Genomic DNA, 144,179 nt, shown 5'->3' with positions numbered 1-144,179 from the left:
ACCATTTTGTTATTTCACTGATGTTAACTTCATTCGTGGTAATTAATTAAGTTACTCCAGACATGTTGTATTTTAAGACATGTTTGTCAGATGGAAAATGTGTTCTGTTACATTGGGAAGCCATAGCCCCCTGCTCGTGTCCTAGATGAACACTGGCCGTGGAGCTCAGACAGTGACTAGAGATTCTTTGAGACATCTGTGATGCTGAGAGTTGGGGGACGGCACACACACAGAGCCGATCACCCTGCAGACATGACGGCCTGGAAGAATGAAGGGAATGGGGTACTGCACAATCGAAGATACACAGTCAGGGAATCCAGCAATAGCCTGATGTCTCCCTCTCAAGTCGGTTTCCCAGTATGGAAGCTGATGAAGGTATTGGCTGCTCAGGGGAGGGCAGTCAGAGCCATGTCTGTGGCCCCACAAGCAGCCTGACTGTACAGGAGGGGAGGGAGAAGGAAGGAGGAGCAATAGTCACAGGGGAGTCAGGAAATTGATGAAATCACTAGCATTTCTTTGACTGTCAATGTAATTCCAGGATTGTGGGCTCGAGAATGTCACTGTGTCTGCAGAATATTTGCCTGGGAGATGGTTAGCAGCCAGAGGTCATGGTCTATGTTGGTCTCAATGTCTTGGGTGTGAAATGTGACGTGGTCTGGGAATCATAATTTAGCGAGGTAGATGGAAGGTTAGCAAACAGGGCCTGAAATGTGTCAACCCCTGGAATACTCGCAGTGCTGTGTGCAAGGCAGTGCAGCACTAGGAATATTAAGTAGGTGAGAGTGTGACTGGAACGATAGTGTAGCAGGAAGCGCTTCAGATTCCTGGTACATTGCGACTGGTTCTGGGGAAGGCAGCAACTGTATAAACTGGATTGGGTAACATATGACAGAGCTGGGACTGATTTCCTTATGCAGTGTTTGGCTAATGCTGTTGGGATGGATTTAAACTGATTTGGCAGGTCTATGGTAACCAAACAGAATAGTGGAGAAAACTACCGTTCCTCATCCACACATCCATCTGGTCTCTCTTTCTACTTCTATCCTCACTGGCACGTGGCACTGGGAATAATCTGGAGATCACTGCACTTGAGGTCCTGCTTTTTCACTTCTTACCAAACTCCCTCTATTCATGTCCCTGACAATATTTACTGTCCGATCAAATCTCCTCTCAGCATGGACGTCCCTGCTGATTACACTTGCAGGAAGTGCACCCATCTCCACCTCCTCCAAGACCGTGTTAGGGAACTGGAGCTGGAGTTGGATGAACTTAGGATCATTCGGGAGGCAGAGGAGGTCATAGATCGGAGCTTTAGGGAAGTAGTAACTCCAAAGATGGCAGATAGTTGGTTGACAGTGAGGGGGACTGGGAGGAAGCAGCCAGAGCAGGGACCCCCTGCGGCCGTTACCCTCAAGAACAAGTATACCGTTTTGGATACTTGTGGGGGTGACGACTTACCAGGGGTAAGTAACGGGGCTCAGGCCTCTGACACGGAGCCTGTCCCCGTTACTCAGAAGGAAAGGGTGGAGAAGAGCAGAGCAATAGTAATTGGGGACTCGATAGTTCGGGGCACAGATAGGCGGTTTTGTGGGAACGAGAGAGACTCACGTTTGGTATGTTGCCTCCCAGATGCAAGGGTACATGACGTTTCTGATTTTGTTTTCCGGGTCCTTAAGGGGGAGGGGGAGCATCCCGAAGTCGTGGTCCACATTGGCACCAATGACATAAGTAGGAGGAGCGCTGAGGATGTTAGGCAGGCTTACAGGGAGCTAGGTTGGAAGCTCAGAGTGAGAACGATCAGAGTTGTTGTCTCTGGTTTGTTACCCGTGCCACGTGATAGAGAGTCGAGGAATAGGGAGAGAGAAAAGTTAAATGCATGCCTACAGGGATGGTGCAGGAGGGAGGGATTCCAGTATTTGGATAACTGGGGTTCTTTCTGGGGAAGGTGGAACCTCTATAAACAGGATGGTCTGCACCTGAACCTGAGGGGCACCAATATCCTTGGTGGGAGGTTTGCTAGTGCTCTTGGGGGTAGTTTAAACTAACTCTGCAGGGGCATGGGAACCCAGACTGTAGCTTTAGGGTGCAGGACCTGGAGTGTAGGGAGGTTAGGAACATGGCATCAATTTCAAAGGAGGGTGCCTGTAAACAGGAAAGTGGCTTGAAGGGTGTATACTTCAATGTAAGAAGTATACGAAATAAGGTAGGTGAACTTGCAGCGTGGGTTGGTACCAGGGACTTCGATGTTGTGGCTATTACGGAGACATGGGTAGAACAGGGACAGGATTGGCTGTTGCAGGTTCCAGGGTTTAAATGTTTTAGTAGGGTCAGAGGTGGGGGTAAAAAAGGGGGAGGTGTGGCATTGCTTGTCAAAGATAGTATTACAACTGTGGAAAGGACGATGGATGAAGACTCGCCATCTGAGGTAGTTTGGGCTGAGGTTAGGAATAGGAAAGGTGAGCTCACCCTGTTAGGAGTTTTTTACAGGCCTCCTAATAGTCCTAGAAACGTAGAAGAAACGATTGCGAGGATGATTCAAGAGAAGAGTGAAAGTAATAGGGTGGTTGTTATGGGGGCCTTTAACTTTCCTGATATTGATTGGGAAAGCTATAGCTCAAGTTCGTTAGATGGGTCAGTGTTTGTCCAATGTGTGCAGGAGGGTTTCCTGACACAATATGTAGATAGGCCAACAAGAGGTGAGGCCATACTGGATTTGGTTCTGGGTAATGAACCAGGCCAGGTGTTAGAATTAGAGGTAGGTGAGCACTTTGGGGACAGTGACCACAATTCGCTGACTTTTACCCTAGTGATGGAGAGGGATAAGTGTGCACTACAGGGCAAGAGTTATAGGGTGAATATAGATAGGTCCCCTGGGCCTGATGGCATTTATCCTCGGATTCTCTAGGAAGCAAGGGAGGAGATTGCAGAAGGTTTCGGGGTGACTTGATAGAGGTGTACAAGATGATTAGAGGTTTAGATAGGGTCGACAGTGAGAATCTTTTTCCACGTATGGACTCAGCTATTACAGGGGGGCATAGCTTTAAATTAAGGGGGGGGGGGGGTAGCTTTGGACAGATTTTAGGGGTAGGTTCTTTACTCAGCGAGTCGTGAGTTCATGGAATGCCCTGCCAGTAGCAGTGGTGGACTCTCCCTCATTATGGGCATTTAAGCGGGCATTGGATAGGCATATGGAGGATAGTGGGCTAGTGTAGGTTACGTGGGCTTGGAACGGTACAACATCGAGGGCAGTACAGGCCATTCCATGAACACACGACTCGCTGAGAAAAGAACCTACCCCTAACATCTGTCCTATACCGACACCCCCCCCCCCCACCCCCCCTAAATTTAAAGCTATGCCCCCTTGTAATAGCTGACTCCATACGTGGAAAAGGATTCTCACTGTCGACCCTATCTAAACCCCTAATCATCTTGTACACCTCTATCAAGTCACCCCTAAACCTTCTTTTCTCCAATGAAAACAACCCCAAGTGCCTCAGCCTTTCCTCATACGATATTTCTACCATACCAGGCAACATCCTGGTAAACCTCCTCTGCACCCGTTCCAGTGCCTCCACATCCTTCCTATAGTATGGCGACCAAAACTGCACACAATACTCCAGATGCGGCCGCAGCAGAGTCTTATACAACTGCAACATGACCTCAGCATTCCGCAACACAATTCCTCTACCAATAAAAGCCAGTACGCCGTATGCCTTCTTCACCGCACTATTTACCTGGGTGACAACTTTCATAGATCTGTGTACATTGACACCAAGATCCCTTGGTCATCCACACTACCAAGTATCCGACCATTAGCCCAGTACCCCTTCTTTTTATTACTCTTACCAAAGTGAATCACCTCACACTTAGCTACTTTGAACTCCATTTGCCACCTTTCTGCCCAGTTCTGCAGCTTATCTATATCCAGCTGTAACTTGCCACATCCTTCCTCACTGTCTACAACTCCTCCGACTTTCGTATCATCTGCAAACTTGCTCACCCAACCTTCTAATGCCTCCTCCAGGTCATTTATAAAAATGACAAACAGCAATGTTCCCAAAACAGATCCTTGCGGAACACCGCTAGGGACAGCACTCCAAGATGAACCTTTTCCATCAACTACTACCATCTGTCTTCTTCCAGCCAGCCAACTCCTAATCCAAACCTCCAACTCACCCTCAATGCCATATCTCCGTATTCTTTGCAGTAGTCTACCATGGGGAACCTTATCAAACGCCTTACTAAAATCCATATACACCACATCTACCGCTTTACCCTCGTCCACCTCCTCAAAGAATTCAATAAGGTTTGTAAGGCACGACCTGCCCTTCACAAAACCATGCTGACTATCCTTGATCACATTATTCTTATCCAGATGTTCATCAATCCTATCCCTTACAATTCTCTCGAAGATTTTGCCCACAACAGAAGTGAGACTCACCGGCCTATAGTTACTAGGGTTATCCCTACTCCCATTCTTGAACAAGGGAACCACATTTGCTAGCCTCCAATCTTCTGGCGCTACACCTGTAGACAACGAGGACATTAAAATCAAGGCCAATGACGCTGCAATCACCTCCCTTGCTTCCCAGAGAATCCTAGGATAAATGCAATCAGGCCCAGGGGACTTATCTATTTTCACCCTTTCCAGAATTTCCAACGCCTCTTCTCTACATCCCTCAAAGCCATCCATTCTACTTAATTGTGACTCAGTACTCACATTGACAACAATGTCCTGTTACTGATTGAATACTGACGAAAAGTATTCATTCAGTGTCTCCCCAATCTCTTCAGCCTCCACACGCAACTTCTCACTACTATTCTTGACTGGACCTATTCCTACCCTAGTCATTCTTTTATTCCTGACATACCTATAGAAAGCATTAGGGTTTTCCCTAATTCTACCAACTAAGGAGCTTTCATGTCCCCTCCTTGCTGCTCTTAGCTCTCTCTTCAGGTCCTTCCTGGCTACCTTATAACTCTCAATCGCCCCAATTGAACCTTCACGACTCATCTTTACATAGGCCGTCCTCTTCCCTTTAACAAGGGATTCCAATTCCTTATTAAACCACGGCTCACTCACACGACCCTTTCCTCCCTGCCTGATGGGTACATACTAACCAAGGACACTCAATAGTTGCTCCTTGAACAAGCTCCACATAGCAATTACGCCCGTGCCTTGAAGCTTACTTTTCCAAGCCACACATCCTAAGTCATGCCTCACCGCATCATAATTTTCCTTCCCCCAGCTATAACTCTTGCCCTGTAGTGCACACTTATCCCTCTCCATCACTAGAGTAAAAGTCACCGAATTGTGGTCACTGTCCCCAAAGTGCTCACCTACCTCTAATTCTAACACCTGGCCTGGTTCATTACCCAGAACCAAATCCAGTATAGCCGCACCTCTTGTTGGCCTATCTACATATTGTGTCAGGAAACCCTCCTGCACACATTGGACAAACACTGACCCATCTAACGAACTTGAGCTATAGCTTTCCCAATCAATATCAGGAAAGTTAAAGGCCCCCATAACAACCACCCTATTACTTTCACTCTTCTCTTGAATCATCCTCGCAATCGTTTCTTCTACGTTTCTAGGACTATTAGAAAGCCTGTAAAAAACTCCTAACAGGGTGAGCTCACTTTTCCTATTCCTAACCTCAGCCCAAACTACCTCAGATGGCGAGTCTTCATCCATCGTCCTTTCCACAGTTGTAATACTATCTTTGACAAGCAATGCCACACCTCCCCCTCTTTTACCCCCACCTCTGACCCTACTAAAACATTTAAACCCTGGAACCTGCAACAGCCAATCCTGTCCCTGTTCTACCCATGTCTCCGTAATAGCCACAACATCGAAGTCCCTGGTACCAACCCACGCTGCAAGTTCACCTGCCTTATTTCGTATACTTCTTACATTGAAGTATACACCCTTCAAGCCACTTTCCTGTTTACAGGCACCCTCCTTTGAAATTGATGCCATGTTCCTAACCTCCCTACACTCCAGGTCCTGCACCCTAAAGCTACAGTCTGGGTTCCCATGCCCATGCAGTTACAAGTTACTGCCTCAAACCGACACAGTCAGATTAATTACATACGATTTTCCTTGAACAAATCCAGACCTTCTGTCCTCGAGTCCCTGGGACTTCTTCAGTGACCGTTTATCCACTGTCTCAGAATTCCAGCCGCGACCTATTCAGTCAGTCCCTTTCGCCACATTAAACAAAGCTGCAGGATTAGCCATTCTCCAGTCCTTCGGCACCATCCCTGCATCCAGTCAGGATTGGATAATGTAGGTAACTATAAGGCCGGGGATTTTCCCCAGCTCCTTTTAACAGTTTGGAACATTGTGTTACCCCTTTTTTAAGGATTTGAATTTCCTGTATAATTCTCTGCTGCAAGTTTTTTGCACCCAATATTTCACACTGCATTCCCATTTTGATTCAGACAGACAGAGGCATCAACCATCTTTTGATTTGGTCAAGTCTCATTTTAGACGAGTTTCATGGAGGGTTTCTCTCCAACACGTTAAGTGTTGTTTCTCATGACACCGTCCCCAATCTGCTTCATTAACTACCCTCCCTGCCCATGTGGACTTTCTCTCATCTGATACAATCGCGAGGATTTTCCCCTTCGTCATAACAACTGCTCGCTGCCTGGATATCCCAGAATGCACCGGCCTCCCTGTTACAGGGGCCATCTTTAAAAAGTCATAACACTCGAGGATTGTCACTCCGAAAAACCCTGGACATGGCAGAGGGGGTAAATCTGGGGCTTTACTTTGAGACCAAGCCCCTGAGGTTCTGGTGGATGGCATGGTGCACCTGAGGGACATTATCTTCCTCCAGGACTGGCAAGGGAGGCCATGAAACCAGATCCTGCAAGTTTGGTCCGAGGGTGACCCCTGGGTCAAGGGGATGCCAGCCTTCTGGGTGAATGCCCAGCAGTGACATTCGCCACTCCACCAGGGTAAGTGCCACCATCTGCACTTTGTGACCTCACTCTCTCTGTTACTGCACCCACCTCCCCCCAAGACTCATGTTCTCCCAACCTCACCCCTGTAACTGCATGTGAACGTACCCACCCTCACTGAATCCAGCACCTTCTCTCAATCTCTCCAACCTCATCACTGCTCCTCTACCCAACTCTGCTTGTTGCCTGTGCTGCCCACTCACTCACTCAGGACACATTGCCACCTTTCCCCCAGATTTGCCAGCACTAACAGCTGCACCAACCGTTTCCATCTCCCTTAATACCTCTTGCTAATTTTCACATCCCATAAGGACCAATCCCACAATACGAGAGAAAGTGCCAAGAGAGGCGTGGGTCTCCCCAACATTCAGCTCCTCACCCCCTCACAGGAGAAGGATCCTAGCCCTAACAACCACAAGAGACTTCCTGACCGTGTCCAAGTCCCAGACCGGGATCTGAGAGTCCCCTTGTCTCACTGCTGGGCACCGTGACTGACTGTGGACAATGATATTCAGCTTCCTGGGTTTGTGTCTGTGCTAAACACCAAGACAATGTAGCAGGCGAGTGAGACTGGTAGCTCTGGCTGAGGAGAAACACTGCTCAGGGCAGGGTAAGTTAAAGCAATAATTCTGTGAACACTCAAGGCATATCAAAGTGAATGTGTACAAACACGGAGTGAGCAGCCCAGAGGGACAGTCCATGAGCTGGGTGTGTGTCCCTGAGCATATTATCCTTGCAGCAGCATTGAGTGTGTACAAACACGGAGTGAGCAGCCCAGAGGGACAGGCCATGAGCTGGGTGTGTGTCCCTGAGCATATTATCCTTGCAGCAGCATTGAGTGTGTACAAACACGGAGTGAGCAGCCCAGAGGGACAGGCCATGAGCTGGGTGTATGTCCCTGAGCACAGTATCCTTGCAGCAGTATTGACTGTGTACAAACACGGAGTGAGCAGCCCAGAGGGACAGTCCATGAGCTGGGTGTGTGTCCCTGAGCACAGTATCCTTGCAGCAGTATTGACTGTGTACAAACACGGAGTGAGCATCCCAAAGGGATAGTCAATGAGCTGGGTGTGTGTCCCTGAGCAGTGTCCTTGCAGCAGCATTGCAACGAGAGTTGTCAGTGCACCCTGAGGTGCAGCATTGAAGTACAGAAGTGTATTGTAGTGGGTTGGAGATGTTGGGATGGCATGGTGAGGCTGGCATGTGACAGATGCCAGCTGTGGTGGGTGTGGATTACATGCAGTTTCTGTCAGTGTAGCGTTCCCCAAGACGTTGCTGTCCAAGATAAAAGGCCGCAGGACCGAGGGGCGAGATGGAGTCACCAGTTACCAGCTCTGACTTTCATGTCAAATTCTCCATATTGAGGTTCCCCACAATGGGACGGAGGGTATGAAGCTGAAAATTGATGAAGAGCGACCTCCATGGATGTGGTTGTTGATCATCAGGAATCATTCTTTCAGCATCTCGCCACTGCTGCGCTTTATTCTTGTCTTGAAGAACAGTCCGGCACAGGAACAGGCCCTTCAGCCCAGCAAGTCCGCACTGACACATGATGCCCTTTGAAAGTTAAAACGAAAGTTTATGCTTCTACACATTCTATGTCATTTTGTTCGCTGCTGTCTCGTCTCTGTGCCAAGATCCCTCTTTTACCTTGCTATATTACCTTTTCCCCTCTATCAGTGTATTCCAGGCACTTTCACATTCTGTCTGGAAAAGCAAAAAAAAAAATACCTATCATACTTTCTCCCTTTTACTTAAAACCTATGGTCCCTAGTAATTGATATTTCTACTCTGGGAAAAAGCCTCTAACTGTCCTTCTATCTATGCCTCTGAGAGTTTTGTAAATATCTATCAGGTAGCCCCATAGTCAATGATGCCCAGGAGCAAACAAACCATGTGTGTTCAATTTCTCCTTCTGGCTAATACGCTCCAAACCAGACAACACGCTGGCAAACCTTTCCATACCCTCTCCAACACTTCCACATCGTGTGGCAATCAGTACTGTATACAATATTCCAAATGTGCCCGAACTAAGTTTCTCTACAGCTGCAATATGGCCTGCTAATTTTCATACTGAATGCTCCGATGCCTGTCTGCAAGTTTGCCGACAGGCTTCTTGATCACCCTATCCACCCGTGTTGTCACTTTCAGGGAACTGTGGAGCTGTACACCTAGATCCCTTTGGATGTTAATGCAATCATTAGTTTTTCCATCTACTTTATACTTCTCTCCTGCTTTAGACTTTCTAAAATGCATCACGTCACAATTGTCCAGATAAAGTTACATCTGTGTTTTCTCTGTCCTGCTGTATTTTCTGGCAATCATCCTCACAATCTGCAAGTCCGCCAATCTATTTACAGATCTCCGGTCACAAAAACACTGTTCCACCACCACTCTGTCTTCTATGACCAAGCAGTTCTCTATCCATCTTACTAACTGACGGTGGATCCCATTCCCCTTCACCTTCTGTATGAGCCTGCCATAAGGAACCGTATCAACGGCCTTGCTAAGATCCAGACGTCCAGCATCCAGCCCCGTGCCCTCATCAATCAATTTTGTCACTTCCTCAAAATAATCAATCAAGTTTGTTTATACTATCATAACTATGACTTGAACCTTGGAGGTTAGATTAGATTCCCGACAGTGTGGAAACATGCCGTTTGGCCCAACCAGTCAACACCAACCCTCCGAAAAGTAACCTACCCAGACCCATTTTTCTCTGACTAAAGCACCAACACTATGGGCAATTTAGTATGTCCAATCCACTGTTGGACTGTGGGAGGAAATTGGAGCACCCGGAGGAAACGCACACAGACACGGCGGGAATGTGCAAACTCCACACAGACTGTCGCTGAAGCCGGCGCTGTGAGGCAGCAGTGCTAACCACTGAGCCACAGTACGGCTGTTGACGGTTTTTGGTACAGTGGGAGGTATGTCAGGCTGTGATGGTTACTGTACAGTGGGAGGTATGTCGGGCCGTAATGGTTACTGTACAATGGGAGGTATGTCAGGCTGTGATGGTTACTGTACAGTGGGAGGTATGTCGGGCTGTGATAGTTACTGTACAATGGGAGGTATGTCAGGCTGTGATGGTTACTGTACAGTGGGAGGTATGTCGGGCTGTGATGGTTACTGTACAGTGGGAGGTATGGCGGGCCGTGTTGGTTACTGTACAGTGGGAGGTCCGTCAGGTCGTGATGGTTACTGTACAGTGGGGGTTGTGTTGGGCTGTGAGGTTGCAGATTGTATGAGTTGTACAGAGTATGATTCTGCTCCTGACTGTAGCCCACTGCACCTCATGGATGTTTCATCATTAGCTTCTCAATCCGTTTAATGCCCAGGGGGCTACATATCATGGTGAGGGGAGTCTGTAAAATGTGAAGGTAGCCCCTGTTCCCCATAAGGACTGTGCAGTGACCATTCTTACCGATATATGAAATGGAGAGGAGTATCTGCAGCAGGCAGATCGGTGATGATGTGGTCAATTATATGTTTCCCTTTTATTGATTTCCCCATAACCTGCCGAAGAGCAGTCCAGCAGCCACAGGATGCAGTATCAATGCTGAGCACGATTCTGACTATATACCACGGAGCTGTCCTCCTCTGCCTGGCTTGTCCTGTCAGTGTGACATACCCTAACACAGAGGGTGGTGATGTTGCGTGGTATTAGTCCTGTTCACCGACTCCTGCTTTACAGATAATATCTGACTGTTGCTTGATTCGTCTGTGGGATATATACAACAGGTCACTTTTACATTTTGTATAATGAAGAGTTAATATCACTTTGTTTCTTACATATTTTAAAATAAACCAAACATCATTTTTTTAGTTGAAAACCATTGAAGTGAACAATAATTGAATTACCAGAACACACAGCTAACTATTACACAATTCAGTGAGTGTAGTAAACAGCTCATTGATGTTCAGATGAATGAACACACCATCTTGCAGGCAGCGAAGCTTTTGAAAATGACTTTGAGGAAAATCCTGAATTCAGACACAGTGTTACTGGCCCTCACCATGACCTCCCAAACACTGGCTATCTCCAGAATCTGTCCAGTGAGTTTCCAAACTAGAGCTGGGCAGTTACTGACATAATCCCTCACAATAGACTAGTTAGAGACATACCTAAACAACGGAGAGATGTGAGTGGGGAAAACTGGTCAATGGACTAGCACATGGCGCTGATCCAGACGCAGTTCAATATTTGTAACAATGACCTGTAAACAGCCATGTCCTGCAAGTATATCTCTTCTGGTATGGCACCTAAACTCTGTAATTCTGCACCTTGGACCTGATCCTGAATGAAGGTGTTATAAAGGTGATGGGCTCCTGCAGCACATGGCATCTTACATTGAATCCCTCATAAACCATATCCAGTGTATGTTAGCTCCAACAATGTCAGTATCCAAACAGAATTGTGCAACTCGATTGATGGCCAGCATCATCCCAGCCCAATGATCTTGTGTGTAAATTGAGTTGGAAATCTCTGTGTAAATGTTTGCAGCATTGTTCTAACCGTTAACAGCAAAGTGTCTTAACTGAAGTTTCGATAGCCTTTCATAATACCAACTTTTAGATTGTCCAATAAGCACAAAAGTCCTTGTACTTAATAATAATTTGGTTTTGGGTGTGGGAATGAGATTTATCATTTCAATGCTCCTTACTGTGAGTTGTGCACGGTTTTCATCATAATGTTGTTATAAAAGTGAACGGAAGGAATGGGTGGATTTTAGATTAGATTACGCTTCCACACTGTAATGTAATCTAATCTAAACTGAAATAACGGCTATATGCTTCCCAATCAGTTCGGTAAATGGCTTGGATTGGAACGCGAACATGGTGGTCCCATGTATCTGCTTCCCTTGTCCTTCTTGATGGTCGGGGGTTCAGAAGTACGTTGTAAGGAGCCTTGGCAAATTTCTGCAGAGCACCATGTAGATGGCAGACATTGCTGCTTCTGAGTGTCAGTGGATGAGGGGTGAAGCTGCACTCACACAGGCAAATGGAGGTATTTAATCACACACACATTCAACATGAGTCTATTTGATGGGAGACAGGCTTTCCGAAATTTGGAGGTGAGTCATTCCTGGAGGACTTCTTGCCCCTGACATAGTCTTGTCGCCAATGAATTAATATGTGTCAAAGTGTGGGGCTGGAAAAGCACAACAGGTCAGGCAGCACCTGAGGTACAGGAGAGTCGACATTTTAGCATAAGCCCTTCACAGGACTGGATAATGAAATTATATGGTCTGTCCAGTTCTGGTTAACGGTAATCCCCGGGATATTGCTAGGTGGGTGTTCAGTGATGGTGGTGGCATTGAACATTAAATGATATGATACACTTTTCTATTGTTAGAGGAAATCGTTGTCTGGCATGTGTGTAATGGAAATAGTACTTGTCACTGTTAAGCACACACCTGCATATTTCCAGGACCTGTTGCATTTGGACTGCTTCAGTATCTGAGTAAATCACGAATGGTGTTGAACATTGTCCAATCATTGGCAAACATCCCCAGTTGTGACTTTACTTGAGTAGGGGTGGTCATTTATGAAGCAGCTGAAAATTATTGGGCCTAGGGCAGAGAGAACTCTTACAGCTCACTAATGCTGCCCCTCTCTCTGAGCTAGGAAGCTTGCTTCTAGTTTCACCTGCTCCAAAGGTGTCGAACAACATATCTGAATAGAATAATGTTGCAGTATCTTCCCAAAGGAGCTGAGCGAGGACTAGGTTAGCTCAATCAGTTGGACGGCTAGTTTGTAATGACGATGAATGTCGGTTCAGTTCCAGCACTGAATGAGGTGCCTGAAAAGGGCTGTCTTACTCACCCTCTCCCTTGCTTGAGGCATGATGACTGTTCAGTTAAACTGCCGCTAGTCGCATCTATCTAACAAGAGAACAATCTTATCATCCTGTTGGTGTATGGTGCCTTGCCTTTCCATTTCTGGTCTACAGGTTTACTCGGAAACCCCTCCCCTGGGGACCTGCGGCGGAGCTGAGATGGCTGCTCCCCACCAACCCCAGCCACCTTTCTTTGTACCAGGTATAACTTCAGCCAGTGCAGACGATTCGTATTTGCTCCAGTTTTGCTGTTAATCCAGAATACGACACTTGGTCAAATGCAGTTATGATGATGTAAAGTGCTGTCACTGTCACCTCAAATAGAGAATTCAACTGTGTGCTCTCTTGTTGTACATCGTTAAACCAAGGCTTCAATGTGCCCAAAGGATGAGAACCCAAACTGACCTTCAGCGAGCAGGTTGGTGCTGAGGAAGCGCTGGTTGATCCCACTGTAGATGACATCTTCCATCACTTTATTAATGTTGGGAATTAGAGCAATGGGGCAGTCATTGATTGCCTGTTGTTTTGTCTGTGTGTGTACAGGACACACCCGGATAGTTTCTCACATTCTCAGGTAGGTGCCAGTGCTGTAGCCCAGCAGGAAAAGCTTGAATGGGATGTTCTCAGGGCCCAAAGCCTTTGCATTTCCCATCCCTTCAGCCATTTGGAGTTACCGCATACAGTGAATAGACTTGGCTGATGACTGACATCTGGAGAAGACTAAAATAGATCATCCCATCGACATTTTGGTCTGAATATTTTTGTGACTGTTTCAGCCTTCGCTTTTCTATTGTTGTACTGGGCCCTTTCATCGTTGAGGAGGGTGATATTTGTGGATCCTACCCTTCCAGTGAGTTGTTTGATTGACCACACAATTCACGCTGATGCTATGCGTCAGGATTGCAGAAATAGGTATGATTTGTTGCTTAGATCTGTCTGTCACTGGCTGTTTACGCTATTTAGTAAGTAAGTGGTCCTGTTTGGTAACGTCACCTCGTTGTGAGGTATACGTGGTGCTGCTCTTGACCGGTCCTCCTGTGTTCCTCATAAAACAAGGGTTTAACCCCTGACCTGATGGTAAGGGTAAAGTGGAGCATATGCCAGGCAGTGACAGTGAAAATTGTGCGAGAGTACAATTCTGCTGCTGTTGGTAATGACCAGAATCACCTCACACGGGCCCGTGCTGTGTTCTAGATCTCTTTGAAATCTTTACCATTTAGCATGGTGATACTATTTCTCACATGTGCGCTCATGCATGTGTGTACACACACACGCACACACACTATTGACAATGTAAAAGTGGGACTTTCTCTGTAGAAATACTGTATGCCCTGTCACCATTCCCAATATGGTCCTCGATCAATGTGTCTGCAGCTGGTAGTTTGGTGCGGATGAGGTCAAGTATGTTTCTGCCTGTCAGTCGTTCCCTCCCGATTCGGTGTAGCCCCAGTCCAGCAGTTCTGTCCTTTTGGACCCGACCATCTCGGTCAGCAATGCTGCTGCTGAGCCCCTCTTGGTGGTGGGGATTGAAATGGCCCACCCAGTATCCATTCCCCAGCTCATTCACTCTGTCAGTGCGTCCTCCAAGTGTTGTTCAATGTAGAGGGACACTGATCCACCAGCTCAGGCAGGGGAGTCATCAGGAGGTTTCCATTTCAGTGTTTGATCTGACACCATGAGGTTTCGTTATGTCACATTGTTGATTGAGGAATCTGTTGAATGCCTCTCCCACACCTCGCCCTAGTCCCCAGACATTAGGAAGGAGCGATTTCCAGTGTCTGCACTACTTTTAATTTTTGTCACTATCAATCGAATGGCCTCTTCTGTACTGTATGACATTCACTCTGTGACTCTTGTGATTGGACAGTCCAGGTCTCACTCCTTCAGTTACTCCAAGTGCTTTGTCTATTCCACATATTTCTGCAATATTTTCTCTATTAAGACATTGCATAATTCCGTTTTTAGACTATCTCCGTGTCTCTCTGTGTCTTTCTCTGTCATCTCCTCCAGCCGCTACATCCATTTGTATCTCAGTAACCCTCCGTATCACTAGAAACTTTATCTCATACTCCAGCCCCACCTCTCACTGTAAATTCCGCCAGCCCCTGCACCCCTCCCTATCTCTCTAATATCCAGCTGCTGCACCTCTCCCCATATCCTGTGAATTAATTATAAAATATCTCAATAATATGTTCTAGCATGCGCAGGCCACGCTATCTCTCGATCACCTCCAGCCTTGCTTTTGCATCTCTGTAACATGTCCAGACTTGCTTTCCTCTCTATGTAACATCTCCAGGCTTGCTTTTCTATCACTGTAACATCTCCAGCCTTGTGTTCTTCTCTCTGTGACATCTCAAAACTTGCTTTCCTCTCCCTTTAACATCTCCAGGCTTGCTTTCCTCTCTATCTATAACATTTCCTGCCTTGCTTTCCTCTCTATCGATAACATCTCCGGCCTTGCCTTTCTATCACTGTAACATCTCCAGGCTTGCTTTCCTCTCCCTGTAACATCTCCAGCATTGCTTTCCTCTCTCTCTATAACATCTCCAGCCATGCTTTCCTATCACTGTAATATCGCCAGCCTTGCTTTTCTCTCTCTGTAACATCTCCAGCCTTGCTTTCCTATGTCGATAACATATCCAGCCTTGCTTTCCTCTCTCTGTAACATCTTCAGTCTTGCTTTTCTCTCTTTCTGTAACATCTCCAACATTGTTTTCCTCTCTCTCTGTAACATCTCCAGCCTTGTATTCCTATCACTGTAACATCGCCAGCCTTGTTTTCTTCTCTCTGTAACATCTCCAACCTTGCTCTCCTCTCTCTGTAACATCTCCAGCCTTGCTTTCCTCTCTCTGTAACATCTCCAACCTTGCTCTCCTCTCTCTGTAACATCTCCAGCATTGCTTTCCTCTCTCTGTAACATCTCCAGCCTTGCTTTCCTATTGCTGTAACATCGCCAGCCTTGCTTTCCTCTCTATCTATAACATCTCATGCCTTGCTTTCCTCTCTCTGTAACATCTCCAGACGTGCTATCCTCTCTCTCTGTAACATCTCCAACATTGTTTTTCTCTCTCTCTGTAACATCTCTGGCCTTGCTATCCTAAATCTGTAACATCTCCAAAATTATTTTCCTATCTCTCTGTAACATCTCTGCCCTTGCTTTTCTATCGCTGTAACATCTCCAACATTGTTTTCCTCTCTCTCTGTAACATCTCCAACATTGTTTTCCTCTCTCTCTCTGTAACATCTCTGGCCTTGCTTTCCTCTCTCTCTGTAACATCTCCAGCCTTCCTTTCCTATCACTGTAACATCTCCAGCCTTGCTTTCCTCCCTCTGTAACATCTCCAGCCTTGCTTTCCTATCTCTGTAACAACTCTAGCCTTGCTTTCCTCCCTCTGTAACATCTCCAACATTGTTTGCCTCTCTCTCTGTAACATCTCTGACCTTGCTATCCTGTCGCTGTAACATCTCCAGCATTGCTTTCCTCTGTAACATCTCTGGCCTTGCTTTCCTATCTCTAAAATCGCCAGCCTTGCTTTCCTCTCTCTGTAAAATCTCCAACATTGTTTTCCTCTCTCTGTAACATCTCTGGCCTTATTTTCCTATCGCTGTAACATCTCCAACATTGTTTTCCTCTCTCTGTAACATCTCCAAACTAGCTTTCCTCTCTCTGTAACATCTCCAGCCTAGCTTTCCTCTCTCTGTAACATCTCCAGCCTTGCTTTCCTCTCTCTGTAACATCTCCAGCCTTGCTTTCCTCTCTCTGTAACATCTCCAAAATAGCTTTCCTCTCTCTGTAACATCTCCAGCATTGCTTTCCTATCTCTGCAACATCCCCAGCCTTGCTTTCCTATCGCTGTAACATCTCCAACATTATTTTCCTCTCTCTCTGTAACATCTCTTGCCTTGCTATCCTATCGCTATAACAGCTCCAAAATTGTTTTCCTTTCTCTCTGTAAAATCTCTGGCCTTGCTTTCCGATCACTGTAACATCTCCAACAATGTTTTCCTCTCTCACTGCAACATCTCGGGCCTTGCTATCCTCTCTCTCTGTAACACCTCCTGCCTTGTTTTCTTCTCTCTGTAACATCTCCAGACTTGCTTTCCTCTCTCTGTAACATCTCCAGCATTGCTTTCCTCTCTCTGTAACATCTCCAGCCTTGCTTTCCTCTCTATCTATAACATTTCCAGCCTTGCTTTCCTCTCTCTGCAACATCTCCAGCATTGCTTTCCTCTCTCTGTAACATCTCCAGCCTTGCTTTCCTTTCTATCTATAACATCTCTGGCCTTGCTATCCTCTCTCTCTGTAACATCTCCAGCATTGCATTCCTCTCTATCTATAACATTTCCAGCCTTGCTTTCCATCTCTGTAACATCTCCAGCCTTGCTTTCCTCTCTCTGTAACATCCCCAGCCTTGCCTTCTTCTCTCTGCAACATATCCAGCATTGCTTTCCTCTCTCTGTAACATCTCCAGCCTTGCTTTCGTCTCTCTGTAACATCTCCAGCATTGCTTTCCTCTCTCTGTAACATCTCCATCCTTGCTTTCCTCTCTAACTATAACATTTCCAGTCTTGCTTTCCTCTCTCCTTGTAACATATCCAGCCTTGCTTTTCTCTCTCTGTAACATCTCCAACATTGTTTTCCTCTCTCTCTGTAACATCTCTGGCCTTGCTATCCTGTCGCTGTAACATCTCCAGCTTTGCTTTCCTCTGTTACATCTCCAGCCTTGTTTTCCTATCGCTGTAACATCTCCAACATTGTTTTCCTCTCTCTGTAACATCTCCAGCCTGGCTTTCCTCTCTCTCTGTAACATCTCTTGCCTTGCTATCCTATCGCTGTAACAGCTCCAAAATTGTTTTCCTATCTCTCTAATATCTCCAGCCTTGCTTTCCTATCGCTGTAACATCTCTAACATTGTTTTCCTCTCTCTCTGTAACATCTCTGGCCTTGCTATCCTCTCTCTCTGTAACACCTCCTGCCTTGTTTTCTTCTCTCTGTAACATCTCCAGACTTGCTTTCCTCTCTCTGTAACATCTCCAGCACTGCTTTCCTCTCTCTGTAACATCTCCAGCCTTGCTTTCCTTTCTATCTATAACATTTCCAGCCTGGCTTTCCTTCCTCTGTAACATCTCCAGCCTTGCTTTCCTCTCTCTGTAACATCCCCAGCCTTGCTTTCCTATCTCGGTAACATATCCAACATTGTTTAACTCTCTCTGTAACATCTCTGGCCTTGCTATCCTCTCTCTCTGTAACATCTCCAGCCTTGCTTTCCTATCTCGGTAACATATCCAACATTGTTTAACTCTCTCTGTAACATCTCTGGCCTTGCTATCCTCTCTCTCTGTAACATCCCCAGCCTTGCTTTCCTATCTCGGTAACATATCCAACATTGTTTAACTCTCTCTGTAACATCTCTGGCCTTGCTATCCTCTCTCTCTGTAACATCTCCAGCCTTGCTTTCCTCTCTCTGTAACATATCCAACATTGTTTACCTGTCGATGTAACATCTCTGGCCTTGCTATCCTATCGCTGTAACATCTCCAACATTGTTTTCCTCTCTCTCTGTAACATCTCTGGCCTTGCTTTCCTCTCTCTCTGTAACATCTCCAGCCTTGCTTTCTTCTCTCTGTAACATCTCCAACCTAGCTTTCCTCTCTCTGTAACATCTTCAGCCTTGCTTTCTTCTCTCTGTAACATCTCCAACCTAGCTTTCCTCTCTCTGTAACATCTTCAGCATTGCTTTTCTCTCTCTGTAACATGTTCAGCATTGCTTTCCTCTCTCTGTAACATCTCCAGCCTTGTTTTCCTATCGCTGTAACATCTCCAGCATTGCTTTCCTCTGACTGTAACATCGCCAGCCTTGCTTTCTTCTCTCTGTAACATATCCAGCATTGCTTTCCTATCGTTGTAACATCTCCAGCCTTGCTTTCCTCTCTCTGTAACATCCCCAGCCTTGCTTTCCTCTCTCTGTAACATCTCCAGCTTTGCTTTCCTATCTCTGTAACATCTCCAGCCTTGCTTTCCTCTCTCTCTGTAAGATCTCCAGTCTTGCTTTCCTCTCTCTGTAACACCTCCTGCCTTGTTTTCCTCTCTCTGTAACATTTCCAGCCTTGCTTTCTTCTCTATCTGTAACATCTCCAACATTGTTTTCCTATCTCTCTGTGACATCTCTGGCCTTGCTATCCTCTCTCTCTGTGACATCGCTGGCCTTGCTTTCCTCTCTCCCTGTAACATCTCCAGCTTTGCTTTCCTATCTCTCTATAACATCTCTGGCCTTGCTTTCCTATCTCTCTATACTATCTCCAGCCTAACTTTCCTCTCTCCCTGTAACATCTCAAACATTGCGTTCCTCTCTCCCTGTAACATCTCCAGCTTTGCTTTCCTATCTTGTAACATATCCAGCCTGGTTTCCTTCACACCTCAGTGAATTGGTTTTTACACACCTCAGTGAATTGGCTATATATTTGCTCCTGCATTTCCATCTTTCTGGGGCTCTATAAAATATCCCCAGCAGTGTGCCTGTCATCGTTTGGAACCTCACCTCGACCCATAATGCCGTATTTGAAGACAGCCCAAGATATCGTCCCTCCTTACTGCAGTAACTGTTCTTTAATTAATAATGCAATACCACCTCCTCTTTAACACCCTCTCCTGTCCTGACTATAGTTCCAGTACAACAGAATACTGAGTTGTTAGCCCTGACCTCCCTTAAACACGTGATGGCAAAAATATTCCACTTCCACATGTCGACTCATGCCATTGTCACAACAGTCTGTCTGATCATACTCCCAGCATTAATGTAAGCTGGAATATAACACCTGGAATACTCTGTGTATTGGAGTTCCTCAATCATTCACTATTTGTTATCAGGCTGCCCAAACCATGAACCAACATTGTAACTCTGGGACTGAATGAATATTTGATGAATTGTAATTTCTTTTTAAAAAAGAATGTATTCATCAAGTGCAACTTTCCAGAACTGAGCAGTCAGCTCCATATACAATGAGTTTCTGATGGTTAATTCTCCCCCTCAGTGTGCAGAGGGGACAGCCCTCAGTAATGGAGAAAGTGAGGACTGCAGTTGATAGAGATCAGAGTCGAAAAGTGTGGTGCTGGAAAAGCACAGCAGGTCAGGCAGCATCCGAGGAGCAAGAGAGTCGATAGTTCGGGCATGAGCTCTTGATCAGGAAGGCATTGGTGCATTCCGTTTTTTTTGATTCCGTGATTTGCAGGACGTTGGGAACCATATTTGCTCAGCAAGGCAGCACTGTATATAGCACTGAAAAGGAAAGCAGTCAATCAATTGGTTGGACAGGGTGTAGACAGGTTGAGGGGAAATACAGAAGATTGAAGTACAAACATAAGGATGGATAAATCCCCTGGGCCAGATGGGGTATACACAAGGTTGCTCCAGGTGGTGATGGAAGAGATTGGTGTGACTTTGGTAATAATATATGCGTCTTCACTGTTCACTGGAGTAGTGCCAGATGTTTGGGGGTGGCAAATGTTATCCCCTTGTTCAGGGAAGGGAATAGGGATAACCCTGTGAATGATAGAACAGTCAGTCTTACACCAGTGGAGGGCAAAGTATTGGAGACGATTCTGAGAGACAGGAATTACAATTACTTAAAAAAAAATAATATGATCAGAGGTAGTCAGCATGGCTTTTTGAAGAGGAGGTCATGACTCACAAACTTTATTGAATTCTTTGAAGATGTGAAAAAAACATGTTGAGGAAGATAGACCAATAGATGTGGTGAACACGAATTTTAGAAGGCGTTTGATAAGTTTCCCTGTTGTGGGCTCATTCAGAAGGTAAGAAGGCATGGGACACAGGGACATTTGGCTCTCTGGATACGGGCGTGGCTAGCCCATAGAAGACAGAGGGTGGTAGCAGATGGAAAGTATTCAGCCTGGAACTCAGTGAGCAGTGGCGTTCCACATGGGCCTGTGGGCCTGTGCTCTTTGTGATTTTTATAAATGACTTTGATGAGGAAGTGGAATGTGGGTTTGAACGTTTGCCGATGACATGAAGGTTGATGGAGTTCTGGATAGTGTGGTGGGTTGTTGTAGTTTGCAACAGGACATTGACAGGATACAGAGCTGGGCTGATAAGTGCAGATAGATTTTAACCGTTAAAAGTATGAATTGATTTAATTTGGAAATGTTGCATTTGCATACAGGATACAGGGTTAAAGGCAGAATTCTTGGCAGTGTGGAGCAACACAGGGATCTTGGGGTCCATGTCCATAGTTTCCTCAGTGTTGCCACCGACGTTGATAAGGTTGTTAAGGAGATGTATGGTGTGTTGGCTTTCATTATGGGGGATTGTGTTTAAGAGCGGCGAGGTTAATGCTTAGGTCAATAAAGCCGCGGTTCAACCACACTAGGGGTATTGTGTTCAGATCTGGTTGCCTCAGTATAGGAAACATGTGGAAGCCTCAGACAGTGTGTAGAGGAGATTTACCACGATGCTGCCAGGACTGGGGGACATGTCTTAGGGAGAAAGTTTGAGGGAGCTGGGGCTTTTCTCCCTAGAGCGAAGAAGGATGAGAGGTGACTTGATAGAGGTGTACAACATGTTGAGAGACATAGATAGATTGGATAGCCAAAGTCTTTTTCCCATGGCAGAAGTGGCCAACAACAAGGGGCATAATTTTAAGGTGATTGGAGAAAGGGGCTGTCAGAGATAGGTTCTTTACACAGAAAGTGGTGGGGGCGGAATGCGCCGCCAGTGGTGGTAGTAGAGTCAGATACATTAAAGATATTTAAGAAGACTCTTGGATAGGCACATGGAAGTTAGTACATTGAAGGTTATGTAGGTTAGTCTGATTTTAGAGTTGGATAAAAGGCTGCCAAAACATTGAGAGCTGAAGCGTCTGCACTGTGCTGTACAGTTCTATGTTCCAAGTTTCACTCAGTTTGTGGCTTCTCGTCCGTTGGTGAATGTGGGAGGAAGTGAGGCGGGTGAGGGAGTGAGGCGGGTGAGGGAGTGAGGTGTGTGAGGTCAGGAATCTGGGGTGGGGCGTTAGACCAAGACTTCCAGTTTTGATGTGCTTTGTTCCATTCACCTGAATGTCAGCACAATATGTGAGGTTTCCAAGACCAGACAAAATCCACCAAGTACAGTTATTAAAACGATTCTTGGCTTGCCGTTTGCTCCTGGTTTATTCAGCTAAATTATGTTGGATGACCTATAATTAGTATCTGAGCATCCACAGGCATGTACAATTTTATTTTGATCCTGGTTAATGTGAAGGTACATTTAGTGGATGTAGTTTCAGAGGGTTCACTGTGAGACACAAGATGCTGCAATAGACTGTCAATTGTCAACGTTTTCACCCAGTGTCTGGTCCAGGGGGCAGATGTATGGAATCTGGAGGTCATGCCAGATGTCATCACAATAAGTAACGTGTGCGATGTGATTATGACACTCCATGTCCACACATCAGCTCCCTGGGCCAGGCTCTGACTGATGATGAATTTATGAGGCATGGTTCCTGGTCAGTCATTGGTATCTAATTTAGACAGCATTTGTACCTACACTGAGAGCAGTGATAGCCTGTTGGCTAGTTTCCTCCTGCTCAACGTGGATACCAAATGAATCTCTGTCAGAGAATGTTTGAATGACTGCCCTGACCCAGGTTGGAAACTGTCTGGTCAGATTCGGGAGGAGGCCAAGTGTCTCACTCAGTGCCACAGGCAGCTGTGAGGTCCAGTAGCACTGTACCTGAATTCAGGCCTTTTGGAATCCACTTTTAATGTTGGTCATGATGTAAAGTCATGCGTTTGCTGATCTGAACAATGATCAGGAGTTTGCCATGTTTGTGAATTGTGCAATAATAATATATAAGCTACAATTATTCAACTGAACAATAACTGCATCATCTCTGAAAACAATTAAGTTGATTCTATATTGATGGAATAAAAATATAAACACGAAAAACCTTTTATTATACAAAAGTAAGGAATCACATTTTGTTTTGAATTGAAAGCGAACATGTCTGGCTATTTTGGTGATCACAATTACACATTGAATCTCAGTATTCAAATACATACATTGTCGCTCTATCAGTTACGAAGTGGCTGACCTCTAACTGATTACATATTCAGATTGAACAAATGATTGAGAAATCAAATAGACTTACAACTCTTACACACTTAAATATAATCAATCGATTTAATTTCTCACCTGAAATATGTGAGCTTCAGCTATTTGCCAACAATTCAATTAGTTTTAAAATATTGATGGAAAGGGATAGACTAGATGTAAATGTTCATGTTCTAAATTGGAGAAATGCCAGTTTTGATGGTATTAGGCAATAACTTTCAAAAGCTGATGGCAGCAGATGTTCGCAGGGAAAGGGATGGCTGGAAAATGGAAACCCTTCAGAAATAGGATAATGAGAGTCCAGAGACAATATATTCCTGTTAGGATGAAAGGAAAGGCTGGTAGGTATAGAGAATGCTGAATGACTAATAAAATTGAGGGTCTGGTTAAGAAAAAAGAGGAAGCATATGACAGGCACAGGCATGATAGATCGAGTGAATCCTTAGAAGAGTATAAAGACAGGAGGAGTGTACTAGAGAGGGAAGTCAGGAAATCAAAAAGGGGACATGAGATAGTTTTGGCAAATAGATTTAGGGAGAATCCAAAAGGACTTTACAAATACATTGAGGACAAAAGGGTAAATAGGGAGAGAATAGAGCTCTCAAAGTTCAGCAAGTCCTGCAGCTCCTTTGTGTGGAGCTGCAGGAGTTAGGGGAGATTTTGTATCAGTGTTTACTCAGGAGAAGGACATGGGCGATGTAGATATACAGAGAAATAGATGGTGACATATTACAGAGGAGGAAGTGCTGATGACTTGAAATGCATAAAAGTGGATAAATCCCCAGGACCCGATCGATCAGGTGTAGCCTAGAACTCTGTGGGAAGCAAGAGAACTGAGTGCTGGGCTTCTTGCTGAGATAATTGTACCATTGATAGCCACAGGTGAGGTGCCAGAGGACTGGAGGTTGGCGAACGTGATGCCAAAGTTTAAGAAAAGTGGTAGGCACAAGACAGGAACTATAGACCAGTGAGACTGACGTCAGTGGAGGGCATGTTGTTGCAGGGAATCCTGAGGGACAGGATGAACATGTATTTGGAAAGGCAAAGAGTGATTAGGGATAGTCAACATGGCTTTGTGTGTGAAAAATGATGTCTCACTAACTTGATTGATTTTTTTTGCAGAAGTAACAAAGAGGATTGATGAGAGCAGAGCGGTGGACGTGATTTATATGGACGTCAGCAAGGCATTCGATAAGGTTCCCCATGGGAGACTGGTTAGCAAGGTTAGATTTCATTGGAGTACAGGGAGAACTAGCCAGTTGGATACAGAACTAGGGAAAGGTAGAAGATAGAGGCTGGTGGTGGAGTGTTTTTTTTAAGATTGGAGGCATGTGACCAGTGGAATATCACAAGGATCGGTGCTGGGTCCACTACTTTTTGTCATTTATATAAATGATTTGCATGTGAGTATAAGAGGTATAGTTAGCAAATTTGCTGATGACACCAAAATTGGAGGTATACTGGACATTGAAGAAGGTTACCTCAGATTACAAGAGGATCTTTATCATATGGGCCAATGGGCTGAGGAGTGGCAGATGGAGTTTAATTTAGATAAATATGAGATGCTGCATTTTGGGAAAGCAAATCTTAGCAGGACTAATACTCTTAATGGTGAGGGCCAATGGAGTGTTGCTGAACAAAGAGACCTTGGAGTGCAGGTTCATTGTTCCTTGAAAGTAGAGGAACAGATAGGTAGGTTTGTGAAGAAGGCATTTGGTATGCTTTCCTTAATTGGTGAGAGCATTGAGTACAGGAGTTGCGAGGTCATGTTGCAGCTGTACAGGACATTGGTTAGGCGACTTTTGGAATATTGCGCGCAATTCTGTTCCCCTTCATATCGGTAGGATGTTGTGAATCTTGAAAGTGTTCTAAGAAGCTTTACAAGGATGTTGCCAAGGTTGGAGGGTTTGAGCTATAGCTGGTGGTTGAATGGGCTATGGCTATTTTCCCTGGAACGTTGGAGACTGAGGGTGACCTTAAAGAGGTTTATAAAATCATGAGGGCCATGAATGGGGAGATAGACAAGGTCTTTTCCCTGGTGTGGGGGGAGTCCAGAACTAGAGGGCATATGTTTAGGTTGGGAAGGAAAAATATAAAAGATATGCAAGGTGCAACCTTTTCACACAGAGGGTGGTTTGTGTGTGGAATGAGCTGCCAGAGGAAGTGGTGGAAGTTAGTACAATTGCAACATTTAGATGGTGTCTGGATAGGTATATGAATAGAAAGGATTTAGAGGGATATGGGCTGAGTGCTGGCAGATGGGACTAGATTGGTTTGTGTTATCTGGTCGGCATGGACGGGTTGGACCGAAAGAACTGTACCATGCTGTACATCTCTTTGACTCTGTGACTGTAATTTAGAAATGACAATAATTTGATATGTACTGTCAAATAAATGGTTTATATCATTAAATTGTAGCATACAATAGTTGAAATCTTGCTATTTTTAGAACGAATGATAAAGAACAAAGAACATTCCAACACAGGAACAGACCATTCGGCCCACCCAACCTGTGCTGATCCAGATCCTCCTATTTTCTAAATGTGCCATCTATTTTCTAAGAGAATGTATCCCTCTGCTGCCTGCCCATTCATGTATCTGTCAGATACATCTTAGATAACGCTACTGTACCTGCCCCGATCTCCTCTGCTGGTAACACGTTCCAGGCTGCCACCACCATATGTGTAAAGACGTTCCCACATATATCTACCCTAAACCCTTACCCTCTCACTTTGAACTCATGACGCCTAGTAATTGAGTTCCAAAATCTGGGGAAAAAGCTTCTTGCTATCCACCCTGTCTATATCTCTCTTGATTTTGTAGACCTCAATCAGGTCCCCCTCAACCTTTGTCTTTATAATTAAAATAATCCTAATCTACTCAAACTCTCTTCATAACCAGCACCCTCCATACCAGGCAACATCCTGGTGAACCTACTCTGCACTCTATTCAAATCATCCACATCCTTTTGGTAACGTGGTGACCAGAAATATATGCAGTATTTCAAATGCGGTGAAACCAAAGTCCTATGCAACTGTAACATGACCTGCCAACGTTTGGACTTAACAGCTGATCCAATGAAGGAAATCATGCCTTATGTTGCCTTGACCAGTTCACTGACCTGCGTTGCCACCTTCAGGAAACAATGGACCCAGGTCTCACTATTTGTCAATTTTCCCCAAGACTTTTCCGTTTACTGTATTGTTGCTCTTGAACTGGATCTTCCAAAATGCATCGCCTCAGATTTGCACAGTCTGAACTCCATCTGCCATTTCTGTGCCCATCTCTCCAATCTATCTATATTCTGCTGCATTCTTTGACATTCCCCTTCACTATCTGCTACTCCACCAACCTTGGTGTCATCTGCAAACTTGCTAATCAGGCAACCGATACCTTCCTCCAAATCATTGACATATATCACAAACAACAGTGGTCCCAGCGCAGATCGCTGTTGCATACCACTGGTCATAGGTCTCCATTTTGAGAAATCCCCTTCCACTACTACTCTCTGTCTCCTGTTGGCCAGCCAGTTCTCTATCCATCTAGATAAAACATCGTGGACCCCATACGGCATCACCTTCACCATCAGCCTACTCTGGAGAACCTAATAAAACACCTTACTCAAGTCCCTCAGTATCTTCTCCAGAAGCTTCCCTACTACGGATCTGAGGCTCGCCAGTCTATAAATACCTGGATAATTCCCGCTATCCTTCTTAATCAAGGAGACAGCATTAGCAATGCTCCAGTCCTCCAGGACCTCACCCATGTACAAGGGTCCTGCAAAGATATTTGTTAAAGCCCCAGTTATTTCCTCGCTCACATCCCTCAGTAACCTGTGGTAGATCTCATCCAGACCTTGGAGCATGTCTACATTTCTACCTTTTAGAATATCCAACACTTCCGCCCTCTTTATGTCGACTTGACCCAGAGTACGCAAAGATCTATCCCTAACCTCAACATCCATTATGTCCCTCTCCTTGGTGAATACAGATGCAAAGTATTCGCTAAGAATCTCACCCATTTTCTGACTCCATGCATAACTTTCTTCCTTTGTCTTGTGTGGGCCAAATAGTTCTCGAGTTACCCTCTTGTTGCTTATATATGAAACATAGTCTTTGGGATTTTCCTCAACCCTGTTTGCTAAAGCTATCTCATGACCACTTTTCGCCCTCTTAATTCCTCAATATTTCTGTGAATTGTGGTTCGTGTAAAGAAAATAAACATTTGTTCGTGCAAGTGGGAACTCAGACCTTTTCAAACTGTTTTGTGCCAAAAAATATTTGAAATCCATCTCGGTGCAAATAAAAAGCAAGAGAAGAAACATCTTGGGACGAGGAATTTTCAGCCACTGTCCCCCCAAAGTACTTCTGAGATAGAATATTGTGAGGGTTTGTAACAGGGCACAATTTTAACTATGGGTGTTTTGAACATGCAAATTGACTCAATTAATCAACTTGACAGTGATATCCTCGAATGAAAATTCATGGAGTATATGAGAGATTATTTCTGAGAACTGGATGGCATGGAACCAACCAGAGAATGGGCTAATTTAGATTTGATATTATGTAACAAGAAAGGATTGGTGGATGAGCTTTGCCTTGGAAGGAGTAAACACAACATGCTGGAGTTTCACATTCATATTGAAAGAGTGAAGACTGAGACATACATGAGACTTTTAGTGTTAGGCAATGGTAATTATACTGGCCTAAGGAAGGATTTGGCCTGGGTGGACTGGGGGGTGGGTGGAGGTGGTAGAAAAGAATAGTCAAAGGCAGGCAGATGGAGAAATTTGGCAAATAATTAGGGAGATACTGAAGGCCGAACAGGAGTTGCATAACAAAACAAAAAAAATCATCCATATCTTGATAAGGAAGTCAAGGATAACATGTAGGCTAATCCTAGTGCATGTTATACTGCACACGTTAGTCAAACTATGGAGGATTGGGCAAGTCAGTTGCCTCATGGTGTTATAACTGAATTCTGACGTGATGAGCCCAGATAATGTTCTGGTGACCTGGGTCCAAATCCTGCCACAGCAAGTAGGGGAGCTTGAATTCAAATCTGGAATTAAGAGACTGATAGTGGTTATGAATCGATTGCCAAGAAAAACCCACCTGGTTCACTAATGGCCTTTAGGTAAGGAAACTGCCATCTTTATTAAAGATTCACCACTCTCAGGCTGAAGGCCTTTCTGACCGGACGGGCCACCTGAAATAATAATCTTACAACGGGCAATAATAAATTTACCATGGAGTTACAAAAATGAACAATTATTAAAGCATGCTGTGAAATGGACCCCAGCTTTGACTAAATTCTCTGTGCTAATCCACATGGTGCAGAATACAGACAGGCTGCAGATACTCACAGACTGTTTGCAAACAAACCTGAAACTACAGATCCTGTAATACTCACCTGAAGTTGGACCTGAATAGGACAATGGAATGTTGTCCTTGAGCCAACCCATGGTTGAGTCTGATTGATCAGGGTAAATGAACCTGATCATTCCATTGACAGATCCTCCTTACCTTCCAAAAAGGGTGTGAAGACTTGGAGGGATAAGAATCCCCACAAATCCCCACACAGTGCAGTAACTGGAGAATAACCAGGGAAAGAGAAGACACCTCCAAGATCATCAGAAGAACAAGAAGACATCACCAAGTCGAGCCCGGTAAACTTCTAGTGGGGTCGTTTGTGATCATCCAAAGTTAAGTTAAAGCATAAGATAATGTGTAACGTTTATCATTGCGTTATAATACGTTTTATTGTTCTATATTAATTGTGATCAATTAACAAATAATGTTTGTAAGAGTTAACTCGGTTCTTTTGCTGAATATAAGATTTCAATCACACTGTGCACCAGATACAACACCTTCCTAATTGCTGACTCAACCTGTAAGTTTATCTAGAGACAATCCTGAACTGGAACTCGCAACTCTCTTTGTACTTCAGCCTTCTGATTTTTCTCTCCACTTATAAAGTGGTCTATGCCTGTATTATTCCTACAAATGTGCATCATCTCGCACTTTCCCAATTTGTACTCCATCTGCCACTTCTTTGCCCACTCTCGTAATAGTTATTCAGTTTTTCATCTATTATTTGTTCCACACGACTATCTCTCCAGCGTCATTTTCCAGTGCCCCAATATCCACTCTGCTTCTCTTTTGCCTTTTATATGTCTAAAGAAACTCTTACATTTGTCCTTTATATCACTGGATAGCTTAACCTTATATTTAATCTTCTCCGTCCTTATTTCTTATTTTGTTGCCATCTGTTCATCTTTGAAGCTTCCAAATCTTCTGGTTTCGCACTGCTATTTGCTATGTTATCTACTTTCTATTTTCCTTTTCCGCCAGCCATGACTGTCCCAATCATCCATTGTTGCCTTCACCTCGCTGTGCAATGCATCTTTTACCTCGGGATAAATCTCTGCTGCGACTCCAAACTTGCTCTGAGAAACTCCCGCCATTATTGTTCCACTGTCTTTCCTGCTCGGCTCCTCTCCCAGTCAATTCTATCCAGCTCCTCTCTTGTGTCTTTGAAGGTGTCTTTAGTTAGCTGTAATATTAACTCCGATTCTACGTTCTCCCTCTAAAATTGAAGAGTAGGTTCAATCATATTACGATCACTGCCTCCGAAGGTTCCTTCACCTTAAGCTTCCTTATCAAGTCTGCCTCACTGCACAGCTCTAAATCCAGTATTGCCTGTTCCCTTGTTGCCTGCACCATAAGCTTCTCCAAAAAGCCATCTTGTAGACATTCCACAAATTCCTTTCCTTGCAAACCACTACCACTGATTTTCCCAGTCCACCTGCATATTGAAATCTCCCCAGTCACTGTAACTTTGCCTTTTCTACATATCGTTTCTATCTCCTCGTCTATCATGCGCCCCAGCTTCTGACTATGATTTGTCGACCTGTACATAACTCCAACTATGGGTTTTCACCTTTATGGTTCCTCAATTCTACCCAGACATATTCCGCACCATCTGACTCGATTTTAAGTAATGGAACTGAGTGATGCGACTGCAAAACACTTTAGCATTGTCTCAAATTTATAGTTTAGACATGAAGTAACAATATTTCATTGTCAATTACTTTGCAATATGGCCACAGTGTATTTCTTTGGTCAAATATTCTGTCTTTATTAGGGAAGAATACAAACTTCAGCGTGGGTTTCCTCCTGGTGCTCCGGTTTCCTCACACAGTCCAAAAATGTGCAGGTTAGGTGAATTGGCCATGCTAAATTGCCCGTAGTGTTAGGTGAAGGGGTAAATGTAGGGGAATGGGTCTGGGTGAGTTGCGCTTCGGCGGGTCGGTGTGGACGTTTTGGGCCGAAGGGCCTGTCTTCACACTGTAACTAATCTAAAAAAAAACTTGAAACTGTTCGAGAAGGAAGATATGAAGAGGACATGAGTCTATGAGGAGATGAAGGTGGGTCACGTGAACAGGCAAGTATTGGTGTATGGAACATAGTAGGACAAATGTGTCTGTGCTAAAAGATATTGGCGGGATGAATGGAAACGTAATGTCTTATTTCAGTGGAGAGATTGGCTTTAGGCACAGAGGAACCAGGCACTTGGATTACAAAATAAAAAATGTACGTGTACATCAAGGTTTTCGGGAGGTAAGACAAATGTTGAAACTTTCTGAAACAGAATACATTTAAAAGTTGGGACGATTTTGTACAGATTTACAATGTAGTGGTGCAACCACATCGAGAGAGCGATGGCCACAATGATATTAAATGCAATCCAGAGAAGATTCACTCAGCTGACTCCTGGGAGGAGCGTTCATTTCAGGAGGAAATCTTGAAATGACTGGCTCTGGATCTGCTGAGGTTTCGGCGAACAACATGTGGTCTTGCTTAACCTCAAAATATTCCAAGTAGTCTTTCAAATTGAATTCTAAAACAATATTTCAGCTTGTGTGAGAGATTACCATGAGTGGATGGAGAGTAAAACAGAAAAATGTCTCTGTTAAGAAGATGGTGATTTGGTGTCATCCTCCCAGAGTGTTGTGTTTTTGTACAATTCTCTTCCCAGATAGCGATGGAGGATAAGGCATTGAATATTCCTAAGGCAGAGGCAGGCAGATTCTTGATGAAGAATGATCCACGAACATTAATAGGGCAAATGAGGAATGTGCGATTGAGGTCACAATCAGATCATCCACGACCTTATCACATGATGGAGCTGTTTTGATTCCTTACTCCTGATGCTAGTTTTTACATTTCTGTTGTCTTTAGATACTGAAAATCAAATAACACAGTTCTCACAATTTCAAAGACAGCGACAAACTCTTGAGATCAACAAAATGCCCTTGTTGTTTAATAATTATTGGAAAATCGGATTGTCTTTTTAGTTCATTTGGGATTTTAATGGAGCTAGACCAGCATTAATTGCCCTTGAGAAGTTCCAGTCCAGTTGATGTTGGTCCATCCAAGTGGCTGTTGGAAGGGAGTGCCAGAAGTGCATCTCATGTGTCGGTTTAACTGGGAGTAAATATTACTGGTGAGGAACAACTCGCAGGATAACAGACTCTTTGTCAATACGAATATATGGGAAGGAATTTATTAGTCTTCAGAGAAATAACAACCTTACATGAGAAGTCTATATAATAATGAAGCGAAGTCTGTTTCTACGTTATTGGTGAACTTAAAATAATGTGTCAAACAGCTGGAATAATGTTGATACTGTTGTTGGACGATTCTTGCACTGAGCATGTGAATTATCCAGGATGATGTCAGAGATGGCTGGGCTGTCCTAGGTTGAGTAAGTGCTGATACTCCATGGGATGATGCTTGTTTGTAATCTCACCACTTACTGAGCACAGTTCGTTGGAACATACCAAGTCCAATTGGTCGCTGCTTCAGAATATATCAGACATTTCATGGCTTCCACCACATGGAATCATGTAATAAAGACAAGGCCTGTCGAGTTTGCACCACCCAGTGCTGATACAAGTGTTTTATAATGTTTGTGTTACCTTCCTGAGCCATCCTCCCAGGCAATGCATTTTTGACACATATCATGCTCTGGGTTCGAAACAGATTTCACAAATCCTCTGTTAGTATATTCTCTTTGACTTCAAACGTATTTCCCATTGTTTTTGACCCTTTGAATAAGGGGAATAATTGTTGTCTGTTCACTCATCCCATACCTCTCATGCTATAATACACCTCTGTCAGGTTCACCCCTCACCTTTCTCTGCTCCAAAAGCAAATCTAACCTATCTTCATGGTTTGTGTTCTCCCTTGTCTTGTTACATCTTCCAAAGTGCAGCATCTCACATATTTCAGTGTTACCTTTTATCAGTCATTGATCTGGCCATCTGAAAATCTGTTTGTACCCTCCTGCAACCAACACGTTCCTGCTCACTGTGACCCACCTGGATAAACTGCGTCATCTACAACATTGTTTACTATCGTCCAACATTGTTTATCAACCTCTAACATCCCCCCCTCCCCATATCCCACATTCTTATCATCACAATTTATGAATTTCAGAAACAAACCTTGATTTTCTTCCTGTTCTACCGATGTGATTGCAGAATTGGGAATTCCACTCTCTTGTTTTTCCTATTTTGGTGAATTTACACCGTGAATCAGTTGTGGTCTTTTGGAGGGAGCCACAAACAGTATTTTGGACATGGAGCTGAATTCTGCTTTGAAACTCCTCCCCCTGCATGTATTATTCATAATGCTTGGACATAATTAATCTTGGACTAGCGTTGGCACCTTGCCCTGCAGCATTTTCATTTCACGTGGGCCTGCAGCTTATTCTTTACAACATTCGCTGCAATAGTCAGAGATGAAAGAACTTTTTCATCTGCAGGATGGACACAAGCTCATTCATTATTTTTGTTTCAAAGAGCTAGAGCAATGATGATAAAGATTGAATTAAATTATGGATTATAAACACAATATAGAAGATCAATTCACAGTCTCGTTTCTACACTGAATTGGAAGCAAATTAAAAGAACAAACACCCACCGTTCAGAATATTGTTTTAAAAGTGATGCCATGTTGAAATAATGCATTAAGGAAGACCACGCATCAATTTTCTTTTGAATATTGTGAGGACATTGTTCAAACAAACAGCGTTCTTGTCTTTTGCTCCTTATTCTTTCAACTGATCTGCCCGTGTAATTTGAGGTGAGATCAGAGTGACTTCCCTTTCAATCGAAACAGGACTTGACTGAAGGTGGAATCAAGGACACTGAGCAAAACTGTGATTAATGGGATTAAGAAAATATTCTGCACTGGGAATGGGAACAAGAGAAAAAGTTAGTCTCTGAAAGGTATCTTCCAAGTTGCATGTCATCCTGACTAGGGTCTTTGCTGGTCCTTCACAAGTATTTGTTAACAATCTTGGAATACCCCTACAAACAGCTCTCTCTGGATTTGCATCACTTTGGATTGAAGAGGTAAAATAGGGCAACTCTGTGTCACTTATTCCAGAACCATTGAGGATGACAAATAAACTCTGCCCTTGCTAGTGCCTTCCAAAACCCTGGATGAATATGTCTTGTTAAAATACAAAGATATTTTATGTTTTCATAGATATATGGAAACTCTCAGAAAGGTAAGATCTTGCTGGATGAGTACGATGCCAGTGACATCAGGAGCATGATAAGATACTGTTAACAACTGGGATCAGTACTTCAATCAGTTACTTTCAGAGGATTGATCATGTGATGTCATGACCACCAAGTTCAACATTTTCATAAGGCATTATGACAATGGCAATAAACTATCGGTATTTGGGGAGCTGTCAGGCACATAGTTTTTCATTTTTCATCAAAAGCCATAACCAAGTTCTTGAGCGTCAACAGAAATGGCAGCTTCGCTGTTCCCTTTCAGATCAGACAAATATCCACTGTCCAGAAGAGTAACTAAGTTGAAAGTGCAGGAAAACATTTGCAGGTTCTGAGCAGAGTGAAACACAATTAACTTTTTGATTCCAATATGATTTTTTATGAGGAGGATCATATCAGACTCAATATGCTGCCTCTATTTCTACCTCCAGATCCTGACTCATCTGTGGCGTTTTGTCACTGTTTACTGTTTAGAACATAGACCATAGAACAGTACAGCACAGAACAGGCCCTTCAGCCCATGATGTTGTGCCGACCATTGATTCTCATGTGAGGTAAACCTAATGTACGAACTCTCAAATTTCTGTGACCATATGCATATCCAGCAGTCTGTTAAATATCCCCAATGACCTTGCTTCCACAACTGCTGCTGGCAACACATTCCATGCTCTCACAACTCTCTGTGCAAAGAACCCGCCTCTGACATCTGCTCTATACTTTCCGCAAAACAGCTTAAAACTGTGACCCCTCGTGTTAACAATTGCTGCCCTGGGAAAAGGTTTCTGGCTATCAACTCTATCTATGCCTCTCATTATCTTGTCCACTTCAATTAGGTCCCCTCTCTTCCTTGTTTTTTCCATCGAAAAAGGTCCGAGCTCAGTCAACCTCTCTTCGTATGATAAACCCTCCAGTCCAGGCAGCATCCTGGTAAACCTCCTCTGAACCCTCTCCAAAGCATCCACATCTTTCCTATAATAGGCGACCAGAAATGGACACAGTATTCCAAGTGCGGTCTAACCAAAGTTTTATAGAGCTGCAACAAGATCTCACGACTCTTAAACTCAATCCCCCTGTTAATGAAAGCCAAAACACCAGATGATTTCTTAACAACCCTGTCCACCTGGGTGGAAATTTTAAGGGATCTGTGTACCTGCACACCAAGATCCCGCTGTTCCTCCACACTGCCAAGAATCCTGCCTTTAATCCTGTACTCAACTTTGAAGTTCGATCTTGCAAAATGCATCACCTCGCATTTATCCAGTTTGAATTCCATCTACCACGTCTCAGCCCATCTCTGCATCCTGGCAATGTCATGCTGCAGCCTACTACAGTCCTGTATACTGTCAATGATACATCCAACCTTTGTGTCCTCTGCAAACTTGCAAACCCATCCTTCAATCTCCTCATCCAAGTCATTAATAAAAATTACAAAGAGTAGAGGCCCAAGAACAGAACCCTGTGGAACACCACTCACCACTGACTTCCAACAGAATATTTTCCTTTCTCTATCACTCGCTGTCTTCTGTCGACCAGCCAATTCTGTATCCAGACAGCTAAATTTCCCTGTATCCCATTCCTCCTGACCTTCTGAACGAGCCTACATGGGGAACCTTATCAAATGCCTAACTAATGTCCAGATACACAACATGAGCTCGACCCTCATCAACTTGTCTAGTAACATCCTCAAAGAACTCAATAAGATTCGTGAGGCATGACCTGCCCCTCACAAAGCCGTTCTGAACTGCCTTTAATCAAGCCATGCTCTTCCAGATGGTCATAAATCCTATCCCTCAGAATCCTTTCTAACACCTTACAGATGACAGACGTGAGACTGACTGGTCTTTAATTTCCGGGGATTACCCTATTTCCTTTCTTGAAGAGAGGAATTACATTTGTCTCCCTCCAGTCCTCTGGTACGAATCCAGTGGAGAGCGAGGATGCAAAGATCTTCGCAAGTGGAGAAGCAATCAGATTTCTCGCTTCCCATAGCAGCCGACGACAAATCTGGTCTGGCCCTGGCGACTTGTTAATATTAATGTTTGTCAAAATTTTCAACACATCCGCGTTCTCAATCTATCTGTTGCTGCATGATTACCTGCTCCTCAATGGTTTCATTCACTACAAGGTCCTTTTCTTTCGTAAAGGCAGAAGCAAAAAACTCATTTAGGGCTTCCCCTACCTCCTCAGACTCTATACACAAGTTCCCTAAGCTATCCCCGATCGGCCCTACCCTTTCTTTGATCATTCTCTTATTCCTCAGATATGTGCAAAATGCCTTTAGATTCTCCCTAATCCTTCCTGCCAAGCATTTTTCCTGCCCCGTCCAGGCTCTCCTCAGACCATGTTTGAGCTCCTTCCTCGCTTGCCTGTAATCCTCTCGAGCTGAGCAAGACCCTTGCTTCCTCCACCTTATGTAAGCTGCCTTCTTTTTTTTGACGAGAAAAACCTAAGGTTCCTTTATCTTACCCCTTCTTGCCTGTCTTAAAGGAACACATCACTCGCAACAACTGTTCCTTAAACCGTCTCCACATGTTTATAGTGCCCTTTTTCATGGAACAATTGCTCTCAGTCCATGCTTCACAACGCAGTCTGATAGTACCATAGTTTCCTTTTCCCCAACTAAATATCCTCCCATTGTGCCTGCTTCTCTCCTTCTCCATAGCTATGTAGAATATGAGGCAGTTGTGCTCATTATCACCAAAATGCTCTCCCACTGCAACATCTGACACCTGCCCCAGCTCATTGCCGAGCACCAAATCCAAAATGTCCTTTCCCTTCGTCGGCCTGTCAATATACTGAGTTAGGAAACCCTCCTGAACACACCTTACAAAAATAGCTCCTTCCAAACCATCTGCTGGAAGGAGGTTGCAATCAATATTGGGGAAGTTAGTCACCCATTACAACTACCTTATTCCATTCACACTTTTCCAAGATATGCTGACCTAAGCTTTCTTTAATCTCCATGCTTCTATTGAGGGGCCTGTAATCAACCCCTAATGAGTTGATTGCTGCCTTACTGTTCCTAATTTCCACCCATACCTTCTCAGTAGGCAGACCTTCCTCGATAATGGTAACTTCTGATTAGCAGTGCTACACTCCCTCCTCTTTTTACCTCCTCCCTATTCTTTCTAAATGTTCTAAACCCTGGAACATCCAGCAACCATTCCTGCCCCTGAGAAACCCACGTCTCTGTTATGGCCACAACATCATAGCTCTAAGCTCATCACTTTTATTTACATTTTCCCCAGTACTACAGTGCACAGTGACTCCGTTTCGGGGGAGGGGGCGGGGACAGTGGAATGGTGACTCAGTGGTTAGCATGGTTGTTTCACAGTACCAGGGACCCTGATTGGGGGACAGGGGGAGGGGGAGGGTGCATGGTGTCTCAGTAGTTAGCACGGCTGTCTCACAGTACCAGGGACACTGTTTGGGGGGGGAGTGGGAGGGGATGCATGGTGTCCCAGTGGTAAGCACGGCTGTCTCACAGTACCAGGGACCCAGTTTTGGGGGAGGAGGAGGGGCATGATGTCTCAGTGGTTAGCACGGCTGTCTCACAGTACCAGCGACCCGGTTTGTGGGGTGGGGGAGCAGGGCTGGTGTCTCAGTGGTGAGCACGGCTGTCTCACAGTACCAGGGACACTGTTTGGGGGGTAGTGGGAGGGGGGCATGGTATCTCAGTGGTTAGCACGGCTGTCTCACAGTACCGGGGACCTGGTTTGGGGGGAAGGGAGGTGGTGCATGGTGTCTCAGTGGTTAGCATGGCTGTCCCACAGTACCTGGGACCCAGTGTGGGGGGAGGTGGAGGGGGAATGTTGTCTCAGTGGTTAGTACAGCTGTCCCACAGTACCAGGGACCCGGTTTGTGGGGCACGGGAGGGGGGGGGGGTGGTGTCTCAGTTGTTAGCACGGTTGTCTCACAGTAGCAGGGACCCGGTTTGGGGGGGAGGAGCAGGGGGACATGGAGTCTCAGTGGTTAGCATGGCTATCTCACAGTACCATGGGCACGGTTTGGGGGGGAGGGGGAGGGGGCATGGTGTCTCAGGGGTTAGCACGGCTGTGACACAGTACCGGGGACCTAGTTTGGAGGGGAAGGGAGGGGGAAGGGGACCATGGTGTCTCAGTGGTTAGTACCGGGGACCCGGTTTGAGTGTTGGGGTGGGACACTGTTTGGATGGGAGTGGGAGGGGGTGCATGGTGTCTCAGTGGTAAGCACGGCTGTCTCACAGTACCAGGGACCCAGTTTGGGGGGAGGGGGATGGGGGCATGGTGTCTCAGTGGTTAGCACGGCTGTGTCACAGTACCAGGGACCTAGTTTGGAGGGGAGGGGAGGGAGAAGGGGACCATGGTGTCTCAGTGGTTAGTACGGCTGTCTCACAGTACCAGGGACACGGTTTGGGGCGAGGGGGAAGGGGGTATGGTGTCTCAGTGGTTAGCATGGCTGTGTCACAGTATGAGGGACCCGGTTTTGGGGGAGGGGAGGGGGCATGATGTCTCAGTGGTTAGCACGGCTGTCTCACAGTACTAGGGACCCGGTTTTTGGTGGAGGGCGAGGGGTGCTGGTGTCTCAGTGGTTAGCACGGCTGTATCACAGTACCAGGGACCCGGTTTGGGGGGAGGGCGAGGGGTGCTGGTGTCTCAGTTGTTAGCACGGCTGTATCACAGTACCAGGGACCCGGTTTCGGGGTAGGGCTAGGGGTGCTGGTGTCTCAGTGGTTAGCACGGCTGTGTCACAGTACCAGGGACACAGTTTTGGGGGAGGAGGAGGGACATGATGTCTCAGTGGTTAGCACGGCTGTCTCAAAGTACCAGTGAACCGGTTTGTGGGGTGGGGGAGCAGGGCTGGTGTCTCAGTGCCTTTGACATCTTCCAAAACCTTTCTCCAAACACCTTAAAATTATGCTCACCTCGTGACAACCATTTCCACCCTGGGAAGAAGTATCTGGCTATTTACTCTGTCTGTAACTCTCACCATCTCGTTCAGCTCTGTCAAGTTACCTCTCATCCTTCTTTACTCCAATGAGAAAAGCCATAGCTCACTCAACATTTCTTCACAAGAGAATCCCTCTAGTCCAGGCAGCATCCTAGTAAATCTCCTCTACACCCGCTCTACAGCTTCCACATCCTTTCTATAATGAGGCGATCAGAACGTTTCAAATGTGGTCTCACCAGGGTTGTATCGACCTGCAGCATAATCTCCCGGATAGGGAGAGAGTAGGTGAACACGTGGCTACAGGATGGTGCACGAGGGAGGGTTTTGGATTCTTGGATAATTGGGGCTCTTTCTGGGTTAGGTAGGACCTCTACAAGCAGGATGGGCTTCATCTGAACTGGAGGGGTACCAATATCTTGGGGTGGGAATTCGCTAAGGCTATTGGGGTGGGCTTAAACTAATCCAGTAGGGGAATGGGAAACAAAATTGTAGTTCGAGTATTGAAAAGGTTGAGAATAGAGAGGTCCAAAATCAAGTTTCAGGGACGCAAGATGGCACCGGCAAGCAAGAGGTTGGTTTGAAATGTATCCACTTAAACGCCAGGAGCACCCAGAATAAGGTGGGTGAACTTGCAGCATGGATTTGTACCTGGGACTTCAATGTTGTGGCCATTTCGGAGAAATGGTTAAGAGCAGGGACAGGAATGGTTGTTGCAGGTTCCACGATTTAGATGTTTCAGGAAGAACAGAGAATATGGTAAACGAGTGGGAAGTGTGGCATTGTTGGTCAAGGACAGTATTACAGTTGCAGAAAGGATGTTTGGGGACTCGTCAACTGAGGTTATATGGGCTGAAGTTAGAAATAGGAAAGGAGAGGTCACCCAGTTGGGAGTTTACTATAGGCCTCCGAATAGTTCCAGAGATGTAGAGGAAAGGATAGCAAAGATGATTCTCGATAGGAGTGACAGAGACAGGTTAGTTGTCATGGGGGACTTCAACTTTCGAAATATTGAACGGGAACACTATAGTACGAGTACTATAGATGGGTCAGTTTTTGTCCAGTGTGTGCAGGAGGGCTTCCTGACACATTATGTAGACAGACAGGCCAACAAGGGGCGAAGCCACATTAGATTTGATATAGAGTAATGAGCCCGGTCAGGTGTTAAACTTGGAAATAGGTGAGCACTTTTTTGATAGCGATCACAATTCTGTTATGTTTACTTTAGTGATAGAAAGGGGTAGGTGTATACCACTAGACAAGAGTTACAGCTGGGGGAAACGCAATAACGATGCCATTAGGCAAGATTTAGGAAGCATATGATGGGGAAGGAAACTGCAGGGGATGGGCACTTTAGAAATGTGGAGCCTATTCAAGAAAAAGCTACTGCGTGTCCTAGATAAGTATGTACCTGTCAGGCAGGGAGGAAGCTGTAGAGCGCGGGAGCCGTAGTTTACGAAAGAAGTGGAATCTCTGGTCAAGAGGAAGAAGGCGGCTTATGTTAGGATGAGATGTGAAGACTCAGTTGGGGCGCTTGAGGGTTAAAAGGTAGCCAGGAAAGATAAAAAGAGAGAGGTCAGAAGAGCCAGGAAGGAGTTTGAGAAGTTGTTGGCGGATAGGATCAGGTTAAACCCGAAGGCTTTCTATAGGTATTTAAGGAATAAAAGAATGACGGGAGGAAGATTAGGGCCAATCAAGCATAGTAGTGGGGAGTTGTGTGTGGAGTCAGAGGAGATAGGAGAAGCATTAAATGAATATTTTCAGCAGTATTCACTCTTGAAAACGACAATGCTTTCGAGGAGATTACTGAGATACAGGCTACAAGACTAGGTGGGATTGAGGTTTCACAAGGAAGAGGTATTAGAAACCCTGCAGCATGTGAAAATAGATACGTCCCTTGGGCCAGAATGTATGTATCCTAGGATCCTCTGGAAAGCCAGGGAGGAGTTTTCCAAGCTTTTGGCATTGATCTTTAAATCGTCATTGTCTGCAGGAATAGTGCCCGAAGACTGGAGGTTAGCAACAGTGGTTCCCCTGTTCAAGAAGGGGAGTAGAGACAACCCTGCTAATTATAGATCAGTGAGCCTTACTCCAGTTGTTGGTAAAGTGTTGGAAAACATTATAATAGAGAGGATTTATAATCATCTAGAAAATAATAATACTTTTAGGGATAGTCAGCACGGTTTTGTGAAGGGTAGTCGTGCCTCACAAAACTTATTAAATTCTTTGAGAAGGTGAGCAAACAGGTAGATGAGAGTAAACCATTTGACGTGGTGTAAATGGATTTCAGCAAGGCGTTCGATAAGGTTCCCCACAGTAGTCTATTGTACAAAATGTGGAGGAATGGGATTGTGGAAGATATAGCCGTTCGGATCAGTAATTGACCTGCTGAAAGAAGACAGAATATGGTGGCTGATGGGAAATGTTCATCCCTCACTCAGACCATCATCTTGTTCCTCACACAAGTGTAGAACGTCTTAAATTTTACCTTAATCCTACTCACTAAGTCTTTTTCATGCCCGCTTCTTGCTCTCCTGAGATTATTCTTCACTTCCTTCCTGACTACCTTTTAACCCTCTAGAGCCCTGTCTGATCCTTGCCTAGTCCATTTACCAGTGGTGTACCGCAATGGTCGGTGTTGTGTCCACTGCTGTTCGTGATTTTTATAAACGACCTGGATGAGGGCATGGAAGGTTTTTCAGACGACACTAAGGTCGGTGGAGTTGTGGATATTGATGAATGATGCTGTAGGTTACAGAGAGACATAGATAATCTGCAGAGCTGGGCTGAGAGGTCTCAAATGGAGTTTCATGCGGACTAGTGTGAGGTGATTCACTTTGGATGGTGTAACCGGAATACAATGTACTGGGCTAATGGTAAGATTCTTGGTAGTGTAGGAGAGCAGAGAGATCTCGGTGTCCAGGTGCACAGATCCTTGAAAGTTTCCACCCAGGTTGACAGGCTTGTTAAGAAGGCTTACAGTTTTCTAGCATTTATTAAGAGAGGGATCGAGTTCCTGGATCCATGAGGTTATGCTGCAGCTGTACAAAACTCTGGTGGGGTCGCACTTGGAGTATTGTGTACAGTTCTTGTCACCGCACTATAAGAAGGTTGTGAAAGCTTTGGAAAGGGTGTAGAGAAGATTTACTAGGATGTTGCCTGGTATGGAGGGAAGGTCTTACGAGGAAAGGCTGAGGGACTTGAGGCTGTTTTCGTTGGAGAGAAGAAGGTTGAGAGGTGACTTAATAGAGACATATAAGATAATCAGAGGGTTAGATAGGGTGGACACGGAGAACCTTGTTCCAATTATGGTGACGGCGAGCATGAGGGGGCATAGCTTTAAATTGAGGGGTGGTGGATAAAGGACAGATGTCAGAGGTAGTTTCTTTACTCAGAGAGCAGTAAGGGTATGGAATGCTTTGCCTGCAACTGTAGGAGATTCGCCAACTTTAAGTACATTTAAGTCGTCATTGGACAAGCATATGGACGTACATGGAATAGTGTAGGTTAGATGAGCTTCAGATTGGTATGACAGGTCGACGCAACATCGAAGGCCGAAGGGCCTGTACTGCGCTGTAATGTTCTATGTTCTATGTTCCCATATCTTCTCCGACTCCTGGTGCAAGTTCCATCCACTATCCTGATGAGCTCTACCCTCACTCAGACCATCATCTTGTTCCTCACACAAGTGTAGAACGTCTTAAGTTTTACCTTAATACTACTCACCAAGTCTTTTTCATGCCCGCTTCTTGCTCGCCTGAGATTATTCTTCACTTTCTTCCTGACTACCTTTTAACCCTCTAGAGCCCTGTCTGATCCTTGCCTACTTAACCTTCAGTCATCTTCCTCTTGAGATATCCTACATCTATTGACAAATTGGAGATATAGAGCTGTAAACGATAAGAGCTGCACATCCCGTCACTTCCAGCATGGGCTGCAAGTTTCCCCACGCTGGGCAGGGATCTAACACAGTGTTACAGAACAATGCACTGGGCCAGTGTACACAGCTCTACATGCTGGGATGGTAACTGCTCCTGGTTTACAGTTCAATGCTCTGGGGTGGCGTACACTGCTCTACATGCTGGGAGGGTAAAAGCTCCTGGGTTAAAGATCAATGTGCTGGGGTGGAGTACACTGCTCTACATGCTGGGAGGTTACCTGCTCCTGGTTTACTCAGCAATTTACTGCTGTTCACTGCGTAGCTCCCAATGCTGAGAGGTAGTTTATGGACTGCTGTGGTCTGCACAGATTGCTGGGTTGTATTGAGCAGTACACTAGCCTGGTCTGAACACTGCTACATGCTGCACAGATATATCATCTGGATTATGGTGCCTGATTCTGTGACGTGGATTTCAGCTGGTTTGTCAGCACATTTACTTTATATTCGCCACATGAGACACACCGGGAAGTGAACAGAAGCCTGACACACACCATTTCATTGTTTCTGAGCTTCACAATGCCAGCTCTCAATACACTAGAGAGCCAAATGGGACCCACAGACGGGATGTACATGAAAGCACAAGGCATACATTTTTCACATTGTTTCTGAGCTTCATAATGATTTCCCCGAGATATGACCACCAACGGCCAGGTTAAGGTACATAAGGACGGATATTCATATTATAATTGGATGATTACTTGATCGACAAGTTCAGTAAACGTGGTTCTTATCAGACAAATGGGATTAACTGGATGAGTAGTACTTTCGTAGGTCCAATAACAAAAGTAAGAATATAAAGTAACTGTATTGACAAACCAGCTGAAATCCACGTCACAGAATCAGGCACCAAAATCCAGATGATATATCTGTGCAGCATGTAGCAGTGTGTGCTGTGTGTTCTGGGCTGCTGTCCACTTCCTGGTGTGTCCCATGTGGTACTCCATGTTGGACCGGGAAGAAATTAGAAATTGGAGACCGATCTCACTGTTAAACACAGACTACAAAATCTTGTCAAAGGTCATCGCCAACCGGGTCAGGTCTGCTCTGGGATCGGTGATTCACCCTGACCAAACCTGTGCTGTACCGGGCAGGAAGATCGCTGAGAGTCTCGCACTCCTCAGAGATACGATTGCCTACGTGCAGGACAGGGGGGTGGACACCTGCCTCATCAGCCTGGACCAGGAGAAAGCCTTTGACAGGATATCGCATACATATATGAGGGATGTCCTCTCCAAAATGGGCTTCGGGGAGGGAATCGCTAATTGGATCAGACTGCTCTACACCAACATTGTCAGTGCAGTCTCAATCAATGGGTGAGAATCAGATAGCTTCCCAGTCAGATCTGGAGTCAGGCAGGGCTGCCCTCTCTCTCCTGCCTTGTTTGTGTGTTGCATAGAGCCATTTGCCGAGTCCATCAGGAAAGATGCGAGCCTGAAAGGGGTGACTATTCCTGGCAGCGGGGGTCTGCAGGTTAAGGCCTCCCTGTACATGGATGACGTCGCCGTTTTCTGCTCGGATCCGCTGTCCGTGCACAGACTCATGTGCATTTGTGACCAGTACGAACGGGCCTCGGGGGCCAAGGTAAACCGAGGCAAGAGCGAAGCCATGCTCTTCTGGAACTGGGCCGACCAATCCTCTATCCCCTTCACCGTCAGGACTGACCACCTGAAGGTGCTGGGTATTTGGTTCGGGGGGGCTGGTGCGTGCGCCAAGACCTGGGAGGAGCGGGTCAGGAAGGTGAGACAGAAACTGGGCAGATGGGAGCAACGGTCGCTCTCCATCGCGGGTAAGAACCTGGTCATCAGGTGTGAGGTACTCTCAGTATTGTTATATGTGGCACAGGTCAGGCCTATCCCCAGAACCTGTGCTGCCGCAGTCACCCGGGCCATCTTCCACTTCGTGTGGAGATCAAAGATGGACCGGGTCCGAAGAGATGTAATGTACAAAGGCCGGTGCAATGGGGGAAAAAACACATCCAATGCAACCCTCACCCTGATGGCCACCTTTGTGTGTGGCTGCATCAAGCTGTGCGTGGATCCCCGGTACGCAAACACCAAGTGTCACTACGTACTGAGGTTCTACCTGTCCCCGGTGTTGCGAAGGATGGGCCTGGCCTCGTTGCCGCGGAACGCTCCGAGTAGTTGGACCGTTCTGTACAACCTGTCCTTCGTGGAGAAATTTATCAAGAAAAACACCTTTGACCACAAGTCCATCAGGAAGTGGTCAGCACGTAGTGTCCTTGAGACCCTTCGGGAAAAGGAGAGGGCAGATCCTGTCGAGCGGTTCCCTGAGCAGACTGTCAAAGCCATTTGGCAGAATGCCTCATCGCCAGAACTTTCCAACAAGCACCAAGACATGGCTTGGCTGGTGGTGAGAAGGGCTCTGCCTGTGAGATCATTTATGCACGCCCAGACTCTCTGCCGCACCGCACGCTGCCCTCGAAGCGGCTGCGGGGGGGACGAGACTGTCACACACCTCCTTCTGGAATGTGCCTATGCAGAGGAAGTCTGGAGAGGAATGCAGTGGTGTCTGTCGAGGTTCGTCCCGAGCAGTGCCGTGACGCGGGACTCCGTGCTCTACGGCCTGTTCCCCGGGACGCACACCGAGACGAACATCAACTGTGCCTGGAGGATCATCAACTCGGTGAAGAACGCTCTCTGGGTGGTCCGAAACCTGTTGATCTTCCAGCTGAAGGAGTTGACCCCGACTGAGTGTTGCAGACTGGCACATTCCATGGTCCAGGACTACGTGTTGAGGGACGTGCTGAAGCTTGGGGCAGCTGCCGCCAAGGCGCGGTGGGGAAAGACCAGCGTCTAACATCTGCCTGCCTAATGAAGAACAGGGGGCCCACGCAGTCATTTGGGCTCCGCTGGCATCTGAGCTCAATGTAATCGCACCAACCTGTGAATATGAATGATTACCCTGTTTCGATACGTAAAGAAATGGAATGTTTACAGAATGATGACATGTCCAATTATATAGAATAAATATATATGAATAAAGTATATTTTTGAAATAAAAAAAAATGTTGGACCGGGGTTCCAGCAGCTTTAGACATGTCTTTGAACCTTGGTCTGTGCGTGTCCACTGAGCCCCTGTGCTTGTCACTCTCAGATGATTGTGTAGTTAGTAACACGAGGAAACCTCTCGAGTATAATTGTAAAAGAGCAGGCATCTCGATTAGATTAGATTACAGTGTGGAAACAGACCCTTCAGCCCAACAAGTCCACACCGACCCGCCGAAGCGCAACCCACTCAGACCCATTCCCCTCTTCACCTTACATTTTTGGATTGTGGGAGAAAACCGGAGCACCCACACAGGCACGGGGAGAATGTGCAAACTCCACACAGTCAGTCGCCTGAGGCGGTAATTGAACCCCGGTCTGTGGTGTTGTGAGACAGCAGTGCTAACCACTGTGCCACCGTGCCGCCCATCTAACTTGTCGCTGAGGGGCTTCTGACTGACTTCTGTTATTGAAAAGTTAGTGGAGTGCTCTGGATGGTTTGGTGGAGGTTCTGCTGTGAGCTGCCTCAGACATTCAGGGAGACCTGAGGATTTGGTGACCCAACTCGGGATGGAGCATAGGGACTGTAGTTACTGCATCTGTGTCTGTAAGATGAACACCAAATGGAGCAGAGGCTGCACAGAGTGGAAGATCTAAAACCACGGAGTGAGTGTGTGTGAGGAAAGGGATCTGCTGTATCAACTCTGGGATTCCAGGAACAGCTTCCCAAGTTACCTTTAACTCAGGAGCAGAGTGTGAGGGGACCCTGATTGAACAAGGAGCTGGTCACAGAGCGATATCATTTCCTTAAACACGACCTGCAGCTTCACACCAGGGGGAGGACGGTGCTGCCAGTGGTTGTTAGGGTCACTGTTTCATTCAGCTACTATGATCTGGAACTTTCCAGGCAGGAGTGGGTGACAGCTCCATCATCTCCCAGTATGTCGACGTCAACGTCACCATTTGGAGTCGGAGGATATATATGGTGGTTGAGAGCAATGGGGTCCCTGGGAACATCAGGGAGATGGAGCAACAGTTCCCGTGTCTGATCGGGTCAGAATGAACCCTCCAGTACACACTGCATCACTAAGTCCTGTAGTCTTTCTCCATTTCAGTAACATACTACCTACCATTCTTCCTAAAAAAAAGACAGACTATATATTACCTTAAATCCCATTTGCTAAACTTTTATCCATTGACTTCACCTGTCCATAGCTGAAAAACGTGTTGCTGGAAAAGCGCAGCAGGTCAGGCAGCATCCAAAGATCAGGAGAATCGACGTTTCGGGCATCAGCCCTTCTTCATGCCGAAACGTAGATTCTCCTGATCTTTGAATGCTGCCTGACCTGCTGCGCTTTTCCAGCAACACATTTTTCAGCTCTAATCTCCAGCACCTGCAGTCCTCACTTTCACCTATCCATATCAAATTACAGATTCTCCACCTTCCCTTGATAATTTAGTTTCCTGTTTATCTTAGTTTAATCGGCAAACTTTGTTACAGTACATTTGTTCCACACCTCCTGATCATTGATACAGATTGTAAAGAGCTGTGGACCCAGCACTGGTCACTGTGTGACTCCACTGGTGACGTTCTGTCAAACGGACTAAGGCTGATTCTTCCTGAATGCCTGTTTCCAGTCTAATAACCAGTCCTTCCCCATTTATATGTAACACATTCAAAGACCTGAATAAGAACGAGGAATAACGCAGCCACTCAGGCCTGTTCTACCATTGAATGCAATCATGGCTGATGTCATTGCTGCCTCGGTTCCACGTTCCTGTCCGCTCTCCATATTCCTTCAGTTACTCAATGTCCCAGCACCTACTGCACTCTGGGGCAGTGAATTACACAGATTCCCAACCCTTTGAGAGAAGTAGGTTCTCCTCACCCCTGTTTAAATTCTCCCTCACCTCATCCTAAAACTATGGTTTTAGGATCGTTCGAGATTGTCCCACATGAGGAAATATCCACTTCACATCTACATTGTCAATCACCTTTAACATCGTCCTGACCTCTGACATCTCCTCTCATTTTTCTATACTCCAGGCAGAGTTGGCCTGAACTGCTCAATCTCTCTTCAGAGGACAAACTCCTCATGTCTGAAGTCAATCGAGTAAACCACTTCTGAACTGCCTCCATGGCAAATACATCCCTCCTACAGTCAGGACACCAAGACTGCACACAGTACTCAGTTGCGATCTCACACTTCCCTCCCTTTATAATCCATTCTTTATGAAATAAATGCCAAAGTTGCACTTGCCTTTCTCATTATCTGCTGTACCTACATTGGAGTATTCTGTAGTATGGACGCGGGCAATCAGATCCCTCTGCACCCAATCATTCTGAAATCTCTCTCCATTTGGATAATAATTTGCCTTTCTGCTACACTGATCCAAACGGATACACTCATACTTTTCGTTGTTCAGTTTCCTCTGTCAAATGTTGCCCCAACCTATCCATATATATTTTCTAATTTCTTCCATCTTCATTGCAATTTCTCACCTGAGTTAGAGTCATCTATTAATTTGGTTATAACATGTTCTGTCCTCTCAAGTATGTAAGACTATAGATTGTAAATTGTTGGGGCCTGGAGACCAAGACATATGGTTTCCTAAAAGTTGAATTTTGCCAAACAGAAAATGACTGATATTTTTTCCATCTCACTGCATTTCGTTGCCTCACCAAGCCTGTACCAAGTTGATAAATTATAGTTAATCGTAAACGATCTTATTCTGCAGATTAATCATTTGTGCAGAGCTATTCAATGCCTTCTGGAAGTCCAAGTATTTCATCCCTCGGATCCCCATGATCGAATTCATGTTGATTCTGATGGATTGTGATTTGACTTTTCAAATTTCTTGTAATTAATTCCTGAATAATCAACTTTAACAATATTTCTTAAATTTGAACAGTTTTCTCACTACTATATATTCCATCGTGAAGGTGATAATTCTAAAATCTTTGTTCACTCCAATCCTGTATAATTGGCACATGGCGTGAAATGACCTGCTCTGATTGCTCTGTAAGAGGTCTAGGTTGCTGAATGGCATCATTCTCTTCCTTGTACACAAAATCGATGGGCTGATGTCTTTCTGGTGTTCCACATCACCATCTCGATGATCTGCCTGTCCTCCTCCTGTTGATGCGTAAGAGTCCTGAGGGCTTATGCAATCTTCCTGTTGCTGTGTAACAGTTTGAGGGGCTGAAAAAACCTTCCCATCTTCCTCCATCACAGACTGGAGATACTGAACGGTCTCTCCTGAATCCCTGATAAAGGACTGAGGGAATGATTGGCCTTCTTCTGTTCCCACATACGAGACATGTGAGGTAAGCTTCTTCCTCCTTTCCCATAAGAAATCTAATCGTTTGCATCCTTCTCCAATTCCCGTGCAACAGGCTCGAAGGGACTGAATATCCTCCTGGTATCCCATTGCACCAATCTCCAGTCTCTATGTGACGTCTTCCAGTTTCTATGTTACAGACTTGAGGAGGCTGAATAGACTGATCCTATTGCTGCATAACAGGGTACTGTGCTGCATGGCCTACTGTGGGCCTAGTATTATCGACTCGAGGAGCTGACTGGCCTCCTCCCGTAACTGTATATCAGGCTCCAGGGACTGAATAGTCTCTTCCTGTTCTGGTGTAACAGGGTCAATGTCCTTCGAGACTACCTCCGAATAAATGACAGAAGGTGCTGAACGAGAGAGTGCCCATACTCTGAAACACTCTCATCTCCATATCTGACTTACAGAGATGAACCATTAATATAGTATTTTTTCTGGATAAAGTCCTGAAGCTGAAAGTAACAAAAGAGGTCCCTTCCGGATACCTCATATTCCTGGCTGAGTTCCTCAAAATTCATCATGACCTCCCTTTCAAAAAATTCTCCCAAACAGGAAACTCATCTGGACTTCCAGAGCCTAAATCCAGAATCCATCAATCCAGGCTGGAATCCTACGAAGCCTACAATGAGAGTGAAAGCCGATGTTTTTGTTTTGTCAAGTGCCGTCAACTTGTCCCATCATTCTCCATGCTTTCATTGTGTTAAGGACAATCGGTTTCTGCAACTCTCTATAACAGTCCTCATCTTGTCCATGAACAACAGATTAATAAGGGGACAATTTTGCTGGAAGGCCTCGATTTCCAGCCAAATTGACCATGGGTCCTGGCAAGCCCAAACAGCCACATCGGATAGCAAGGAACCTAGCGGTATTTCTTAAAGTATGGAAAACCAGCACGCTCCCATTCACTGTGGAAGCTGCAATTTGTCCAGCTTAATAGGAGGCCATCTGTGACGCAAGATGAAAGATCAAAGCCAACTGTTAAGCCTCCGTATTGCCTGCCTGGGCAGCGTCAAAGGGAGCATTGTCATGCGGTATCATAAACAAGGAAGGAAATTAATTTGAACCAGAGCTAACCCAAACTGGATATTGAAAGATTCTGTCTTATCTTCCCTAGCAACTGCACGAAGTTAGCTTTATATAATAAATCGAAGGCTTGGATGTTAAAAATACCTAAACCTCATTGTGACCATCTGGATGGGAATCAGATTCCACCCCAAGATCGGGTACCCTAATAAGACCCCTAACAGGGATGGCCTCTGATTTCATGAAATTGATTTTATACCCTGAGAAAGATCCAAATGAATTAATCATTCGTATTAAACAGGACACAGATATCATTGGGTTAGTTAGAAAGAGAGGAACGCCATCTGCTGAAAGGGCGATCTTATGCCTTCCTGGTCCTACCTCCTTGCCAGTGATATTGGGGTCCCTCCAGATGCCAACGGCTCAAACATTAATGTAAATGGTAACAAAGAGGGCAACTTTGTTGGCTGCCACTGTCAATACTAAAATTGTCAGATCTTATACCTTTGGTGAAATTCGCTGCTTTTGGGTCACTATATAACACTGCCACCCACCAGGCGAAGACCCCTCCAAGACCAAACCATTCAAGGACATAAAAGGCGCACGTCCACTCCATCCGGTCAAGTGCTTTCTCTGCATCCAGGGAGACTACCGAGCCTGGAATCGAACCTTGCTGGCACACTGGAACCATATTTAGCACTCTTCCAATATTATCAGAGGACCTACGCGCCCTCATAAAAGTGGTCCTCTTTCACAATGGACCTTCAAAGCCTGCGTTTTCGACAAAATTTTAAAGTCCACCTTTAATAATGAAATAGGCACATACAAAGTGCAATCCTCTGGGACTTTCCCTCTCTTGAGAATAAGATGAATATTTCCTTCTCTCAGAGAGGATGGGAGGCAGTCCTGACTGTACGAATAATCGTACATATCCAACACTGGCCCAGCCAGCATGTCTATGAACTCCTTCTAAATCTCACTCTGAAAGTCCATCTGGGCCGGGGGCTTTACCACTCTGGAGCTGCCTCAGTGTCTCCTGTCTCTCTCTGATTATCAGAGCGGCAGTCTAAAGAGACGCCTGCTCTGAACTTACACTTGAGAGGTCCAAATTCTTAATAAAGGACTCCATCGTCGCCAATCAGTCCTCCCAGCCCGCTGACTGGAAAAACCCAGAGTAGAACTTCCTGAACGCTGCATTAATCTTTTTGGGATCGCGGGTGATAATAGCAGCAATCCTCTTTCTGGCCAAGTACGCCTAATATCTACCTGGTTATCACCATGCTGGAATACCTTCTGTTTCGCAAAGAAAATCTCTTTCTTTGCTCTCTGGGTGAGTGCAGCATTCAGAGCAGTCCGGAGGGCTGTAATCTGCTGCAATTAAATTATAGATGGTCTGACAAAATATGGTGTCTCAGCTCTCTTCAGCTGAGACTCAAGCATACGCTGCTGTTCTCCCTTCTGCCGCTTCTGAGTCACCGAGTAAGAAATAATCAAAGCCTTTGTATAGGCTTTGGCAGTCTCCCATAGCACCGTGAGATTACTGGTCGTGCACAAGTTCTTGTTCCAAAAAAAAATTAAATTCCCCCGAAATATACTCAATGACTTTGCTATCCTTCAGGAGGAAAGGGTCCACGTGCCAGTGCCGTGAGCCTGTCCCATCGCTACCATCCTTGACCTCCATGTACACTGCCACATTATAATAAATGGTTCCCAATTCTAAAGGAGAGCATCGAATTTAAAAAGACCAATGGGGCAAACAACATGCCAATCCTAGTAAATCATTTATGTGGGTGAGAAAAAAAGGTGAAGTCCCTTCCTTCAGGTGAAGACATCTCACATATCCACCAACCCAGCTACCTGCTCAGGTCCACCAGCTGCCTGGGTGGCGAGGAAATACCTCTGATACCCCTCGACATTCTATCCACCTAGGGGCCAAATGTCAGTTAAAGTCTCCCCTTAATTGTAAGACGTGCCCCAAGGCTCAAGATGCTTCCATACCTGTTTTTCTCTGTCGTACTGGAATTGCACAAGGACCATGTAGGAATCTGGTCCGATCCCTGCCTGCACACTGCGACCCGGTGGGCCCACTCGACCCGCTGAGGATTCTGCCATGGTTTCCAAAGCTGCAGTCCACTCTTCCACCTCCACGGCATGTGGCCCGAGACGCTGGATCTCCTGGTCATGCTTCTGCAGCTTGGATGAGATCAGTTACAGCATGGTTCAGGTCTCCTCCATTGCTGAATAACCAGGGTAAAATTAGGATCCATTTCGAAACCAAGGGGGTAATCAGAATGTGAAACAGGGGAACATTGATAGACTGTAACACGAGAGCTTCACATCTGTTTTAGTTGGGATAAGGAAGATGCAGCTACAGAATTCAAGAAGATGGCTTGGGAAGCTCTCGAACAAATTGATATAAGTTGCAAGTTGGGATTGATGATTTTGGATAATGTAAAGTCCAGATGAGTTGTATCGCACGATACTGTTGGAGACAAGAGAGGAAATGTCCTGACCTAAATGTTTTAGTCGAATCTGACCACACAGGGGAGGTGCTAGAGGACTGGTGAACAGCTATGTGGCCCCACGTTACTGGAAAGTTAGTAGATATAGACCAGTGTCTTCTGGTGACCCACAGCGAGCAGTGCAGTGTATCAAATTATTTGTGGTATTCATAAATGATGTAAATGTGAATGTGGAGGGGTGGGGCGGCTGAGCATAATAAGGAATTTTGCGTTTGACACAAAGATTGGCCAGGTGGTTGACAGTGAGGAGGAAGGCCTTATGTTACGTGAAGATACAAGTGGAATGGTCAGATGGTCAGATCAATGGCAGATGGAATGGAACCCTGATAAATATGAGGTGATGCACTTTGTAAGAAGGAACCAGACAGGGGAGAATTCAATGAATAGCAGAACACTAGGGAGGTCGGAGGGTGTTTCTCCACACATCCCTGAATGTGACTGGACAGTGTAATAGCCAGTTAAAAAATCACACGGGACTGTCGGCACAGAGTTTATTCATCGAGGCACCATAATATGAGTTAAACATGCCATTGGTTAGGCCATAGATAGAACACTGTGTGCAGTTCTGGCAGCCACATTACAGGAAGTGTTTTGGTATTCAGTAATATCAGAAACTATTGGGGTCTCCACAGAGTTGGAAGCTTCAGTGGAAGTCTCCTGGCTGCAGCTCTCACTTGATTTGTTTTCCTTCCTCGATTGGAGAACTGCATCTGAGAATCTGTCTGATCTTTCCTTTTTGCCAAGTACATGTATCACAACACTTAATTATTAATAGAGTCTAGGCGAACGCCTTCAAATATTTTTGAAGATCTTTGCTATCGTACATAACACGTGACTCCTTCTCTTCCTGTATAATTGATTGTTGGCCCTAAATGGGCTATCTCTACACTTCTCCAATAATTTCATTGAGCTGAATGACTTCCTCATATTCCTGTGAATCTACCGTGAGGAGCTGAATAATCTCCTCCTTTTAACTGTGGAAATGTGCAGTGTCCAGCGGCACTGTTGCATGAGTGTTACTGATACTTCCAACAGCACAAGCCTGAATGTTGTCCAGGTCTTGCTGCACATGGACACAGACTAGTTCAGGAGCTGAAGGGTGACTTTTTTCCTGAATATTGTGTGACCCGCAGAGAACACCCCCACTTCTAATCTTATGGCGTGAGCAAGACATTTATAAAGCAGCTGAAGATGTTTGTGCTGAGGAAGATACCTTGAGAATCTTTTGCAGACATGTCCTGGACTGCATGGATTTTTGTACACAAACCACAATCATTGTGCTTTATGCTTTAAATCACTCTAACCAGGGAAGCTTACAACTCATTCGCATTAAGTGAAATCCTGCTCAGGCTCCTTGAGACCGTCCTTAGTTAAATGATGCCTTGATGTCAGGGCCACTCACTCTTCCCTGAGCCCTTGTGTTCACGTCTTTTGCTCATATCAATAGGCCACAGTGTGGGGGCAGGGAGTGCTTTTTGACCAATCAGAGTTGAGGGCTCTGACACAAATTGGACACGAAAGAGGATATTAAACCTTATGATCTTATTGTGGGAGAAAAACTGCTTGTGGGTGGGGCGGGGGAGGGGGTGGGTGGCGTGTGGATGAATGACATATCCCTGTTTGTGGACTTCTTACGTTCTATTATTGGAAAGTAGAGGCTGTTATTTTCCTGGAAGCTCTGTTATTGAATATTACCAGATTGACTGGACCATCTCTGGGTGAGGAATGGGGGCAGTATTCACAGTGAAACTGGGTCTACAGCTTGACCAACAAACGAAGCACAGGTTGCAGAAAGGGGAAGCTCAGTTAGGAGTGGTGAGGGCCCTCTTTCTTACCACTGCCCGGGTTTTCCAATTACACTTTCCAAATCAGCCCAAACTGGATTTGACAGTTTTTAGGGGCTGAATGGTCTCCTCTGTTTCTGTGATAGAAGTAAGTAGCCTCTAATTGTACTGTCTAGCAGGTTTGATGGGCTGAATGGAACACAGAGACATGGGACTGAGGAGTAGGAGTGGGTCATTGGACACTTTGAGCCTTCTCTACCAGGGACTAAGATTGTATCTGATCAAGTTGTGGTCTCAGCTCCACTTTCCTGTCTGTGTGCTATTATCCAAGAATCACTTCTCTGTCCAATATTTAACTAACTCAGCGTTGAAAAAATATAAACAAAGAGACATCTCAAACTTATGGGGAAGAGAATTCCCACTTGAAATGCCTGTTTAGAATTTCTACTCATCCCTCTTATAGAGTCATAAAGAATTCAAATGTGTAAGTGCTGACCAGATATCCCATTATGATCGAGTCTGATTTGAGAGCATACGACTCATATTTCTCTAAACCTCCTTATTCAAATACCCATCAAGATGCCAGACTCCACCACTTCATCTGGGAGATAATTCCATATGGCCACTCCCTCTGTATGAAAACATTGCGTCTAAGTTCCCTCTAAAATATTTCCCCTCGAACCTTAAAACAGGCCTCCAGTCTGAAAAGCAATCCTCCACCAACCTCTGTCTCCTCCCTTCAATCTAATTTTGTATTCAATTGGCTTGGGTGCGCTTGTTCCCATATGACCTAACCTTACTAACTTACCTAATATGCAGAACATTGTCGAACAACTTGTTCCAGTCTGTATGGAAAACATCTACAACACTGCCTTCATCAATCTGCTTTGTCACCTCTTTATCAAACTCAGTCAAATTCGTACAACGCGATTTCTCATGCAAAAAACCATGTTGACTATCCCCAATCAATTCTTGCCTTTGAAAATGCATGCAATTGGCTATCCCTCAGAATCCCCTCCAACTCACCCACCACTGATGTCAGGCTCACTGGTCCAGAGTTCCTTGGGTTGTTGGGTAACTGTTTTATTTTCTACTGCCACTCTTCCATTGGTCACAGCAAGTTATCGGTGTAACCAGGTTGATGACATGGCCAACGGTATAGGTCTCACACTGGGTCAGGGTCATCCTCGGAAGAGGTCAGGTTGATTTCCTTCATTTGTAAAAAGAACAAATTCATGAAGGAAACAAAGTTCCTCAAACTATGATGGAAAGGTGAATGTAAAACAGAATAGAAATTTAAAAAAATGTACATTGATATTTCCATTTCTCAAAATACTGAGGAGCACAAACATATACTGACACACACACACATATACATACACAGACAAGCACACTCAGACACACACACACAGACATGTACACACAGACACACTCAAACACACACGCACAGAGATATACACACACGCACACTCAAACACACAAAAACACAGACACAAAAACACGGACACATGCACATACAAGTACACGCACAAACACAGACAAATGCATGTACCGTAGACCGTAAATAATTAGAGCAGAATAAAAGCCCATTTGGCCCATCCAGTCTACAGAGCTATTGATCATGGCCGACATGTTTTTCAAGCCAATTCTCCTGCCTTCTCACAACAAGCCTTGATCCCATCATTAAGCGTAACTTATCTAGTTATATCCTAAAGATGCTAATGTGTCTGTGTGTCCGTGTGGGTCTGTGTGCATGTGTTGTCTCTGTGTGTGTCCTAGTGTATTGCCCTGTACTCCATGTTGGAGAGTGGGGTTTTAGCAGTTTTGAGGCACATCTTTGTAACTTGCTCTGTGCCGATCCATTGAACGCCTGTATTAATCATTCTCTGCTGCTCACGTGCTCAGTAACATGAGGAATCCCCACAACTGTTAATGATTCAGACCAGGCTTCTCACATGCATTTCACTGACATTTGACTTAACTCTTGTTTTTGTACGTTCGTGGAAGTGCTGGGGATGGTTTCGTGGAGGCTATGTTTTAAACTGCTGTGGAAATTCAGGAAGACCAGAGGCTTTGGTGACCCAACTCTAGATGAAACATGGTGACTGTAGTTACAGTATCTGCAACATGACCAACAAATTGAGCAGAGGCTGCAGAGAGGGGAATCTCTGTAAAATGGAATGAGGGCATTGCAATCAGATCAGTTATGGTTTTGAAGAATGTGGAGCAGGATTGAAAGAGAGGATCAAAATTGATGGACCAAAGCGAATACAGTAGTTCCTATTTTACATGTTCCGATGTTTAAACATACTAAAGGATAAGAACACTGTGTGGGGAAAACTGAATCGAGAAGATTTTCACCATGAACTAGAATGGAGGATGCTCAGTGTGTTGAATGGCCTACTCCTTTCCCGATGTTTCTGTGCAGTCGGTGGGAAAGCTCTGTAAATCCTGCCACCTGCTCTCAGATGTTAGGAAGGAGATCTCTGCAGGGTCAACACGGTAATATTTCCCGTTCCAATACTGAGGCTGGTGCCGGATGATCTGTATGATTTTATCCTTTAAGACCCCGGAACAGTTTGATACAATAGAGTGTCTTGCTTGTCCGTTTCCGAGACCATTGAAGAGTGTTTCACATGGCTGTGCGTCTGAAATCACGTTTAGGCCATACCAGAAAAGTACGGGAGATTCACTTCCTGAAAGTACATTGAGGAAGGAAATTGGTGTTTACAATCGACATTGGCTTCAAGGTCACTGTTAATGACTCCAGGTTTTATATCTAGATATTTTATTAATTATAACGTCCACCAGCTGCCACAGCATTAGCCTGGACTGGATTTGTAATCCAGTGACTTTTCCACAACAACACCATCTCCACATGGGGACCTATTGAAAACCACACTGAGCTGGTTATTTCTGTGTTGGTTGACAGCTCTGTCAAAAAGAACTGCCACCAATGTGATTATCGCGACGGGACTCAGGACGTCATAAATGGTTAGACTGTAGTTATTCCCTTGTTATGGGATTGGACATAGCCGAGTAAATTTCCACATTGCCTGGGAGATGTCAGAGTTGGAGCTGGAATAAAACAGCTCCCCCAGGGACACTGCTTGTTGTGCAGCACAAGTGTTCAGTCCCATTGCAGGAATGCTGTCAGGGCCCATTGCCTTTGTCGTATTTACTGTATTCAGGTGTTTCTTCATGTCACATACAGCAAATCAGATCGCTTAAAGACTGAGATCTGTGATTCTGCGGGCAGCTTGGCGAGGGTGAGGTGGATAATCAGCTCAACACTTCTGGCTGAGGACGGTGCAGATAATACAACCATGTCTTTTACACTGATGTACAGGGCTGTCCTGTTATTTAGGATGGCGATATTTAGGGAGTCTTCTCTTCCAGTGAGTTGTTTAATAGTCCATCGACATTTATGTCTGGATGTGGCAGCACTGCAGAACCTCGATCTGATCTGTTAATCTTGGGAACATTTTGCCCTCTGTACCAGATGTTAGTACTGCTGTTTCGAATATAACCAGTCAAGTGCGGTAGCTTTAATGGATTGTCATCAGGTTTCGGTACATATGGTTCCGACCCTATCATGTTCACCCGCACTCGCCGTTGACCCATAGATCAGCTTGATGGTAATGGTAGGCTGAGGGATTATCCTGGGGAAAATGTTACGGATTGTAGTTGAATTCAATTCTGCTGCTGCTGTGATTCTACCGCACCACATGAATGCCCACTTTGAGCTCCAATATGTTCAATTCAATTCTACTGACTATCCCCCAGTTCACACCATGACCCATTCATCCATCAACCATGTACTCAGTCTCTTAAACTGGTTTCTGAAGTGGTAACACTTCCATTTTCCTATTCTCATTCTGCTCTCACTGGTGTCACGCCTCCAATTTGTTACTTTACTCAAACCCCTTCATAGACGCATCTGAACCTTTTCCATTCACCCAATGCCATCTTCTGTGTTTGATGTGAATGTGTTCCCCTCTGTTTCTCTCCCTGACCATGATTAAGAGCTCTGCAGTGTCAGTGATGCCAGCCTTATGCGGTTTCAGATCAAGAAATTTGTGCTCCTTGCATTATCGGTCACTTCCCAGTGCACGGCGTTCCGTGTTCGACAGGGCGTTTGAGCAGCTTTAACACACGTCTGTGGAACTTGTTCAAAAACAGAAATTGCTGACGAAACTCAGCAGGTCTGGCAGCATCTCGTGCAGTGAAAGCAGAGTTAATCTTTCAAGTCCAGTGACCCTTCTACAAAGCTCCCATTTTTTCCAGCACTTTTTGCATTTTCATTTCCATTATCCATAGTTGTTTGTTTAATTGAAAATTTGTGCTGAACCTATTCATTTCTCGAGAAACTCAACAGGCCTGGTATCATCTGCAGAGACAGAGAAACAGAGTTAGCATTTCAAGTCCGGTATGACAGTTCTGCAGAACTGAAAAGGATTGGAAAATGAGCTTTATAATCCCTTGACAGATGTGGGGAGTGGGTTGACGGGTAAAAGAGGGTGTGGCAAAAGATAAACATGCTTTTAGTAGTGGTGAACGAGAAGAACATGTGAAGTAGCCTAATAATTAAAATGTGAATGGGGAAAAGGGGTTCTATCTATTGAGTGAACGATAAAGAAGATACAACTACACAAGGTCATAGGAAGGCCAGGAGGGAGAATGTACGGAAACTGCAGAATAGTTATAATGGGGTTAGACTGTGAAGTTGTGAAATTGTACATTAAATCCTCCAGAATATAGCGGACGAAAGTGTAAAGTGAGTTGTTACTCGAGCTTGGGTTGTGCTTCCTTGGAACATTGCAGCAGCCCAGGGCTGAAATGTTAGCATGAGAGCAAGGTAGGTTATTGAAATGGGAAGCAATGAGAAGGTCAGGATTATTTCCACAGACAGAGTGGGAGTGTTCCTCAAAGCAATCTCTGTTTGGTCTCGCCAATATAGAGAGACTGCATTGTGAGCAGCAATGATAGGAGACCAGACTGAAAGTTTACAAGTGAAATGCTGCTTCACCTGGAAGGTATGTTTGGTTCCTTGGGCAGTGAGGAGGGAAGAGGTGAATGAACAAGTGTTACAGCTTCTGCAATTGTATGGGAAGGTGCCATGGGGGAGAGGGGAAGTGTTCTGGGTGATGGAGGGGACAGAGAGGAAACGGTTCCTGCGAAATACAGACAGTGGGCGGGAGGGGAAGATGTGTTTGATGGTTCTGTCCTGTTGGAGATGGTGGAAATGGCATAAGTTGATTAGGGGAATGTGGATCCTCGTGCAGGAAGAAGTGTGGACAAGGAGGAATCTATCATTTTTCTGGGATAGAGGGGATAGATTGAGGGCAACACCGTGGGGGATGGGACAGTGACAGCTGAAGGCCCTGTCCACCAGAGTTAGGGGATTTCTGGCTTGAAGGAAAATGATGTCACGTTAGACGCAGCTCACAGGAATGTGGCATCATCAAACAGAAATAACAGATATGGAGAAACTTGGAGAATGGAGTCAGCCTCCGCTGATCATGTGTTCAGCCACATGCAGAAGTTCCCCCTGAATGATTGAAAAGCACCAGGCATCCAAATTGAGGATTTCTGCCTCAAATCTGGTCTGAAACAGAATGTGAAAATAGACCCAGAGGAGGGTCAGTGAGTATACATGAGCAGACATTCAAGCAGATATCCCAAACCGCTCAGTAATTATTGTTTCTGTTCAAAAAGAAGAACTCGATAAGCAGGTGAACCACCCATGGTGGACAAAAGCTCTCAAGGATACTATTGATGAGCTTAGCGGAGGGCCAGATTTATAATGTTTATTTCAGGGACCATAAGCTGATGTTATGCATGAATTTCAGCTGTGCTTCCTGATTTACCCCGCACAAAACACTGCCATTGCGGCTCCATCCTCTTCCCTGCTCGTCTCCCCTTCCTGATTCCAGGTTCTTTCTCTCAAATTACAGAGTACATTCTCTCACATTATGGTCCCTACCCACTTCACCTGAAGCTCTTTAATCAAGTCCACCTACTCTGCTGTAGCATCAAGCTGCGTTTTGTGCTGCCACTTTGCCTCTGGTCTCAGTATGGTTCGGCCTCTCCATTCATGCTGTTTTACACCTCCCACTCACATCTCATTCTGGAAAATTTCCTTCTTGGAGTAAACCTTATTGAAAACACCCCTCCCCCTTTGCACTGAATTCACACTGTGATCCAAATTTCAAAACTCAGCCTTCACCTCACTCTGCTAAAGGCCAACGCTGACTGTGTGATACAAGAATGGTTCAGACCAGAGATGCGCTTTCACTGTAGAGATCATCACACGATTTGGACAAAGCAATTCAGGTGTTTGACCTCTTATTGGTACTCGTAAGAGTTTCCTGCTGCCTTCGTATTGTAACATGAAGAAAAACAAATCACAGTAGGAAGCTTGGGCTGAGTGTTATTTACCTGTCATTTGAATACTGTTTCAAATTTGCAGTGCTTATCTTTAAATGTTTGTTCGTGAAGTTAGTGTCAGATAGCGTGCAGGAGGTTGAGGGATGATATTGCAGAAGTTTATAAAATCATGAAGTTTGAATTGAGTGACCAGCCAAGGTCTTTTCCACGGGATGGGGGAGTTCAACCATAGAAGGCATAGGTTGAAGGTGAAAGAGGGAAGATTTGAAATGGACGAAGGGTCAATGTTTTCACACAGATGGTGATGTGTGTATATGGAATGAGCTGTCAGAGGAAGAGTGGGAGGTGCAAGTACAGCTACAACATTTAACACTCATTAGGACAAACATATGAATGGGAAAAGCTTAGAGGCATATGGACAAAATGCAATCAGATGGGACTAGTTTAGTTTGGAAAACCTGATCAGCATGGACAAGCTGGACCAAAGGGTCTGTTGTGCACGATATGACTGTATGAATCTAGAAACCGAGGAAAAGGGGAGAAAAGACATGATGCAGTAAATTGGCAAGGTATACAAAAAACAAGCAGCATGAGCTTTTCAGCGCATATAATAAAAGTTCAAGAAGAGTGTGCAACCTTAGGTGAAATTAAGTAGGAAAGTATACTGAGGATAATTGGAGGGTGTGACTGAAGAATTGGCTACAGGGAGCAGACAGATAATTTGCACCCATGTTTTACATCTTTCCTCGCAGGGGAAGGCACAGTAAGTATTTCAATGATGTAAACAAAATGGTCATAGGAGGGAAGTTCTTGAAACGCCTCGAACAAAAGGAACAAGGATTTTTCTAACAGATAAGGCTAAGCATAGACAGGCCAGCAGTAATTCATAGCTGGTTTTAAAAGAAATGGTCACAGTCTAGGGATCATGGCGCCCTCTCTATTAGATGTCTGTTCTGCTGTTTATTAATGTAAGCAGTAAGTGCGGTAGCTTGAATGGGTTGTTATCAGGTTTAGGTACACACGGTTCTGACTGTGGCATGTCCATCCACACTCATCACTTAACCGGAGATTGGCTTCATGTTAATGGTAGACTGAGAGATTATATTGTGGTTGAATATTATTCTGCTGCTGCTGCTGCTGCTACTACAGCTGCTATGATTTGCAGCATCACATGAATACCCAGTTTGAGCTGCAATATCTACAATACAATTCTGCTGCCTGTCCTCAATTCGCACGGGAACTGGTCACCCTTCTCCCCTGTACGCAGTGCCCTATCCCAGTTTCTGATGTAGGAACGCTTCCTTTTTATAAAAATTCTCATCCTGTTTGGGTATCTTCATGATGCCATGCCTCCAATTTGTCGCATTCCTCAAAAGCATTTAACGTTTTCACCTGAATCTCTTCCCCTCCGGTAATGCCATCTTCTGTTTAAAGCGAATGTGTTTCCCTGTTTCTCTCCCTGACCATGATTAAGAGCTCTGTAGTGTCGGTGATGACAGCCTTATGTAATTTCAGAACAAATGAATTTGTATACCTTGCGTTATCATTCACTTCCTGGTGTATGACGCTCCATGTTGGACAGGGCGTGTGAGAAGCTTTGACACATATGTTTGAAACTTGTTCAAAAACAGAAATTGCTGAAGACACTGACAGGTCTGACAGCATCTGTGGAGTGAAAGCAGAATTAATCTTTCGGGTTCTGTGACTGTTCCTCAAAGCACCCAGTAAATCCAACAATTTTTGTTTTTGTTTCAGATTTCCTGTATCCAATGATCTTTGCTTTATTGAAAATGTATTCTATAACTTTTCATTTTTGAATGAACTCAGGAGTCTGACGACATCTGCAGAGAAAGAGAAACAATGTTAATGTTTCAAGTCCAGTGCAAATCTTCTTCAGACGTGTTAAAGGATTGGAAAGTGAGCGTTTTAGTATCTTGGCAGAGGTGGGAAAGTGTGTTTGGCGGCCCAGTGTGAAAGACAAATTTCAGCGGACCAGTGTGAAAGACAAATGGGTGTAAATTAATGTGTAAATGTTAGAAATTGATTTTCTCTGTTGAATGCAACATAAACAAGACACGAACTTAGGGAGCCCAGGAGGGAGAGTGTACGGAAAATGGAGAACAGCCATAATGGGTTCAGGATGTGAATTTATGGAATTGAATATTAACTCCTACAGACTGTAACGTACCAAAGTGTAAAGTGAGGTTTTACTCGACCTTGAGTTGTTCTTCATTGGAACATTGCAGCAACCTGCATTTTCTTAGAATCTCTACAATGTGGAAACAGGCCCTTCAGCCCAACAGGTTTATACTGACCCTCCAAAGAGTATGTGAACCTACCCCATTCTCTACCCTAATACTATACATAGACCCTTGACTATTGCACCTACCATCAACATTGACAATTCAGCATGATCAGTTCACCTAACTTGCACAACTTTGAACTGTGACAGGAAACTAGAACACCCAGAGGAAATCGAACCCAGTTCCCTGATGCTGTGAGGCAGCAGTGCAAACCACTGAAGCCACCGTGCCATCCAGGACCGAAATATTATAAGGTCACATTTCTATACGAGCAGAAATGAAGCCATTCGGACCATCAAGTCTGCTCCGCCATTCGATCACGATTGACAGATTTTCAACCCCATTTTCCTGCTTCCCCTCAATAATCTTTGATCCCCTTGTCAATCAAAACTTATCTGAGTCTGTTTTAAATATCCTAAATAGAACATAGAGCAGTACAGCACAGGACAGGCCCGAGATTTAATCCCAATGTAACATGTAATAATTTAACATCCGCACCCTTCAACTCACTGCTATCCATGTGAATGATCAACAGTCGCTCAAATGTCCCCAATGACTTTGCTTCCACCATCAGAGCTGGCAATGCATTCCATGCATTCACGAATCTCTGCATAAAGAATCTCCCTCTGACGTCTCCCTTTTATCTTCCTCCTAATATCTTCAAACTATGACTTCTCGTACTAGTCAATCCTGCCCTGGGTATTGACACTATCTATTCTTCGCATTATTTTGTACACCTCGATCAGCTCTCCTCTCTCCTCCTTGTCTCCAGAGAGAAAGATCCAAGCTCGTTCAACCTTTCTTCATAAAGCAATCCAGGCAGCATCCTGGTAAACATTCTTTGCACCATCTCCAAAGCCTCTGAGCTTTCCAATAGTAGGGCGTCCACAACTAGACACAATATTCCAAGTGTAGTCTCACCAGGGCTTGTAGAGCTGCAGCAAAACCTCACGGCTCTTAAACTCGATCCCCCTATTAATGAAAGCCAAACCACCATATGCTTTCTTGACACCCTATCCACCTGGGTGGCAACTTTGAGGGATCTATGCACCTGCGCACCCAGATCCCTCTGTTACTCCACACTGCCAAGAATCCTGTCTTTAATGCTATTTTCAGGATTCGAGTTTGACCTTCCAAAATGCATCACTTTGTATTTATCCAGGATAAACTCCATCTGCCATTTATTAGCCCATCTCTGCATCCTGTCTATGTCGCGCTGCAGCCTACAGTAGCCCTCTATACTATCGACGTCACCTCCAACCTTTGTGTCATCAGCAAAGTTACAAACCCACACCATAGCCTCCTCATCCAAGTCATTTATAAAAACTCCAAAGAGCAGAGGTCCAAGAACACAGCCCTGTGTGATCTCTCTCAATACTGTCCTGCAAGCAGAATACTTTCCATCTACAACCACTGTCTGCCTTCTGCCAACCAGCCAATTCTAAATCCAGATAACCAAATCTCCCTGTATCCCATACTTCATGACTTTATGAATGAGCCATCCATGGGGAACCCTATCAAATAGGAGAAAGTGAGGTCTGCAGACGCTGGAGATCAAAGCTGAAACTTTATTGCTGGAACAGCACAGCAGGTCAGGCAGCAGGTCAGGTCCGCCACAGATTCACCTGCACCTCCACCCACATTATCTACTGCATCCGCTGCAGCCGGTGTGGCCTCCTCTATATTGGCGAGACAGGCCGCCTACTTGCGGAGCGATTCAGAGAGCACCTCTGGGCCACCCGGACGAACCAACCCAATCACCCTGTAGCACAGCATTTCAACTCCCCCTCCCACTCCACCGAGGATATGCAGGTCATTGGACTCATCCACCGCCAAACCACAACAACGCGACGGTCGGAGGAGGAGCGTCTTATCTTCCGACTGGGAACCCTCCAACCACAGGGGATGAACTTGGACTTCACCAGTTTCTTCATCCCCCCTCCCCCCACCTTGTCTCAGCCGAATCCCTCCAGCCCGGCACCGCCTTCCTGACCTGCAGTCTTCTTCTTGACCTCTCCGCCTCCACCCTACTCCGACCTATCACCTTCACCTTGCCTCCATGTCCCTCCTCCCTACCTTTTATCTTCTCCTGCTGAACACTCTCTGCTCATTCCTGAAGAAGGGCATGTGCCCGAAACGTCGAATCTTCTGAACCCTATCAAATACCTTGCTGAAGTCCACAAGCATCACATCCACTGCTCGACCGTCGTTGACTTGTCTTGACACCTCCTCAAATAAATCAATAAGATTTGTGAGGCATTACCTGCCTTCATGAAGCCATGCTGACTGCCTTTAATCACCCAATGCTTTGCCAAATAGTCATAAATCCTATCCCTCAGAATTTTTTCCAAACTTTGCTGACCGCAGACGTAAGACTGACAGGCCTCTAATTGCCAGGGAGTTCCCTATTACTTTTCTTGAAATAAGGAACAACATTTGCCTCCTTCCAATCCTCTGGTACGACTCCTGTGAAGAGTGAGAAGGCAAATATCCTCACCAGCGGCTTAGCAACCTCCTTTCTTGCTTCCTGGTGCAAAATCTGGTCTGGCCCTGGGGACGTATCCAGCTTAATATTTTCCAAAATTGCGAGCACATCAACTTCATCAATCTTGACATGGTCAAGATTGAGCTGGGCCAGCTCCTCTAAGTTTCATTTACAACAAGTTCACTTTCCTTGGTGAAAATCGAAGCAAAGAAACTCATTGAGGGCTTTCCCTATCTGCTCAGACTCCACGCATAAGTTCCCTATGCTAAACCTGGTCGGCCCTACCTTCTGTCTGATTATTCTCTTATTCCTCACGTATGAGAAAAATGCCTTTGGATTCTTCCTAATCCTTCCTGCCAAGCCTTTTTCGTTCCTCATCATGGCTCGCCTCAGTCCTTTTCTGAACTCCTTTCTCGCAAGCCTGTCATCCTCTAAAGCTGTGCTAGATCCTTGCTTCATCCATCTTACGTAAGCTACCTGCTTCCTTTTTACGAGACGTTCCTCTCTTCTCGTCATCCAAGGTTCCTTAATCTTACCCCTTCTTCCCTTTCTCAGAGGAACAAATTTGTGTATCACTCGCAACAACTGCTCCTTAAAAAGTCCCCACATGTCTGCTGTGCCCTTTCTGTGGAACAATTGCTCCAAGTCTGTAGTTCCCAACTCCTGACTGATAGCATTATAATTTCCTTTTCTACAATTAAACATCTTCCCTCAGAAACTGCTCCTTTCACTCTCCCAGACCATACTGCATGTGAGGCAGTTGCGATCACTTTCACAAAAGTGGTCTCCCACCGTGAGTCTTGACACCTGTCCCGGCTCGTTGCTGAGCACCAAATCCAAAATAGCCTCTCCCCTCGACGGTCCGTCCACATACTGAGCAAGGAATCCCTCTTGAACACACCTGACAAAACCGGCTACATCTACACCATATACACTTAGGAGGTTCCAGTCGATATTGGAAAAGTTGAAATCACCCATAACTATAATCCTGGTACTTTTGCATTTTTCCAGAATCTGCCCGCCTATGAGATCTTCAGTCTCTCTACTGCTATTAGATGGTCTGTATAAAATCCCCAAATGCGGTGACTGTTCCCTTGCTGTTCCTAACTTCCACCCATACTGACTCAATAGACTAACCTTCCTCAACAATCTTCATTGCTGTAGCTGTGACGCACTCTTTGATTAGCAATGCTACACCCCCCACCCCCCTCATTTTCCACCCACCCTATTCTTTTTTTAGAGTAGATTAGATTACTTACAGTGTGGAAACAGGCCCTTCGGCCCAACAAGTCCACACCAACACTCCACAAAGCAACCCACCGAAAACTATTCCCCTACATTTACCTCTTCATCTAACACTACGGGCAATTTAGCATGGCCAATTCGCCTAATCTGCACATCTTTAGATTATTGGAGGAAACCGGAGCACCCGGAGGAAATCCACAGGGAAAGTTTGCAAAATCCACACTGACAGTTCACTGACGTGCGAATTGAACCCGGGTCTCTGGCGCTGTGAGGTAGCAGTGCGAGCCTTTGTGCCACCGTGCTACCCCAAAGCATTTTTAAACGTTCTAAACCCTGGAACATCAAGCAGCCATCCCTGCCCCTGTGAAACCTACGTCTCCGTTATGGCCACGACATGGTTACCCCAAGTACTGATCCATGCTCTAAGTTCGTTACTCTTATTTCGGACATTCCTTGCATTAAAGCAGACGCACTTTAACCGATCCCTTTGTTTCATCGCGTGAGAAACCTTCCTGATAGGTTCAATATGCCCTGTCATTGTCCCGTCTGCAACTAACCCCCTCTCAGTCATGTGGTCTGATTCCTACCCCTCCCTGCCAAACTAGTTTAAACCCGCCAGAATCACACAAGCAAACCTCCCAAACAGGTCATTTGTGCCCCACCGGTTCAGGTGCAATCCGTCCTTCGTGTACAGGTCCCACCTTACCCAGAAGGTATCCCGATGGTCTAGTATCTGAAGTCCTCCCTCCTGCACCAGCCTCGCAGCCACGTGTAAAGCTGCATTCGCTGACTGTTCCTCATCGAACTAACCCATGCTACTGGTAGCAAACCTGAGATCGCTACTCTACTCGTCCTCGCCAGCTTCCAAACTAACTCTCTGTAGTCAATTTTCAGATCCTCAGTTCCTTTCCAGGCCATATCGTTGGTGCCAAATGATTTGGTTTCCACAGCCTTCTGTGGTAAGGAATTCCACAATTTCACTGTTCTCTGGCTAAAGACGTTTCATCTTATCTCCGTTCTCATGGGTTTTCCGTTTGCTCTCAGCCTGTGTCCTACCAGTGCAAACGTCCTTCCAGTTTTGTCTGTATCCAGGTCATTCAGTATTCTGTATGTTTCAATTGGATCCCACCCTCATCCTTCTAATCTCCATCGAGTATAAACCCAGAGTCCTCAAACATTGCTCATGTGTTAAGTTTTTCATTTCTGCTGAACCTTCTCTTGACACACACAAAGGATAATACATACCTCCTGAGGTATGAGGCACAAAATACTGGAAATGTGGTCTGACCAGAGCCTTAGAAAGCCTCAGAATCCCCACTATTATATCCTCCTCCTCTCGAGATGAATGACAACATTGTATCTGCCTTCTTAACTACTGACTCAACCTGAATGTTTATCTAAGGTGAATCCGGCGCTTGGAATCCCAAGTCCCTTTGTTACTCAGATTTCTGATTTTTTTCCCCATTTAGTAAATAGTCCATGCCTGTATTCTTCATACCAAAGTGCCTGACCTCACACTCTCCCACATTGTATTCCATCTGCCACTCCTTTTCTCACTCTCTCAATCTGTCAAAATCTTTCTGCATGCTACCTGACTCCTCAATACTACATGCTCCTCCAACTATCTTTGTATCGTCTGCAAACGTAGTCATAACGCCTTCTGTCCCACCACTCAGATCATTAACCTAGAAAGTGAAATGTTGTGGTCACAACACAGACTCTTGTGGAACACTGCTAATCACCGGCTGCTATCCTGAGAGGGACAATTTTATCCTCACTATGCCTCCTGCCAGAGAGTCAACCTTTTATCCATCCTAGTACCTGGCCTCTGACACCATGGGTCCTTATCTTACTCTGCAGCCTCCTGTGCGGTTCCATATCAGAGGCATTCTGGAAGTTCAGATAGGAACTTTCTCTGGTTCAACGCGTCGTTACCTCCTCAAAGAATTCTCATTATTCTGAGAGCAATGTAGGTTATTGAAATGGGGAGCAATCGGAAGGAAAGGGTCATTCCTACAGACAAAGTGTAGATGTTCCTCAAAGCAATTTCTGTTTGGCTCACTAATGTAAAGGAGACTGCATTGTGAGCAACAATGACAGGAGACTGGATTGAAAGAGTACAACTGAAATGCTGATTCACCTTAAAGGTGTGTTTAGGGCTTGGACAGTGAGGAGGGAAGAGGTCAAATGTTGCAGCTTCTGCATTTACATGGGAAGTTGCCATGGGGTTGTGAGGTAATGTTCGGGATGATGGAGCGTGCCACATAAAGATCAGTCTCTGTGAAATACTGAAAGTGGACGGGAGTGGAAAATATGTTTGATGGTGCTGTCCTGCTGGAGATGGTGGAAGTGGCGGAGGATGATACAGTGAATGTGGATTCTAGTGCAGTAGGAAGGAGAGGGTAAGGGGAGATCTATCATTGTTCTGCGAAAGAGGGGATGGAGTGAGGGCAGAAGTGAGGGAGACGGGACAGTCACAGTTGAAGGCTCAATCGATCAGAGTGAGGGGATTTCTCGTTTGAGAGAAAAGGATGTCAAGTAGGAAGCTTCCCACCGAAATGTGACATCATTGATCAGAAATCAGAGAGCCAGAAAAACTGAGAGAATGGAGTTACTCTCCATGTGTTCAGCCACATGCGTAGATTCCCCCTGAATGACTGAAAAGAGCAAGGCATTTCAAATGCAGATTTATGTAATATATCTGATCAAATAAGGAGTGTGAAAATAGACACAGGTGAAGTGTGGGGGTGGGGGAACATTTAAGCAGGTACTGCTTAATAAAGCTCAGCTATTATTGACTCTGGTCAAAAAGAAAATGATATAAAGATGTGAAGATGAACCACCCATGATGCACAAAGGCTGTGATAGATACTAATCAATCACAAACTAATGAATTCAACTTGGTGAGTTCTAGCATCGGCCACATTTGGGAAGTTTGCTTTTGGAACCAGAAGTAGATTGTACAAAACAAAATACAAAGAAAAATATTTCAAGACTGGCAAGAAATATGAAATAAAAACTAACCACAAGAGTTTTCCCATAACGAAAAAAAAACGTTCATGATGTGCGTGTGACCCTTGGAAAAAAGGCAGGAAAGAATATGTGGGACACCTGGAGGATGTGATTGGGGAACTGGTTTCAGGGAACACGCAGAGAATTTAAAACAGTATTTTACATCGTTCCTCAAAGGGGAAGGCACAAAGTGTTTCAATATTATAAACAAAATTGTAGTCAGATGAAAGTTTTGCACTGTCTCTAACAAAACGAACAAGGCTTTTCTCAATCAGAAAAGACCAGGGGTAAACAACTCATCAGCAATTCATAGCTTGTTTTAATAGTAGTGGTTACAGAGTGACTGGTGGCACTGTGTGAAATATTCCATAACTCTTGGGATACAGGAGTGTTCCAGTGAAAATGGCGAAACTCCAACGTGGCGCCTGTCTTCAAGAAGAGAGTGAGTCTTCAAGTGTTTAGGTTCTCCGTTTGTCTGAATAGCGGAGCATATTTGAGCGGCTTAATGGCCTCCTGATGCACTTTCATCCTGAGTGATTGTAAAAAAAAGTAAAACTCTGCTCTGATGTGTCACATACTGGGGGATGAACATTTTTTTAAAATTATATGGAACATTGTACGAATGATATCATCCAGAGAATTCTAGAAACTGTACTCATAAGAACATTTTATAATCATGTGGGGGTATTGCGTAGGATTGAGAGAGAGAGAGAAGGTGCTGCATTGCAGTGGTGAGAGTCATGGAACCTTATTCTGGTGAAGGCGCTAACAGATATACAGTGTGTGTGAGAGAGTAGAGAGAATACGGTGACCCGTATCCTGACAGAGCGGGGAAGGTGTTTTTCCAGTATTGCTGGACTTTTCTTCAGACCGCAGATACTGCACTGAGCTGGGTGGTGTGCTCAGAACATGCTCGGTGGGTCTGGTGGTGCGGCTCTCTCTGGGAAGAGAATTGTCCCCCTCTGTACTACACTATTCACCAGGACCTCCGTGCCCCTGTCGACAAGCTGTGCTGTAATTTCCCCTTATCTGCCTGGCTCGGTAAACTATGCAGGGCAGCTCCAAACTGAGAAAGCTCAACCGTGTGCCCATTAGCCTTTTAATGATGGCAGCAGTACCAGTGATCACTGAATATCCAAGGGCATCCGGGAGATGGTGTGTACCTGCAGCCATGATGCGTGGGAGAGTCGGGCTGTCATTGAATGAGAGGGACACCATGGAGTGGGGTGGATAGTTAATGAGGTGAGTTCAATCAGATAACACCAGGAAACTAGCTCGGCCTCGTGCAGACAATCCTTCTGTCACACTCAATGAAAATGGCACTGAGACAAATTATTGTCAGATTCAGACCAATGAGTCGAAGACTCTTCTGACCCTACTCCCAATTACAAAGCTGCAGCACAAATGCGAATCCAAAACTCTCCATCATCTTAACTTACACCAATATCCTGCTCACCCACCGTTCCTGTAAACAGTGGCCTATATTGCAAGCTGCTATCGAAATGTTTTCCTTTCACAATTTTTAAACCTACCATCAGGTCCTTTTCTGAAATTCTCTCTCAATCTCCCCCTCTCTTTTAGCCAAGCCCCTCCCATTTGTTGGTATTTAAACTAATTCCCCCGCCATCTCTCTCTGCCAGTGAGTTTCACATCCACAGCAGCCCTGTGTCATGCCAAATTGTAGATATGGAGCTGTAAATGGAGGGAGCTGCACATCCTGTCATTTCCAGCATGAGCTGCAAGTTTCCCCACGCTGGGCAGTGATCTACCACAATGTTACTCAGCAATGCTGTAATTGGTGTACACAGCTGTGTATGGTGGGAAGGTAACTGCTCCAGATTAATAGATAAATTCACTGCTATTCACTGCACAGCTCCCCATGCTGCACAGATATCCAGTCCGTGTGTATAGAACAATGCCTTTGTGTGTTCTGCACAGCGCCGTGTGCTGAACAGATCATCTAGTTCAAGTTTATAGATCGGTGCACTGTTAGACCGATACGTCGTGAACTGGTGAGCTCTAAATAGTGTTCGATCCTCGACGGATTGCTGAGCAGTACACTAGCCTGGCCTACGCAGTGCTTCATGCCGAGCAGGTATCTCATCTGGACTTATATGTGGCCGGGCTGGATCTGAGAGGTGGATTGAGTATCCGATATAATTCCTGAAATGATTATCACTCCTCCAGATCGGCCCATTCCGCTGGTATATGTGAGGTGCTGTGTTTGAAATAGAATTTGCTTGGTCAAAGTATTCGACATTAAGCAAAACAATTTACGCGAAAACTGTTGATAAAAGACAACAACAAAAGGAAAAGGAACTTGCAATAACATAATTCTGTTGGAAAAAGTAGCAGAATAATAGTTTATTTAACAGCTATACAGGAACTGCTCCAATATGCTATCATCCAATAAGCACACAAATGTTAAAAAACAAATGCAGGAAACAGTTGTCCAATCCAGGAGGAAAGAAGATCAAAATACAGTTCCGAGAGAAATCACAGAGACAGTGAGTAGCACCCGGAAGAGATTTCCTGCCTTCCAATAACTGGCAAAAGGTAATACTAAGAATCCTGGTTCTGTGAGAGTTTGACGATCACTCCACAGGACCAGGCCGCGGCTGCAAGAGCACAAGGAATGGACTGTATCTGCATCGTCTATGGCCCTGTACGTGTCTCTCTAAAATGCCTAAACCCACCTGAGCCGTTTAATGCTGGACAGACAAAAGTCAAAGTTAAACATAAATAAATAAAACGAAAAGATGAAGCAGGCCTGGTGATCAGACACAGACTGCCTCGGGAGCTCAGCAATTCCTATACTACCAAAACACCGCAGAATCATCGGGCTTCTGAAGAGAAAGAATTCTCTCTCTCTCCCTCACCTCTATGTTTACAACTGGAGATGTGCCATGAGCCCAATAATCAGTGATATCAAAATCCCAGCCACACCAAGTATTATTGTGATATATCAGAGTTGCCGTGAAATGGGTTAACTGGAGCTGTTTGTTCAGTGACTGTGATTAATATCAGTCTTCCTGGACCTAACTGGGTCACTGGAGGATTTCCCTCTTCCATAATTAGGGACTTACTTCATCTGGTTATGCCATAATATTTGGCGTAGAGTCAACCTCAACAAGATTGGGATCAGCAGCTACAGAGAAAGAGAGGGAAATCAGAATTCGAGAACATTAGAATGGTCCAACAATGGATCAGAATCTGAGAACATTAGACTGGAACGTTCCAACAAAGAGCAGAAGTTTATCCTGGGGTCTTTACTATCTTTCTCAGGATTGGCCACAGTTAGAGTTGCGGATAGAAGCCGTACAGTTGATTATTCAAGCTGGGTACTATCCCATCCTCGCCATTATTGATGTTCCTGGTAAGTCTATCTCTGTCGATTCTATAAATGATGCTGCATGTTAGTGCTATTCTGGGTGATTATTTTTAACAAAAACATAAACTTTCAGTCACAAACGCCATTTCCTTCTCATGCATTTCCAAACTACTTATTCATAAACATCTGAGAAGGAATAAGACTGTTCGGAACTTTGAGTCTCCTTTTTACCGTGAACTGTTTTAGGTCTCCATATTCTCTCTGTGATCAAACCTGCCGACACCCACCTTCATAATATCCCCAATCACCAGCTCTGCCTGAGTTCTGTTGTTGACTTCGCCATCATCTACTCCTTCGTTAATGATAGATTTTATGGCTCCAGTTCTCTACTGACCTCTCTTCCAGTTACAAATAGTTTGACAACAAACTTATTCTTGTCTCTACTTCACAACAGGGACTCTTAAACAGAGTAATAATGTCACTGACTGTGTAACTCAGAAGCACAGGTTATAACTCCAGAAGCATTGTCTGAAATCCTACCATAGTCGATGACTAAATTTAAATTCCAATGGCAAACATTGGAATGAAACCTAATTTCACTCATGGTAACCATAAAACATCAGGAAATCTTTTCTTATTTTATTGATAACCTTTGGTAAAGAAACCTAACATTTTTGCCCTGTCTGAACTAAGTGTCACCTCAGATCCACAACAATGTGGTTGATCTATATTGCCTTGACAAATGGCCGCGTAGTCAAGGGCAGTTAGGATGGACATCAAAAGCTGCCTTTGCCAGTGGTGCTGCCATTACGCGAAACAACAACAACAAGGAAATGTGCATGCTGGCGATCTGAAATAAAATTCTCCACCGTCTGAAAGAATGTTGGAGAATCTCAGCATGTATGGAAGTCTGTCGGAAGAAACACAAATAGCGTTTCGAGTTCAGTGAACCTATCAAAACTGAATGCAACTGGGAAAAAATATTATTGTATCAGGGATGGTTGGAAGTGTTAGCGGGAAGTTTGTGTTGAGTAGATGATGTCCAGCAAGAGAGAGAGAAAGAGAGAGAGAGAAAGAGTGTGTGTGTCAGAGAGAGAGAGAGAGAAAGTTAAAGCGAGCTAAAGGATTGCTGATGATGAACTGGAAGGAAAACAGAATGGGAAGTTATTCTAATATTTCCCCTTTTCACATATTCCTGAATATCATATTTATTATGGGATGCCCCTGCTTACCGTGAGTTATGTTCCCTCTATCTCTCGTCTCTGAGTGTGGTGATCAACTCCATCAGCAATATTTATAGTCGCTAAGATATAGAGAACGAAATGTTCCATTGTCAACTGCTTCTTTGGAAAGAGGAACTGTTACTGTGCGACTGTGTGGAGATGTAACAGTTTTCTCAGCCAGGAAGCGAAACTGAGGAGACCGAGGCATTTTCAACATTGAATGGATGTACTATGGTTGTGGGGAATTGACTTGCTGCTGTCATCTAGAAAGTCAGTGGAGGGTCTGTGGATGGTGTTCTCAGGATTGTGATGTCAGTTACTTGGTTCATTCATGGACCCCCGAGGGTCTGGGGACCCCACTCTGAATACTGCATTTACAGTGTGTCTGGGTCCATGGTAAACAAATGGAGCTGAGACTACAAAGAAGGGAAGCTGTGTAAACTGGGAGGAGCAGGGCACTGTACTATATTCTCTGGGATTTCCAAGAACATTTGTCTAAGCTGCACCCATTCAGGTGTAAAGTATAAAACCAGTTTGTCTCAAAATTGAGATTGTCACTGAGCTGTATCCCCTCCTTCATTATAACCAATAATCTCATACCAGGGACAGGACTGTGCTGACACTCACGATGAAATAAACTGGATTGATTCTGGAACTTTGCAGGCAGCAGTGGGTAATACATCCACCATCTCTGAAGTACAGTCCTCCGATGTATTCACGAGCTAACTGAAGCCATCTACCTGCTGAGAGGAATGCATTGGTTCCATCTCCACAGAGGAAGGTACAGAAACTAATTTCCAAAAATATTATGGAACAGAGTGACTGGTAAAAATGGGAAACTGCAGGAAACCAGAATTAATGAAGAGTATGTTATTGAAAATCTAGTTGAATTGAAGTTTCATAAGTTGCTGCATCTGATGAGTTACATCCCAGAGTGATTGAGATGAAAACAGAGCTAATGAAAGAATTATTGATTATTCTTCAAAGCTAGTTAGATTCTGGAAAGGATGCTGCAGACTGGAAACTTCATTGTTTAAAACAGGATGGAGAGGGAAAACAGAAAACTAAACAGCTTGATGTCAGCTGTTAGAAAAACGTATCGGAACCTTTGATAAGGAATGTGACAACTAGAAACTTGGAGAATAATTATATAATTTGGTACATTCGGCCTAGATTCAGGAAAGGGAAATGATCTTTGATAAACCTGTTTATGGAGATTGTCTGTTGTGACATCGACAGTTGAGAATCAATGGGAGTAGAGTATTTGTATTTTTAGAAGTCGTTGACATGTTTGAATACCGGTGAATGGGGAATGTTAGAGTCCATGGGTAGGTAGGGGTGGAATATATACCACATGGATTAAAAATTGAGTAATGGCGATTGAGTAAACGAGAAGAATACTATTTTTCTCTGGACTGAAGGATTGATGGGTGGCAGCAGGATCAGTGTTTGGGCAATAGCTGTTCACAAGGTATAAAAATGATTCAGATGTGAACAACAAATATCATCATGTACATTTATATTTATTAAATGGTAGAGAGGTTGGCGAGTGCTTTTGTTGAAAAGGACCTGGATGTCCTTGGTCATAAGTCATTGACAGAATTCATACAGGGGCAGGAAGTAAAAGATATGTGGCTCTTCAGGCAAAATGATTGATGTACAAAAGTTAGAATATCTTTCCCACTGATCGTGTTTTGTTGAGAGAGTCTTTAGTGCTTTATGTAAAGGTTTGGTCTGCTTTATAAACAATGATCCCTTTGTCACTGAGAAAGTGGAAACTATTTTGACCAGACTAAACACTGGCATGATGTTACCATGAGGAGAGAGTGCAGTAACTGTGTGTTTACTCTGTAGCGCTGTGAGAGAATAAGAAGTTGAAGCTTGATGGGTATGGACAGAAACTCATTATGCCCCAAACAGCTGAATAGGGTGAAAATTTCATACTTTTCTTTGGATGTTTGATTCGCGACAGTTTACATGCATCTGCAGAGCCCCCATGTGGATTGACAGAGAGGTACAGACTCTGAATGAACTCTGAACAGTTTAATGCACAGTTACTGTGTGACACTGCATTGAATATCACTTTGTACACAATCCTGTCAGAAGCCAAAATACTGTCATTCTGAAACAGTTAGTTATTCCCCGCCGGTTTCTGACCTCCACGGACACCATGGTACTGCCTTCTTGGAGATGGAATATAACTTGGAGAATGGCTAAAAAATGTTGGCTTCATTCCGACTGCCAGAAAACCATGTTAAAGTAACACATATGTACCATAAGTAATTAAGCCATGCGGATCAATTTGGAGTAGTCTGTCTGTGCAGCCCCTGCTCCATTTGTTTGTGATGTTGGAGCATCTCTGACACTTTCCTGTTCCTGTGTTAGTGGCTTGACAAGCTGAATAACCACTTGCTGTTCCTTTGTAAGTAACACCGGGTGTGAAATGGTTATTTCTGATCCCATGCACGTGACATGTGGGAGAGAGCAGACTCCCTGTTTTCCTGAGCAACAGGCAGGAGGGACTGAATGGTCTATCCTTCTTTTGCCCAGTAGTTTTGGTGGGATGAATGGCTTCCTCACATTCTTGTGAAACCAGGTTGAGGTGCTGAATGAACTCCTCCTTTTACTGTGGAAATGTGCTGTGCTGTTAAATAAACTTTAACAGCACGATCTTGAATGTTGTCCAGGTCTTGCTGAACATGGTCACAGGCTGTTTCAAGAGCTGAAGAGGGACAACTTGTCCTGGAAATTTTCTTCTGCTGGCACGGTGGCTCAGTAGCTAACAGTGCTACCTCACAGCACCAGGGTCCCAGGTTCGACTCCAGCCTTGGGCAACTGTCTGTGTGGAGTTTGCACATTCCCCATTTGTCTGCATGAGATTCTTCCGGGTGCTCCAGTTTCCTCCCACAGTCCGAAGATGTTCAGGCCAGGTGAATTGGCCATGCTAAATTGTCCATATTGTTAGGTGCATTAGTCAGAGCGAAATGTGTCTGAGTGGGTTACTCTTCGGAGGGTCGGTGTGGACTGGTTGGGCCGAAGTACCAGTTTCCACACTGTAGGGAATCTAATCTGCTCAGTTTAGATTCAATGGGTTGAATAGCCTCCTTCCACACTGAAGGGATTATGTGATGACAAACTGGAGATGCCTGGGTTGAGGAAGCTACGCTGAGGATCTCCTGCAGATGTGTCCCACGGCTGAGATTATTGATGGCCACCAATGATAATCATCTTCCCTTGTGCCGTGAATGAATCAAAAAAGTGCAGAGGTCATAATTAATTCTCATTAAGTGCGATTTACCAGGAGGAGAATACCAGGATGTTGCCTGAACTGGAGGGCAGGTCTTATGATGAAACCATGAGGGAGCGAAGTCTTTTCTCACTGGAGGTGTACAAGATGATGAGAGGCAGAGAGAAAGTGAATAGCCAGATCATTTTCCCAGGGCAGAAATATCTATGACTAGGTGGCGTAATTTTAAGGCAATTGGAGGAAGGTTTACAGGAGATATCAGCGGTAGAGTCTTTACACAGAGAGTGGTGGGTGAGTCGAATGCACTGCCAGCAGTGGTAGTACAGTCAAATACGTGAGGGAAACTTAAGAGAATCTTGGATAGGCACATGGAACAAAGTGAATGGAAGCATGTAGGTTAGTCTGATCTTAGAGTAGAATAAACAGCACAACGTCGAGGGCTGAAGTTCCTAACTGCATGCATTCATGTAGAACGCTGAGATCAAAAACTGCATGAATTCATGTAAAACTCCGTTATCTCACTTTTTGGATTGGAATCAATCTAAGCATTATGGCATAGACAGAGAACACAGGTCGCAACAACTTCACCATATTGTCTAGCTATCACCATTGTTAACAGTTAACCTGAGAATGCAACTTTTAAAAAAAGGTTTTGTGATTTATATATGAAAGAAGTGAAACTATCATGGTATTCTAACAAATGAAAGGCTTAATAATCAAATTTTCAATGTATAATTTCAGTTATATCACACTGCAAATTTGTGCTATAAATTCTGTGTTAGGATTGAGCCCTTCACTATCACCTGATGAAGGAGCGACGCTGCGAAATCTAGTGTGCTTCCAATGAAATCTGTTGGACTATTACCTGGTGTTGTGTGCTTTTAACTTTGTACACCCCAGTCCAACACCTGGGGTGTTCAAATCAGTACTGTTCTTTGTTCTGTGTTCTATCGAAGTGCTCAAGAAGACTTGGACATTGAGGACGATTTGAGACTTGGAGCAGGTCAGATTGATCTTAGTGTAGGGCAAGGCAGGCTTAGGATGTGAATGACCTGCCCCTGTTTCTGATGTTCTCCCATTCTGTTACTGGAATGTTCATTGGTGTTATTTCCTGGAAGGTCTTTTATGGAATGTTGCAATCAGTGAGACCAGCGGATTTTGTGAGCCGTCGCTGGGTGAGATTTGGGGGCTGTATTCACAGTGAATCTGGTTTTACAACATGATCAACAAATGAAGTACAAGTTACAAAGAGGGGAAGCCATTGCTAGCAGATTGGAGTGGTTGAATGGAATGCAGAAACATGGGACTGAGGAGCAGGAGTGTGTCAGTAGAGAATTTGAGCCTTCTCCACCAGGCATTATGGTTGTGGCTGATCAGATTGTGGTCTCAGCCTCATCTTCCTGTCTGTGTCCCATTATCAGTGACACACTTCTCTGTCAAATCTTTAACTAACTCAGCTGTGAATACTTGTAATCAAAGAGGCACCACTAACTTCTGGGGAAGAGAATCCCATTCGAATAGCCCTTTTTGAATTTTCCCTCATCCTGTTGTGAGAATAAGAGAGTCATATTGCGTGGAAACAGATACTTTTGTCCAAATTGTCCTTGCCAATCAGGCATCTTAATCAGATCTCGTCCCACTTGCCAGCATTTGGCCCACATCACATGATCCATTCCTATTTATGTACCTATCCAGTTACATTTTAAATGTGTAATTGTACCCGCTTTCACCACTTCCTATGACAGTACACCGACGAGCCTCTGTGTGAAAAAGTTTCTCCTCAGGTCCCTTCTAAGTCTTTGACCTGTCACCTTCACACTATGCCGTCTAGTTCTGGACGTCCCTACACTGGGAAAAAGATCTTGCCCAATCAGACTATCCATGCCCCTCAGGACTGTATTAAACCTCTGTCGTGGCACCATTCAAACTCTGGCAGTCCAGGGGAAAAAGCCTCAACCTGTTCATCCACTCCCTGTAGCGCAATCCCTCAGGTTCCAGAAAATCCTTGCAAATTTTTTCTGCACCCTTTCAAACTTAACAATATCCATCCTTTAGCAGATTCAACTGGCATGTACGCAGTATTCTTAAAGTGGCCTAATCTACGTCCTGTACAAGCGCAACACGCTACCCGTACTCCAAAACTCAATGCTCTGACCGATTAAGGCAAGCATGTCAACCACGTTCCTCACCACTCTACCGACCTAAACTCCACTTACAAGTAACTATGAATCTTCACCCGTAGTTCTCTTTGTTAAGCAACATTCCCCAGGGCACTACCCTGCTTTAACTTACCAAAATGCAAAACCTCACAAATATCTAAATTAAACTCCATCTGCCAGTCCTTGGCTCATTGATGGTCAAGAATCCCGGTATATTCTGAGATAATCTTATTTTACTGTCCACTGCACCACTTTGATGATGTTATCTGTAAACTTACTAACCAAGACTCCGAAAAACACTTAAAAGTTTTTTATAGCCGTGATGAAAAGCAGTGAACTCAGCACTGATTCTTTCAGCACGCTGCTGGCAACAGGTCTTCAGTCTGAAAACAATCCAATACTTTCAATCCAATTTTGTATCCAATTGGTTAGTTTTTCCTCGATTACATATAACCTAATTTTAGTAATCTGTCTACGATGAGGTACCGTATTAAATGCCTTGCTGAAGTCTGTCTAAACAATATATACCACAGTGTCTTCTTCAATCTTCTTTGAGACCTCTTCATAATACTCAATCACATTAATTAGACATGATTCCCATCACACAAATCCATATTGACTATCCCTAATCAGTCCTTGTCTTTCGAAATAGATGAAAATCCTATCCCTCAGACTCCCCTCCAATGAACTCCTCGACACTAACGTTGGCTGATACTGACCCAAAAAATAATTATAACTATGTTGGTGATATGGCCAATGATATAGTTCTCAGAGTGTGTCAGGGTCAGTGTTAGGAACAAGTCAGGAAGATTTCTTTAATCTGCTAAAACAACATGTTTATGACCAAAACAAAGTGGCTGAAACTGTGATGGAAAGAGGAATGACGAGAGGATATTGCAAATATGTACATTGATATTTTTCTTTGAAAAATACTGAGAAATACACACACACACACGTATTGTCGATACCGAACTGGAAAGCAAAATATCTGCAAAGTTAACTTGAAAGAACATTGTCCAAATATAATTCGAACTTATGACCAAAGGAAAAATGAGAGTTTGACCCAAATGCTGTTCCATTTGTAGAGTCATCAAGTCCTACAGCATGGAGAGAGACAGAGAGGCCCTTTGGCCCAAACTCGTCCATGCTGACCCAAATATCCAACCACACCAACCTCATTTCCCAGCACATTAGCCCCTTTTCACCCTCCTGATTTCCTTCTTCAGTAAACTACTGCATCCCCTGTACACCTCCAGGAATTCCCTCGGTCCCAGCTGCCTGGACCTGAGCCACGCCTCCTTTTTGCTGGTCAAAGCCTCAATATCTCCTGACATCCGACGTTCCCTCTTCCTGCCAACCTTGCCTTTTACCCTCACAGGAAGATATAGACCTTGAACTGTAGACATTTCACTTTTAAAAGCCTCCCACTTGCAGGAGGTCCCTTTGCCTGCAAACAACCCCTCCAACCAACCCCTACAAGCTCCTGTCTCATTCCATCAAAATTCGCCTTGCCCCAAGTTTGAACTTGAACATGTGGAGCAGTTTTGTCCTTCTCCGTAACTATTTAAAAATTAATAGAACTATGGTCACTGGTCCCAGAGTGCTCCCTCTCTCTCACATCAGTCACCTGTCCTGCCCTAGATCTTAGAATCGGTCATGTCTCGTCCCTTCCCGAGTTGCACCCTCTACTTACTGCTTGAGAAACATATTCTGAACACACTTAATAAATACACGCCATCTCAGTCCTTAATTCTCTGTCATTCCCAGTCGATGTTAGGAAAATTAAAATCTACTACTAAGGCAATCCTATTGGACCTGCAAGTCTCCCCAGTCTGTCTACATATTTTTGTTCCCCTAAATCCTCTTTTATTATTTGGGGGCCTATAGTACAATTCAAATCCTATCACTATTCCCTTCTTATTTATTAGCTCCCCAGACAAATCCTCACAGGATGATCCATCAGTTGTTTTATCTCTGATTACTGCTGTGTTACTCGCCTTAATCAAAAATGAAACTCCCCATACCCTCCTTCCACCATCTCTGTCCCGCATAAAACACCTGTACCCTGGTACATTAAGCTGTCAGTGCTGTCCCTCCCTTAGCCATGTTTCAGTAATGGCTATAATATTCCAATCCCATGCACCGATCCATGCCCTGAGTTCATCGGACGAACCTGTCAACCATCTTGCTTTGAAACAGTTGCAATTTAATCCATCAGGCATTCCTTGCTCTCTGTCGTTGTCTAGCCTGACCTGTCTCTTCATTTTACTGTTTCTGCTTACTATATCTCCTTCTGGCCTCGCACTTGCCTCCCTGCCGTTGAGGATCCCACCCCTCCCCAACTCCAGCCAATCTAGTTGAATCCTTGAAGCAGTTGCAAACCTGCCTGCCAGGATATTGGTCCCCTTCCAGCTCACGTACAACCCGTCCTTCCTGAACACGTCACTTTGCCCCACAAAAGATCCCAGTAATCCAAAAATCTCTGCCCCCTGCACCAATTCTTTAGCCTCCCCTTCATCTGCCATATCCTCCAGTTCTTACCTTCTAGCACGGAGAACTGGAAGTAAACTGGATATTACCACTGTCATGGTCCTATCTTTTATCCTTTTCCGTAGCTCTCTACAATCAATCTGCAGGATGTCATCACTATTTCTACCTGTGTCACTCTGTCCTTTGTACCAATGTGCACAATGACTTCTGGCTGCATCCCCACCACCGCCCCCCACCCCCACCCCCACCCCCAGTAAGAACGTTCTGCAGCCGCTCTGAGACATCCTGGACCCTGGCATGTGGGAGGCTACACACTATTCCGGATTCCCATTTGCAGCCACAGAATCTCCTGTCTGTTCCTCTCACTATCGAGGCGGATAATTACTTCTGTAGTTATTCTGCTTTCACAGCCTTCTGACAATGGGCTTCCTTCATGAAACAGTTGAATTTGGCTGAATTGTTTTGCTTCAGGCAATGGGGAGATTCCAATGAATCCTCATCAGGAATCCTCCATTAGTGGGAAAGACGACTGGGCTTTTTTTCACTCCACACATTGCTGTGATGAGCGATAGTGAAACAGAAAGGGAGCAATAGAATGTTTCTCCACAGATAGGCTACATTTTCCATCTGTAAGTTAAATCAGTAACGTTATCAGTCCCACACTGGACTCCGTGAGCTCTTCTTGAACATTGTCCGAACTATATGACACCATGACATTCTTGACTCCAGGTCAGTGCGTTATTGCAGAATCAATTCATTAACAATAAATGGTCATAATTGTTTGGAAGATGTGTTAATATGTGCTTGCATAATGTAAAAATAAGCGTTTCATATCTTCATAATATCTGTGTTAAAATGAATATTCTTAAACATATACAGTAATTGCTGGAAAAGCTCTGCTTGTCTGTCAGCATGTAGGAAGAGAATTCAGAGTTCAATCTTTCTGTCCAATGACCTTTCCTTTGAAACAGACTTATTCTTAAAGTATTTCCCCAGTTTTATTCTCCCACACAAGAAGAAATATCCATCCGGTATTCACCAACTACACTCTTCTCAAGATCTTGTATGGTCAATAAAACATCCTTCATTTTCAGGCCGAACTGTTAATTCTTCATAACGTAATGCCTTCATCCCAAGAATGAGTAAAGAGAAACATCTTTGAGACGTTTCAAAACCAATTTTGTTTTTTTTTTCATTTTCAGTTTAGGCAATTATAACTATACATAATACAACAGATTTAATCTCAGCAATGCCCTGTACTGATGCAGAAAACATCGCTAAGATCATACCCAATACCCCTTGCACGAAACAGGATCACGACATTTACCTTCCAAATCACTTGCTACATCTTCAGGTTAATTTGATGTGATTCATGTACTAAGACACACAAATCCCTCTGTAACACTGAGTTCTGCATTCTCCTTGCATTTAAATAAATTTCTGCTGTTTCGACTTTTCCACAAAACAGAAAATTTCCATCACATATATATTGTACTGTTTTTTTTTTCTGCTGAAGCTTTGCTAACAGCCATCCTCTGTCTGTATGCCATTGATTGTTGCTGTGCCCTCCCCGGTCTGTGTCCCATTGCAGACGTTCTGCACACCCACTGTATGTATCCCATTGCAGAAGCACTGCCCTACTCCGTCTGTATCCCATTGCTGATGCTCTGCCTCCCCGTCTGGATCCAATAGCAGACTCTCTGCCCTCACCCATCAGTATCCCATTGCAGACGCTCTGCCCTCCCCCTGTCTGTATCCCATTGCAGACGCACTGCCCTCGCTCTGCCCTCCGCTGTCTGTATCCCATTGCAGACGTTCTGCCATCCCCCAGTCTGTATCCCATTGCAGACGCTCTGCCCTCCCCCTGTCTGTATCCCATTGCAGACGCTCTGCCCTCCCCCGTCTGTATCCCATTGCAGATACTATGCCCTCTCCCGTCTGTATCCCATTACAGACGCACTGGCTTCAGCTGTCTATATCGCATTGTAGATGCTCTCCCCTCCCCTGTCTGTATCTCATTGCAGACGCTCTGCTCTCACCCATCAGTATCCCATTGCAGACGTTCTACCCTCCCCCTGTCTGTATCCCATTGCAGATACTCTGCCCTCCCCCGTCTGTATCCCATTTCAGACGCTCTGCCTCCCCTGTCTGTATCACATTGCAGACGCTCTTCCCTCCCCCTGTCTGTATCCCATTGCAGACGCTCTGCCCTTCACCTGACTGTATCCCATTGCAGACGCTCTGCCCTTCCCTGTGGGTGGCATGGTGGCACAGTGGTTAGCACTGCTGCCTCGCAGCGCCAGAGACCCGGGTTCAATTCCCGCCTCAGGCGACTGACTGTGTGGAGTTTGCACATTCTCCCCGTGTCTGTGTCGTTTTCCTCCGGGTGCTCCGGTTTCCTCCCACAGTCCAAAGATGTGCAGGGTCAGGTGAATTGGCTATGCTAAATTGTCCGTAGTATTAAGTAAGGGGTAAATGTAGGGGTATAGATGGTTTGTGCTTTGGCGTTCGGTGTGGACTTGTTGGGCCTAAGGGCCTGTTTCCACACTGATGTAAAGTAATCTAATCTGTCTGTATCCCATTGCAGAGGTGCATCCCTCCCCCAGTCTGTCTCCCATTGCAGACAGACTGCCCTTCCCCTGTCTGTATCACATTGTAGACGCTCTGCCCTCCGCTGATTGTATCTCATTGCAGGCGCTTTTCCCTCCTCCTGTCTGTATCCCATTGCAGACGCTCTGTCTCCATTTTACATCTTATTGAATGACTATCCTGGTGCATGAGCAAACTGAGCTTCATCTCCTTCATCCGGTTCATTAGAATAGATTGTAATTTGTTGATGACCTCATACAGATCCCTGAAGAATTCCACTCGTTACAGCTTTCCAAACACAAAATGAGTAGTGATCTCTACTCTGCATTTCCTGACAGCTACCCAGGGCGTTCCTGCTTCTGCATAACAGCCTGGGATGGTTATATGGCGTTCCCCTGTGCTGTGTAATTTACTGAGTACTTCATTCTGTTTGGTGCGGCCTGTTTGGTGCAGCCCATTTTGCCGCAGACCCATTTAGGGCAGAACTATTTCAGCGCAGCTCATATTTATTCCTTTTCAGGCTTAGATAAAAGCATTAATCAAAGCAATAAAAATAAAAATAATGTTTATTCCCTTCAGTAAAAATGTTAAAAAGACACTTGAGTAAGTATAACATTGACTCAGAGTTTTCTTTCAGATCTATAATGATAATTGGTCTTGCATTTATTCACATTGAAAACATTCCTGAAGCTATTGAACATTTGTCTGATGCTCTTCCAGATGAACTGCAGCCGCTGCTGGACTGGTTCGAGGATAACTATGGAGGGAGAAGATTACGCTGAGGAAATGGTCGGTGTCCAATGCTTTTTGCAGTTGGAATGTAGAATTTATATGAAAGAATTTTGACCAATGAGGACATGACAAATAATAATGCAGAAGCTGCCCACAGGAGATGACAATGCGAACTTAATGTGGAACATCCAGTTATTTGGAAATATATTGACAGTTTACGAAAAGTGCAGAGAGGAAGGGACATTTACTATCAGCATCTGATAGCAGGGCACGATATTCCATTGAAATTAAAGAAGCATTTGCTCGAATACAAACACTGGTTAGAAGATTTAGTGAGAGAAATGATGTCGAGTATTTCCGAGGATTGCCCATAATTTTGAATGAATGTCATGTTTTAGATTTTTCGTAATGAACTTATATGGTTTAATTTTTTTCTTTTTAACATTTTTACTGAAGAGAATAAGCATTATTTTTAATTTTAATCTTTCATTAATGCTTTTAACTAAGCCTGAAAAGTGAGAGAGATGAGGTTGGAACTGCCAGCGAGTTTAAATTGAGAATTGCTCTTTACTGAACATTGCTGCTTACTTGTTTGGTGGGACATGAATGTTTCAGAATCTCCACACAAGGTGTCCTGGTCCTCTCTGGCTCTTTCCAGGAATCTCCCCACATGTCGAGGTAGAGGGTGAGGGAACAGATATCGGGCACCCTAACACACGGCTTGGCCTTTTATGTCCTATTCCAGGATGTTTCTCCTGGAATGGGAGAAGAGGAGGGACGGAGTGAGGGTGGGAGTGGGTGTCCCTGCTGTTAATGCTGGTATCTGGGAAGGGGAAGGGTGAGATGTCCGGAGGGATTCTGACCATAGTGTTGTATCCATGCAGTGGTATTAGTGTGCAGCGCTATTGCGTCAGTGACAGAAAAAGTGGGGGAGGGAAGGTGCTTAATTCAACAGTGAGTGTGGTCGTGCTTGAGCCTTATTTGGAGATAGAGTGTGAGCCTTGTTCTGGGGTAAGTGTTATAACAGATATACAGTGAGTGCGAGGGAGCAGAAGAAAATGGTGACACTTATCCTGGCAATGTGGGGGGAAAGGATATTGATGCTTGTCCTGTATTGCTGACCAATTCTTCAGATTATCTCAGCGGTGAGTCTCCCTGAACGGCTTGTCCAAGTTTATTGGTAATTACGCCACAGACCCTTTCCATCACTTCCCACAGAATCAGTTTGGGTGGATCTTACAAATAGCAAGGTGAAGCAAACATTATTGTGTTATATATCAAAACCAAATCTGTCACGTAAATACTTCACAACATATGCTCTGGATATTAGGTATGCAAGTATATGCAGGGGGAGGGTGGGGGAGCGGGGGACAAAGACAAAGTGATATTATCGCTGTGCTCTTAACCCAGAGACCCAGGTAATATTCTGGGGACATGAATTCAAATCCTGCCATGGTGGAATTTGAATTCAATATATATTTGGAATCAAGGATTTATGATGACCAGGAATCCATTGTCGATTGTTGGAAAAATTCACCTGGTTCGCTGATGTCCTTGAGGGAAGTATACTGCTGTCCTTACCTGGTGTGGCCTGCATGTGACTCCAGACTCAAGACAACGCTGCTGACTCTTATTTGCACTCTGGCATGGGCAATAAATACTGGTTATCCAGCGACGCCCTCATCCTGTGAATGAGTAACAAATAATCGTGGGTGCTGCAGTAATAATGGATGGTCTCAAGTTGCACCGAAACTGCAGTGACTACTAATAGTGTGAAGAAAAACTTCCGTCAGTGTGTATTAGGTAGGTTGAACAGTATGCTGTGAACCAAACTAGAGAGCAGGTTATTTCAGATTTGGTGTTGTGTTGTCAGGAGGACTAATTAATAACCTTGCTCTGAAGCAGCTTTGGAGGAATAGTGACATCAATATGTTGCATTTTTACACGGCGTCTGAATATAATATCGAATGTTTGAACATTCTGGTCAAACGTCATGGAAGCCCGGAGGCTAGAGGGTCAAGTACGCTCCAATGAATTGGGGAAGTATAATATAACATTCAATGGGAGAAGCAATGATTGTGTGAGTCATAGAGTCCGACAGCACGGAAAAAGGCCCTTCAGCCCAAACTGGTCCATTCCAAACAAAATGTCGATTCACATTAAGCCCATTTACCTGCCCTTGCCCCATATCCTTCTTATTCTTTACTATCCGTGTATTTGTCCAAATGCATTTTAAATTTTGTTAATGTACCTCCGTCAACCACTTCTGCTGGCAGCTCATTCCATGTGTATACCACCCTGTGTGTAAAAGAAATTGCCCCTCAGGTTCCCTTTTACTCTTTCCCCTCGGATCTTAAATTGATGCCCTCCAGTCCATGGGTTGCTCAATCCTGTGTAAAAAAAAAGACTGAGTGCATTCACTCTATCCATGCTTCCCATGACCCTATATACTTCTATCAGATCCCCCTCAGTCTCATATACTCTAAAGTAAAAACTCCTAGCTTGCCCAACCTCTCACTATATCTCAGACCATTGAGTCTGGGCATCATCCTTGTAAATTTCTTCTGCACTATTTCCAGTTTAATAACATCCTTCCCGCAGCAAAGTGAACAATACTGAACATAACACTACCAGTATTGCCTCACCAGAATCCTGTATAACTGCAACATAACTCCCTAATTTCGATACTCATTGCTCTGACTGATGAAGGCCAGTGTGCCAAATGCCTTTTTCACGGCCCTATCTACCTGCGACTCCACTTTCAGAGAGCCTTGAACCTGAATTCCAAGGTCCCTTTGTCTTAATACACTCCTTAAGACCCTGTCGTTCACCATGAAACTCCTACCTTGATTTGACTTTCTAAAATGCAAGAACAGACACCTATCTGTAAATATATATACAATATACATGCATAAAACAAACAACAATAGTCCCAGAACCGATCCCTGAGGCATTCCACTCATCACAGGCCTTCAGTTCGACAAGCCTGCTTCCACTATTACTCTATGTATCCTACCATCAAGCAAATTTTGGATCTAATTTGCCAGCTCCCCCACAGTTCCATATGATCTAAACTTCCAGAGTAGCCTACCATGTGGAACCTTACTGAAGGCCTTACTGAAATCCATATACACTACGTACACCACCATATCCTTGTCAAAGTTACTGGTCATTTCACCAAAGCACTCTCACAAATTTTTCAGCCATAATCCCCCATGCACAAAGCCGTGCTGACTGCTCATAATTACACCCTGCCTTGCCAAATGCATGTATATCGTCTCTCTCAGAGTCTTCTCAAGAAACTTACCAACTAGAGATGTCAGATTTACTGGTCTATAATTCCCAGGTTTTTCTTTGTAGCTCTTCTTGAATAAGGGCACAACATTCGCTACCCTCCAGCCCTCCGGGACTTCACCCGTTGGCTACTGATGATACAAAAGTACCAACCAGGGCCCCCACTATTACTTCTCTGTCCTCCTGAATATATCTGGTCAGGACCAGGAGATTTATAGAAATACTGCATAGTCTGAAAGATATGTCTACTTATTTCAGGTGAAAACACCAAAGAGTGAGTAAGTGACTTAATGATGATTAACATAACAAATTAAAGAAGATATTAATCACAGGAAGTGACTTCCGAAGAATTCCAGACATTGTGGAATCCTACGAATTCTCAGAAAATTGCATTCCAGAAAAGGAGAGCCATGAAACTGATCAGGAAATCAAAAAGCGAACATGCATGCAAACAAATAGGAACACAAAGACTGCAAAAATCTATGACCTATATTTAAAAAGAAAAAACAATTGTCAAATGTGGAAATTTGCAATCGGGAGAGACGAGTTTATGGTGGATAACAGGGAAATGGCAAAGCAAATGACCAGTTACTTTTCATCTGTCTTCATGGAGTCAGATCCAGAAAATCACCCAGAAATACGAAGTGATCGTATAGGACTTGTGGAACTAAAGACATAAAGTCAATTCATATCAGTAACAAGGCAATTTTGAACATGCAGCTGGATTGAACATTGATAAGCTTGACAAACCAGATGTACTTCATACCAAAACTTTCAGAAATAAATCACAAATAAAAGGATTAATTGAATTGTTGATGACTGCGTTCTATTTTCCTGTGCATTCTGCAGAGTCTGGAAGTTGCTGTTGATAAATGCACATTAGTAAACGTGATCCAAGCACTATAGATGAATGGTAGCGATCCAAGCATCTACAAAGAGAAGAAGAGATAGTGTGAAGAACGGCTGACAAATTAACTTGACATTTGTCTGGAAATTGTTGGAATATATTATATAGGATGTGACATTGGATATTTAAACATTAACAGCAAACTTTGAGAGACTCAGTCTTCATTTCTGAAAGGGAAATCATACTTGAAAAACTTTGGAATTGTTTGCAGTTGATTTTTACAGCATAGATAATGGGGATCCAGTAGAATTGGCATATTTTTGATCATCAGAACGCTTTCTATAAGAACTCACGCAGTGAGTTCGAAAATGCAATGATGTGAAGGGTATTTGGAGGAATATATGTAAGTGGAAACTTAAAGTTTGGTTTGCCTTCCTTTAAGGGAGTCAGAATATAGATGTAAAGACATGATGAAGCAGTTTCACAGAGTATTGATGAGACTGTACCTGGAGTATTGAGAACAGTTTTGGTGACCAAATCTAAGAAAGAATACACTGACCAGAGAGGAAGTGTAATGGACATTATCCGGGTAAATCCCTCAGATGGCGAGTTTGCGTGATGCGGAAACTCGGCCTATGTTCTCTCGAGTTTCAAAGAATCCATCGATGGGTCACTGTGAACTTTATAAAACTCACAAAACATTCTACAAGTTGGAAATTAACAGCAAATTTATTAGGCTGTCTAATCCACATTCAAGGCAAATAATGGCAGGATAAGGGACAGACCATTTAAGACTGAAATAAGGAAGAAATTCTGCGTGTGGAGGGGACTGACTAACACAGGGTCAAGGCAGGGCAGGATTACGGAGAATCCCCAGATAACCTACAAATGTGTCAAGCGGAACAGAATAACCAGTGAACAGGTAGGACTCATCAGTGACTTGCCAAGTTGCATCTAAATCAACTTTAGTAGAAGGAGAAAGAGTGGAGTGGTAGAAGGCTGTTTGTGTGACTGGAGACTAGTGTCCAATGGTGTACCACGGGCATCAGTGCTGGGTTCCTTATTATTTGTCATTCGGAGGTGCTAGTGTTGGGCTGGGGTGGACAAATCTAAAAATAGCATAACACCAGGCCAAAATCTAACAGGTTTATTCGGCAGCACTAGCTTTCGAAACGCTGCTTCTTCATCAAAGTGCACAACCACGTGATGTAACTGATGTTGTGAGATTTTTAACCTTATTTTTTGTGGTATTCATAAATGATGCAGCTGTGAATATGGACGAGGAGTGGGGTGTGTAATAAATAAGTTTGCATTTGATACAAAGATTGGCCGGGTGGTTGGCAGTGAGGAGGAAGGCCTTATGTTACAGGTAGATACTGATGGAATGGTCAGATGGGTGGATCAATGGCAGATGGAATATAACCCTGATAACTATGAAGTGATGCACTTTGGAAGAAGGAACCAGACAAGGGAGTACTCAATGAATGGCAGCATACGAGAAATCTCAGAGGGTGCTTCTCCACACATCGTTGAACGTGACTGCACAGGTTAATACACAATCTGGGAAAGGGGAGGGGAATGTAAACATAACCTTTATTCATCGAGGCATAGATAATAAGACTATGTGGAAGATGGAATACTGTGTGTAGGTCTGGGAACAACATTGCAGGAAGGATGTGATTGTAGTGGAGGGGGTGCAGAGCAGATTCACCAGGATGTTCCCTGCGAAGGAGCATATCAGCCATGGAGAGAGGCTGGAAAACCTCAGGTTGTTTAGTTTGGAGGAGAGAAGGCTGAGAGGGCTGTGATTCAGAGGGATAGGATTACGAGGTACATGGACAGGTTGGATAGACAGCAGCTGTTGCTTTTACTCAAAGGCCCACACTTTTAAAGTGAAGGATTTGCGGTTTAGTGAAGATTTGAGAATTGTTTTTCAACCAGAGGGTGTTGGGGTCTGGAATGCACTTCGTGAGAGTGGAGTTGTCATGGTAACTTCACACCATTAGAAACGACACGGTTGTGCACTTCAAATGCTTTAAGATTCACGGCTAAGGTCTTGTGTCGGAAAGTGGGCCTAATCTAGACCGTGCTGTATTTCTGTTAGTGCAGAGTCTGTGCTTCTGTGATTGTATGGCTGTGGAAGGTCAATCATTGAGTAGCTTAAGGTAGGAATTGATGGATTTCTGAAGAATATCTTAACAAATTTGATAAGAGAGAACTTGGAATATTTTCTGGAAATATGTCAATGGCAAAATTAAGAAAGAAATGTTGTAGATTTATTACAGTCTGATACCAGATAAATGAGGACAGGGAATTAGCAGAACTATGGAGCAAGTACTTTAGCTATGCCTTCACAGAAGAAAACAAAACAAAACAGAAAACTTCCTAGCAATACTAGGTAACTTTAGTCTTGTGAGAAAAAGGAAATAGAATGAAAAAAGCAACTAAACAGTTGAGAGAAAGTATTGGACTGAAATTAATGGGCACATACAAAGTCAACAGAGATTTATGAAATGGGAATCATATTTGAGAAAGTGGCTTTTAGGTAAATTATGTAGGAGGTATCAATGCCATACCAGTGGAATCTCAGAAAGAGTTTTGATAAAGCCCCAAGCCAATATTGCAAATTCGAATCCTATGGGACTCGGGCTAAAAAATGGTCATAGATTTAGAATGGGAGAGCTGGCAGGAAACGGTGAGGAGGAATAAAACAATGTTTTATTTTTAAATGGAAAGCTTGGAGGATATTGTAAGGATCGTGTCTTGGGGTTAAGCTATTCCCAATACACATCATATCTTTGGGTGAGGAGCGCAAATGCAATATTCCCAAGTCTCCTGACAGCACTAAATGATGTCAGCTTGTGAGTGGGTGAGGAGGATGTAAAAAATTTCCAAGGTGATTGAGACAAGTGGAGTGACTGGGCAAATACGTGGCAGGTGGGGAGTAATGGGGGAGATGACATGTTGTGTACTTTGATGGGAACAATTGAATGGCAGCTTCTTATTTGAAAAACGGATCGTTGAAAAATGTTGCACTATAAATGAACTTAAGCTGCATTTTTGTTTGTTTCTGCGAAGCCCTCCGAGTTCATGCATGGCAGTGAGTTATGAGGCCAGAAGTCAATACTGGGAATGGCATTGGCACGCTGACCATTGTATTAGGCCCAGCAGGTGGGGAACTATAACTTTGAAAGGAATCTGGATCTCCCTGTACACCAATAACTGAAAGCAATATTGCAGAAGCAGAAAGCAGGCAGGAAGATAAATGCTGTATTCACCTTCATTTCAGGGGGATTTGAGTACAGGAGTAAATGTATCTTACTGCAGCTGTACATCTCCGAACATTGTGCAGTATTGTGTGTAGTTTTGGTTTCTTTTCCTAACAGACGACAAAGCTGACATTGAGGGAGAGCAGCAAAGGATGAGCAGACTGATCTCTGGGATGACAGACGTGTTGTGGGGGCAGAGTTTTGGGCAACTTGACCTGTATTCAATGGAGTTTATGAAAATGAGTGGAAATCTCAGTGAAATATATAACACTCTGACAGGACGAGACAGATTAGAAGCAGGAATGGTAATTCTCCTGACTAGGACGTCTAAAACAAGGAACCACAATATTAGGTACAGACAGGCCACTTTGCATTGAGATGAGAATAAATGCCTGCACTCAGACACTGGCGAACCAGGGGTACGCTCTCCCAGATCAGACTGTGGAAGTCAAGGAGCTGAACATAAATAAGGATTTCTGGAAACTAAAGGAATAGGGAGAGAGCAGGAGTATGGTGTGAAGATAGAAGATCATCTATCATTCCAGGTTGTTCTCCAAAAAACGCAATAACTATGTTCCTGTGCAACACTGTTATAGAAAATCGTGCAATATCAATAATGGGTCTGTGATAAAAGAGTGCAAGTGGCGAACCCCCAAAACTATCAGTACAAACTAAATATAAAATTTAGTATAACACACAATAGGATAGTCTAAATAAATCTTTAAGTCACATGTTGTAATGGAACAGTGCTGTAAATGTAACGCTTTCACACGACAGTCACTCAATGGAGCACTGTACCTTTCACCACAAGTTTCACCAGAAACCGCGCGGGGACTGACTGACCATCTGATGCCGATGTCGAATTCCAGTTCTCCCCAAGATTCTCCCCACAGTTTGAAATAAACTTCTTTCTAAATATAGTCTACAATTCCCAGTTTCAGGCTCAGATTCAAGGCCTGCAGAGCCGCATGCATTCCTGTTTTTGCTGAACACATTGATTGTACCTTTTGTAGACAGAGGGTTTCTGAGGCAGGGATTGCTGTTCAGCTGGTACCCACCAAGGAAACGCATCACAGTGAATGCGACATCACTTTATAGAAAAAGGTTCACGAATCGCATGGCAGCCGAATTGTACAATCAACACGCATTATCGGTTAACTGCCTGTACATAGAATGGAGGCGCAAAACTCATGGGCTGAATGGACTACAGCAGTTCTCATGTTATGTTTCACAATGTTTAAACATATTAAGGGATATGAATATTGTATGGGGAAAACTGCGTTGAGGAGATGTTCGGCCATCAATGAGTTGTATGACGTATTCCTTTCCCGATGCTACTGTGCAGTGTGCGGGAAAGCTCTGTAAATGTTGTCACCAGCTCTCAGCTGTTAGGAAGGAAGTCTCTGCAGGGTCGACAGGATTATGTTTCCCGTTCTCTTTTCTGATAACGAGGCGGGTTTATCCTTTAAGACCTCGGAGCAGTTTGATACAATTGAGTGCCTTGCTTGCCCGCTTCAGAGACCATTGAAGAGTGTATCACATGTCTGTGTGTCTGGAGTCACTTTTAGGTCAGACCAGGAAAGCACGGGAGATTCACTTCCTGAAAGTACACTGGGGAAGGAGATCGACGTCTATAATCGACATTGAACACAAGATTACTATTACTGACACCAGATATTCGATCTCGATATTTTATTAATTGTTTTTAACTTGCACCAGTTGCCGGAGAATTATCCTGGTCTGGATTAGCAATCCAATGACAATTCCACAACAGCACCATCTCCACATGGGTCCTATCAGAAACCACACTGACTGATTAATTCTGTGCTGTGTGACAACTCTATCAAAAATAACCCCAACCAATTCGACTATAGTGATGGGACTGAGGGCGTGGTGATTGGTCAGATTGTAATTATTCCATTCTTAGGGGATGTGACATAGTTGAGTAATTACCCCCATTAGGCGAAAGTGAGTACTGCAGATGCTAATTACCCACATTGCCAGGGAGTTGTCAGAGTTGGAGCTGGAATGAAACAGCTTCCTCAGGTACATGGCTTGTTGTGTAGCACAAGTCTTCAGTCCTATTGCAGGAATGGTGTCAGGGCCAAATGCCTTTGTCGTATCTACAGTGTCCAGCTGTTGCTTCATGTCACGTGCAGTGAATTGAATTGATTGAAGACGGGCATCTGTGATTCTGAGGGTATCATAGTGAGGATGAGGTGGGTAATCGATTCAACACTTCTGGCTGAGGATGGTGCAGATACTGCATATTTTACATGGATGCACAGGGCTGTTCCATTATTTAGGATGGGGATGGTTGTGGTGTCCTCTCCTCCAGAAAGTTGTTTAATGGTCCATCGACTTGTATGCCTGGATGTGACAGGACGACAGAGCTTATATCTGATTTGTTAGTCTTGGGATCATCTCTCTCTCTGTATCAGATGTTAGTCCTGCTGTTCGTAGTTTAACCAGTCAAGTGCGGTAGCTTTAATGGATTGTCATCAGGTGCAGGTGCACGTGATTCCGACCCGACCATATTCACCCACACTCGTCACTGACCCATGGATCGGCCTGATGGAAATGGTAGACGGATGGACTATCCTGGGGGAAAAGTTACAGATTGTCATTGAAATCTACCGCGTCAGATAATAACCAGATTTAGCTGCAATATCTACAATTCAATTCTACTGACTGCCCCCACCCCCCCCCCTCCCCCCGCCACCCAGTTCACACTGAGACCCATTCACCCATCAGCCCTGTACTCAGGGATATACTCCGGTTTCTGATGCGGACATACTTCCATTTTTATGTTCTCATTCTGCTGGTGTCACGCCTCCAATTTGTTACATAAAAATATCCATTTCAGGAACTAATCTGAATCTTTTCCTTTCAGTAATGCCATCTTCCGTATTTGAAGTGAATGTGTTTCCCTCTGTTTTTCTCCCTGACCATGATTCAGAGCTCTGCAGTGTCAGTGATGCCAGCTTTATGCAGTTTCAGAGTCAAGGAACTTGCCACCATGCGTTACTGTTCAGTTCCCAGAATACGGTGCTCCATGTTGGACAGGATGTTTGAGCATCTTTGACAATATGTCATTGGAAATCGTTCAAAAACAGAAATTGCTGAAGAAATTGCTAAAGATGTTGCAGAATTTTCTGGGGTGAATGCAAAATTAAACTTTCAGGTCCCAGTGAACCTTCTATGAAGATTTATTTTTATTTTTATTTCCAGTATCCAAAATTATTAGTTTAATTGAAAAATTGTCCTGCACCTATTCATTTCTGGAGAAACTCAGCAGGTCTGTCAACATCTGCAGAGAAAGAGAAACAGAGTTAGCGTTTCCAGTTCAGTGTGACAATTCTTCAAATCTGAATACAATTGCAAAATGGTCTTTTAATCCCTTGCCAGATGTGGAGGATGGGTGGCAGGGAAAAGAGGGTGTGACAAAAGAAAAACGGGCTTTTAACAGTGGTGAACGAAAAGATTCTGTATTACCGGTCGACTTTAAGGTGTGAATGGGGGAAAGGGTTTCTCTCTATTGAATGCAAGATAACAAAGCCACAACCACACAAAGTTATACGGAAGCCAGGAGGGAGAATGTTGACGATATGGTATTATATAGATATGGCCACAGATACGTTTTCACTGTCGTCATCATTACCCCCTTTAGATAAAGGAATTCAGGTGCTTGACTTCTTATTGGCACTAGTAAGCGTCTCATGCTGCCTTAGTATTGCAATATGGAGAAAAACAAATCACAGTATGACGTTTGGGCTGAGTGTTGGTTACCTGTCATTTTTAATATTGCTTCAGTTTTGCCGTGCTTATCTTTAAACGCTTGTTCTTGAAGTTAGCATCAGATGGAGTGTAGGATGTTGAGGAGTGACATTATAGAAACTTATAAAATCATGAGAGGTATGGATAAGGTAAACAGCCAAGATTTTTTCCAAAGGGTAGGGGAATCCAAACATAGAGGGAATAGGTTTAAGGTGAAAGTGGGTACATTTAAAAGGGACTAAGGGGCAGCGTTTTTGCACAGAGTGCGGTGTGGGTATGGAATGAGCTTCCAGAGGAAGAGTGGGAGATGCAAGGACAGCTACAACATTTAAAACTCATTTGGACAAACATATGAATGGGAAGCATTTAGAGGCACATGGACCTAATGAAAACAGATGGACTAGTATAGTTTGGAAAACCTGGCAAGCATGGACATTTAGAAAATCTTCACTCAGAGTCAGGGTGGTTTTGTGAAATGGAAATGATATTTTGCCCTGTAAAATAATGCAAAGTATTTCTGGAGATGCCTGAAAATGTAACAGCGGACTTGATAAAAGGTATCTGGTGGACACGATGCTTTCCAGAGATTTTCCACAAGGTATAACAAAACAAAAGTTTTTACACAAAACAGAAGCTCCAGGATGTCGGATACTGTATTAACACGGGATGATGAATGGTTAACACAGAAATCGGAAAGTCGGGATTAATGGATCTTTATGGTAAAGGTGTATCTGCTGGAGTACCACAAATATCAGTCTGATGGCATTAGCTATTTACAATCTATGCTGACAGCCTGAAGGAGGGAGCTGAGTGCAATGTACATCCGAGTTTGAGGATGACACTGAGAATCAAAAGGCAGGATGTTACTTAATGGGGAGGACTTCCAGAAAAGGAACAGTAAAGGCATTAGAGTCTTCCTGTGTATGAAACATAAAGTCAGCATGCTGATGCAGCACGTAACTAGGTTGGTACATTAGGCGGTTTCCTGGGAAGAAAGGGTTGTGTTATTGAGAATCTCTAAGATGGTGAGGCGATAATTCATTGGGGTTTAAATGAATGAGGAGTGATCCTGCTGAAACCTACAAGACACAGAAGGGGTTGGAGAAGGTAGATGTTGAGAAGTTTTTTCCATTCTTGAGCAAAGTGTCGAACCCGAGGATATAGATACCGAATAAAGAACATCAATTTAAATCTGAGATGCAGAGTCATGGCTTCTCTCCGAAGGTAGTGAATATATGGCATTCCCCAACCCAGAGAGGTTTGGAGGGATACAAGGAGTCGGGAAGAGAGTGGTGTTGAGTCCTGGAGTAGATCAGCCATGTTCTTATGAAATGACAGGGTTACCTTGAGGGGCCGATTGACCTACTCCTGTTCCTATTTATTAATTTCACATTTTATGCTTTTGGAAAGTAACGGATTATTTTGCTGGAAATCGTGTTGTACAATGTTGCATTCAGGGAGAGCAGAGGATTTGTTGTTTTAACCCTGGGTGGGGTATGTGGCTGTATTGCCAGCGTATCTGGGTCTGCAATATTACTCACATCTGGAACAGAAGTTACAGAGAGGGGAAGCCTGGAAACACGGACTGGGGCGGGGGAGGGTGGTGGAGATGGTGGTCACTTCCTGATCCAGCCTGGATTTTACAAGTATATTTCCAAAACTACACCTAACCATCGGAGTGGCCTCGATCTGCCCCTGTTTAGCATGTCTGAGGGCTGAATGGAACATCAGAACACAGGGCTGAGGGACAAAGTGGGCCATTCGGCCCTTTCACACGACTCCACCAGTAAATAAGGTCATGGCTCATCTCATTGTGATCCCAGCTGCACGTTTCTTTCCATACACCATTATCCCTGATTCACCTGTTCATGGAAAATCAGACAAAGCCAGCTTCGATGTAATGTAAAGGTCCAGCCACCCCAAACTTCTGGGAAAGACAATTCTCACTTGACTGAAATCAAACTTTGTGGATTTATCCTAATTCCTGCTCTAACGGATGTTGGAGGGTGTCACCGTTTCCTTTTCTTGTCCCATTCCTCCACTGCCGACACCAAATTTTAAATGTAACCAGGTTGGTGATATGGGCGATAATAAAGTTCTCAGACTGAGTCAGGTTCAGTGACAGGAACAAGTCAGGCAGATTTCTTTAGTTAGCCACAAGTAACTAATAGAACTAACGGATGCGCATGGTGGATCTGTGGTTAGCACTTATACCTCCCATTACCAAGTAGCTGCGTTCAGTTCCAACCTCGGGCAACCCTCTATGTGGATTTTGAACATTCTCCCAGTGTTCTAGTTTCCTCCCATCGTCCATAGATATGCAGCTTAGAGCGGATTGGCCATGCTAAATTGCCCAAAATGCCCAGGGATGTGTAGGTTAGAAAGGTTAGTCATGGGAAATGTAGGGTTACATGGACAGAGTAGGGGGGCAGGTCCGGGGGGTATACTGTTCCGAGGGTCACTGTGGACTTGATTGACGGAATGTCCTGCTTCCACACTGTAGAGATTCTATAAAAACAACAAGAAGTTTGGATGATACAAACACCCAGTGGGTATCTATCTGATCCACCCTCCTCGAGGTTTTGTGTGTTTCAATAAGATCACCTCTCATTCCAAGAGTAACCTGTTAAAGCCTTCATAATATAAGACCATCATCCATGGAATACATGAAGTGAAACATCTCCGAACTGCTTCCAATTTAATAATATCCTTTCTCAGGTAAGGAGACAAAAATAATCTCTCACACAGATGAAGTTATTTTTTGTTTTCTCAGTGGTGAGAGTAATTTGAACATTCTTCCCTGCAGAGCATTGGAGGCAGAGATATTGAATATGTTTGAGGCACATACAGAAGGTTCATAAAGAATAACGGAGTCAAGGATTATCGGGAATGACAGGAATGTGCAGTGTTGGGGAAATGCTGACAGTGGTACAAAATCATACTGCTCCAGCACATCCAGGAATATAATGCAAAATGAAATGATAATATCGATAAAATGTTAAGGGGAAATCCAAGATGGTGGCGATCTGGAAGGTCTGCTTTGTTGGGCTCTGCATCACAGCACGGGCAAAGTGGTTCCCTAACCCACCCCATCCCAGCCATTTACTTAAAATGCTTAGTTTTGGAAAGTTTTGAGAGTTGGCAGTTCTGGTAGCCTTAGCTTGTGTAGTTTTTAAGCTCTATGAGACTTTGTTTATTAATGATCAGTAATTCGAGTTCTTCCTCCCTCGAGTTCAAATGTTGCTACAGTGTGTTCTGGGTAATGATGTGCTTAAATGGTCTACCTGGAGCATTAAGATGAGCCATTGGCCAGAAAAGAGGAAAAATGTACTTTCTAGTCTTAAAAAGAGAGGGTGGATGTTGTCCAATTGCAGGAGATGCACCTTGATGACACGGAACATCTGACATTACAGTAGGTCGGGCTTGATCGGGTGTATTTCTCGTCTTTTAATATTACGAGGAGGGGAGAAGCCATAATGGATAAAAAAAATAATCTTCCATTTAACCGACTAGATTGTATTTGACACTCACAGGAGGCTCATACTACCCAAAGCCTTGAACTATAGTTAAAAATATAGTATTTTGAATGTTTATTGCGCCCCCTCCCCCTCAACTCCCAGCGTACCCTCTTAAATTCCTTGTTGAAATTTTCCAAATTCAGTTATCTTGCATGGTGGCACATTATTGTAGAAATTTTCAAAAGTCTTATGGACCCCACGGTGGACAGAATGTCCAAAGGTGGCCCAATACCCTCGTTATAATGTAAGCAATTAGTGGATTTATGTGCAGAACGAGAGCTGGTGGATGTCTGGTGGCAGATCCACATCACAAGTGGGGATTTTATTTTCTGCTTTAACCGGCATAAATGCCACAAGAGGGTTGATATCTTCCCTATTTCTGCAACAATCTTAGATTCGGTGGCATCCTGCACAATTGGGAATATTACCATTTCTGACCATGAAGCAGTATACTCATTGATTAAGATTAAGGGCAATATAATAGATTCGAGACACTAGCGAATTATTCTTAAGACTAGTTGGTTAATTGAGTAGTTAGATTAGATTATTTACAGTGTAGAAACAGGCCCTTCGACCCAAAACGTCCACACCGACCCACCCCTGACGATTACCCCTTCACCTAACACTACAGGCAATTTAGCATGGCCAATTTACCTAACCTGCACATTTTTGGACTGTGGGAGGAAACCCACGCAGACACAGGGAAAATGTGTAAACTCCACAGAGAAAGTCACCGGAGTTAGGAATTGAACGCAGATCTCTGGCGCTGCGAGGCAGCAGTGCTAACCATTGCGCCAATATGCTGACCACTGCAATGAATTCAGCTCTTTCTTAGCCATTAATTCAGATTCAACCACTAACTCATCCATTCTATGGGAAATAGCTAAGGCTTATGCCAAGGGAATAATTATTCCTTATGATGTAGCATAAGGGGGAGCAGGAACGCCGTTTTGAGGCAAAGCTGAGGGCAGCCGAGAGTGCATACTGTGATTGTCCCTCAGTGGCTTAGCTGCAGAGGATTACAACGCTTCGGTCAACAGTGAATTCCACGCTCACACAGACAGCCAAGAAGGAATTGACATTTGCAAAACAAAGGTTGTTTGAACATGGTGATAAGCCAGCCAGGTCTTTATTCTATCTTGCCAGAAAAACGATCGCACCTCTTAAGCCATTACCTCCATTAGGGAAGGTATTTGGATCCTTGCTTTCAATTCCAAAAAGATTAATGTCTCCTGTCCGAGATCTTTCTCCGAATTATTTCAGACTGAACATTTTGAGGATAGATGTATTAAGATGGAGTCATTTTTCAAGAACCTGGGTATTCCCAGGAGTAACCCCTGAATAAGTGTAGTGCCTTAATGCAATATTGTCAGCGCAGGAGGGTGTGAAGCAGCTTCAGAATGTAAAGGTGCACGTTTCTGACGGATTTCCGAGTGAATTTTATAAATAATTTATAAACGTATTGTCAGGGCTGATGTTTAACATGTTCTGTCACTCATACAGTCACGAACCCCTCCCTCCATCCTTAATAGAGGCTCATATCTCTCTGATGCTGAAGAAAGGAAGACCCGGAGGATTGTGCTTCTTTCACGCCAATCTCACTTTTAAATGTTGGTCTCAAAATCCCATCTGTGACCTGTACATTAAGGTGGAAACTTTGCTGCCTTCCATTGCCAAAGAGGACCAAACATGCTTTATAAAGGGCCACAGATCTTCCTACAATGTTAAGAATTTACTCAATATGATCCAAGAGTGTCAACAACAATCTGTCCATGGATTATTGATCTCTTTAGATGAGGGAAGGCATTTGTTTGGGTTGAGTGGCCGGATGTCTTCTGTACATTAGAACGGTTTGGTTTACGCAAAGTTTTTATCAAGTGGGTGAGGGTCCTTTACCATGTGGTCCTCACTAATGGTGCGCCAACCAGTAATATTAATATTTCTCCAGGCAGCCGACAAGGTTGACACCTTTTACCGTTATTGTTTACGTTGGGGATTGAGCTACTGGCGGAGGCCATCCGTAGGGATGCCAACATATCTGCCCCAGAGGTGGGATAGAAGTCACGTAAGATTATATTGTATGCAGATAAGGGTTTTATGTTTTTGTCAAATCGCGCAATTTCGGTAGTTCATGTGATGCGATGCATTAATTCGCTTATTGCCTTTCCGGACAATAAGAATAATTTTACAAAGTTGGAGGCCATGCCTATGGGACGTCTTAGGGAAATACCTGATACTGAGGGCAAATCTTGGTTTCCTTTTAAGGAGTCACGGCGGTGGTTTCCCTATTTCAGTATATTCATTACATTTGTCTTTGATCATTTATTTAAGGTGAACTATCTTCATTTGTTTGACAAAATTAAACAAGAACTTCAAAGATGGGAGGCATTTCCAATATTCTGGCTAGGTCGGATAGCTGTTATTAGAATGAATGTCCTTCCTCATTTCTGACACCCCTTCCGAATGTTTTTTTTTTATGTTTCCCGACAGATATTTCGGAAACATAATGGCTGGTTTAGCTCTTTTATTTGACACCATAAGCGATTCTTTATCAAGCTAACAAAATTGCAACTGCCCCACAGATTGTGGGGAGTAGATCTCCCCGATTAAAAACAATCAGTTAAGTTTTTTTCATCCTGTGTTAGTGCCTGGGTCGCTGAGTACTGGGCATCAATATGGCTAGACATTGAGCCCTCTCAGACAAAGTGAACCCTTATTCGACTGTTGTTCATCGATAAAATGACAACATGTATGGAATACTGTCATAAACTAATCATTATTAATACTGGTAAAACTTGAAGGACATTGCGTCAGATCGAGGGCAATACAGCCAAAACCATGTTCCTTACCCCTATAATTGGTATACCTGGTTGTCAACCGGGGATAATGGATTCCAGGTTTAAACTGTGGGCAGCGAGGGGGTTACCGTGCTTGAGTGATTTAGAATTAGTAGAATCCCTACAGTGTGGAAACAGGTCCTTGGGCCCAGCAAGTCTACGTCGACCCTCTGATGAGTAACCCACTCAGACCCATTGCCCTACCATCCCCTCTTACCCTGACTACTGCCCCAAATTACAGATCGTGGAACACTATGAGCGATTAAGCAATGGCCAAGTCATCTAACCTGCACATGTTTGTGACTGTGGGAGTAAACCTGCGCAGACACAGTTGAGAATATACTAACGCCTCACAGCCAGTCTCCCAAGGTGGAACCAAACCCGTGAACCTGGTGCTGTGAGTCAGCAGTTCAAACCACTGAGCTACGATACGTTACTTGAGGGAGAAACAATGATATCATTTTATCAAATAACTCGTAAGTATGGACTACCGAGGAGAGACTTCTTCTGTTTTTTTCAAGATTAAAGATTTGATTAAAAAAACAATTTTAACAGACACTTATCGATCCGATACAGAGAAGCAGGTCATTATTGTAAAGAATGCACTTTCTGTCAGTACCATTTATCATTTTTTGGAGAGTGTCCCCTCAGACAAGACTGTGCATCTTCGTGACGTCTGTGCAACAGTGTTGGGGTTTTAAATCTTTTCGGAGACATGGGACATATTTGTGAAAATGCTCGAAGGATTTTGATCTCTAATGGGACCCATTCCATGCAGTTGAAACTTGTTCATAAGTTCTATCTGAACCCAGTTTTTCTCTCAAAATTCAAAGTGGGAATATCTTCAGCATGTCCTTAGTGAATAATGACGACAGGCACTCTTACTCGTTGTATGTGGTCCTGCTGCAGGCTTTATATATTGGAGCACTGTATTGGGTGTTGTAGAGTGGGTGTTGGGACCGAATTAGAGATGGACCCGGTTTCTCTTTTCCTGGACCTGCCCAGAGTATCTTACGCAGATGCATATGGGAAAAAAATATCCTCACTGTGCTAGGAAAAATCCCCAGGTCTGTTGGGTCTTTGTGAACTCATCATGGAGAATATCCCTTTGGACTTTCTCACCAGCATGGTGCACTAAAAAACAGAGATGAATATAAGTCATAGTCATGGAGTCATAGAGATGTACGGCATGGAAACAGACCATTCGGTCCTACCCGTCCATGCCGACTAGATATCCCAACCCAATCTAGTCCCACCTGCCAGCACCCGGCCCATATCCCCCCAAACCCTTCCTATTCATATACCCATCCAAATGCCTCTTAAATGTTGCACTTGTATCAGACTCGCCGACATCACCTGGCAGTTCATTCCATACATGTACCACTCTCTGTGTGAAATAGTTCCCCTGTAGTTCTCTATTATATCTTTCCCCTCTCACCCTAAACCTATACCCTCTCATTCTGGACTCCTCGACCCCAGAGAAACGACTTTACCTATTTACCCGATACATGCCCCTCATAATTTTGTAAACCTCTATACTGTCAGCCCTCAGCCTCCGACGCTCCACGAAAACAGTCCCAGTCTGTTTAGCTTCTCTCTATAGCTCAAATCCTCCAACCCTGGCAACATTCTTGAAATATTTTCTGAATCCTTTCAAGTTTCACAACATCTTTCCGATAGGAAGGAGACCAGAATTGCACACAATAGTCCAACAGTGACCTAACCAGTGTCCTGTACAGCCGCAACATGATCTTTCAACTCCCGTACTCAATTCTCTGACCAATAAAGGAAAGCATACCAAACCCTTCTTCACTATTCTATCTACCTCCGACTCCACTTTCAAAGAGCTATGAACCTGCACTCCAAGGTCTCTTTGTTCAGCAACACTCCCTGCGACCTTACCATTAAGTGTATAATTCCTGCTAAGAGTTTCTTTCTCAAAATGCAGCACCTCGCATTTATATTAATTAAACTCCATCTGCCACTTCTCATCCCATTGGCCTTTTGTTAAATCTGAGGTGACCCTCTTCGCTCTCCACTACAGCTCCAATTTTGGTGTCATCGGCAAACTTACTAACTGTACCACTATGCTCACATCCAAATAATTTATGTCAATGACAAAAAAGAAGTGAATCCAGCACCGATCCTTGTTGCACTGCACTAGTCACAAGCCTCCAGTCTGAAAAACAACCCTCCACCACCACCCTCTGTCTTCTATCTTTCAGCCAGTTTTGTATCCAAATGGCGACTTCTCCCTGTATTCCATGAGATCTAACCATGCCATTCAGTCTCCCATGGGGAACCTTATCAAAACCCTTACTGAAGTCCACATAGATCACATCCATCCCTCTGCCCTCATCAATCCTCTATTTGACTTCCTCAAAAAACTCAATCAAGTTTGTGAGACATGATTGCTCACGCACAAAGCTATGTTGACTATCCATAATCAGTCCTTGCCTTTCCAAATACATGCACATTCTGTCCCTCAGGATTCCCTCCAATAACCTGCCCACCACCAACGTCAGGCTCACTGGTCTATTGTTCCCTGGCTTAACCTTACCACTCTTCTTAACGAGTGGCACCACATTTGCCAACCACCTGTCTTCCTGCACTTCACCTGTGACTATCCATATTACAGATATCTCAACAAGAGGCCCAGCAATCACTTCTGTAACTTCCCACATAGTTCTAGGGTACACCTGATCAGGTCCTGTGGATTTATCCACCTTTATCCGTTTCAAGATCACCAGCACTGCCGCCTCTGTAATATGGACATTTTGCAAGGTGTCACCATCTGTTTCCCTACATATCGTTTTCCACAGTAAAACTGATGCACAATACTCGTTTAGTATTTCTCCCCATACTTCCTGTGGTAGGACAAATATTCTGTGATGTTGGATGTGTGAAAAAACCGGGTCTGTTGGGTTGTTGTAAGCTCGTCATGGAGAATATACCTTTGGACTTTCTCACCAGTATGTTGCACCAAAAAGCCGATATAAGATATGGCAACCCTTTTTGGATTACCGCGATATAGGCTTCTCTGCCACTCTAAAAAAGGCTTTTATATAGCCATGACGATATTGTCTAATGAATTACGTGTGAAGAATTATGAACGTATGAATGTGTATCAGTTAATGCTCTCGAAGAACGAGAGCTATCATTAGGTTATGCTGAGCCATATTACTTATTTATTATTTATTCTTTATTTTTGTTTTGCTTGTCTCCGTTTCGAGACTTTAACTTATTTCGTATATACATGCACATGGGTGTAATTTTGTTCAATTATTTGAGTTGTTTTGTTAACGTTTTAATGTAATAATTAAACTAACTTTTTCAATAAAAAAGCTAACATTGATAGATTAGAGTCTCAAATAGCTCTCATTAGAGAGATCACTCATGGTGGTTTACTTTGAAAGTCACCACACGGGTGATGGGGTGAGGTTGAGAGAGCGTCCCCTTCATGGTAACCTTTGTCAGTGTGGGGAATTGAACCTGCGCCGGTGTCCTGCTTCTGCATCACAAACCAACCATCCAGCCAACTGAGTGGGAGACTGTATAACTGTTGCACACAGAATCAGTCACAGATAAAGGGCATGAGAATCTTTCATGACAAGGTAAAAGGCATATTTGAGATTAAAAAAAATGTTCTCTGCTAGCGATTGTATTTTATAATGAGACAAGTGTTTGGAAGCTGTCTTTGTCTGAATACCGTAAGGTGAGACAAGTGAAATAACCAGAATGACTAATTGTGATTGGATATCGATAACCATAAAATAAGTGCATGTTTTTGATTGGTCTGTGGAAAGCCTGCTGACTGTTGCATGAACTTATAAAGCAGTTGAAATATATTGTAAGGAGAGTTCTTCCCCATGGGAAATGCTTTCTGAACACATGCTAGAAGAAACCCGGGGTATGAAGTGTCTGAGAATCGTCTGCTCGGAAACAGGAAGCTGGGGGTTGAATGACTGAAAGTTCCTCTAACATGGAGCTGAGAAAACCATCAGATCACCCCCGAATGTATTGAACGTTGGAGCATATTTGAAGTACTGAATGGCCTCATGATGGATTTTAATTGTGTGTGATTTGAAAAACGTACAACTCTACTCCATCCTCTTACGTGTTACACACTGGGGCACAGCCGTTTTCCTGAAACTGGGAATTAGTTGGAACAATATCTGGAATATTCCATTATTGGCATTCCCCAGAATATTCTATAACTATGTGGGGGGGGGGGGGAATTGGAAAGGCAAGAGAGAAAGACAGGGAAAGTGCTGCATGCAGTAGTGAGAGTGGTGGAGCAAGAGCCTCGTTCGGGGGTCGCTGCTATAACAGATATACAGTGAGTGTGAGGGAGCAGAAAGAATAAGGTGACCCTTATCTTGACAGAGTGGGGAATGTTATTGATGCTTGTCCTGTTTTGCTGGACATTTCTTCATACCCCAGAAACTGCTCTGAGCTGGGTGGTGAGCTCAGACCATGCTCGGGAGGTCTGGTAGTGTGGCCCCCTCTGGGAAGAGAATGGTCCCCTTTTGTACTAGCCCATCCAGCAGGTCATCCGTGCTGCTGTTGACAAACCTTGGTGTAATTTCCCCTTAGCTTGCCATGCTTGGGGAAACTATGCAGGGCAACTCCAAACTGAGAAAGCGCAACCGTCTGCCCATTGGCCTTTTAAAGATGGCTCCAGTGTCAGGGATCACGGAATATCCAGGGGCATCCGGGCGACTGTGAGTGCCTCCAGTCATGATGGGTGGGAGATCGGGCTGGTATGGTATCAGAGGGAAATTATGGAGTGAAATGTATAGTTAGTGAGATGGGTTTGGTCGCACCAGGAAACTAGCTCGGCCTTGTGCAGACAACCACTTTGTCACACTCAATGAGAATGGCACTGAAACAGTTTTTAGTTGTGTGATTCAGCACAGTGAGGTGAAGATTATGCTGTCCTCGCTCCCAGTTACAAAGATGGAGAACAAATGCTCATCCTAAACTCTTCTTCGCCTGAACTCACAACAATATCTCTTTCACTCTGACCCGTGAAATACTGACCCGTGTTGCATGATACCATCTACATGTCTTCATTTCAGCATTCCGAAATCTGTGAACATATCCTTCCATGATATTTTTTTCATTCCCCCCCTCCTCCCCCCACACCCTGTCTACACTCAAAACACACTAATTTACAGTCATATTGCACAAGACTGCAAGTATGACTGATATTTTGGCCCAGCTGGTCCATGCTAATCAAAATGTCCATCCAGACTCACCCCATTTCCCTGCCCTTGTTCTGTATCCCTCTAAACCTTTCCTATCTGTGTATTTGCCCAAATCCCTTTTCAATGTTGTTATTGTATCCACCACATCCACTTCCATTGACAGCTCGGTCCATATGCATACCACACTCTGCGTAAAAAAAGGTTGCCCCTCAGTTTCCCTTTAATATTTTTTATCTTTTCCAAACATTAATGGGTGTCCTCTAGTCCTCGATTCCCCAATCTTGGGAATAAAAATTTGAAGTATTCACCACATGCACGCCTCTTATGATTTTATAAGAGTTACACTTCTATAAGAACCCTCTCACTTTCCTACGCTGTAAAGAAATAAGTTCTAAACTGTTCAACCTCTGTCTATAACTTAGAGCCTTCAGCCCAGGAAACATATTTGTAAATTTCTTCTACATTCTTTCTTGTTCAATACTATCCTTTCTAGGGCAAGGTGAACAAAACTGAACACAATACTCCAACTGCAGCCTTACCAACATCCTGTACAACTGCAACATAACGTCCCAACTTGTATACTCAATGCCCTGATGAAGGCCAGTGTGCCAACAGCCTTCTTCACTGTCCGATGTATCTGTGACTCAAATTTCAGACAACCGTGCACCTGGTCGCCAATGTCCTTTTGTTCCACTTACACACCTTAAGGCACTATCATTCGTCATTAAACTCCGACATGGATGTGTCTTTCCAAAATGTAAGACGTCACACTTATCTATATTAAACTCCATTTGCTATTTCTCAGCCCACTTCCCCAGCTGGTTAAGGTACTGCTGCAACTTGTGATAACGTTCCTCACTGTAAATGATGTCTCCTAATTTAATATCACCTGCAAACTCACTAACCTTGCGTTGTGCACTCTGGTCCAAATCATTGATATAGATAACAAACAGCAAGGGGCCCAGCACCGACCCCTTAGGCACTCCACTGGTAACAGGCCTCCAGTCCGACAAGCATACCTCCACCATAGCCAGTTGCTTCATAATGTCAAGCCAATTGTACCGCCAATTTGCCAGTTTACCTTGGAGTCCATGCGATCTAACCTTCTAGAGCGGCCCACCATGTGGAATCTTATCAAAGGCCTTACTGAAATCCATATAGACAATGTCCACCACTCTGCCCTCGTCAACCTTTCTGGTCACTTTCTCATAAAAACTCTATCAAAATTTGTAAGGCATAATCTGCCACGCACAAGTGCTAACTGCTGCAAGTCAAACTCCGTCTTTCCGAATGCATGCATATCTTATATCTCCGCACCTTCTCAAGTGGTTTCGGAAACAGATGTGAAGCTTACTGGTCTATATTTCCCAGGCTTTTCTTTGCAGCCCTTCTGAAAAAGGGCACAACATTTGCTACTGCCCAGTCTTCCGGGACCTTGCCCCTGAGCTATCTTCTCTCGCCCCATGCAGTGCTCTTTGTTGCATTTGGTCAGGATCAAGAGATTTATCTGACTTTGTGCATTCTAATATGTCAAACAGCACATCTACTGTGATATAGACTGTACAAAGATATCGCAACTAACTTCCCAAAGGTCACAGGTCTTCACGTCTTTCTTCATGATAAAGGCAGAGGGAGAATTGAGGACCTCACTCATCTGTCGAGGTTTTACACATGCATGCCCATTTTGGATTTTGAAGCGTCCTATCGCTCTCTAGTTGTTCTTTTTCTTTATTATACTGAATTTGGATTCACCCTAATCTGCTCAGCCAAGGCTATCTCATACCCCCTTATTGCCTTGCTGCTTTTCTTCTTCAGTAAACTCCTGTAACCACTGTGTACCTCCAGGATTCCCTTGGTCCCAGCTGCCTGTGCCTGAGCGATGCCTCATTTTTTTTCTGGTCAGAGCCTCAATATCTCTTGTCATCCAGGGTTCTCTCTTCCAGCCTCACTTTCCCTTCACCCTCACAGGATCATATCGACCTTGAACTCGAGCTATCTTACTTTTGAAGCTCTCCCACTTTCCCGGGATCCTTTTACCTGGAAACACACTACTCCAATCAAGCCCTGCAATCCCCTGCCTAATTCCAACAAAATACGCCTTGCCCCAATTTAAAACTTGAATCTGTGGACCAATTTTGTCCCTACCATACCTATTTTAACATTAATAGTGCTCTGATCACTTTTCCCAAAATGCTCCCCCTCTTTACCTTCGTAACCGATCGATCCCTATTTCCCAAAAGTAGGTCGAGTTTGTCCCTTCCCGAATAGGACACTCTATATATTGCTTGTGGAAACTTTCCTGAACACACTTAACAAATCACGTTCCACCTAAGTTCTTAACCCTCTGGAAGTCCCCGTCTATGTTAGGATAATTAAAATCACCTATTATGACAACCCTATTGCTCCTGCAAGTCTTGCCAGTCTCCCTGCATATTTGTTCTTCTAATTCCCATTGATTAATTGAAGGCGTATAGTACAGCCACTATAACATTACCATCCCCATCTTACTTGTTCGCATCATTTACAAAATTTCATTAGATATTATCTCAGTTATTTCATCTTTAAATACTAGAGTGATATGCGCCTTAATCAGATCTATTTGTATTTAAATTGTTTCCATTTACATCTCTTCCTCGCAGTGACTTTCACATTCACAGCACCCTTTGTCAAGGCACAGTGGAGATATGGAGCTGTAAATGGTTGGGAGCTGCACATCCTGTCAATTCCAACATTGGCTGCAAGTTTCCGCACACAGAGCTGCGATCTAATACAGTATTACCGAACAATGCAACAGCCTGGGTTTATATATGAATGAACCAGTGCGGACTGCACAGTTCCCCACTCTGGACATTTAGCCCAGGATTGTAGATCTTGCATTGGTGTGGGCTGCACGTAGTTTCACTCTGCACATAGCTGGGTTGCATTTAGCAGACACTAGCCGGATCTACACAGTTCTCCATATGTAATGGATGGTCTTGTTATGTGAGTTGGATTGCGAATGTGAGAGAACTAAACATCCGGCAATGCCTTTATTTTGTGATTTAATTTTTGTGATTGGACTCTTCAAATCCTGACTCATCCGGTTAGACCCATCTCTCTGGATGAGTCATGGTAACTGTTGTTACAGCATCTGTGTCGGCAACATGACCAAAAAATGGAGCAGAGGCTACAGAGAGGACAGTCTCCGTAAAATGGAATGTGGGAATCACCATCAGATCAGCCGTAGTCTTACTGAATGTTGGGGCAGTTTATTCATATATTTCTGTTTGTTCCAATCAAACTCTCCTTCTCTCCAAGTGTCCTATTCTGGTGGGGAGTGAGTCACCTCCTCCTGTTCCTGCGTAACAGGATCCTCGGCCCCCAGTACCCTCCAGATTTCCCTGTGTTCCAGTTTTGAGCAGTTGAGTGACTGCCTCCTGTCCCTGTGTCCCAGTCTCGAACAGTTGAGTCTCCTGTCCCTGTGTCCCAGTTTGAAGCAGTTGAATGATTCCCTCCTGATCACAAGTTTGTGAAAATACATGTCCTCCTCCTGCTCCTGAGAAACAGGTTCCAATAGCTCATGCTCACCTGCTGCTCCTGTGGATTTGAGGTGAGGGACTGAATGGCCTCTTCACATTCTTTACAGCTTTTCTTGACTAAAGGCCTTTCTCCTTTCTGTTAAACACCATCAAATTCTGAATGATGTATTTTTGTATTTCACTCTCAGTAATTGAGCAAACAATTGGCAGAATTCAGATGCTGAATAGCCTCCTCCTGTTCGCCTGTTATACACTGAATAGACTCTCAGAGATGTACAGCAAGGAAAAAGATCGTTCGGTCTGGCCATCCATACCGCCAAATATCCTAAATCAATGTCGTCCCCATTGCCAGCAGGTGGCCCATCTCCCCCTACACACTTCCCAAGCATATATCCATCCAAATGCTTTTAAAATGGTGTAACTGTACCTGCCTCCAACACCTCTTTTGGCTGTTCATTCCGTACACACAGCAGTCTCTGTGTGAAAATGTTGTCCCTCATGTCCCTTTTTAAATCTTTCTCCTCTCACCTTAAACTTTTGTCTTCTAATTTTGAACTCGTCTATCCTGGGAAAAGACATTGACTGTTTACCTTATCTATGCCATTCATGATTTTATAAACCCCTTTAAGGTCCCCCCTCAGCCTCAACACTTGAAAATAGTCCCAACCTATTCAAACTCTCACTGTAACTCTGACCCTCCAACACCTACAACATTCTTTGAAATTTCTTCTGCACTCTGTCAAGTTTGACAACGCCTTTCCGACAGCAGGGTGACCAGAATTAAAGGCAATATTACTAAAATGGCCAAACCAATGTCCTGTACAGATTTAACATGTCATGCAAATGCTTCGACTCAAAGCACGCACCATTAAAGGGAAGATCACCAAGTGCATTCATCACTGCGCTATCTTCCTGTGACTGCACTTTTAAGGAACGGAGAACCTGCACTACTAGTCTAGCTTTGCTGCCTCACAGGGCAGCGACCTGGGTTTAATTCCATCCTTGAATGACTGGCTGTGTGGAGCTTGAACATTCTCCTCGTGTCCGCGTGAGTTGCCTCCGTGTGCAATGTTTTACTCAGACTGTATAAGGATATACAGGTAAGGGTAGATTGACCATGCTAAATTGCGCACCGTACCCAGGGATGTGTAGGGGAGGTGGATTAGCCATGGGAAATGCAGGCTCAGATGGATAGGGCAGGTGTTTGTCCAGTAGGATACTGTTTAGAGGTTCGGTGTGGCCTCGATGGGCGAAAAGACTGTTTCCTCACTGTAGGGATTTGATAATTTCTATGGAGTTCTCCTTCATTGGCAGCTTTCGACAGGACACTACCCATATGTCTTGCCTTGATTTGTCTGCCAAAATGCAACACCTCACATGTAACTAAAATATACTCTATCTGTCACTCCTCAGTTCACCGAAACAAGGTCCCATTATAGTCTGAGAGATCATTCTTCCCTGTCGACTACACCATCAAATTTGGAATTATCTACACACTTACTGACCATACTTCATATACTCAAATGCAAATGATTTGTACAAGTGACAAAATGCGTTGGACCCATTATTGATCTTTGCGGCACGCCACTGGTAACAGGTCTCCACGTTTAATGAACAAATGTCCACTGTCACGCCCTGTCTCCAATGTTAAAGAAAAGTTTGGATCTAAATGGCGAGTTCTCCCTGGATTCGAGGTCTAACCTTGCTAACCAGCCTACCACATAGAACATTTTGGTAATCTTACTGAATTCCATAAAGACAACATCCACTGGCCTGCCTTCATCAAACATCTTCATCACTTCCTCAAAAGATTTCACCGAGTCAGTGAGACGTGATCTTCAATGTACAAAGCCCTCTTCAGTCCTTGTCTTTTCAAATGCATGTACATCCTTTCCAACAAAATCCCCTCCAACAATTTAGTCACCACTGACGTCAGGCTCATTGATCTATAGCTACCTGTTTTTTTCCTTACTTTATAAATAATGACACGATGTTAGCAGCCCTCCAGTCTTTTGACACCTCACCTGTGGAAATCAATGATACAAATATATCAGCAAAATTCTGACCAATCTCTTTCCTCGCTTCCCACAAACATTTGGGATACAACTGATCAGGTCCCAGGGATTTGTTCAGCTTTATGTGTTTAAAATGTCAAACATCTCCTTGTAATTTAGACAGCTTTCAATGTATTATTATATATTTATCCAATCTCTCGCTCTTGTATCCTCCTCCTCATTAAATACTGAGGAGAATTTTTTGTTTCGTATCCCTCCAATCTCGGGTGGTTCCACACATAGGTAGTCTTACTGATCTTTAAGGGGCCATGTTCTCCCCCTAGTTAATCTTTTACCATTAAATAGTTTTTAGAATTTCTTCAATGCCTCGTTAACCCTATTTCTAAAGCCATCTCATGTCCACATTTTTCTGGCCAGATTTCCGCATTGACTATGCGCTTTCTGCCCTTAGACACCTCTCGGGATTTGCTTGATCTCAGCTCTGTTTACCTGACATATGCCTCCTTCCTTACCTTGACCAGAGCATTAATATATCTAGCCATCCAGCACTCCCTGCACCCACCAGCCTTGCCCCTCTCACTAATAGGAACACGTTGGCTCTGGATACTCTGAAACCAAGTTTTGATGGCCTTGCATTTTCCAACCATCCCTTTACCTGTGAATAAGGTATTCCAATTGGCCTTTCACAGGGCTCGCCTAACACTTTCAAAATTGGCCTTGTTCAAAGTTAGAACTTTAATGTTTACATCTGGTCTTTCCTATTCCACAACTAATTTAAAACTAATATTTTTGCGTAACAGAAAGTTAAACAAACACTTCCCGCCCCTCTGTAACTGGCTCTAGAGGCTGAATGGGCTCATCGTGGCCCTCTGTAATATACTGGAAAGGTTGAATGGCCTCCTCCTGTCTTTGTGTAACAGACCCGAGACATTAAATGAGACAGCAACCCGTGGACGACGAACAGCCGTTAAACTGTATCTGATGGAGGTCCATCCCTTCTCAGTTACAGAAACATAACCAACACAATGTATTCCCGGTGCCCACTCAGTAACACCTCATCCAGCTGCAGTGACACATCTCTTTGTTTTGAATGATTCTGTTGGCAAAATGTGCTGAAAAATGTGTTGCTGAAAAAGCACGAAACATCGATTCGCCTGCTCCTTGGATGCTGCCTGACCTGCTGCCCTTTTCCAGCAACACATTTTTCAGCTCTGATTTCCAGCATCTGCAGTCCTCACTTTCTCCTTGTTGGCAAAATGTGCCAATATTCTAGATTTCCACCTTTTCAAGTAGCAACAGGCTAATATGGGCTGTTATCTGTAAGACGCCCATAGGGACAGAATTGCTTCGGCCTGTTGCTGGCAGCAGTCTCAATGGTCTGTCTCAAGATTATGAAAGGATTTGGTAGCAGGGCACTTAAAACCAGGAGTAGCCTCACAATGGTCAATAAGGAATCTAGAAACTTGCCCACCTCAGTTTTCTTTATGCAAAAGATCTGATATTTTATAACTGCTTCTTTCATAAACAGAGTGGAAGATATATAGACCCCTGCAGTGTTCTGTTAATACTCTCATATCCAAGTTTAAAAAAAAGATTTAAAGATTTATGGTCCATTCCATTTTTTATTATCCATTACATCCAAACCCAGTAAATGTTCTCTTTTGTAGTTATATGAAAAGTGATGTGTGGAACTGTTTAATTGAGCCTGTTAGCTCAGTCATGATTTGTAGATGCCGGTGTTGGACTGGGATGTACAAAGTTAAAAGTCACACAACACCAGGTTATAGTCCAACAGGTTTAATTGGAAGCACACTAGCTTTCGGAGCGTCGCTCCTTCATCAGATGATAGTGCAGGACACACTTCTAAGGCACACATTTTATAACAAAGATTTACAGTGTGATGTAATTGAAATTATACATTGAAAAATACCTTGATTGTCTGTTGGGTCTTTCATCTGCTCGAATACCATGATAGTATCACTTCTTTCATGTGTAAATCACAAAACGTTTTTTTTTAAATGTTGCATTCTCAGGTTAGCTGCAACAGTGAGTTTTAGCTAGACAATATATTGAAGGTGTTATCTCCCTGTGTTCTCTGTCTATGCCATGATGTTTAGATTGATTCTAATCTGAAAAGTGAGATAAAAGAGTTTTACATGAAGCCATATAGTTTTTGAGCTCAGAGTTTTACATGACTTCATGCAGTTTTTGAGCAAACTAGAATGTAACTCTGCAAGTACAAATTCACCCCACAAAATATATCTGTGCATGTGGGTCTTTGTCGGTTTGTATATGTGTGTCTGTGTCTGTCTGGGTTGGGGTGTTGTGAGTGTGAGAGAGAATGTATTTATTTGTATAATGATGTAGAGTGTCTTAAGTCTGTGACGGGATGCATGTGTGAGTGTGGGAGTGTGTGTGCGTGACTGGGGTGGGGGATTTTGACTATCAGTGAGAGAGAGTGTATTTGTGTGTGCATGAATGTAGAGTGGTCTAAATCTCTGAGAGAGTGCCGTGTGAGTGTGGGAGTGTGTGTCTCTCTAAGGGTGTGTGTGAGTGTCTGTGTGCGTGTCCGCGTACATGGGTGCCCGTATGTATGTGTGTGTATAGGAGTGTCTGTGTGTGTGTGTGTATATTGCAATGGTGGTCACCTGTAATGTGACATGAACCCAAGGTCCCGGTTGAGGCCCTCCCTGTGTGTATCGAAATTAGCTATCAGCCTCTCCTCGGCCACTTTCCGCTGCTGCCTGTCCTGAAGTCCGCCTTGGAGGATGGTCACCAGAATGTCCGAGGTTGAATATCCTGGACCACTGAAGTGTTCCCCAACTGGGAGGGAATACTCCTGTCTGTTTATTGTTGTGCGGTGCCCATTCATCTGTTGCCATAGCCTTTGCTCTGTTTCCCAGTCTTTGTTCAGTGACTGTGATTAATGCCAATCTCCATGGATTCTAATTATTCCAGTGGAGGATTTCCATCTTTAAATGATAAATGGGCGCCATTCAATGTGTTATCCCATAACATGGGCGGGAACATCACTGACAGCACTGACAGGGATCAGCCGATTTGGAGAGAGGGGGAGGAGAGATCTGAATCTGAGAACATTAGATTGGAATGTTCCAACAATGGATCAGAATCTGAGAACATTAGACTGGAATGTTCCAAAAATGTATCATAATCTGGGAATATTAGACTGGAATGTTCCAACAATAGACAGGAGTTTATCCATTTATGTTTGGTATCTTCCTGCATTTAATTGGTGGCCATTATCATTGCGAATCTATTACGTTCTTCTCATTATTCAATATTTTTATTATCCTTTCCTGCCTATCGTCAGTGTTCCTGGTAAGTGTCACTGTCCAGATTTTTCTTTCGATAAACCAGTTATGACTGTATTACGGTTCTTTCATATAGTCTACACTTCTTGTCCTTATTATCTTCCTGTTGAAACTCTCAATCTATAGATTCACTCTACAGACTACTGCTAACTACATCAATTAATGTGTTCAAGTACTGTCTCCCTCTCTGCTCTGACATTGTTACTCATGGGTCTCTATGTTGACCTACTCAGCTTCAGCGGAGAACTACAATTTATTGATTCATTGCCCTTGTTATTGAAGTATTACCAGCATGGAGATCATTCTCTACTGTTCTGGTTACAAACTCCAATTCCTACCACTGTTTCCCTCCCATCCCTGGCCAATATCTGCGGCTGAAGCAGACAAGTCACACCTGTGGGTGATCCCTTTGACCATGAGCTGATTCATGACACCATATCCTGACCATTTCTAACTTGAAATACTCACCACTCCAGAATATATCTCACTGGTTTATTCCATCCCCTGTTTGAACCTTGAACTATGAAATACAGGCTTAAGGAAGCCAAAATCTGCCGCTGCGGCTCCGGATTCAAACCTGCCGAAACAAACCTGATTCGAATTCACACCAAACTCCCATCCATCTGTCATTCATGTGTATGCCGATGTATATTGCTATTGTCTCTGGCAATGCCTTTATTTTGACATTCTCAAACACTTTATCTCATCTGTCCATGAAACTTCTCTCGTTCTCTCCCTGTCGATTAACAAAAAGCCTGCCAATTGTTCTGATGTAAATTAATTTCCTCCATATGCGTTCCTTCTCAAACAATGAGTTTCGCATTTGACAATGCCTTTATTCAATGTTCTCATTCTTGTAAGTTTTCTGTCGAAGATCTCAATTCTACAGTTAGTCCCACTGCCCTGTCTTTCGCCTCATATTTCCACAACATCTTTTTAGTTAATTAACTGTCTGTTTCATGTGAATCTTTCTGTTCATCTGTATCTTTCCCTGGCCTTTGTTTTTGGCTCCCTACTGTATCGAGTGCAATCATTATGAAGCTGAAAAACAGTGAAATGGTGTGCGCCAGGCTGTTGTTCACTTCCCGGTATGTCCCATGTGATGGTCCATGGAAAGGGGTGTTTCAGAAGTTATGAAATACATCCTTGTAACTTGGTCTGTACCTGTATTTGACTCTCTCGGGGCGACCTTGCGATCAGAAGCACGAGAAAGCCCCTAGAGTAAAGGACCAGGCATCTAAATTGTGTGACAATGCTGTCATTTAAAAAAAAGTTATTTTCTCCTTTTTTTTTAAATAAGAAATCTTAAAGGCCAAAAAGCCTACTGAAAACGGCTCAAGTAAATAACTTACGACGCTTTTAGGGTTTTTAATAAATAGGAGTAACAACGGCCTAGAAACGTATCTCCAGCTGCTACTCTCTCTGACACCTGACTTGATGCTGATTCCTCCTGGATGGGAGAACTGTATGCAAGAATGTATGTCTGAATGTACCTTTTTGCCAAGGGGTGTGTTTATGGGATATTAGTATATTGGAACAGTTCGTCTGTAGACGGTACTGTATCCATTATTCGGTTAAGATTTCCAATACTGAAAATGTGTTGCTGGAAAAGCGCAGCAGGTCAGGCAGCATCCAGGGAACAGGAGAATCGACGTTTCGGGCATAAGCCCTTCTTCTCCTGAAACGTCGATTCTCCTGTTCCCTGGATGCTGTCTGACCTGCTGCGCTTTTCCAGCAACACATTTTCAGCTCTGATCTCCAGCATCTGCAGTCCTCACTTTCTCCTCTAAGTTTTCCAATAGTTAAATTATTCTAAATTCCTCGTCATTTTGAATGGATTTTCATTAGAGTGTTTAAATATATTGTGTTTTTCTTAATGGTGAGTAGTTTGACTAGTAGCATCACATCTGGAACACCTAGTTCACATCTAACTTTAAAATAAGAAAGCTTTGGCATCCAACCTATCCTCTTAAAATAGTTTGAGGCAGTCTGGTTGGTCTATTGCAAACTGGGGTCTCTTGTCTGGTTCTAAATCGGTAATACCAAATTGGGTTGAGAATTACAATCCCTACAGTGTGCAAACAGACCATTCGACCCAACAAGTCCACACCGACCCTCCGAGAAGTAACCTACCCAGACCCATTCCTTTACCCTATTACACATTTTCTCCGACTAAGGCTCCTAGCCCACACATCCATGAAAACTATGAACAATTTAGCATGGCCAATTTACCTGACATGCACACCTTTGGATTGTGGGAGGAAACCAGAGAATCCAGAATAAGGTCATGCAAACACTGGAGATTATACACCAGGAGACTATTGCGTTCAAAGGTCGTGTATGGTAGCTGTTAGTGTCTTTTGTTGTGGGTGTGAATTCAGTTGGTTTAAACAGTGGTTTGTGCATAAAGATTCTTTCAGTCATTAACTGGGTGTGGCGGAAGTGAAGTTGGGGGTTTTACAAAAGGTAATGAAGGCAAAGCTGTAGGAATTGACAGACAAGCTGGAGTTGGGGTTGCGTTTGTCTGTGATAAAATGAGAGATAATTAAAGCTACAGCTCGGCAATTACATTTGGTAGAACTGCCATCAGACTCTTTGGAACCGGCTGGAATTCAATTTCAAATGAGGAACTTTGAACATGAGAAGGAATTGAAACAGTTTGAATTATGATGAAAAGTAGAAATGAAAAAGGAAATGAAGAAGAAAGAGAGAAAAGGACAGAAGAAAAGCAGAGAGTTTCAACTTAAAAAGTTAACAGTTAGAGAGGAAAGTTAACATAGAAGGCGGAGATGAAGGCAGACGGTCGGCCGGATGAGGAGGATAGTGAGGTTGAACAACTCTATTGTAACCAATGGTCTAATGGGGTTCTGTTTAAATGCATCCAGGCATTATCTAAATATGATGAGAAGGATGGGGAAGCCTTTTGAATTTCATTTGAGAAAGTGGCTAAACAAATGCAGTGACCAGTGACCATGTGGATTTAGTTTATCCAAACAAAGCTGGTAGGTATTTGCATCCCTATCGGAGGAGGTATCTGGCTAGTATGGGGTGATGAAGAAAGCCATCTGAAGTGCATATGAGCTTGGGCCAGAAGCCGACAGAGAGCATTTCAGGAATCTAAAAAAGGGCCCCTGGTTAAACGCACATTGAGTTTGAAAGGATCAAACAAAGTAATTTTGAAAGGTGGGTAAGGGTATTAAAAACAGAGCAAACCTATGACACACTTAGAGAGATTCTTATTTTGGTGAAGTTCAACAATTCACTTCCTACAGTCGTGACAACTCGTGTGGAAGAGCAGATCGTTAAAATGGCAAGCTTAGGAATGGCTGATGATGATGATTGGGTTCAGAAATCAAAGTTTGGTTTCTTTGAGAGGTTGAGAAGAATTTGTGAGATCTTCTTAAAACATATACTTGTGAGAGTAAGGTTTACTGGCATAGACCAGGAGTAGCAGGTAAAGGGGTTACAGCATTAAGAGGTACAGAAGGATGTAATTCTTTTATGCTGAGACATGAGGAGCTGTCATTCAGAGGGAGTAATGGAGAGATGAGAAGTGCTCCATTATGTAACGTGTGGTTGGAGTGTACAGTGGAAACATCAACAGATCTATTCCACAATGGAGAAGGAGGCTTTGAGCTTGGTGTTGGCGTTAACAACATTTCAGCATTTAAATTGCGAACAACAAACATGAGACAAACCTTTATCACTGATCGTGACCCGGTAAAGTTTTTGTAGAAGTCTCGGGAGAAAAATGCCCGTCTGTTTCGATTGAGATTATTATTGCTGCCATTCAGTTTGAAATTATACAGGTCAAAGGGCGAGAAACCCTACGTTTTGACACGTTGTGGAGACTTGGCAGGAAGACAATGCCTGAAATCGAAACTAGTTGTGAACATTTATATGCTCAAAGTCAATGTAATGTATATGCATTTCAGTCTACTAATAGAGGAAGATTAGGAGGTCTAAAATGAATCCACCATTGTATATTGATGGATTATTGTATTAAAGATGGAGTTGTAAGGATACTATCACTGTAAAAAAGTTATTTTCTCTTGTGTTTTTTTTTGAAGAGAGGTTTTAAAGGCAGAGGTGCAGAACTTCTGTCTGAAAACAGTTTAAGTAAATAACTGAGATTTTAGGTTTCATTAAAACGGTGGCAACAATGGAAGGGCAGTAGCCAGCTCTCCCAGACCAGGTTTCTTCATTTTGTTTTTAGCTGCAGCATTCAGAAGCTGCTGGGGATCCCAGAAGGGTTGGAAGTTTCAATACATGATCCCTAGCTGCTTTTCTCTCTGAGAACTCTGCTCATGTTGTTTCCCCCTGGATTGGAAAACTGCTGTAAGGATCTGTATTTGAGTATATCTTTGTGCCAAGCGGTGTAAACCAAGAAGGTACGGTATCTATTGTTTGTGTAAGTGTTCCAACATATAAGCTATCCCAAAATGTTCTTTTCTTTGATTGTATTTAAACTAAAGCATTTGAATAGATTATATTTTGCTTAATGTCGAGTGGTTTGACCAGTCACAACATATCTGTAAGGCACAGTACACATCTATATTCAAAATAAGGAAAGGTTTGGATCTAAACGGCCTTCTGGAAATATTTTGCGGGGATCTGGTCTGGTCCACAACAGTTGTAGCAGAGGGGTTTCTGACTGACTCCTGTTATTGAAAATTTAGTCGAGGGGCAGGGGATGTTTTGCTGGAGGTTGTGCTGTAAGTTGCCTCAGACATTCAGGGAGACCTGAGGATTTGGTGAACCAACTCTGAATGGAGCATGGGGACTGTAGTTACAACATCTGAGCCTGCAACGTGAACAACAAATGGAGCAGAGGCTGCAGAGAGGGGAAGCTCTGAAACCAGGGAGTGAGTGTGTGTGGGGAAAGGGATCTGCTGTATCCACGCCGGGTTTTCCAGGACCAGCTTCTCAAGCTCCACTTGACCAAGGAGCAGAGTGTGAGGGGCCCTGACTGAACAAGGAGCTTATCATAGAGCAGTGTCACCTCCTTCAACACGACCTGCAGCTTCACACCAGGGCGAGGGTGGTGCTGCCAGTGGCTGTTAGGATCACTGTTTCATTCAGCTTCTATGATCCAGAACTTTCCAGGCAGGACTAGGTGACATATCCCTCATTTCCCAGTATCTCAACATCAATGTCACCATACGGTGATGGAGGTTATATTTGGTGGATGAGGTAAGTAGATTGTTTCTCCCACAGCAGGGAGCTGCTGGGTGTATCCAGTGTAGTGGGATTCCCGATGGTGTACATGGCATCTGCAGAGTCCCCATGTCATTGGAGAGAGGGAGAGGAACTGAAGGATCTCTCGCTCTCGACTAATATTACACTATACCCATGCACACTACATTATGTTGGTGAATACCGACTGTCCTGGCAGCAGTCACGGCCTCTTCATTCAGAAGCAGTCAGCCATTCCCATTGTCATCGGGTCTCCACGTAGAAAGAAATGAATATATCTTGAATAAAGGCCGTCCCCTTGATTCACGTTTCAAAACACCATCCCCACCACCAATCAAACATGTCAAAGTATTCCATGTGTACGGAGAGCAATGGGGTCACTTGGAGTGTCTGGGAGCAGACGATCAGGGATGGAGCAAAACCTCCTATATCTGAACGGATCTGAGTGAACGCCCCAGTACACAGTATAATTTAATCCTGTAATCCCTCTCCATTTCAGTAACATATTACTTTCCCTTATTCCTGTAAATAAAACAACGGGTTATATCATATTAAATTCCACCTGCCAAACTATTATTTATTGCCTTTACCTCTCTGAATCTATTTTCAGACTCTCCACCTTCTCTTGATAATTTAACCTCTTGCTTACCACAACGACATCACCAAACTCAGCATCTGTATATCTGTTCCATCCTCCTGATCATTAATATAGATTGTAAATAGTTGAGAACCCAGCGCTGGTCACTGTGTGACCTTCTTGGTTACGTTCTCTCTAACTGATTGAGACTGATGTATCCTGAGTGCCTGCTTCTTGTATGATACCCAGTCCTCACCCATTCCTGTGCAACACAGTCGAAGAGTTGAATAAGAACAAGGACCATCTGTGAAGAATCCAACCCCTCGATGAGGCTGATGTCAACGCTGCCTCTGTTCCACTTTCCTGCCATCTCTCCATCCTAAAACTCTAGTCTCTTGTTGTAGATGGCGACACATGAAACAAAATCCACTCCACATCTACACATTCAATTACTTTTAGCATTTTACAGACTTCAATGAGATCTCCTTTCATTCTTATAAACTCGAGAGTATAGGCCTAAACTGCTCAATTTCTCTTCATAAGACAAACACTTCAAATATGTAATCAATCTAATGAAGCTCTTCTGAATTGCCTCCAATGGAAATACCTCATTCTGCAAGACACCCAAACTGTACTCCTGTTGCAGCCTCACTAATGCCTCGCATAGATACACCAACATTCCCTACTTTTCTACTCTATCCTTTTCATAAATAAACACTGAAATTAGGCTTGCATTTCTCATTATTTGCAGTATGCGCAGGCAGATTTTCTGTGATATGCAAGCTGACACCCAAATCCCTATGCCCCCAAACACTTTGATCTTTCTCTCCATTTAGATAATAATTTGTCTTTCTATTATACTGGCCAACTTGAATAGCCCCATATTTATTCACTTTAATTTTCCTTGCCAAATGTTGGCCCATTCACCCAACCTATCCATATAGTTTTAAAATCTCTTGCATCATCATTCCGAAGTAATTTCCTACCGATGTGGGCGTCATCTGAAAATGTTGCATCTTATTTTCAATCCCATCACCGAGTGCAGTAATACCATCGATCGCAAATGGTTGAGGCATGAGTACTGAAATCAATGGCACCCCACAAATTGCATTTGCCAAAATAAAATGACACATTTATTCCATCTGACTCCATTTTGTTGGTTAACCAATCCTCCATCCAAGCTAATAAATTACTCCTAAATCCATGTTTTCTGATCTTACCACTTACTCTTTGGAGAAGCAACATATCCAATGCCTTCAGGAAGACCAGATCAGTTTCATCTCCCATGATCCACCTTGTTTGTGACATCTTCAAATAACTCAAGCAAACACTTCAAACACGATTTAGCGTTCGTAAAACCATGTTGACTTTGACGGATTGTGGTTTAACTTTGCAAATGTCCTGAACAATGGACTCTAACAATTAGCCTTAAATTACAATAGTTTATTGTTACCCTTTAGTCCCTAATGTATACCATTATTATTTGTTCTTCCCTTTCAAATGCCGTTACGTTTTCTTTGAATTCCTATTTTCTGGGCACACGTTTTTAAGCGATCTGCTCCAGTTGCGGTGTAAGAGTCATGTGTGGCTGAATGGACTCATCATCCTGCTGGTGTAGAAACTCGATGGGCTGACGTCTTTCTGGTGTTCCCATGTGGTCATCTCCAAGGCCAGAATGACCTCCTCAAGTTGATACTTTAGATGATTGGGAGGTTATGGAATCTTCCTATTGCTGGGCAACATTTTGAGGGGCTGATGGGTCTTCTCATACTTCTCCATAACAAGTGGATATACTGAACGGTCTCCTCATGTATCCCAGAGATGGGACCGAGGGAGTTATTGGTCTTCTCTTGTTCCCATGTAAAAAACACGTGTCTAAATTACCTATTCCTTTCTCATGAAAGAAGCCTCAGATAGTTTTTATCCTTACCCAATTCCCTTGCAATTGGCTCGGTGGGTCTGAATGGCCTCCTGTTATCCCAGTGTAACTATCTCCAGTCACGGTGTGACCTCTTCCAGTTCCTATGTTACAGACTTGAGGAGGCTGAATGGACTGATCCTGTTGCTGCTTAACAGGATACTGGTGCAGCATGGCCTACTGTTATAGGGTCGAGTGGCTGATTGGCCTCCTTCTGTAAATGTATATAAGGCTCCAGGGGCTGAATAGCCTCGTCCTGTTTTGGTGTAACAGGTCCGACGACCTGAATATCCTCCTGTTGTTCCTGTGTAACAGGCTGGAGAACGGAATGGATTCCTCCATTATCTATGTAATTTGCTTCACTTGTTGACTCCTGCTGTCATCCATGTTGAAATAAGATCATTCTTAATTTTTGTAAGCTCCAATGGCTACTGGGTCAACCTGATCATCCTTTCGTTATAAGCTAGCACCTCCATTGCAGGAATCAGTTGAGGGAACCATCTCTGAGCTGCTTCCAATATAACAACATCCTTTCTTCATAGAAGAGATTAAATCTGTACACACTACTCCAGATGTGATCTCACTAAGACCCTGTACAGCAGCAGCAACACATTACCAGCCTGCTGTAAGGATCCCACCCAGGTTAGAGCTGTCTCAGCTCTCTGTGGGGATACAGCGCATTGTTGGAAGATCATTCTCTACGCCATCAGCATAACAGGAGATCTGGAGAAATTAAAGTTTGAGAAGATCATAAATGATGTGGGAAAATGATCTCTACAATTAATCTCTCCAGAGCCCACATCGCTCAGATTCCACAGAATCTAGTGAGGTGTAGCAAACATTGATGGGAGTTATATACCAAAGTTAAAGCTGCAATACAAATGCTGGACATTTAATAAAACAGGAAATGAGATACACACATTTGTGAGTACTGCTGTAATAATGTACTGTTTAAATTATATCTAAACTGTGTTAACCCAATTGAATGCTTATGCTGGGAAATGGATTTCATGACCACGTGTGGGATGGTTTACATGAACATTATGTCGAGCACTGAGCCCAAGATCAGGTTATTTAGGAATTGGTGTTGAGTGATCAGAAGAGCTAATTGAAAATTTAGCCGGAAAGGACATTTTGCGAACAGTGACCACAATGTCTTGGTTTTCTTTTATGCTGTTTGAGTACACGACTGTTTTTGTTGTATTTGAAGTGACCGTTAGAAATCTGAGTCATGCAGACCATGAAGGTGTGAGGAGAAAGTAGGGACTACAGATGCTGGAGATCAGTGTCAAAGAATGCGGTGCTGGAAAAGCACAGTCAGGCAGCATACTAAGAGCAGATAAATCGATGTTTTGGGCATAAGCCTTTCATCAGGAATGAAGCTTATGGGCCAAGGGGACTGAGAGATAAATGAGAAGGGGGTGCGGCAGGGGGGAGGTAGCTGGGATTGCGATAGGTAGATGAAGTTGGGGTTGAAAGTGATAGGTGATGAAGGGAGACAGAACGCCTCATCTACTGCATCCATTAAACCCAATGTAATCTTTTCTACATTGGCGAGGCAGGAGGTCAACTTGTAGATCATTTCAGGGAACATCTCTGGGACAGCCACATTGAACGACACCATCGCCTTGTGGCTGAGCACTTTAACTCCCCTTCCCACTCTGCCAAGGACAAGAGAGTCCTCGGCCTGCTCCATGGGCAAACCCGAGCCACCAGAAGCCTGGAGGAAGAAAGCCTCCTCTTCTGCCTTGGGACCCTCCAACCACAGGGGATCACAGTGGATTTCCCCATTTCCCAATTTCCCCTAATCCCACCTGTTCCCACTCCAACCTTCCAAATCAGCACAGCCCTTTTGAACGTTCCTATGTGTCCACCTTCCTTCCTAACAATCTGGTCCACCCTCCTCTCCGACTGTCACTTTCAACCCCACCTTCATCTGTCTATTAGATGAAAGGAGGCAGCTTAGAAAAATGCCACATGTTGCAGTGAGCCAGTGGATTCAGAGAAATGTCGGACCCAGCAAAGGATGACCAAGAAATTGAGAAGAAAATCAAAAAGAGAAAAAGCATGCAAACGAAAGAAAAAACATAAAGACTGCTAAAAAGCGTCTATCAATGTATGAAAAAAAATAAAAGCAAGGTCAAATGTGGAACAGTTGGTGCGCGCTCAGGATAATTTATTGCCGAAAACAGAGAAAACGCAGGGAAAAGAAACAGTTTATTTGCGTCTATCTTCAAGGAAGAATGTCCATAAATTCTTCCAGAAATACCAAGTGACCATGGGACTTGTGATCGTAAAATCTAAGATCATTCTTATCAGTGTTGGGGTCATCTTTGAAAAGAAAGCTGGATTGAGTATTTATAAATCTGACAGACTAGATGCACATCATACACGAATTTCAGAGGAAGCAGCAATAGACATATTGTTTGCATCGATGATTTTCACTTTATTTTCTGACACATTCCCGAAAAGCATTTAGCCAATCTGGATAAGGCAAAGGTTATAACTATTATCCACCAGTTTAAGAAAGGATGAATTTGGAGAGTGGTGAACTACAGACCAGTTATCTTGTCATCCACAGTCAGGTATCTGTTGGACTCCATTACAAAGAACATGCTACTAGATATATAGAAGGTAATAACATAACTGGGGAGTGTGAGAATGTACCGATGAAAGGAAAACCAGAAGTGGCAAACATATTTTTGGAATGGTTTGAAGATGATTCTTGTGGACATAGGCAATGATGAACCATTGGATAACGTATAGTTGGATATTAATGAGCTTTTTTTACGAACTCACACAGTAAGCTCATAAGAAAAGTCAAAGCGAGAGGTATTGGGAAGAACATATGCCACTGGGAAAGTAATTATTCGGTTTACATTCATGTGAATGTAATTGGAAGATAGAGGATGTCGTGCACCTGTTGCATCGAGTGTTGGTGAGACTACACTTAGAGTATTGTGTACGGTTCGGAGTCCCAATCTAAGATATAATATACTGACTACAGAGGAACTGCAAAAGGTATTATCCAGATTAATCCCTAAAATGGCAAGATTGTCTGATGTGGAAACTCAGGCTGTGATCTCGAGTTTCAAAACATGAGAGGTGATTGCAGTGAAACTTAGAAACATAAGGGGACTGAATAACAGAGGGACATGGAGAAGTACAAGTAGGCGAGAGCAGGAAGAATCCCACGATATTCTACACGGACAAGTAGAAGAGAATAATCAGCAAACAGTTAGTGTCCATTAGAATCCAAAGGGGCAATCTGTGTGTCAAGCTGGAGAACATTGATGGATTGTTACATGAGACCTTCACATCTATTTTACTTGGGAGAAGGAGGAGGCAGGTACAGAATTCAAGAAGATGGACTGGAAAACTCTTGAACAGATTGATGTAAAATACGAGCAGGGATTTGAGGTTTTGTTCTGTAAAAACTTGGACCAATCTCCATGTCTGAATGAGTTGTATCACAGGCGGCTGTTGGGGTCAAAGGAGGAAAGATCCTGACTGAATATTTTAATTAGAATCTGACCATAGGGGAGGTACCAGAGAACTGGAGAACTGATAATATTATTCCATTTCACAGTGAGGGTGGGAGAGATAGACCAGGGAACGATAGACGAGCGAGTATGAGATCACTGTTAAGGAAACTACTGGAGAAAATAGGGAAGGAGAAAATTGAACTACAATCAGAGTTGCAAGGTTTGATCAGGGGTAATCAACATGACGTTATCAGGGGGAAGTCACATCCAATGGATTTGATTGAATTAGTTTGAGGAGGCCGATTATTTAGTTTTGTAGGAAGGCCTTTGACAAATTTCTACCTGGGGAACTAAAAAATAAAGTAAAATCTCACAATATGATGGATAACTTGACAAATTACAACGAAACTTATCTTAGTAGCAGGAGGCAGAAGGTGGTGAGAGAAGGCTGTTTGTGTGACTGGAGACCAGTGTCCCCTGGTGTACCACAGGGATCAGTGTTGTGTCCCTTATTGTTTGTGTTATTCATTACAAAATATAGATCTGAATGTAAAGGGGGCTAGATGGACAGTGGGGAAGTTGTGATAAGTAAGTGTATGTTTGACAGTGAGGAGGAAGGCCTAGGTGTTTGAAGTGAGGAGGAAGGCCTTAAGTTACAGGAAGATGCAGATGGAATGGTCAGATGGGCACATCAATAGCAGATGGAATGTAACCCTGATAAATATGAGGTGATGCACTTTGGGAGATGGAACCAGGCAGGGGAGGACTCAATGAATGGCAGCACACTGGGAAGGTCAGATTATGCTTCTCCACACATTCCTGAATTTGACTGGACAGGTTAATGCTTAAAAATCTGTTGCTGGAAAAGCGCAGCAGGTCAGGCAGCATCAAAGGAGCAGGAGAATCGATGTTTCTGGCAGATTCTTGAAGAAGACTTATGCCCGAAACGTTGATTCTGTTGCTCCTTTGATGCTGCCTGACCTGCTGCGCTTTTTCAGCGACACTTTTTTTAAGCTCTGATCTCTAGCATCTGCATTCCTCACTTTCTCCTGGACAGGTTAATGGACTAGTTAAGAATTGGACCTTGGGTGTAGCGTTTTCTAATCAGGGTGTAGATTATAAGAGCAATACAGGGCTTTGGCTCGGCAAAAATGGAGTACTGTATGTAGCTCCGGGAACCACATTCCAGGAAGGATGTGATTGTACTGGAGAGGGTGTGGAGGTGATTCACCAGGATGTTCCCTGGAATGGATCATATCAGCTATGGAGAGAGGCTGCATAAGCTCGGGTTGTTTACTTTGGAGCAGAGAAAGCTGAGGAGTCAGTGATTCAGACGGATAAGATGAAAAGCGACACGGACAGAGTGGATAGACAGCAGCTGTTCCTTTTAGTCAGAGGGTTAAGAACAAAGGAACACACTTTTAAAGTGAAGAGTTTGAGGTTCAGAGATGATTTAAACATTTTTTCACCTCGAGGTGTGGGATTCTGTGATTACTTCCTGAGAGGGGAATGATCACCTCACAATCGTTAAAACGTACTTGGACGAGCAATTGGAAGTGTCATAACATTCCAGACTATTTGCCTGGTGTAGGAAATTGGGACTAGTATAGATCGTGCTATATTTCTGTTGGCACAGAGTCTATGCCCCTGTGAGTGTATGGTGTGGAAGGTCATTTATTGAGCAGTTTAAGGCAGGAATTGATGGATTTCTGAAGTTATATTCATAATGGTTATAAGAGTGAACTGTATTGGCTTGGTAAATTATGTCAATGTGTGAAATATGAGAAAACAAGTGCAGTTTCCATACAGATTGAATCCAGAGAATGGAGAATGGGGAACAGGGAAATGGCAGAACTATGAAGCCACTACTTCAGTTCTGTCTTCACAAAACTTTCTAACAATACAAGGAAAACCGAGTCTGGTGCGGGAAAATGGTAGAGTACATGGAACAATAAACTTAGTAAGTAAATGGTTTAGCAGAAATTATTGTGGCTGAAAGTAATGGTCATAGACAACACTAATATAGATTTATGAAGTGGGAATTATGTTTGAGAAACAAACTGGGAGACAAATGAAAGAGAAGCAATTGATGTAAAACATTTTGATTTTTAGCAAAATGTTAGTTAAGCTCCAAGCCCAAATTGCAAAATCAAATCTGAGTGGATTGGGGCTAATATTTGGACATGTTTCTAGAATGGGAAGCTGGCAGGAAACAGTGAATAGAAATAAACAGACTCATCAAGTAATAGCCTGATATTTTCTGAAAGGTATGATTCTGTGAGTATGACTATGTCCCATATTCCCCATCACCTACCCCGAATATCTCCTGTCTCATCAGCAGGACCGACACAGCAGAAGTGGCGGTACAGTGGGATACAGTTGGAAGGGAATTGCTCTTGGAATCCTCAACAGTGACTCCGTATCCCATTAAGTCTCATGGCATTAGTTTGCACATGGGAAAGGAAACCTCCTGCTGATTACCATGCACCAGCCTCTCTCAACTAATGAATAAGTACTCCTCCATGCTGACCAACACTTGGAGGAAGCACTGAGGGGAGCACGTGCGCAAGATGTACTCTGGGTGGGGGATTTCAATGTTCACCATCAACAGTATCTCAGCTACAGCATTACTGATCGAGCTGGCCGGGTCCTAAAGGATATAACTGGCGGCAGGCGGTGAAGGAACCAACAAGAGGAAAATACATACTTGACCACAGCCTTACTAATCTGCCAGTTACAGAAGTATCTGTCCATGACAGTATCGGTAAGAGTGACCACCGCATAGTCATTGTGGAGACAAAGTCACACCTGCATATTGAGAATAACCTCCACTATTTTGGTGGTACTATCACGGTGACTAATAGGGCAGACTTCTAACAGATCTAGCAGTTCAAATCTGGATGTCCTTAAGGTGTTGTGGGTCATCAATAGCAGTGGAATTGTACTCCTGCATAACCTCATGGCCTGGCATATCCCCATCGCAACAATTGCCATCAATCCAGAGGATCAACATTGGTTCATTGGAGTGTGCAGGATGGCAGGAGCAGCACCAGGCGTACCTGACAATGAGGTGTCAGTCTGCTGAAGCCACCAAAAAGGACTTATTGTGCGCCAAACAGCATACGCAGTAAGTGATAGACAGAGATAAGTGATCCCACAAGCAACGGTTCAGATCTAAGCACTGCAGTCCTTCCACATCTAGTCGAGAAATGTTGGAGACAATTAAACAATTCACTGGAGGAAGAGATTCCACAAATAACCCCTTCCTCCATGATGGAAGAGCCCAGCACTTCAGTCCATAAGATAAGGCTGATGCATTCGCAACAATCTTCAGTCAGAAGTGCTGAGTGGATGATCCATTTCAGCCTCCTCCAGTCGTCCTCAGCAATTCAGTTACCAGTCATCAATCAATTTGATTCAATCCACGTGATATCCAGAAACGGTTGGAGATACTGGATACTCCATAGGGTTCATAATCTGACAACATTCTGGCAATAGTACTGAAAACTTGTGCTCCATAACTTGCCAGTCCCCTAGCCAAACTGTTTCAACACAGTTACAACAATGGCTTTTCCTGATTTTGTGGAAAATTACCCCAAGTATCTCCTGTATATAAAAAGCAGAACAAATCCAATCCGGCCAAATACCACTTCATGAGTCTACTCTCGATCATCAGTAAAGTGCTGGAAGGTCTCAGTGCTTTTAAGCAGCAACTTGCTCAGCAATACCCTTGTCAATGACGCCCAGTTTGGGCTCCACCAGGGCCACTCAGCTCCTGGCCTCATTACCGTGGTTCAAACATGGACAAAGGAGCTGAATCCAGAGGTAGGGTGAGAGTGACAGCCCTTTAATTCAAGGCTGCATTCGACCAAGTGTGGTATCAAAGGGCGTTAGCAACCCTGGAATCAATGGGTATCATTGGCAAACTCCCTGCTGGTTAGATCCATACCTGACGCGTAGGAAGGTGGTCATGTTTGATGATGGTCAGTCAACTCAGCTCCAAATCTGTAGGAGTCCCTCGAGCAGTGACCGAAAACTTCTTCAGGGTTGCTTCATCAATGACCTTCCCTCCTTTTTAAGGTCAGAATCTTGTACATTCGCCAATGATGTTCGCCAATGATTGTACAATGTTCTGCAACATTTGTGGCTCCTCAGATACTGAAGCAGTCCATGTTCAAATGTGACAAGATCTGGAGAGTATCCAATCTGACAAGTGGCAAGTAATATTCAGCCCACACGAATACCAGACCAGGACCATCACCAATAAAATACAATCTAACCTGCCCCTTGGCATTCAATGGTTTTACTATCACTGAATCCCCCAGTATCAGATTCCTGGTGGGTATTCATTGCTCAAAAACTCACTGGTCTCGCCACATGAACACAGTAACTACAAGAGCAGGTCCGAAGCTAGGAATACTGCGGCGAGTAACTCACATCCTGACTTCCAAAAGTCTGTCCATCGTCTACAATGCATAAGTCACAAATGTAATAGGAGACTCCCAATTTTCCTGGATGAGTGCAGCCCCAACAACACTCAAGAAGCCTTATACCATCTAGGACAAAGCAGCCAGTTTGACTGTCTCTTCATCCACAATGCTCCACCATCAAAGCTCAGCAGCAGCAGTGTTTTACTATCTACATGCTGCAATGAAAAGATTCACCAAAGATCCTCAGAGACCATCTTCCCATCTCACGACCATGTCTATCTAGAAGGACAAGGGTTACAGATGAATGGGAATATCATCATCTTCAGGTTCCCTCCAAGCCATTCACCATCCTGACTTGGAAATATATCACCGCTCCTTCACAGTCACTGGGTCAGAATCCTGGGATTCCCTTCCTAATGGCATTGGAGGTTAACCACAGCAGGTGGACTGCAACGTTCAACAAGCAGCTCACCACCACCTTCTCAATGGCAACTAGGGACAGGCAATAAATGCTGGCCCAGCCAGTCACACCCAGATTCACGAAATAAATAAATAGAAATTAACAGAGGACGGTTGCTGAGGTGTCGCAGGGATCGGTGCTTGGGGCCCAGCTGCTCACAATGCCCTTTGAACATTTGGTTGTTGGAATCAGATAAAATATATCCCAGCCTGCTGACAGCACTAACGGATGTGGGATTGTGAGTGGGTGAGGAGGATGTAATAAAGTACCGAGAAGATTAAGACAAGTGTAGTGAATGGGTAAATACGTGACAGATGGAGAACAATGTAGATAGAGGTGACGGTGTGCTCTTTGGTGGAAACGATAAATTGGCAGCCTACCATTTGAAAGGGATTGTTTATCTACAAAGGGACGTATGCTCCTTTTTGTTCTTTCCTTCTGCATAAACCTCTGAGGTCCCTGCAGCGCAGTGAGTTCTGTAACCAGAAGTCAATACTGGGCATGGCATTGGCACGCTGCCCAGTGTACACAGACCCACCAAGTGGGGAGCTGCAATACTTGAAAGGGTCTGCATTTCCTTCTACACCATCGCTGAAAGTAATATTGCAGAAACAGAAAGCAGTGAAGAAGATAAACGGTGTGTTGACCTTCATTTCAGGGGGATGTGAGTCCAGGAGGAAAGGTGTCTTACTGCAGCTGTACAGGGCCTAGTGAGATATCATCTTGAACATTGTGCAGTATTGTGGGCAGTTTTGGTCTCCTTACCTAATAAAGAACAAACCGGACATTTATGGAGAGCAGTGAAGGATGACCAGACTGATCTCTGGGATGACGGGTTTGTTGTGGGAGCAGAGTTTGGGGAGACTGGGCCTGTATTCCATGAGGTTTAGGAAAATGTGTGGAGATCTCAGTGAAATATACAAAACTCTGACAGGGTGAGACAGATTGGAATCAGGAATGATAATTCCCCTGGGACTTCTAAAACAAGGCCACAGTATTCGGTCCAGGTAGGCAACTCTGCATTGAGATGAGAATAAATGTCTGCTCTCACTGACTGGTGAGCATGGGGAATTCGCTCGCACTAGGAAACCGAGACACTGATTATAAATAAGGATTTAGAGACAGTAAAGGGACGGTGGGAGAGCAGGAGTACGGTATGGAAATAAAGGGCCAACCATCATTATTTTGAATTGGTTTGCAAACTCGATGGACCAAACGTACTACTGCACCTCCTATTTTATAGCTTCACAAGGTTACTCACATTAACGGATATGTATATCTGTGGGGTAAGTGTATTGAGAAGATTTTTTCCATGAACTAGAATGGGGAGGCTAAATGTGTTTTCCATTTCCGATGTTTCTGTGCAGTCTGTGGGAAAGCTCGGTAAATGCTGTCACAAGCTCTCAGGTGTTAGGAAGGAGGTTTCTGCAGGGTCGACAGGACTGTGTTCCCATTCTCTTTCCGACATTGATTCTTGAGGCCGGATGTTCTGTCCGGTTTCATCCTTTCAGACCTCGGAGTAGTTTGATACAAATGAGTGCCCTTGCTTGGCCGTTTCAGAGACCATTGAAATGTTTATCACATGTCAGGGTCTTTGGAGTCACTTTTAGGTCAGCCCAGGAAATCACGGGAGATTCACTTCCTAAAAGTACATTGGAGAAGGAAATTCTGTTTACAATCGATATTGGCTTCAAGGTCACTGTTACTGACCCCAGATTTTAGATCTCGATATTTTATTAATTGTCTTTAACTTCCACCCACTGCTAGAGCAATAGCCTGGTCTGGATTAGTAATCCAGTGATATTTCAACAACAGCACCATCTCCACATGGGGTCCTGTCAAAAACCACACTGAGCAGGTTATTTCTGTGCTGCTTGACAGCTCTGTCAAAAAGAACTCCCACCAATTTGACTGTCATGATGGGAATGAGGAGGTGTTAATTGGTCAGATTGTAATTATTCCCGTCATAAGGAACGGGACATAGCTGAGTAATTTTCCACATTGCCAGGTAGATGTCAGAGTTGGAGCTGGAATGGAAAAGCTTCCCGAGGGACACGGCGTGTTGTGCAGCACACGTCTGCAGTCCTATTGCAGGAATGGAGTCAGGACCTATTGCATGTGTCGTATCTACTGTGTTCAGCTGTTTCTTCATGTCACGGGCAGCGAATCAAATTGGTTGAAGACTGGCATCTGTGATTTTGAAGGCATCATGATGAGGGTGAGGTATATCATTGACTCAACACTTCTGGCTGAGGATGGTGCAGATAAAACATCCTTCACATTTACACTGTGTGCAGGTCTGTTCCATTATTTAGGATGGGGATGTTTGTGGAGCCCTCTCCTCCAGTCATTTGTTTAATCATCCATCACCATTTATGACTGACTGTGGCAGAACTGCAGGGCTTCGATCAGATTTGTTGGTCATGTCTGGTAGCTTTAATGAGTTAGCATCAGTTGCTGCGGTTCTGTTCGCCGAGCTCGAAATTTTTGTTGCAAACGTTTCATCCCCTGTCTAAGTGACATCCTCAGTGCTTGGGACCCTCCTGTGAGCCGCTTCTGTGGTGTTTCCTCCGGCATTTATAGTGGCCTGCCCCTTCCGCTTCTGGTTGTCAGTTTCAGCTATCCGCTGTAGTGGCCGGTATATTGGTCCAGGTCGATGTGTTTGTTGATGGAGTTTGTGGATGAGTGCCATGCTTCTAGGAATTTCCTGGCTGCTCTTTGTTTGGCTTGCCCTATAATGGTATTGTTGTCCCAGTCGAATTCATGTTGCTTGTCGTCTGCGTGTGTGGCTACTAAGGATAAATGGTCGTGTCCTTTCGTGGCTAGTTGATGTTCATGGATGCGGATCGTTAGCTGTCTTCCTGTTTGTCCTATATAGTGTTTTGTGCAGTCCTTGAATGGGATTTTGTACAAATCTTCACCCAAACATTGAGTTAGCATCAAATTAAGGTTCATGTGATTCTGACTCTGACATGTTCACCCACACTTGTCACTGAGCCATAGATGGTGTTGATGGTAATGACAGACTGAGGTGTTATCCCGGGCAAAAACTTACAGGATGTGGTTGAATGCAGGTCTGCCTCTCCTGCTGCTGTGGTCAACAGCTACATAAATACGCAGTTTCGAGCTGCAATACCTGCAATGCAATTCTGCTGTCTGTTCCCCAATTCTCACTGACACCCATTCACCCATCAGCCCTACACTCAGTTACCTGACCTGGTTTCTGATGTGGAAATACTTCCATTTTCATACTCTCATTCTGCTGAGGGTCTGCCTCCCCGGGTCATGTTTCCAAACTGACACAATCCGCAAAAGCATTTAACTGATCTTAATTCAAATGTTTAATTCACCTGAATCTTTTTCCATGAGAAATACCATCTTCTGTGTTAAAGTCAATGTGTTTCCTCTGTTTCTTTCCCTGACCATGATTAAGAGCTTTGTAGTGTCAGTGATGCCAGCCTTATGTAGTTGCAGAGCCAATAAATTCTCTGGATTCCCAATCATCTTCACCACATTGTATATTTTCTCGTTTGGTTTGATGCCTTATCACTCATGGCTGCCTTGTTCTCCCATGAGTATGGTTCAATTTCTTGGGGTTGTATTTCTTGTATTATCTTCCGAATTATCCCCCGAACCTCCTCTCATTGCTGCTCCATGGTCTTACCTGCTCAGCTCGCCTTCCAATTAACTCTGGCCAGTTCCTCCCGCATGTCCTTGTTACATTGCTTAATTATAACCACATTAATTAAGCAATTAAGTTACATTGCTTAATTATAACCACATTACATCTTGAAGAGAGCATTAGATATAAACTGAAAGAAGGAGTTTTGGGAGATGGGACACGAAGAATAATTCGTGGATTTCTTTACTAGATACAAAGGGAGAACGAGAGAGAGGATATAGATATGGAGATGTGGAAAATGAGAAAACGACATTATCGAAAGAAGTAGATGAACATCCCCAATGTTTTGGCAATTCCTGTGTGCTGTGGTTCTTTGTACAGTGCATGTACAACAGAATAATATGTTCAAATGCTGAGTCTGATGCCAGAATATTTATCTCCAATAATATGACAGACACTAGCTTTGGAAAGAACACAGCAGGCCAACATATTGAAATCCCGGAAGAAAGGGGATTAACTGAAATAAGTTGGGACACCAGAATCAAGAATTTGGAGCACACTTCCTGGTAAGAATGAGAGACTAGAATTGGGAATCCCAGAAAAGGAGGGAACGTTGAGAGGATCAAATCATGTTTTAATATTTTATCAATTTTATACATCATATGCATCATTTTTCGTTAACTGTGTTTCTGTTGTTCATTGACAACGTGTTGTGCACATATGAAAAATGCGACTTATCTGCACACACACATTGATTAAACAGTGTATATAAAATCATTTTTCCACCATTGAAACTGTCCTGTTGTCGTGTTACGAGGATACATGAACACCAACTAGCCACCAAAAGACATGACGCACTATCACTATGTTCCATAAATACAGACAAAGAAGGTCACCACTTTGACTGGGACAAAGCACACACACATACTAAGACATGCAAGGACCTTCTTAGAGGAATGGTATTCTAACCAGAAGTCCATCAATAAACGCATCAATTTAGATCCTGTCTGCATTCTCTTGTTAAAGTAACCGGAAATGACATCACCCACTTTAAGAAACCAAGACCGATAAATAGAGAGGCGGCACATATCACCAGAGCTTCAGCAGATACTCTCACTGATGATGTCACCTAGTCATGGGTACGAAACTTCTGAAAACAGACCTTGAAGCTCAGCGAGCTAACTTGCACACATATAAATTGTTATTATTTGTTTATTAGTGGAAGTTATGAGTTCTCTGTCTCTCACGTTTTGACAGATTATGATGTGAGGTGAGCTTTTCTAGGCGTGTGGTTTTAATTAACAGAGGGGTTTGACATTGATGTCATAACAGTTTGGGGCCTTGCCGTGTGGCACTTGGACTGACGTGAACAGATTTGAGATACAACAAGCCCCAGAAAATTCCAACTCATTGCAATTAGTGACTTTGATCTAAAAATAAAACAAGTGGGAAAATTTGTATTATTTTGTTACTTGTGGTTGGTTAAATGAAAAGTGAGGGAAATGGCTTTAAACATTACTAAAGAGGTTCCCAAATTTTCCAAGGAAGTTTAGAAAGACAGAAGGAGGACATTTTTTAGAATTAGCAAATAGGTTGGAATTGTGTTTAACCAGGGATAAAAGAGAAGTTGAAATTGTAATGGAGAAGGTCAAGCACTTTGATGTATCAGAGAAATAGGCAACTGCAGTAGAGTTATAAAAACTTAAATTGCAAATGTGGCAACTGGAGTTAGAAGATAAATAAAGGGACGGAAACAGTGAGAGAGACGAAAGTGAAAGAGAGAGGGGATTTGAAATTCAGAAATTGGGAATTAGACAAGAAAGTTAAATTAACAGGATGGAGATGAAGGGAGAACGTAGGGATGTATACAACTAAGTTAGTAACTTGCCATATTTCGGTGAGAAAATGTCAAAATCTTTTTTATTTCATTTGAAAAAATGGCTAGGCAGATGACGTGTACAGTGAACTTGTGGGTAATGCAAGTTCAGATTAAGCTGGTGGGCACAGCTGGTGAGATATGTGCAGCACTGTCAGATGAGGTATCAAGAGATTATCAAGATGTCAATCTGGCTATTTTGATTGATTATGAATTGGTACTAGAAGCATATAGACAGAAGTTCAGAAAAATAAAGAAGGAACCAGGTCAGACATATTGAGTTTGAAAGAATTTACCAGTCATTTTGACAGGTGGGTACTGGCCTTAAAAATGGATAAGACCTGTGAGGCTTGAAGGGAGATTATTCTGCTGGAGAAGTTAAAAGACTCACTTCCAGAGATAGTAAGAATTCATGTGAATGAATAGAAAGTTCAAGAAGTGAGAAGCGCGGCAGAAATGGCAGGTAAATATGCATTGTGGCATGTGATGAAATTTAGCTTCTGGCAGGAATTTCATCCTGTGAGGGATAGACATTGGGAGAATGGACGATCACACACTACAAAGCGAACAGTAGCTCACAATAGATTACCACAGGTGAATAAAGAAGCCCAAGAAGTTTGAAAGGTGGTGAAAGGCCTCCGGTGCTCTCACGACAACGGAGTGGAACACATAAAATTACAGTGCTGGTGGTTTAAAAAGGGCACAGGGAAAAAGTTGTTTTCACTACAGTAAGCTGGGACACACCGTGCTGGGCGTTAAAGGAAGACACTTTGGGGAAAGATGCGGTAGAAGAGGCTAAGCCCAGTGGCATTAGTGAAACTGGTAAAGGAGACCCCAAGTGGAGCTGAGGAGCTGCAGGAAATTGCACAGCCTAGGCAAGGGCTGGGTATGGAGGCAGTGCCTGATCTCTCTAAAGAATTCACCTCTGTAGATAAAGTTTACACAGAAAGAACAGGGGAGAAGGACAATAAGTTAGAATTTTGTGAGATATGGGATCTGCTCAGTCTCTAATAGTTGAGAAGTAAGGTGCCGGAAAAGCACAACAGATCAGGCAGCATCTGAACAGCAGGACAATCAAATATCAGGCAGAAACCCATCGTCAGGAACATGGTGGGGGGACAAGGGGGCTGAAAGATAAATACGAGGGTAGTAGCTGAGCTGGTGGGAGGGTCACTGGGAAGGCAATAAGAAGATGTAGGTGGGAGTGATAGTGATATGTCGGAGGGTAGGGTGGAGTCGATAGATGGAAAGGAAAATGGCTAGTTAGGGTAGTCCGAGAGGGCAGTGCTAGTTTGAACAGTTGGATCTGGGAAAGGTTGGTGGACGGGAGATTTGGAATTTGGTGAAGTCAACGTTGATGCTATACAGTTTGAATGTTCAGCTGTCCTACCACCGATAGGAGTCCGATCACCCTCCTGTCCGACCTACCACCATCATACCCCGCTTGCATCGACCTCTCGCTTTCCAAGCTCCCTTTCACCTATCTCCACCCCCACCTTCCCATTTATTTCTCAAACTCCTTCCCCCTCCCTTACCTCCCACTTCCCTGATGAAAAGCATTTATGCCTGAAACGTCAACGCCCCTGCCCCTCGGATGCTGCCGACGTGCTGTGCTTTTCCAGCCCCACACTTTTCAACTCTCATCTCCAGCATCTGCAGCGCTCACGTTCTCTCACCCTCTAATAGTAAGAAATGAAAGTTTTTTTCACTCTTTCTGGCATGTTAATCAAGAGCATGTTAATTTGTGGAATGGGGACAGAAATTAAGCATTCCCTTGCGTAACATCAGGATTTGATGCCAAATCAAGATAAGGGAAGTAACAGTAACAGGAAGTAACAGAGTGTCAGTTCCAGGAATACAGTTTATTCTTGGGAACGATTTAGCAGGAGGCGAGGTGCGATAGGCACCCCTTGTGGTGGAGCAGCCAAAGGAAGACTAGAGAATTGGTGAGTTAAAAGAAAATTAACCAGGAATTCTTCCAGACTGTGTAGTAACAAGATCCCACTGTCATAAGTTACAGCAGGAAGGAAAAACGAACGAAAAAGACAAATGGGTTGATGCTCAGTGAACTGACACACTGTTTGATGTAACGGTGCAGGAAAAACCTGAAAAGGCAGATGATCAGACAGAGGTGTTTAGTCCAGAAAGGCTAATGGACTTACAACAGATATATACACACACATTCACACACACATATACACACACACACACACACACACACACACACAGAGAGAGAGAAAATGAATCAGAATATATTGTTGAACGTTATTAACTTAAAGATAGAACCATAAAATTAAAATGGAGACCCCGATAGGTTACTGCAGAAGGGAAATGGGCCGAAGTGCACCAGATTGTGTTAGCAGTAACGTACAGTGTTACGGGTAACTCATAAACTAACTGCAGGCGGTCACGTAGGTGTACAGAAGACTCAGGCTAAGGTACAGAAGCATTTCTAGTGGCCTGGAATGCACGAGGACGCTGTTAATGTTTGTTGTATGTGACATACATACCAAATGGTAGGTAAGTAACAGGCAGTAATAAAACCAGCACCTTTCTTGCCAATTCCTGCATTGGAAGAACCTTGCACGTGGGTTATGATTAATTGTGTAGCTCCCCTTTCTAAAGTAAAAGTGGAAACCAATATTTGCTGACCATAGTGGACGCATCTACCAGATTTCCAGAGGCAATTCCATTATTGGAGTGTCAAGGCAAAAAGGGAGGTGGAGGAGTTGGTAGCTTTCTTTACTCGCTGTGGACTGCCCAGAGAGATTCAGTCAGACCAAGGGTCTCATTTTACCGCTCGGCTGTTTAAGGAAGTCATGGATGGCTTAGGCATGCAGCACTTCAAATCAAGGGCGTCCCAACCTTAATCCCAGGGAGCATTCGAAAGTTAGCATCAGATGCTGAAGACTATGTTAACAGTGTACAGTCAGGGTTGGCCAAATAATTGGGATAAAGGTGCCCCATTAAATTGTTTGCCATTAGAGATGCCCCAAATAAATCTACTCACTTTACTTCCTTTCAGTTAATATTCGTGCATGAAGTGAGAGGTCCTTTGAAATTAATTAAATATAAATTGACAGGACCGAAGTCGGAAATCTCACACCTGGATTATGTATCCGAGGTGAGGGAGAGAGTAGATGGAGTAGGTGAGTTTGCTAAACAGTATCTAAAGACCACAGCTCAGAGTGATGCAGGTGGCAAATAAAAAACACTGAAAGATTTCCCGTGGGGATTACGTATTAGTATTGCCACCAGTGGTAAAAAATCACTTCAAAGCCAGGTTTAGTGGCCCCTTCCAAATTAAAAATAAAATGTGGAGTCAGTTAAACTATCTAGTAAAGATCCCAGAGATGACAAAAAAAACTTTATCGAGTATTTCGTATGGATGAATAATGCACCAGCCATATTTGAGACTCAGAAACCGAGTTGTGGCCAGATGAACAAATTATGCAGTTTATCTGTATGATGTAGCGATCTTTAGCAAGTGATTTAAAGCTCACATGTTACAGTTGACAGAGCATGTTGAACGATTACAATAAGCAAACCTGGTAATAAACTTACAGAAAACAGAATTCGCGAAGGCAGAGGTGACGTTGTTGGGACATTACATTGGACATGGAAGGTTGACCCCGTGGATCATAAAAACGAAGGGCTTTGAGGAATTTCCACGACCATCCTCGAAGAAAGAGGTGCTTCGATTTTTCGAACTGAGTAGATTCTATCGGAAGTTTGTTCCAAACTTCAGCAGCGTATTGGCACCACTGCTGAATTTATTAAAGAAGAACACAGAATTGTGGTGGACAGAACAATGCCAGGAGGCATTTGAGAATTTTAAAGCAGGATTAATCACCGCACCAGCTTTAGCTACACCAAATATTCTGAAACCCTTTGAAAATTGTGTTTGATGCTCGGGATATAGGGGTCGGAGATGTATTGATACAGAAAGAGGATGATGGAATTGAATGGAATGGCCAATTGGCTACTTGTCGAAAAAATCTCAATAACAACCAGAAGAAAAATACAAAATCTCCATTATTTAACAAGAATGATTATGTTTCGCACTGGGCTGACAATATTTTAATGCGTATACGACAAACTAATTGTCGGAGATGGTTGTGGACAACGACAAATCTCTCGCATTTTTTGGAATATTTAAAGACCAGAATATGAGACTATTTAATTGGAGTCTTACCTTACCGACTTTAAACTCACAAAATGTACATGCTGTGGCTCCTACAATGTGATAGCAGATGTGTTTTCGCGGATTTAAAAGAAAGCAGTGTAGATAAGGTTTGACTTATTCCAGTGTTGTATTGGTGTGCAGAATTAATATGAATGATATAACTGAGATTAATACTTTCGTATTTCATAAAATTGGGATTAAGAATTCGAGGAAAAGGAATGTAGCCATCTTTTCATTCTGCTGGTTCATTTTATTTTCTGAAGCGGGAAGATGTTATGAAACCAAACACATCTAGGGGCACTTTAAGACAGATCGGGTTTTGTTGAATAGAAATTAAAGCCACAGATGCCAGCTAAATGTCACACTGTTCCGCATGTCACCATTAGCTGAAAAATGGATACCTGAGTTTTGGTTGATGTTTTGACAGCCATTCAAATGCAACCAAAGAGTTTAAATAACGCTCAGGATACCAGAAACCAACAGAATTTGAATATTATTGTTTGGACACCTGGACAGCAATCAAATTATGAAAATTATTATATCATAGGGAGTATATAAACCCAGCATTTTGAACACTGGAGGGAGAGCTGCTGCCATCCAACAGTAGAGCAACTGCTGCAGAGCAGGAGTGCTAACTGGCTATCTCAAACACTCTCTATCAAAGACAGATGTTCATGTAAACCTACTCGCAATAAAAAAAAACTGACCCAGGGAGATCAGCAGCTGAAAGAGTGAACACAGCGGGGAAGATAGAGACTGTATGGTCTTGAGGCTGTAGTGTTTAATATGTGGGTTGTTGGAACAGCATATTTTTACAGGGTTGGAGTCAGATAGTAAGTAGCTAAGAAAAGAGGAGCTTGTATTTGTGAATAGTTGTTGTTTAGTGTTCACTATTAAAGTTAAGAAACTAACTTGATAATTTTTGTTTCTATAGTGAAATGTAGGAGATCTGTGTCACTCATATTTTAACAGATTACAAGGTGAGGCGAGCTTTTCTGGGTGTTTGGGTTTAATTAACAGAGCGGTTCGAGTCCACCTTGTAAATGTCCATTCACGCTAACCCCATTTCCCTGCAGTTGGCCCATATGCTTCCAGTCCTTTCCTCTCCACATATTTATCCAAATGCTTTTGAAATGTTGTTAATGTACCCCCCCTCGACCACATCTGAAGGCAACTCATCCACGTACCAGTCCTCTGTATAAAGAAATTGACCCTCAGGTTCCCTTTTATTCCTTCCCCTTTAACCTTAAACTGATCCCCTTTAATCCTCGATTCTCTACACCTTGGAAAAAGACTGAGAGCATTAACCCTATCCATACTCCTTGTGATTTTATACAGCTCTATAAGGACTCCCTCAGTCTCTTACACGCTGAAGAAAAGGTCCTAGCTTTTCCAACCTCTCCCTATAAATCAGACCATTGGGTCCTGGCAACGTCTTTGTAAATTTCTTCTGCACTCTTTCTAATTTAATAACATCCTCCCCATAACAAGGTGACAAAACTGAACACAATACTCCAAGTTCGGCCTTACCAAAGTCCTGTGTA

This window comes from Chiloscyllium plagiosum, unplaced genomic scaffold, assembly GCF_037043375.1.
Source record: "Chiloscyllium plagiosum isolate Xiang-an unplaced genomic scaffold, Cpla_swu_hap1 HiC_scaffold_46, whole genome shotgun sequence".
In the NCBI taxonomy this organism is placed as follows: Eukaryota; Metazoa; Chordata; class Chondrichthyes; order Orectolobiformes; family Hemiscylliidae; genus Chiloscyllium; species Chiloscyllium plagiosum.
The sequence above is the reverse complement of the archived record's forward strand: the minus strand, read 5'-3'. Positions refer to the sequence as shown.